The 113,975-nt window shown below is 44.6% G+C and overlaps 1 protein-coding gene across 7 annotated transcripts; it reads right to left on the bottom strand.

Annotated features, from left to right (window-relative positions):
* Positions 1-8,450: 8,450 nt before the first annotated feature.
* Positions 8,451-87,446, bottom strand: GARRE1 (granule associated Rac and RHOG effector 1). 7 transcript variants are annotated; one of them, XM_041729618.1, is made up of 16 exons: positions 80,182-80,688; positions 79,567-79,668; positions 68,297-68,351; positions 57,441-58,733; positions 35,217-35,423; positions 30,881-31,021; positions 30,348-30,443; positions 30,055-30,216; positions 29,023-29,181; positions 25,643-25,740; positions 20,322-20,447; positions 17,762-18,795; positions 14,068-14,233; positions 13,168-13,305; positions 11,571-11,649; positions 8,451-11,092 (listed from the first exon to the last, which is right to left on the bottom strand). In XM_041729618.1, exons 4-16 carry the CDS (start codon positions 57,933-57,935, stop codon positions 10,784-10,786), a joined length of 3,210 nt encoding a protein of 1,069 aa, XP_041585552.1. In that variant the 5' UTR covers positions 57,936-58,733; positions 68,297-68,351; positions 79,567-79,668; positions 80,182-80,688; the 3' UTR covers positions 8,451-10,783. The 7 variants fall into 7 exon arrangements, with proteins under 7 accessions (XP_041585552.1, XP_041585537.1, XP_041585545.1 ...); XM_041729603.1 differs by lacking the exon at positions 68,297-68,351; XM_041729611.1 differs by lacking the exon at positions 80,182-80,688 and having other exon boundaries at positions 79,567-80,140.
* Positions 87,447-113,975: the final 26,529 nt, after the last annotated feature.

Genomic DNA, 113,975 nt, shown 5'->3' on the forward strand with positions numbered 1-113,975 from the left:
CGGGCCTGCTCCCTTCCGCCGTCCGTTCACGCAACAGCTTGCAGGTCCCGGGTGGTGCTGCGGCGTCGCGGGTACAGCGTGGTGAATAAAGTAGGCGGGGGCTCCGGGGCTCCCAAGTGCTACGGAGGAAAGGGAAGCTGCAAAGGGTGCGGGGCATTGGCGTTGCAGTGTTGAACAGAACGGCCAAGGGAGGGGCGCCTGGGTGGCTCAGCGGCTGATCATCTGCCTTTGGCTCAGGTCGTGATTCCGGGGTGCCAGGATCGGATCCTGCACGGGGCTCTCCACAGGGAGCCCGCTTCTCCCGCTCTGCCTGCCTGTCTTTTATTTATTTATTCATGAGAGACACAGGCAGAGGGAGAAGCAAGCTCCATGCAGGGAGCCCGACGTGGGACTCGAACCTGGGCCTCCAGGACCACGCCCTGGGCTGAAGGCAGGCACTAAACCGCTGAGCCACCCGGGCTGCCCAAATAAATAAAATCTTTAAAAAAAGAAATGGCCAAGGGAGGCGCTCCTGGGTGGCTCAGTTCAGCATCTGCCCCTGGCTTGGGTCACGACCCTAGGGTGCTGGGATCCATCAAGCCCCTCATCAGCCCCTCATCACCTCTTTGCTCAGTGAGGAGCCTGCTTCTCCTTCTGCCTGCCACTCCCCCTGCTTATTCTCAATCTCTGTCAAATAAAAAATGAAATCTGTAAAAAAAAAAAAAAAAAAAAAGGAATGGCCAAGGGGAATGACTAATGAGGTGGCTTTTGAGGAAAAGCCTGAAGAAGATGAGGAAGCCAGACAATTAGATGTCTAGGAGGAAACTGTTCAGGCAAAGGGAAGAACCACTGGAGAATTCTCGGGCGAACATACTTAGGTGTTCCAGAAGAGGAAAGAGGCACGTGTGACTGGAGTGGAGTGAATAAAAGAAAGAGACATAACTTGGGGTCAGTGAGCGAAGGAAAACAACAAAACACGTACAACTTGTAAGTCCTTGGAAGACTCTGGTTTTCTGTGAGACAGGAAGCCATGGAAGGGTTCTAAGCGGTGGAAGGACATCATCTGACAAGCTTTACAAAGGATCAGACCCATAGTGTAGCAGGAACGGAAGGAAGGACTGCAAACAGGAGGCTATTGCATGGATGTAGGCCTGGAATGAAGGTGACTTGGGTCGGGGTAGGGGGAGCTGGGCGTGGTGATCTGGACACACGGAGTGAAGAGCCAGAGACAGAAAAAGAACACTCAAGGGTTGGGACGCCTGGGTGGCCCAACAGTTGAGTGTCTGCCTTTGCCTCAGGCGGTGATCCCAGAATCCAGGATCAAGTCCCACATCAGGCTACCTGCGAAGAGCCTGCTTCTCCCTCTGCCTGGATCTCTGCCTCTGTCTCTGTCTCATGAATAAATAAATAATCTTAACATTTCCCAGTTTAAAAAAAAAAAAAAGAAGAAGAAAGAAAGAACAGTCAAGGGTAACATCCAAAAATGGAAGTGTCCTCACATCTTGGAGACATGAAAGTTTGGGGGCAGGGGGCAGATCACAGACCCTATTAGACATCCAAGTGTAGCTGTTGAGCTGGGTGTTGCTGACTGGAGTGTGGGGAGAGAAGGTTCGAGCTGGAGGAAAAATTTGGGAGTCATCAGTGAATAGACTGCATTTGAAGTCATGAGCCTGGGGGGATCCCTGGGTGGCGCAGCGGTTTGGCGCCTGCCTTTGGCCCGGGGCGCGATCCTGGAGACCCGGGATCGAATCCCACGTCGGGCTCCCGGTGCATGGAGCCTGCTTCTCCCTCTGCCTATGTCTCTGCTTCTCTCTCTCTCACTGTGTGCCTATCATAAATAAATAAAATTTAAAAAAAAAAAAAAAAAAAAAAAGAAGTCATGAGCCTGGATGACAGGCTGGGTGAGACAGTGTCTATGGCCAAGAGGAAGAAGAGGTCCAAGAACTGGGCACCCAAATCGAGCTGCTCCATTGCCTGCTTCGTCTAGAAAGGCCAGCCATCCAGGAACGCGCCCTGTCCTGCTGCCCCCCCAGGCCGAGCTCTTCCTCTGGCCACCTCCCAGCTCCATGCGGTCACGGCCCCCTCCGACCTCGGCACATGGCTTTTCCCTTCCCGTGCAGGAATCCTGGGGGCCCTAAAGATGAAAAAGGAAAATAGGGAAAGGCTGAAGACTGAAGATATGAGGGGTCCACAGGACTTTACAGGGAGCAGCCCTGTCCACACGGCCCTTACTTACCCAGAGTTTTGAGTCACCTGTCAATTCTGAGCTTTAACTGAACTTCCCCTACTCGGCAGCCCCCTAACAGTGCTGAATGGCATCTGTTCTACTGGGGCCCCTGAGAGATACTCCGACCAGGGTTTCCCATGCAAGCCAGTTACTTGTCTACACAGAAGAGCACTCCCACCCCTAAATCCTGTGTTTCATAACCTCACCCAAGAGGAAGGCCAGTCTCGGTAGCCACCACCCCATTACCACTTGCCCTGTGATTCCAGAGATGACCCTAGCCCAACAGTAGCCACTGACGGCCTTTCTCTAGCAGGCTCTTCCTGGTGACCACAGGGCACGTCTGTTGTTTTTATCCAAAACCACTACGTCCCACTCTCGTGTGTCTTCCTTTGCCACCCCAATTGCATCAGAGAGGAGCGCATGACCAAGGCCAGCCAAACGAGTGCCAGCAGGAGAAACCCAGTGTTTTCCTAGTGTTAAGTTGCCCTTCTGAAAAGAGGAGACCTGAGGATCAGACCCTGGTGTGAAGGAAAACAATGCAGACAGTGACCCCCAGAGAGATGCCAGAGTCCAACTCAGAGGGCCAGGCCACCTCTGTCTGCCGCTGGAACACAAATGAGTGATTTCCCTCAGTGTCGATGTTGTGTGGAGCTGGGCTGTCATCTACAACCTCAAGTCCTTCCAAAGGTTTTATGGGTGTTCATCTAAGCGCTGTCACACTGCTTCTATTTTTCATTCTCTCAGTTTTTTAAGATTTTATTTATTGATCATGAGAGACACACAGAGAGAGGCAGAGACACAGGCAGAGGGAGAAGCAGGCTCCCTGCAAGGAGCCCGATGCGGGACTCGATCCACCCAGGCGTCCCCACACTGCTTCTCTAATGTCGTCTCCTGGCCATTTGAACCCCACAGGTGCTGCTTTGGTTACTGAAGAAGAAGCTGGACACAAGGCCTCGTGATCACCTTTCGGAAGGCTTCATCTTCTTTCTGACATTCTCTGGTAGACCCCCTCTAGTTTGGCCTCTGTGATTCCCAGGAGGTTCAACTACTCTAGATTTCCCAATAATATTTTAAGTTTGGGGGACACCTGGGTGGCTCAGTGGTTGAGCGTCTGCCTTTGGTTGGGGTTGTGATCCCGGGGTCCTGGGATCGAGTCCCACATCCGACTCACCACAGGGAGCCTGCTTCTCCCTCTGCCTGTGTCTCTGCCCCTTTCTCTATGTCTCTCATGAATAAATAAATAAAATCTTAAAAGAAAAAACACTTTTCTTTAAAAAAATTTTTTAAGTTTGACATTGTGGTTTGAAACCCCAGTTACGTGTGTTTTCTATATTAGCAGAAAACGATATTGGTATCTGGAGGGCCATAAGTCACAGTCGCTAAGGAGAGAAAGCAAATAGGAAGGGACAAAGGGGATCATTATTACTTGAAAGGCATCATCATCCAACTACTAGTGCCGTTACTACCACCACTAGCTTACCTGTTTGGAGCTGGGCCGTGCAACCGGTTCAACAGACAGGTTAAGAAATCTGGAAATAGCCACTCTGCTGCTAAGTGGAGAATCGATCCAAGGTTGCCTGATTTCTGAGCCCTGTTGGTTTTTTTGTTGTTTTTTTTTTTTAAATCACAGCCCTGTCCTGCCTGCCAGTTTCTGGCAATCCCCCAGCATCCCAGTTCTGTTTTTAACCTCTAATTAGGCCTCTGTGACATTAATTCCAATTGCCAGGGTAGAATTTTACGAGTGGGAAAGGCCAAGAATGGCACCTCCAACAGATGCGACAGCAGCACGGGAGGAGGCAGGTAGGACAGATCAGCCAGTGCATTAACCGTGGCCCCTTCGGACCCGACCTAAGGATCTGTGTGGGGCGGCAGGGAGACACCCGCCAGGGAAGGCGGGGCGTGTGGAGGGTGATCAGTTAGCTACCGACGGTGAGGTTGGCTCCTCGGGGTGGTTTGGGATTTGGAGTTTGGGGAATTTTCAGCGTAAGGTAATTTTGCATTCTCCCCAGAGCGAAGCCCTACTGTTTCCCACCGCCAGGGCCACCCTGTGTTGTGCCAAGCGCCCCGCCACCCAGAGGATGGGGCAGGGAGGCCTGCGGGGCTGGGCTAAACCACAACCCGAAGAAGACCCGGCGCAGTCTGCGGCCTCGGAAAGCCCGCGGGGTCCCACTGAGTGTCTGCGAAACCAGCACCTGGGGAGCCTGTGGCCAGCACAGTTCCAGACAAGAGCCGGCTTCCATAAATGGGGAAACTGAGGCAGGGGGCGTCTAGGTTAGTCTGGCTCCCTCTTTCGGGGCAGGCAGGCAGGCAGGAGCCCGGCCGGGCGGGGCTGGGCAAGGGCGCGGGGAGGGAGGCTGCAGCTCTGCAGCTGAGCTCCGGGAGCCACGGGAGGTCGGGGGGTCGGGCGCGCGGCGATCACGCGGAGGGACGTTCGCCAGCTGCTCCGGGGAGGCGCAGCCCCGGGGTGTCGAGGCCCGGAGACCCGGCGAAGGCCACAGGCTGGCCCCGAGGAGCCGCGCCGCCGCCCCGCCAGGCGCCCCCGCCCCCCCCGCCCCCCGGGAGAGGGCGGAGCGCGCGAGCCTACGCGGCGGGGCGGGGCGGGGCGGCGCAGGCCGGGGCGGGGGCGCGCACGCGTGTGCGTGTGGGCTCGCACGTCCGGGGGGCGCGTGTGCGCATGTCCGTCGCCGCGCCGGGAGGGGCGCCGGGCTGCAGGCGCCAGCAAACGTCCGCGTCCGCACGTCCGCGATGGGCGTGAGCGCGCCTGTGCGCGGAGGCTGAGCGGGCGGCTGTGCGCGTGCGCACGCGAGCAGGGCCCTCGGCGCCCCCCGCAGGCCGGGAGCCGGTCCTGCGCGGTCTGCGATCGGCCGCTCCGGGGTGTCGCCCCCAGATGTTCCCTGGGACTCCATCGGTAGTTGCTTAAAAAAAAAAAAAAAAAAAAAAGATCCTTACTGCACCAAGGCGTGGGCTTCCACGAGAACGGAAAACTCTATGGTTACTAAAAAACTGCCTCATCCTGCGCGCAGTTCCGAATGCGAGTCTCACCTCGCAGTTCTGGTACAAACTCTGGTCATCACGTATTACTTTTTTTTTTTTTAATCACGTATTATTCTTTTAGTTTGATGTGAGAGCTGAGTTTTAAGTCGTTATTTTCTTTTCTTTTTTTTTTTTTTTTGCATTAGAATTTGCTCAGTAATTTGCCCACCAACACCTTGTTTGGCCTGGCTCCTCTGCAAACGCTTCCCGCTGTTCTGCGTGTGGCCCTGATGAGACCTGATCCTTGCTCTCTGGAGGCCTTCGTTCTAGTGGGAGGGACAAAGGCAAACTCGATGCCCGGGGAGCACTAAGCGCTATGATGAAAAAGCGAGTAGAAGCTGGGCTCTGGCCCAAGAGGACAGATGGAGAGGCAGAAGCAGGGAGCACTCTTGGGAGCAGCTGGCAGGGGAGCGCGCGGGGAGGGTGGGGGGAGCTGAGTGTACGGGAAACCCTGAGCCCCAAGAGCCAGAGGCAGGAGGCAGGTGAGGACCGGGTCATTGGTAGCATACCAAAGAATATGATGGAATTCAAATATGCTTGTGAATAGACTTCTAGGACTGGCTGGATGAGGAAAGGATTAAGGATGTCTTCTAGGATTTCTGTCAGAGCAGCCTGGTGGGTGGATGGTGGCTCCTCTTAGCAAGGGTGGGAAAGATGGGGTTGTCTAAAAGACTGAAAGACTGAGTTTTCTTCCCCAAAGAAGACACATGGATGGCCAACAGACACATGAAAAGATGCTCAGCACCACTGATCATCGGAAATGCAAATCAAAACTACAATGAGATACCATCTCACAACCGTCAGAATGGCTAAAATAAAAAATACGAGAAACAAGTGCTGATGAAGATGTGGAGAAATAAGAACCCTCATGCACCGTTGGTGGGAACGCAAACTGGTGCCCCCACTGTGGAAAACGGTATGGGGGTTCCTTAAAAAAACTGAAAGTAATTTCAATTACTAAAAATGATCCAGTAATTGCACTAGTGGGTACTTGCCCAAAGAATAAAAAATATTAATTCGAAGGGATACATGCACCTCTATGTTTATTGCAGCATTATTTACAATAGCCGAATTATGGAAGGAATGTAAGTGTCCATTGATAGATGAATGGATAAAGAAAATGTGGTTTATATACACAATGGAATATTATTCAGCCATAAAAAAGAATGAAATCTTGCCATTTACAACAATATGGATGGAGCTAGAGTAGCTTGCTAAGCAAACTAAGCCAGTCAGAGAAAGGCAAATACCATACGCTCTTATTCATATGCGGCATTTAAGAAACAAAAAAGACAAGCCAAAAAATGAGACTCTTAACCATAGAGAACAGATGGTTTCCAGAGGGGAGGTGGGTGGGGGAGATGGGTGAAATACATGAAGGGGATCAAGAGCACACTTGATGAGCACTGAGTAATATATAGAATTGATGAATCACTATATTGTACACCTGCAACAAATATAACACTGCTAACTACACTGGAATTATAATAATAATTTAAAAAGATAGTACAAACAAATAAAAGACTTTGTTTTAAAAGCAGAGACTGCATCTTCTTTTCAGTTCTCCTCCTAGCAAGGCCCTTGCTCCTTGATGACTTCAGATGTTGAAGTGAACAGGAAATTCCTGAAACAATCTTTCCTCCTGACTTAAGCCCACACCCCAAACTCAGACCCAGTACTAGCGACATCCAGTCCCTCCATCAGACACACAGAGGCCTGAGCCCGGCCAGCCTACCCTTGTAGAATCGTCAAGTGAGCTGTGTGTGCGTGACTTCCAGGAGCCTGCCCCTGGAGCTTCCTCAGAATGTGTGGCTGGGAGGCAGCCAGTCACGCTTTCCATGTACGTGGCTTTCTGGCATTTGAGGAGCTGGACACTGGAAGGGTTTATTTCCTCTGCGTCTCCAGATTAGGAAGCGGGTCACAACAGTGGTCACACAATGCACAAAGAGCCAAACTTGCAGTGTGCCACGGTGGGCACGCTGTGTTTCAGCTACATTCCTTGGGCTGGCAGGGGTCACCAGCCTCACAAGGACCCTCTTGCAGCTCAGGTCTAACATCTGTTCAGGTTTCCACTCTCACCCATCCGGCGCATAGCTGGGCCACAGGACTCCTCTTCTGTCTCCACGCTGCTGTGAACTGAAGTCAGTGAACAGCACCACGTACTGGTGTTGAACAGGAACATGCTTGAATAAATGCTAGCATTTAATTTTTTAAAAAGGTTTTATTTATTTATTTGAGAGAGAGACAGGGAGTGTGAGAGGACAGAATGGTGGGGAGATTTAGAGGGAGATGCCGACTCCCTACTGAGCAGGAAGCCCGATGTGGGGCTCCATCCCATGACCCCAGGATTATGCCCTGAGCTGAAGGCAGACGCTTAACCGACTGAGCCACCCAGGCGCCCGATGCTAGCATTTAACATGCACTTCTAGTGTATTTCCTAGCACATTGCATCATAGCTGTTACTGAGTAACCTTGTCCTGGGGTGCGCTTAGAAGGCTCTGGGTCTTGGTCCCCGTGCTTAGCTTCTGGGCATTTCAGCAGAGAGAAGCTTGAGTGGTACTTATAGTACCTGAGTGGTAGGTTATAGATTAATGCTCATATCTGTTTTCCTGAGTTCATGAAAAAAAAGTTTTGGTCAAGTCTATCTTGCTGCAAGTGAAAAGAAGTTGATTCCCCTGTAACCCACCCTCCCTTTGTGGTTCCCACTGAATAAGCTTTCCTTTTCGCTGGGCATCATCCAATGTGACTAGTCCTTGTCCCTTTAAGGTATGGTCTCTTTGCCAAATAGGGGGTCCCTGGCAGAGCAGAGTGAGAGCTCATCCCTGGGCCCACTCCTTGGAAAGGCTGGCTGGACAGCTCACAGTGCCCATGGTTGGTGGAATGTGGGTGGTGGCCGACCACAATCCAAGGAGAGAACCTGCATCGTTCCATGTGGTCTCCCTCCCCATGACAGGGGCTCTGCCTCCAGAGGCCTCTCCCAGCTTTGGCCTTCGGGAAGCCAACTGGAGAGGTGTGGTAGGTTGTCTGCTTCCTGCCCGCCCACCCACCCCCGCTCATCCTAATATTCCCAGTGGTCTTTCCTCTCACAAAGGTTTCAGAACCAGAGGATGAGCTGACCTAAAAACCACTGTGGGTGCAGCTTTGCAAAGTAATGAATCAGGCAGGGCTTCTGACATGTCTGCTGCAGTTCATTTCAAACAGAGATACAAAATATTATTAAATGTATATTTTTAATAAAGCCAATAGTTATTTTACTTATAGGAGCTTTAAAAGTAAGATACAAAATGTAGAGTTCCAGTTTGGAAGCGTTGTAACTATTCACACGACGTCCTGCTGATGCCCGAGCAAGGCAGTCACGCCCGGCCATGCAAAGGACACAAACACACACACACACACACACACACACACACACATGCGCTTTGGCGAGACCCCTCTGCCAAACGCAGCACCTGGAATTACCAGTGTTCAGAGCAAGGCGGTGCTGAGAACACAGCACCTACAAGGAGACCACACAAACAGCTTCACACAGCCTCACAGCCTGGGGATATGCAGTTACAAAATGGCCTGCTTATTTGAGAAGAACAGACTGGAAAGTGACAATTAGCGGTGTTGGTGTCACCTGCACAGGGCAGCAGGGGCTGACCTCTGTCCAGGGTGAGGTCTCTGGGGGAGGCACTATTAAGACAAGAGGACTTCAGTAGGATAGAACTTGAAATACAAGGTACTGCAGACACGTTACTGAAGGGAAGAGGAAACTACACTACAAGGAGAAACAGCCACAAACAACTTGGACAGATTAGTGCACACACAGTGACGGCTAACACGGACCAGAGCCACGCAGGGTTGGTGCAGAGCACGTGCCTGAAAAGGTCTATGTACAAAATAGTTCTCTGTAAACATGGTGAGGTGAACGTTCAGAACCCACGGTGAGAGGATCATAAGTACAGGCAGCAATGGCATCCCCACACAGCACAAAGGACGACACCCGAGGCCTGGAGACAGCCTGGCGACACAGTACTAAACATTCAGATGGCTGGGCTCAGACTCCCTAGGGGGCCTCTATCATTAGTGTGGATACATACATATACATATATATTTTTTCTTTTTGGTATTTTTAAATATAAATTTACTTATATCCGTAGAAAAATGAGAACATAAACGTGTTATTACAATCTTTGCTGGAAAAGCTTATATGGAGTTAGAAAGAATAAACCATTTATTAGTAGTTAACATATATATTAAAATGGTTTAATGATTTAAGAAAATATAAAAAAAATATTAATACTGTCAAACTTTCATACCAGAAAATATTATGGATTTTTCTCAATTAGACTTTTTCAAAGATGAAATATGAAAAATTTAAATAAGTTTTATATAAAGAACTTCTGTAACCTCAATTAATATACAGTGGGATATGTCTACTCTATAGAGATATATGTATCATTATTTCTCAATTTAAGCACCATTCAATTCTTCTGGATCCATTCTGGCTGGAAAATATCCCAAAATCCACAGGATGTTATCTCTTTAATGGCACACGTTAACTGAAAATGAGGTGGTTTTTTGTTCTTGTTTTTTGAAAGAAAAGACTTAAATTAATTCCTATCTACAGCTTAATTGGTTTGTCTTGAGCCAGCTCACAAATGTTACTGCAATGCTTCAAGTGCAGGTGTCTCTGTGCAGCCTCGTGACCACACCCCCAGGTTTGGAAAATGTGTCGAAACCTCTGGCCATGTGTGGACGGGAGGGCAGCAGGTGCAACTTTATCCTGCACATGGACAGCAGCCAGCTGGCTCATCTCCATGCACCATCAGGAATATGCCTCTAACATCAGTTTTATGATCCTGCTTTTGTAAATCCGGTCAGGACTGCACCCCTTGGGTGCTGCTTGGGGTGGGGAGGGGCTGCCCACCCACAGAAAACCCAGGTGATTGCTTCCAATCACAAATATTCTATACTTTGCCCATTTTGTAGAAGCTTAAATAAAGATAGTGTTGAACAAACCTCCAGCCTCTATATTTGTTATCTTAAAATATTCAATGCATTTTAGGCAGGAGATGTTTTAACTAAAAACCTATATAAAAAATAGCTATGAGATACAGTGACTGATGTGGTCATCACTCAACGTGTTAGGGGGGGGGTTTCAGAAGAATGGTCAGTTTTGCTCTCAGCCTTAGGCCTGGTGCCTTCCCAACACACACAGTGGGACTACAAACTTAAGAGCTGTGTTTCTCAAAATGCGGCCTGTGGCCCACCTGCATCAGAATTGCTGCTTCAAGCTGCTCATTAAGCTTGAAGATCCCCCAGCATCTCCCTGAGGGTCAGAAACCTGTTTCTAGCTGGCCCTCCAGGGGTCTGATGCCTCCAAAGTCTGGGAAACTGGGCCTTAGAGGCTTGGAGCTGCCAACTACCCCCATCCCCAAGGATCCCTGCCTGGGACAGGGGTGCACTGGTCCTCTGGGGGGCTGGTGCCAACTAGGCAGCCAACTAGGATCAGTGGGGACACTGATCCCAACAGCTCTGGGCAGGCGGGCCGGCCCTGGGTCAGTACTGGGGCAAGTAGGCCGGCCTGCGCTCAGCCTTCCCGGGGAAGGCTTTGAAGCCCTTGGGTGCCGCCTTGTGTGCTGGTGGGGGCGGGGGCTGTGGTGGGCTCTGCACATAGGGAAAGGAGGCGGTGCTGCAATCGCTGGTGGCGGCCCACACCGGGGACTGCAGCATCTGCATGCTGTCATTCCACTGGCTGCCGGGGCTGGCAACTGCGTAGAGTGGTGCGCTCGGGCTCGGCAGTGTGCTGGGCAGCGGGGAAGGGTGCTGCCAGGGTGCTTTGGGTGGCCATGTTTTGGTTTTGTTATCCTGAGAGACAAAAGAGGGTTTTTAGTGGCATTTCTGGCGATTCATGATCTTTCCCACTTCCCCAGGGCTCTGGTCCTTATTCCCACCTAGGGGCCAGGGTAGGAGCCCCAGACCCCTCACAGCCCTGGAGCAGCACTGTCTAACTGAACTTGCAACGACAGAAATGTTCTGTGTCTGTGCTATTCACCGCATATGGTTAGCGCCCCTAAGGAACTCAATTTTTATTTATATTTGATTAATTCCAATTTAAACAGCCACATGTGGCTACTGGCTATCACAGTGGATGGCACAATCCCAGGGCTTCCTCTTCATTTGCCTCTGAGTCAGCTGAGATGGTTAATCATGGGAAAAAAAGTTGTTCACCACAAAGAACCCATCACTGCTTTGAAGCCCTCTTAAAACGGAAGCTTTGGAACCGTGCTCATGGTCTGTACCCCATACAGCTGGCCCTTGGTGACCAGAGCAGGGCCCACGATACCTGGTTAACGTCTTCCACTGTGGTAAGAAGAGGCGGTGAGGGTAGCGTGCTGGTCTCCTGCTCTCCACTGCTGTGTTTCCTGAAAGAACCAAGAGCTCAGTGCCGTGGGCACCTGGCTTGCTGCCCAGCTTACCTTGACATGCTAGCCACCTGGTTTTGGGCAATGGTTCTAGGTGGGGAGACCTTGGATCCACTGCATGTGGGGGCTCAGGTGGTCACCACTGAATGGAACACGCCCAGAAGTCATTCATGGGCTTGGGGAGAGCTGGGGGTGGCAGGCATTCGGACAGCCACTGGCTGTTTCAGCTGCTCTGACTATATTGGCTCTGGCTTTTGTTAATTTATTCAACAGATACCAACTGTTTACCATGCCCTGCGGAAGTGGGACTTAAAAGACTGTTAGTTTTAACTAGAAACATGAATAATTTCTGTTATAACGCTGAATGAAAAAGGCAGGAAGGAGCCGGCTCAGGGCCAAGGCGATCAGTCTACTGGCGCTCCTGCCTGCAGACACAGCAGTCTCTGTAGAGGTGGTGCTATAGGTGGCTTCCTCCATGTCTCGTCGGCCTCCCCAGTTTCCCTTGTTGAAAAAAAGACATCTTAAATGCTACGGCTGGCTCAATTCTGCTCCTCCTGCATCCTCCTGTCTCAGTTCACTGGCACCCCCTTTCATACAGATGCTTCAGCCAAAAACTCACACCCTGATTCTTCTCTCTCACACATACCCCACTGCTAATCTCTCACCAGATGCTCCCCCACTTTGTTCAGCTGTCTGCTCAGAGGCCTCCCTGACTCTCATATTTTTTTTAAAGCAGGTTCCATGCCCAGTGTGGAGCCCAATGTGGGGCCTGAACTCATGACCCTGAGAACAAGACCTGAGCTGATACTGAGTCAGATGCTTAACTGACTGAGCCATCTAGGTGCCCCTTCCCCCCATATTTTTCTTCATAGCAACTAACCCAACCTGACATGTTTGGTTTTTCCTTTTTCTTTTCTTCTTCCCAACCTCCCTCCTTTTTTTTTTTTTTTTTTTTTTGAGTAGCCTCCATCCCCAACATGGGGCTTAAACTCATGACCCTCAGATCAGGAGTCTCATGCTCTACCAAATAAGCCAGCCAGGTGCCACTACTTTAAAAAATTTCTTAGACCTGAAAATACTCTACTGTTTTCTTTTGTTCTTTGACAAAGAAACTGAGGATCAGAGAAAGTCAGGCCCTTGTTTGCAGTTGCAAAGTCTACTGGTGAGTCGTGATTAGAACCTGGTCATTCTGGTCCTGCACCTCCCACAGAAAGGCACAGACCAGTTATCAGTAGACCCCATTCTCTAGAACCCTAGAGTTCTAGGTGTTTTTAGCTACCACTTGCATGAGACTTTTTTTGCCAGCAAAGCCTCAGCCAAACCTTAAGTCATCTGGGCTACAAGCCTGCATGGTAGCCATAGAAGACTCAGCAAGACCGTGCTAGCAGAGGCCCTCTGCCTCTGTCACACCAGGGTGACAGGGAGCCATGGGGTTCCTGAGCCTTCCAGAGGAATGAGCTGTGGATCACATTCATGTGCCCCTCTGTCCTCTGCTTACATTTAGAAATCTCTTCATACCTTCTCTGCTTGACAGCAGCAACGAGGTCAGGCCCTGAAAACATGGAGAACAAGCTGTCCCCGTTGGCGGAGGATGTCTCGTCGCTTGAGCTGGCGGAGTCCCCTTGAGCCCCTGACCAGCCACTGTGCAGGCTGTCCCTGAAAGCCAGAGAGATAAGCTGGTCCCGGGCCTCCTGCAGCTGGACAACCCCGAGGCTGCCCCCACTCCCCCAGCCCTAAAGGAACGGTCTTTAGCCCGCACTCCTCTAACAACCAGATCGTGGGCTCATCTCCCCTTCTAAAAACCCAAGCTTTTCTTCCTGTCCCTTATTATATAGAAAGTAACATGTACTCTTCGCTGCCCTTCATTCTTCTCAGAAGCCTGTGCTTTGCATATGAAATTCATGGTAGAGCAAAGAGCTGAAATGGTCTTTAGCTGTCCAGATTTATTAACTGAGTAGAAATAAAGGATGTGAAAAATCAATCTCCAGTTGTCTTCGGGATGCAAAGCTGCAGTTCTCTCAATACGCTGGCATCTGAACTATACACGTTTGCTTTTTGGAAGCTATAAGGATCGCATTCCCTGAATCGCATGGGTCACACAACTATGCCCATTTCAGCACAGAAACCATGTTAAACATTCAATTACGTCACAAACACCGTCAAGTAAGTTCCTAGTTCAGGGCAGAAGACTATGTGTTGAAAATCATCGGTTTATACAAATGGTGTGTTCACAGGGACATACCATGCCACCTGGCATCTTCAAGTCTTGTCACAGAACCCTGACTGCTTAAAGATGTGACCAGGTGTCAGTCTCTCACAGGGGGATGTGGAATTGAGTTGCCTGATGAGGGTGCATGAGGGCCCCATGGGGGATAACCAGGTCCCAAACTCAGCTTCCCTGCCACACCCAGCACTCACCCTTCTGTGAAGAACTCTGGGAAAGGCCAGGTCCGATGGGCATCATCCATGGGTGGCCAGTGGCCCCGGGGGTTGCCTGGGCGGCGGCCGTGTTGCACTTGGCGCTTCTGCTGCATTGCCTGGCTTACTCCTGCCACATAGCGTGCAAACTCGGGGTCTGAACCCACTGCATTAGGACAAAGGGACAGAGAGGGTTTGGGGCCACACTGGCCTCTTGTCTCCTTCTCTGCCTCCTGAGCACATTCTGGTCACACATATACAATGAGAAGTGGCAAGGTGCTGCCTGGCTTGTGGCCCCGGAAGCCAGAGAGTTGGCTGCAGGCCTGGGGCTTTCAGCCAGATGTCTGAGGCTGGGGTGAGGTGTGTACACAGTGACCGTCAAGAAGGGTTATGCCTAAGACAGAGGCAGGCTGAATGTGAAAGACAGAAAGAAGAACACAAAAGGATCCACGATTAAATTTTAAAGACAAATACCAGACACTTAAAAATTTTTCAATGTCTGGTGCTATGTACATAACACTTAGGAAGTCACATTATGTCTTTAGTGAACTAATAACCTGAGAGTTATCAAAGCATCAGGGTCATCCAGATAGAGGTATGTCATTCCCACTTGGCCCAACTCGAATCGAGGATTTTCTTGGGATATTGGATGGCAGATCTACTCATTCAATCTGAAGATAGTAAGAGTGTTAATGAATGAGGTGAAATTTAATAATTTAAGAAGTATTAAGAGGTGACTAAAAACATACTGGAGAGAGCTGAGTAAGGACAAGCAGGACAGTACAAGTGGGAGAAAAGAAAGCATAGAGGGTGTTGAGACAAAAAGTCAAACAAGAAGATATAGCATGAAAGGATCTCTGGTTCACAAACTGAGTATGACTCAGCAGTGTATACTTTTCAGCTTCAAGCTAGGAGAGCTACTAGGCATAATCTCATTATTAGCTTGTCCCCAGGGCACTGCCACAGGACTACTGCATGAGACTGTGCTGTGTGTGCAGCGCACAAGGATGCCCACAGCTGGGGAGGGGAGCAGTGGAGCCCAAATCAAGGCCTGCTTCTCAGGGAGTCAAGCCATGCCTCTGGGGCTACAGGTGCCCTGTCCAGAGGGAGTGCTCTGCTCTCACTGGCCCTGCCCGAGAGGGTGCCTTCTGGGATTCATCTATCCAAGGAGTGCCCTTCCTTAATTTGGGAAAGGGGCTATATAGACCTTATGCCCTCAGGGTGGGGTCTGCAGGAAGGTACAGTAAGGACCTGCAGGTCACAAAGGAACACACGGCAGATAACACTAGTAGGATTTGTAACCTAAAGACATAGAGGCCATTCAGGCCTCAACAAAGATCAAAGACGGTAAAATCCTGCCAGACACCACTTATACTCTGGATTTATTTTTAAATTTTTAAAAATATTTATTTATTTATTTACTTACTTATTTATTTACTTATTTATTTATTCACTCATTCATTCATTCATTCATTCATTCATTCATTCATTCATTCATGAGAGACACAGAGAGAGGGGTAGAGAGAGACAGAGAGAGAGAGAGAGAGAGAGAGAGAGGCAGAGACAGAGGCAGAGGGAGAAGCAGGCTCCATGCAGGGAGCCTGACGCAGGACTAGATCCCAAGTCTCCAGGATCACACTCTGGGCCGAAGGCAGCGCTAAATCGCTGAGCCACCGGGACTGCCCTATATTCTGGATTTAATTACCCACCTATCAAAAGATGTACAGACTGTTTCACAGCAGTTGAGAAAATGTGCCCTGCCGCACCCATTGCAGCCAGTGGCAGCCACGTGGGCCTGCTCTTCCACAGCAGGTGGAACTGTTTGCCCTTCTGCACCCCAGGGTGCCAGGCTGCCCACATCCACCACCCAAGGGAAGCAAGAATAAGAAAGTGTGAGCAGCAGTAGGAGGGATTTTTAGACCTAAGAAAACATTTCTTTCCATTTGTAGCTAATGCTGGGTTGTTTCAGCAGGGAATTCCTCTTCTGCTGGTTATTTATATAAATATTTCCTATAGTTATTTCTATATTTCACAGTATTTTCCTTGTGAATGAAATATATTTTCCACTCTGTATACCTTTTGTTCAATTAGAGAAAAAGAGTAATGGATTTCTATGTATTTATGTTGCATGTACCCACCATGCCAGACTTGCTTAATAATTCTGGTTTTTTTATTGAGGAATCTTGTTTTTTTTCCTCCCCCCAATTCTATTGCCAGCAAAGAGATGTGCTTTTCAATGCATCTTTTTCTAAAGCTTATACTTATCTTGCTGTATTTTTCTAAAAAGTCCAAGACAAAGTTACATGCCATTGGCAGTAATAGTTGCCACTCTGTCTGGGGCTTGATTTTAATTGGAATGATTTTGTTTCACTATACAGAGTAATGTTTGCTACTTGTTTTTGATAGATAGTAGTTGTTTTTTTTTTAATGTTTAAGAACTTTCTATTCATGTCTTACTTTGAGGGTTTTTGTTGTTCTTTCTCTTTCTTTTTTTTAGAATCATTGGTATCTTTTATCAAATGTCTCTACAGCATCTATTGTTGTATGAGTTCCTCTCACGTAGTGGAGTGATAATGATGGATTACTGAGCGGTAGTGGAGTCCCTTACACTGCTCCACCTTCCACCCCCCACCCCCCAGTACACTGGATGTAGCAACAGATAACTGCTTTTCCAATCACTGCTAGATTGTCTTGCCTCTATCCACACTCATAAAGAGATGACTACAGTTTGCTTTTGAAGTAACTCTTATAAACTTTTTGTGGTTAAAATCATGTTGGCTTCATAATTACCCTTCCAATTTCTTTCATTAAAATAGATTAAGCAGGTTTTCCATTTCTTGGTACAATTTTGGTGATGTGTATTTTATTTGGAAAGAAGTCATTTTTCCATTCAGTTTTCAAATATATTGTCATCAAGTCATTTGTAGTAATGTCTTAAACTTCTTTTAACCTCTCCTATTTCTGGAGTGACATCTCCTTTCTCTTTCCTAATCTTGTTTCTTTTTGCTCTCTCTTATTGAGGTTTATAATAAATTGGTTTATAATAAATACAATACCTATTTTGTTGGTCTTCAAGAGACTCTTCTTTTAGATTTTATTTACAATTTCTATTATGTTTTTCCTTTAAATCTAATTAATCTTAGTTTTTCTCCTTCACTGATTCCTCTTCCTAGTTTATTTGTTTCTAGGTTCTTTTTCTAATTTCCTAAGATAACTCTGGTGGTATTTTCATATGTTCAGGCCAGGAGAAGCCATATTCTCTAAAGGCAGGAGGGTGCTCCACCAGCTTTCATACATCCTAGAGTTTAGGCAAAGAATAATCACACAAGTTATGTAATCAGGAAAAAGCAGCTCACAAACGGCCTGCCACCTTGGCTCCCATGAATGGGAGAGCCCAGCCTGAAGCCCACTTGAACTATGGCATGTAGAGCCATTCTGGTAACTTCTCTTAGCCTCAACCACATCCTCTGTACAGTGAGAAAAACAGTGGTCCTTACAGCCTCATTTTCACCACTGCTGCCTTCCTTTGCTAGATGTGTTCTATACTTGCCATCCGACAGTCAGAAAACATCTTTAAAGGGAAATTGGGTCACCTGCCCCCACAAGTAAGGCTGCTGTGTTGGATAGGCCCTGTGAATCCTCAGTGACTATATTTATGTGAAAATCTCAAGGTGGGGAGGAAGAGTCCACATACCTGCAGGATCAAAAGGCAGAATCTCTCCCAACATCCCAAAGACACCATCACTTTGGTCACGGTTTGGCCAGGTGTTATTTCTAGGTCCCTGTGGCTTCTGCCCCAAAACCTCCGACATCACATTATCCATATAGCTGCTCACCAGACCCAAGCTGTACAAGTCGGAACTGAGATCAGATATGCCAGGCCACTGGCCAAGAGGGGACAGGCCTGCTCCAACAGGCTGTGCTGGCTGCTGGCCTGAGCCATGTACCCATTTCCCAGGGGCCCGAGGCTGGGGTGGGGGCTGCTGAGGTCCAATGGGTTGGAGCAGGTGTTGGTAGTACTGGACTTGGGGTTGTTGTTGCTTTGGGGATTGCTGCTGAGGCGGCAGGCCCGGCTGGGAAGTCAGAGTTGTGTGGGCCCCAGCCTGGGGTGGCCGTGGTGGAGGGGGCACTGGCAGTGGTGGCTGCTGTGGCTGCATGGCTCCTGCGTTCTGTTCAGTCACCATGGCTGTGGCGGCAGAGTTACGCCTTGTCACCAACGGGGAGCCCTGATGTGACTGGCCCATGTTAAAGCCAGAGAGAAAATCTATCACCTCCTGCATTTCCTGATCGGTTGGTAAATTCATACCCTTCTCATCCTTGCCATCATCCCCTTGCAGGAAGTTGTCACGCCTCTCCATGAGAAAACCATTGGCTATTTGATTACTGGAATTCTGCGCTGACTGTGAAGGGTCTGTAGTCCTAGGGAAATTACCAATGTTCAAAATGCTTTGTAACCTTGAATCAATATTGCTGGGCATTTTGGTCTTCTCTTCCGAACACCCAGCTATGAAGAGGTTTTTGGAAGGAGTATTTGGGATGGAGTAATTTGTGCTGCTACTAGAGCTGGTACATGAAGCTTTCTTGGTGAACCGGGATGTCAGTTTGGAGAATGTCTTCTGCAGGCCACCTGAAGATTTGTTTCCATTCCCAGAAGGCAGGTCAGACTGATTCCCAAAATCGCATATCTCCCTTTGAAGCTGGATCTGTATGCAGGGTAAAGCTTGTTCCCTATTTAAACAGAAATTTATTTAAAAATTAAAAAAGATAAACATGCAAATTGGATGACGAAATGGATCTCTTTGCATTTAAGAAAGACTTTAGGGACAAAAAAATATCTCCCTAGTTGGGGGACGCCTGAGTGGCTCATCAGTTGAGCTTCTACCTTCGGCTCAGGGTGTGATCTCACACCCTGGGATCAAGCGAGTCCCACATCGGGCTCCCCATGGGGAGCTTACTTCTCCCTCTGCCTGTGTCTCTGTCTCTCTGTATTTCTCATGAATAAATTAATAAAAATCTTTAAAAAAAAAATCTCTCTAGTTGGTATCAGGTTCACTTATTTTATAGATAAAATGAACGCCTGAGATTTAAGTGTACATAAGACTGATCCAGCTGAGGAATGTGGATAAATCTACACAGGGGCAGAGGGGGGCGAGCAGGACTCAGCGACACTATATAGTACTGTTGTCCTTGGAAGTAACTTATAGACAGTGTCAAGGACAGATGGTTGTTACTTCCAAGGTTTTCCGAGCACTTTTTCTAGTACTAAAAGAGAGTCCCAGAGATGGAAAGGGTATGAGGCTGAGGCAGGCGATAGCTGCTGTTACCTTGGATAAGCTACCTCAGTGTTCTGGGACCTCAGCACTCAGGAGTTAAGAAAGGGGACACATGGCTAGATGTTTAAGGTCCCTACCATTCCCAAGTTCATAATTCCTAAAGACAATCTTATAACTGTCAGCTACTTTCAGATATAAATAAATTTCATGTAGGCTAGAAGTAATTTTTTTTTCCTAAAATTTATTTATTCATGAGAGACACAGAGAGAGAGAGTCAGAGACAGAGACAGAGGGAGAAGCAGGCTCCCCGTGGGGAGCCTGATGCGGGACTCGATCTCAGGACCTGGGATCACGCTCTGAGCCAAAGGCAGATAGATGCTCAACCACTGAGCAACCCAGGGGCCCTAGAAGTAAATTTTTTAAACATTTCTCTGGTCTCAGTTCTTAAGAACACGAGTCAGGCTAAAATCCTCTTGATGGACTTACTCTCTCTTTTTTTTAAAAGGTTGCCCTGCCTGTGTGTATAGATCTACCTCTCTAAGCCAATTTTTAATTTATTTTTATTTACTTGTAAAGACTTTGTTTATTCATGAGAGACACAGAGAGAGGCAGAGACACAGGCAGAGGGAGAAGCAGGCTCCCCGTGGGGAGCCTGATATGGGACTCAATACTGGGACCCCAGGATCACATCCTGGCCACCCAGGCGTTCCATGGACTTACTCTCAAATGATAAAACAAAGAAAGGCAAACATGTTAAGTAACTGAGGAATCTGGGTAAAGGGCAGAGAGCAATTCTTGGTACTACCACAACTTTTCTGTAAATTTGAACTTATTCCAAAATTAAGTCACCCAAAATTTTTCTTTCTTGCCTTCCTTATATCCATCAGTGACGTGGGCACACATAAAACTGTATGTGGTGGCACTGTCCCTACATATGAGCCTGAATGTAAACTACTACAAGTGACTAACAGGGATACCCACCTCCCTGCCCTCCAGCGGTTGAGGTCCAGCACGGCTGTGTAGAGCACGTCCACCAGTCCCAGGGTCTTCTCAGGATCAAGGCTTCTCTGCAGCAGGGACATGGTTGCAGGGTCTTCTTTCAGGCACCTAGGCACAAACCAGGTTGTGTCAGTATGGGATACACTTCTCTGAATAAGTATTTCAAGCAGGCCTCATACAAAAGGCTGCAATTTTTACATGCTTTTGGCACCAAATAAAAATTTGGCAATTAAAGACCAGTTAGAGAATGACAAGGTTCTCACTGGAACTTGCTGCAGAAGGAAGAGGAAGCAATAGGGTGCAGGATCTCCTTGGACTTCTAATCATCTGGAGTCTGTTTAGGAGGAAGAGCAGGGCTCGGTGGACGGGCTACCTTCTGGGGGCCTAATGCCCTCACTGTCCACACCGGCTCCAGCCTGGACTTTCCGTCCTACCATGTTCAGATTCTGTGACCTGACACAGTTATCTATTCCTCTGCAAACCCTTTCCAAAACACCCCTGCCTCTGCTTCCTCCACAGCGCTTCACACCTGCACCCAAGAAACTAAAGGTCAATGGAGGGAAAAAAAACCCAGATTCACTGAAAATTTCAGGTAAGCAACAAACACAGCCTTCCCATAAATGAATGTTTTCCCTTTCCAAGCTGACCACTTCAACCTGCATCTGCTCTCCTCAGAGCTTGGCCACTCCTGCTGCTTCTCCTCTTCTTTCCTATCACAGTGCTCACGTCACTGACATGAGATCTGCTCCCTCTCCTCACCACTGACCCACCAGCTCAAGTACCCATGCCCGCACTCCCGGCCTGACCCTCCGGTCATGGCAGGAGACCTGCTCTGCCACAGGCTGACCCTCCAGCCGAGCACTGCCTGCCCTATATCTCTTGCTTTCCTGAGGACCCTGCTCACCTAATCACCCTCTCTCTCACTCCCTGTGACATTCCTTTGTGCCAGCAAACCAGCCTCATGGACCAGCGTTTTTCTCTTAGCTCTACATTCCCTTCTGCTAACTTTTCTGCTCCCCCTTTTAGCAAAACACATCATCTCTTCCTTTTCCTTACCTCCTTGTCTCCCCTCACCCCACTCCCGCTGGGCTTTGATCGACATAACTCCACAAGAATAGCTTTTACCAAACAACTTTGATCTTGCCAGTGTCAAAGGTCAATTACCTGTTCCATCTTACTCAATCTCTCAGCAATGTTGTGCAATACTTCTTTCCTCCTAGAGCACTATCTTCTGTAGCTCAGTGACCCAAACTTGCTCAACTCTCCTCCCACCCCAGCTAGCAAGCTCCTTCCTGGTCTCCTCTGCTGACTCCTCCTGCTCCGCTTCCCCTATCTGTGTATGGCAGCGCTTTGTCTTTCCTGGGATTTGTCTTTTCTCCCTACACTGCTGTGTCTGGTCCTGCAGCTGTACAGACCATCCTCCACTGAACACTCATAGTCTCTTCACCAGCTGACCCCCTTCTCCCAAACCCCATTCTCCCATATCTAACTGCACACTTGACATCTCTTGGGTACATCTCACAGGCAGCCTGGTCAGCACAACGGATTCCTCTCCTCTCCATCAAAAACCACTCTATGCTTCCTTCATTAGTAAACAACAGAGCTGTCTATCCCCAACTTACACATCATGGCTAGCTACCTACAGCCCACACCAGTCCATCAGCAAATCCTAACAGCCCTTCTTCCAAAACACATTCTCAGTCCAAGCACTTCTCGCCACCTCCCTCATTATGGTTCTACTCCAAGAAGCCAGTAGCATCTGTGTCTGAGGACCCACCTCCCAGCTGGTCTCCTTTCCTCACTCCTGTCCCTCCCAGCCCACCCTCCCCAGCCAGAGTGAGCCTCTGATAGCACAAATCAGAACAATCATTCCCCTCTTTAAAACCCTCCAGTGGCATCCTGTCATGATTGAAATAAAATCTAACCAGCCCTCGAGGGTTTTGGGGACCTGGTCCCTCCTGCCTCGCTGGCCACACCACTCTGGCCACTGTTACCTCCATTCTCTTGTCCCAGTCACAAGACCCTTTACTTGCTCCCTGAATATGTTGGATTTGTCCACATCTCAGGACCTTTGCTTTTGCTGCCTCGGCCCAGACTGTTCTCTCCTGAGAGCTGCTTCCCAGCATTCAGGCCCTCACTGCCCACTCAGGATACCTCCACTAAGAGGCCTCTTCTGAGAGGCAGAATCAGGAAGATGTCAGTGTGCTCATAGGCACTCTGGGAGTTAAATGGTGAAATCAACACTTGCAAAGCCATCCTAAGGAGGCAGCAGCACTCTTCAACATGACTTAACGCTTGAAAAGAAATCTATCAGTGAAGATGTGAGCCAGCTTGCCTCAGAAACCCTGCAAAAGGCAAGCTCCTCCAGTGCCCAACCAGACCTTGGACTCCTGGGAGAGAATCTTGGCCAGTGAACCTGGCCAGGGTTCATGTACCCAATTCTCTCAGCCTGGAATTGCTGATTATTAGGACATACTTGCTCTGTGCTCCCAAGCCATTCCTGGCTGTGATTTGGCTGGTCACATATGTTTGCCCACTAGGAGAGCATTTGCTGGTCATGCAGAAGAAGTACTACACTTGCTGGTGAGAATAATCTCTCTGAAAATCAACACACTGGCACTTTTATTTATCAGTCTTGAGAGTTGAACAATAGAATCCCCTTAAGAGACTAAACCCATTCTTTTGGCCAATCACACAGACTTGCTTAAAATCCTCTACCTGTTCTTAGATAAAAATCCAAGTGCCTTGGGGGAACCTGCACATCCTGGCTTCTCTGGCTCTCTCTTCACGGCCACCTACCACATCTCCAGCCATGCCAGTTCACTCCCCAGGGCTTTTGCATTTGCTATTTCTTCTACCTGGAAGAAATGCTTTTCCCTTCTGCTCTCTATGTGGCTGGCTTCTCTCAAATGTCCTATCTTCAAGGAAGGACCCTTTGTGACTGACCTCTTCATCCAAAATGGCCTCCCCTCCCTGGCGCTACCTCAGTTATTCTCCATCATAGACATCATTCTACTCTTATCCCCTCATACATGTACCAGGCTTTGAATTGGACTCATGCTTGTTGGCTGTCCCCTCACTCTCCCTCCCATTACAAAGTTGACTCTATTAGAGGCGGAGACCGTCTTGCTCATACTTAAATTCCCAGACCCCAGACAGTGTCTCCCACATAGTAGGTATTCAGTAAGTATTTGCTGAAAGGAAGGATGGATCGACAACTTAAATAAGACAGTTAAAAAATCTAAATAAGGTATTACTTGGTTTTGAAAAAAATCCTATCTGGCAGTGTGATACACCATTTTTTTTAAAAGCAAAGGATGTAATAAATTCTTGGCTGTCTTTGCTAACAATTCCATTTTTCCAAAGGTGGAATAAAGCATTCACTTCTGTTTGCGTTCTTCTTAACAAGCATGTAGTTTATACTTAGAAACAAAAACAAGTTATTTTGAAAACATTGTGTTTTTACCAAGAGCCACCAGAGGGAGCCTCTCCAAGAAATTATAGTCCATAAGGTCTTTCACGGAGGTTCAATGAATTACAAAGGAAATCAATCATACATGGAGAGTTCTGGAAGTAAACTGCAGTGTTAACCATTTAATTACTAGTTGTTTCTATTCACCTAATTATTCAAAAGTTCAAAATGTTTTCTCTAAAATGGGAATCCTGGTTAAGTTTAATATTTTTCAATAAGAACCTGAATCGGGAAACAAATGAATTCAGGAACCCAAAAATCTTACAGAAAAGTGAGCTTCTGATTTATTGTTTGATAGGAAGGAAGATATGTATATAAATTAACAGTATACCATCTCAATAAGAAATAAAAAACTTAGGGGGAGGAGGGAACTCCTAGAAGGGAGGTTTGGGGACATGAAGTGAACTGCTTGCCTTTCCTTAACATACCAAGTCCTAGAACTTTTGGCAGAGTCTACCATTGGACCCTCACAGTTCAAGGAGAAATGGTTTAAATACAACTCAAATAAATTACTCAGTTGCCACTTTAGTCCACACAAGCACCAAGAGTGCCATCATGCCTTACTACATCTCTATCCACCAAAATGTTTCAAGACTTTTCTACGTGGTTACTCATTCATATCACAATCTTAATAACAGAAGCCTTCTAACAGATGCTCAGTTTTTGCTATTTATTCATAAGGTTATGATGCTGATCCTCTAGTTGGATTTATATGCACATCACAAGGATAAATCCCCAGAGGTGGAACTGTGGAACTCCTGAGATCACATCTCTTATTTTAGGCTTCTTTTTTTTTTTTTTTTTTTTAATTTTTTTTTTATTATTTTTTTTTATTTTAGGCTTCTGATACACTGAACTGCCCTCCAGTAATGCCGTATGATTTATCCACCTCCTGTACCTGTTTTTGTACAGTCTGGCCAAAACCTTTATTTTCTTTTTCTTTTTTTCAAATTTATTTATTATTTTAAAACAATTTAACAACATGAAGGGCAAAAACAACATTGTATTGTTTCTTCACTCTGCCTTTATCAGGTGAGGTTACATATTTTCTTCATCTATTTGTTGACTGTGTGTCTTTTTGGTTACTTATTCATGCACCTTGTCCATTTTCTTACTAATCTGTAGGAGCTTCTGTTTTAAAAAACTACAAAGGATACTTTATCTATTTTAAGGCTATAAATGTAATTAAATAATTAAAAATAAAAATGGCTCAGTCCGTCCCCAGACTTATTTTGTTTTTAAAGATTTTATTTATTTATTCATGAGAGAGACAGAAAGAGAGAGGCAGAGAAACAGGCAGAGGGCAAAGCAGGCTCCATGCAGGGTGCCAGACGTGGGACTCGATCCCGGGACTCCAGGATCACACCCTGGGCCAAAGGCAGGCGCTAAACCGCTGAGCTACCCAGGGATCCCCCCACCCCCAGACTTGTAATAGCATGAGTCCAAGACCATCAGGGTTGTTACTGAAACAGAGGAGGAGAAAGGATTCTACGTTCTGTGCTCAGCTTTAGAGAAGCACTGGTGACTTTGAGAAAATTATGTACTCTATTCAAAAGCTGTGGACTCAGTAACAGAGAAGATAATGTTGCTCATTGTGACACATGAGTATACAACATTTTACTTACATTATTGGTCAAAAAAACCTTATTTTTCAGACATCCTGGCTTCCTTATCATAGACTGATAACCATGACATATCATTGCCCATGTACTTGTACAAGTAGCAAGACCTGACATGTCACTTAATGCAGGATTTGTCCAAAACAAAGCACTCTTTTCAAAGATGTGGGAACTTCAATCAGAGCTTAAGCTTGTGTTAAGAGTCACATTACCATGTGGATGGGACTTGAACCACAATTCTGGAGCCCTCTAAACTGATCTGGGGGGCATAGGCTTCTTTATTTTCAATCTGTGCTGTGTCAACTACCACCTAAAAGAGAGAGAGAGAAACAATAATCAGCTTTCAGAGAGGAAAATGAATTACAAACAAATTCAATAGATGAGCCTACTAATACTGAGAGACTCTGGCAAGCACTATTCTCATGGCAAGGCAATTGTGCAGAGGCCAGTCAAGAGCCGCATGAAGACAAATATAAGTAATAAAAATGACTGAACACAGTAATACTTCAATAAACAGAAACCAAACTCTGGGTGCAGGATGTACTGAACTTTGTAAGCACTTTTAGTACTTTTTCCAAATCATAAATATGTTAATTAGGAATGATTTTTGTTTCCTTTTAGTATTTTTTTACTTTATGCACTTGAAAGTAAAACTGTCATTAAAAATCTAACCACAGCTTCAGAAAAGTCCATTTGTAATGACTGAATACAAGCTAGAAGTGGATGAAGGTTTTTTTAAAAAGTTCATTTTATCCTCAACCATCGATAAAAACAACTAGGTCAGAAAGGTGAAGGTGATTCTTCTCTCAAAGATTTCTTCTTTTCTCTTTCTCTCTCTCTCTTTTTTTTTTTTTTAAGAGAGAGAGAGAATGTGTGAGCAGGGGGTAGGGCAGAAGGAACAGAGGGACAGAGAGACCTGACGTGGGGCTGAGATCTCACAACCTTTAGATCATGACCTGAGCCAAAATCAAGAGTCAGATGCTTAACTGATTGACCCAGCCAGTTATCCCAATGGTTTCTTATTTGGAGTAGTCTTTAATATTACACAGGTGAGGTAGTAGCCTAGGTAATTTAGAGTTTGACAAAATGATTAATATATTTTAAAATAACTAAAAGAATTTAAGAAAATAATCATAAAGCACTTTAAAAATAAATATGTTATGGGTGCCTGGCTGGCCCAGTTGGTAGAGCATTTGACTGTTGATCTCAGGGTCGTGAGTTCGAGCCCCACACTGAATGTTGAGATTACTTAAAAATAAATAAATAAATCTGATATAGTTCAAAAGCCATGCAGAACTGCTTATTATGATTCTAAATTCAGCCTCTAATGGAGCTGATTTCCACTGCTGTAAACAGAGTTCCCACAGCTGGTCTGCAATGTCCTTTGGAAAAGACTTCCTGTCCAAGTAATAGCCATTGTTGGACCAGGCAGGTGTTTCCTCTCTCCGCCTATCTCCAGAGCCCATAATCTAAAGGTTCTTTGTCAGTCACACACAAAGGTGCCCTGGGAGCAAGGAGTAAGGAACTAGAAGAAATTTCTGCTCTCTCCGTAACATGGGACTTTTTTTTTTAACCTACAATGTTTTCCCAAAACAGCCTGTGTGTCCTTCTGCCTTACTTTACCCACTCCTTTCTGGAGAACCTATGCCATGGTTGCCCTAGTTTCAGCCAAAATGATCTTTGCGGGGATCCCTGGGTGGCTCAGCAGTTTAGCACCTGCCTTCAGCCCAGGGTGTGGTCCTGGAGTCCCGGGATTGAGGCCCACATCGGGCTCCCTGCATGGAGCCTGTTTCTCCCTCTGCCTGTGTCTCTGTCTCTCATGAATAAATAAAATCTTTAAAAAAAAAAAAAAAAAAGATCTCTGGGAATACGGATCAATTTCCTAGAGGCAGTGGGTTCTCTCACATATGTCAGCAGGGTGTCTCCAGCTTGATCCTTCTCTTAGGGACTCCTGTATTAAGGACTAGATGCTAAAGGAAGCAGAATAGGGACGCCTGGGTGGCTCAGCAGATTAGCGCCGCCTTCGGCCCGGGGTGTGATCCTGGAGACCCGGGATCAAGTCCCACATCGGGCTCCCTGCATGGAGCTTGCTTCTCCCTCTGCGTATGTCTCTGACTCTCTCTCTGTCTCTCTCTGTGTCTCAGGAATAAATGAATAAAAGATCTTTTAAAAAAAATAAATAAAGGAAGCAGAATTTACTACTGTGGACAGGCCCTCACCTGGTCCTACACAAGGCAGCACCACCCTGAGGTAGGCCACCTGAGCTCTCCTCCATGTGACACAAAAGGACAGCAATCCTCCCAACAGTTCCTTTTTTTTTTTTTTAAGAGTAAATCTTTTTTTTTTTAATTTTTATTTATTTATGATAGTCACACACACAGAGAGAGAGAGAGAGAGAGAGAGGCAGAGACACAGGCAGAGGGAGAAGCAGGCTCCATGCACCGGGAGCCCGACGTGGGATTCGATCCCGGGTCTCCAAGATCACACCCTGGGCCAAAGGCAGGCGCTAAACTGCTGCGCCACCCAGGGATCCCCTCCCAACAGTTCCATTTCTGGATAAAGTGGGAATTAGAGTAAGAAACAGTTTTTTAAATTTTCTTAATCTCTAATTAGTTACCTTTAACCTCTGACTAAAATGCCATATCTTTTCAAAAAGTAGTCATTTAATTCTAGAAAGTGGGATCAAGTATATAAGATTATATGGGTCTTAGATGCCAAACAAAAAGCTAAATGGGGATTTCAGATGTTCATTTCCTGATCCCACCCAACTCTACCAAAAGTTACTCTTCTCTACAAAGGTGAAAAGACTAAAATTATTTCTGAGTTGATGTTATTTTACTGCTAGGAAGGAGATAAAAAGAGAGCTGGAATACAAAGTGACTGGGTGGGGGGATTACTTATACCATGGAGGTTTCTCGGAGGAGGTGGTATTGTGAGCTGACATCATGAAGCTAAGGAGCGTCACATGAAGACTAGAGAGAAGTATTCTCAGGTTAAAAGAGCAGCAAGTGCAAAGGCCTGAGACAGGAAGAAGCATGGCACATCTGAGCATCAGAAAGACATCCACTGTGGCTTCAAGGTAGGGAAGCTGGGCAAAGAGGCTCTCCCCATCAAATCATTACTAACATATGAGTCTCTTTAAAATGAGGACAACTGGGGAGCCCCGGTGGCTCAGCGGTTTAGCACCGCCTGCAGCCCGGGGTGTGATCCTGGAGACCCTGGATAGAGTCCCACGTCAGGCTCCCTGCGTGTAGCCTGCTTCTCCCTCTGCCTGTGTCTCTGCCTCTCCCTCTCTCCTCTCTGTATATACTCATGAATAAATAAATATAATCTTAAAAAAATAAAAATAAAATGAGAACAACCTACAACTTCATTTTGCAACTAGGTTTCCTATGAATACATATTATCAATCTATAAAAGACAACAAAAAAGCTTTTTTTATCCTGCTTTTTCCTTTACCTTCTCCACGTGGTCTACACCCTGTAATGCCAAATATTCAGTATTTCCACACCTGTGCCCACACCACACACTCGCATGCTGGGAACACGGCTCTCTGCTCTCCCTCTTCCATGCATCCCACATGTTCACTCACCAGTCCAGCCTGGCCAAACAGCAGCTGCACGGCAGTCTTGCAGGCACCCCGCCACGTGGATGGGCACACCTGGTTCAGTACTTCAGTCACAGGAAGATCATCCCTAGGTGTGATTCCATTATAGCAGCCTGCCTCCTTGATCAGTTGTAACATTGTATGCTATGGATTGAGAAGACGAGAGCTCAAGATAAAGCTGTACAAGATTCTAAAATTTGTCAAAATGAATTTACAGGTCCTCAAGAGAAAAGCACTTTGTTTCAGTCCCTCCAAATCACGTCATTTTAATGTCATAAATAATTATCGTCGGGTATCCTCTGAGAATATGGAAACACATACATCAATACATACATGTGATTTCTATACTAGCACAAAACACAGGATCATATAGTAATTTGCTAATGCAAACTGGTTGAAGAATTTTGAAATTCTGAATCTCTCTAAATAAGGAGCCAAATCATCTGGCAAAAACAAATACCAATGAAAACCTCAACTTTATTTTGGATGACCAAGTGGTCAGGTATGCAGGCTCTGGAAGCAGACTACATAACCTCAAATTCCAGTCTACTACTTTCTAGCTGTGTGAGCCTGGGTCTTAGTTCCTCTATCTGTCAAAGAGAGAAAAGAGCAGTACCCATCTCATGGGTGAGCATTTGATAAATGAGACAGTGCATGTGAAGTACTTGGCACAATGCCTGGCACACACCATGCCTCACAAATGGTCACAATTACTGCAGTATTATGACAAGATTTCTCTTCTTATTGAATTCACAAAGTCTGCTAAAATATTAATCATAAATAGTATTTCATAGTGTACTCTCAAAACACTTTATGTTGAACATTTAACAAAATTTTGAATAAAACTTGGCAAATGTCTCATTAAAATAAGTCGCCACACTCCGCTTTTAGACACCAGTTTACTAATACCTCCTGCCTTGACTTCAGTTTTATTTTTTAATCTATATTCCTTACAAGCCCTTAGGTTTCCCTGAAGAACTATTTCCATGTTCACACTGAAACCCCATGAAAAGCTACCGTCTTAAGTTTCAAGTTGTCGGCGGCCGATTCGTTGAAGGAGACGCCCTTCAGGAAGTGTGATCCTATCTGCACAGGGACGGTGGGAAGCTCACACTGCATGGGCTGCGGGGGAGTCTGCCTCCGCCCCGTCTGCTGCGCTTCAGCCTCACTACAGCAGCCCTATGAGAGTTTTAGGGAGGAGAGGAGAGGTGACCCACAGCACATCTTGCCAAGCCACTTGGTTCACTTGGTGTGGCGAATCTTCCGTACCACAGGATCTCCACCCAGATCTCCCAGAGAGAGAAGCGTACCTGTAAACTGGCTTCAATTGCCTTTGGATTCAGGTGGAAACCAGCTTTCATTGCATATTCACAGTGGCCTAGGCTTTCCAGAGCTATTTTATACGCCTGCAAAAAAATTGATTTTTAAGAATCAAGATTATACAGATTATAAAATGACAATGTCCAGTGATAAAAGAAATTTAAAAATTCTATAGTTAATTAAAAGACTTCAAGCCAACTATCGTCTTACTATTCTTTTTAAAGATTTTAATTTATTTATTTGACAGAGAGAGAGAGAGAGAGAGCGAGCATGCACAAACATGGGGAGCAAGAGAGGAAAAAGCAAACTCCCTGCTGAGCAGGGAGCCCACCTCGGGGCTTGATCCCAGGACCCTGGGATCATGAGGATCATGACCTGAGGCAGAGGCAGATGTTTAACTGACTGAGCCACTCAGGCACCTCATCCATCTTACTATTCTTTCCAATTGGTTCAACATCACCACTTAAACTCCCTCCCTTGTTTGTGTCCTTGGATAACTATGTGCCTGTTCTAAAATACTTACTTGCAAAGCACTGTCGATTTTCATGTTCAGTTCTTTGAGCTGGTGCTCAGGAATTGCTGCGCTTTGAGAACAGAAGAGCTGCTGAACTTCAATGCCTGCCAGGCGGCCGTCACAGCCTCTTTCCCTCAGTCTGGATGTTGCCTGCAACAATAACAGTGGCCGGTAGGTGACAGAGAATGTGACAGACATTAGCAACATTTAAAAAACAAGAAACAAAAACCAAAAACTATGTTAAAGCAAGAAACTAAGTATTATATGTACACCAGACATTCTGGATTGCCTGTATTACAAAGTAAGCAGCCAGAAATTTAGGAAGATGAAATCAAGCATCTTGAAGAGAAAGCAAAGCTGACACAGCAAAACCCTGGAAGGACAACTTACCTGCCTGTTATTAATTTATTTTATATGTCAAACCTTCACATTTTTTATTTCCCTGCTTTAAAGGGCAGAGAAGCTAGAATATTGACACTTGTAGTTTCCATAATAATAATAATAATAATAATAATAATAATAATAAAAGAACACATAAGGTTAGGTACTCCTATACACCAAAGTAAAAAGCCACACAAACAGAGAATGGGAAACAAATGTACACTGGAACGTTAAAGGAAAAAGAGTACTTCTGAAATATGCACAAAAAATTTAAATACGTACTGTTCAGTTATTAAATATGTTTATGAGAGTACATAAACAAGACAGAGAAACAAGAAAAAAATGAACCAATGTCTCGTGATAAAAATATAAGTTATCTATACATATGGGCCAGGATCAGAGAATACAGAAAAATAGGTTTTTTAGGTGGGATGAAGAATTCAGGATGAACTTTCCTGATTTATTTTTTTTAAGATTCACTTATTTATTTATTAAGATTTATCTATTTATTCATGAGAAACAGAGAGAGAGAGAGAGAGAGAGAGGCAGAGACGCAGACAGAAGGAGAAGCAGGCTCCCTTTAGGGAGCCTGTTGTGGGACTGGATCCCAGGACCCTGGGATCACGACCTGAGACAAAGGCAGATGCGCAACCACTGAGCCACCCAAGTGACCCATCTTTGAATTTTTCAATGTCTATTTTTGTTGCAATAATATTTGTGCAACAATTAACATTTTTAACAGCTAATTTTTGTTCTTCTGTTGAAGGAATTATAATATTTAACAAAATTGCAGGAAAGTAACTAGCAGCTATAATGCTATAAAGTTTCCAGAGCTTCACAAATTACCCATGACTACCATTCCATTCAGTCCCTAAACCCTAACAGTCTCAGTTTAAAACTATTTGACTCTTGGGTCGCCTGGGTGGTTCAGCGGTTTAGTGTCTGCCTTTGGGCCAGGATGTGATCCCGGAGACCCAGGATTGAGTCCCACATCAGGCTCCCTGCATGGAGCCTGCTTCTCCCTCTGCCTATGTCTCTGCTTCTCTCTCTCTCCACATATCTCATGAATAAATAAATAAAATCTTAAAAAAAAAGAAACACCCAACAACTTATTTGACTTTTTAAAAAAATATTTTATTTATTTAGGTTATGAATTTAAGGAGGAGGAGGAGACAGTCAACTGAAGTGTGAGATGGATGAACAGATATGTCAGTAAAGAAACTAGAACCCAATGAGGAAGGGGGAGAGAGGCCACAGATCAGGCTAGCGAGGAGCAAGGTAGGAACCAGACTGTGTGGGACGAGGCAGGTCGTGGTGAAGGATCTATACTTTACCCTAAGGAAATAGGAACATTATCCAATTTTAAATGGAGAGTGAGTGCTGAAGGATGGCAAGACAAGGAGGAGAGCAAGGGAGTCCAGTTACGGCAGGTGTCAGGGGAGAGTAGTGACTCTCTAAACTAGGGCAATGACAGAAAGAGACAGACAGATCTGGAATAATACTTTGGGGGTGGGACCTGCAGGGCTAACTGAATGGACATAGATACGATGAAAAGACAGGAAGATATATCTCAGTTTTTTGCATGAAGTACTCAGTGTGGGATGGCAGCACTTGCTAGCATGGGGAAAATCTGGGGAGGACCAGGGATGTGAGGAAAAGCTAAGCCTGGGCTACCTGGATACCTGAGGTAATTAAGAGCTGAATACAGGGGCCTGGAGCCCATGGAGGTGGACTGGTCACACATATTTGAGGACCCCCACCACACTGACAGTTCTTAAAGCTCCAAGGCTATCTGGACCTAACAGGAAGAAGGGCACCCAGAACTGAGCTTTGAGAAACTGACATTTCTAAGTAATGTTGAAGAGGAGAAGCTAGCAAAGTAGACTCAGAGGATGACCCAAGAGGTTAATGCCTGGTTCAGGGATGCCACAGGAAGAGAGATGTCCAAGGGCCCACATTGCCCTGAGTGCTGAATGGAGTCAAATGCTCCCCTAGATTTGGCCACACAGAAGGCATTAGTGACCTTGAGAAGAAAATGCTTGTTTTTGTGTGAGTGGAAGCCAGATTTCACTGACATCTGAATGATGTCATTTATATAAAGTTTCATATTGTGCAAAATAGAAACATTATCTATGGATACAGAGATACAGAGTAAAAATACAAAAATGTGCACAGGACTCACTAACTCTAAATTCAAAAGAAGTTATCTCTACAAAGGAAGAGATGTGAGTATGACAGTAAAAAGTTGCAAAGGGAACTCAACTGCATTTGTAAACAGTATTTTTTTCTGTTAAAAATAAAAGGCACAAAAGGGGCACCTGGCTGACTCAATCGGAAGAGCACGCGACTCTTAATCTCAGGGTTGTGAGGTCAAGCCCCACATTGGGCATGGAGCCTGCTTAAAAATAAGTCAGTGAGTAAGTAAGTAAGTAAATAAAAGACATGAAGCAACTGGTAAAGAGTTAAGATTCACCTGATGAAGCTAAAAGAGAGTATATGTGACATTTCCTAAATGCTTGAAGTGTTTCATAATAATCTTTTTTAGAACGACTTAAAGGTGAGGTGGGTAATCCTTCCAAGAAGTTGGCTGTGAAAAGAGCAGAGACACAGGGCAGGACAGCGAGGATTTTGTGTAAACGTGTTCATGTAGTGGGGGAAACGTGCTGAAGAGGAAAGAGAGAACACACATGGTCCCACCACAGAAGCCTTGAGGGCGGGGGATGGTGTGGACAGGGCAGGCACCTGATGGGAGGAGAGGGCACTTCCTCTGCTGTAATGAGGGAAGGATGAGAAGTGCGAAGTGCGTTTGAAGGAGGAAAAGAGAGGGTTTGAAGGAGGAGAAGAAGGTTTGAAGGAGAACGGTATCGTTTTGGTGCTGAGAACCCGGGGGGCTGCTGCCAGGTGGATTCTATTTTCTCAGTGCCATGTGGGACAGGGTCACTGGCTGGCAGGTAAGCAGAAAAGTGTAGGCAGACATTCAAGTGGGTGAAGAAAAATGTTAAGGGGAGGAGGTCAAGGAAGTGCCGTAGGGCCTCACTGTAAGCTGGGTTCTCAGCACAATGATGTCACCAGGAGTAGTGGAGAAGACTGGGTATGACTATGAGCTGTGTGATCAGGAGGTTGGAGCCCAGCAACAGATAGGACACAGAGGGTTGCAAGGCAACAAGACAAAGGAACTGAAAGGAAATTCAAAAGAAATAACACTGCAGAACAGCATAAAACTGAAATAATAAGAAAATTTGAGAATGTACAGTGTGAAAGTGTGCAAAATCACACTTAAAATTTGATTAAAGCAGATTTCTAAAACATGAAATGAAATACTTGGCCAATTTAGTTACAGAGGGATTCAAACTAGACAGTATATAAGAAATCAATATGATACTCCTTAACTGTAAACTATCTTTTACTCTGTAAAATGCATTAATAAGTCCTAGTTGAAGTCCCGACCTAAAAGGCTTTCCGCACACCCCTCTTCTCTCCCACCCCCGGTCTGGACACAAGGAGTATTAAAATGCCTACAAGAAATGTGTTGTCACTGGTCACATCCCCACCTGGCTGCCTGGCTGACCACTTACCCTCCACAGCCAGCTCTGGCCTGTCTTTCCAGACTGAGGCTCTGGCTTCTTCTCCCTGGTACCTCTTCCTTGATGCTTTGCGGCACTGCTCCTAGTTAGAGGCAGGGCCTTTTCTCTGGGCTCCTGCACACCTCCATCACAGCCCTTTCACACTGTTTTTGTAGGCCCTTCCTCTTAGGAGGCTGTGAGTAGAGGCCGTCATCCCAGTGCCTGGCCCATGCCTGGCACAAAGTGGGCATTCACTGTTAAGTGAATGAACAAGCTAACGATAACAGTTTAAGACTAACATTTCTAAATAAAACCCCTCTTTTAGCAACCAACAGGCAAAGGTCCTCTGGGGCTGCTGCTATTTGAACACAGGGCACCAATCTCCCCCAAGTCAGGGTTACCTCGGCAGCCCCCCGCCAGGATCGCACAGCTTCCTCCAATTCAGGTGTGTGGCTCATGCCAGATAAGCTGCCGCCACTGCTGTTCTTTTTTTCTGGCACAACAACCTCAGCAAAGCAGGAGTGGGCTACAGGCTGGACCTTCTGTAAGGCCTGGGTCAGAAACTGGAAATGGACCTGCACCACTGTCAAGAAACACCGTCCCAACACCTGTGAAAACAAGAAAGCCAGGGCTTTTTAGGTTGTGGGTTGCTAGTGCATTAGTACAATATACTGTTAATTATCAATTTGAGCAGAAGATAACAGTACCTGGAAATCTGAAATCACAGGAAGCTAGAAAGTCACCATGCCTTAGAAGGATCTTTGTTCTCATGTTTGCCCCTGGGTGCCTGATGCCAACAAGTCAAAATGTTTCAACCAAACAGCAGACCCCAAGGTTCAAATGGGCCTTCCCAGTTCCCACCTGGCCCCCCTACTCCTGTTCTCCACTCTCCTCACATAGACTCTGGCTCACAATAACCCTGGTTGTCTCTCGGCTCCTAATGAACCAGAGGAACCCACAGTTCCAGTTATGTGCACATAACATTCAGAAGGCAGAGTAAAAGCCATGTGATTGAAAATCTGAAAGGTCAGTTTGACTATAAGAAGACATGCTATTAGAATCCAAAGATACAGGTTATTTTGGTAACAGTGTTATTAACATAGCTGTATGTCATAATTCCAGTCTTAGGAAACCAAGCTGACAGACCAGTCTTCTGAGAGTCAACAAAACATACTGGATGACTCCATTTGTCACAACAGTAGAAACTCACTCTTCTGATGCATATCAATAGTTGGTTGATGAACCAGTAGGGAATTCATTTTAAAAAATACTATCTACAGGCGGCCTGGGTGGCTCAGTTGGTTAAGTGTCTGCATTCAGCTGAGGTCATGATCCCAGGGTCCTAGGATCAAGCCCCAGTCTTCTGAGAGTCAACAAAACATACTGGATGACTCCATTTGTCACAACAGTAGAAACTCACTCTTCTGATGCATATCAATAGTTGGTTGATGAACCAGTAGGGAATTCATTTTAAAAAATACTATCTACAGGCGGCCTGGGTGGCTCAGTTGGTTAAGTGTCTGCATTCAGCTGAGGTCATGATCCCAGGGTCCTAGGATCAAGCCCCAGTCTTCTGAGAGTCAACAAAACATACTGGATGACTCCATTTGTCACAACAGTAGAAACTCACTCTTCTGATGCATATCAATAGTTGGTTGATGAACCAGTAGGGAATTCATTTTAAAAAATACTATCTACAGGCGGCCTGGGTGGCTCAGTTGGTTAAGTGTCTGCATTCAGCTGAGGTCATGATCCCAGGGTCCTAGGATCAAGCCCCAAGTTGTGCTCCCTGCTCAGTGCTGTACGGAGTCTGACTTCCCCTTCTGCCCCCTCCCCCCATCTCCTGCTCACTCTCGCTTTCTCTCAGATAAATCAATAAAATCCTTAAAAAATACCATATACATAATATATACTGTTAGTATGTAACTATATATGCCAAAAAATACTATATACCATAAATATTTTAAGATACCAATGCGCATTTAGTTGCCTTCCTTGGCACTGGCCAAAGCCATTCTCTGATGTTATTTCCTGTTTGCTTTCTTGAGGTAACCCTAGCTACAAAGGTGTTCTCTATGATTTCCTACTTTTTTTTTTCTTTAAAGGAGAGCAAGAGAGGTGCCTGGGTGGCTCAGTTAGTTAAGTGCCTGATGGTGGCTCAGGTCATGATCCCAGGGTCCTGGGATCAAGCCCCGGGTTGGGTTCCCTGCTCAGTCGGGAGTCTGCTTCTCCTTCTCCCTTTGCCCTTCCCTACACTCGTGCTCTCTCTCAAATAAGTAAATAAATAAATAAAATCTTTAAAAAACCCTCTTCTCTAAAAAAATTAAAAATTAAAAAAATAATAAAGGAGAGCAAGATCTTGCCACTTGCAAAGCAATGTGAGCAGAGAACTTCATTACTAACATTTCCCCCTAAACTTTTACAGTTGTTTTGCTCACACTATATTTGACAACAACAACAAAACTATCCCTAACTCTTTTATGTTTCATAACGTTCACATTTTTTCCATAGAGGGTCTATCATATTTTATTGTTTCACACAGATTACTTACTCAAGAAATTACTTTATTCATTGAGTTTGCAATTTATTCAACTGGTAGGAGCACAACTCAGAGGGCCTACTTGCTGTCAGCACTCAGTGCACTGCATGAGAGGTGGTGATGGCTGGGGAACTGTTTCTTTTTTTTTTTAATTTTTATTTATTTATGATAGTCACAGAGAGAGAGAGAGGCAGAGACATAGGCAGAGGGAGAAGCAGGCTCCAAGCACCGGGAGCCCGACGTGGGATTCGATCTGGGGTCTCCAGGATCGCGCCCTGGGCCAAAGGCAGGCGCCAAACCGCTGCGCCACCCAGGGATCCCCGGGGGAACTGTTTCCATTGCCTTTACAAGGAACTAAAATCTGACCCCAGTGCCTACCTCCTGGCCTAGTCCTGTCCCTTGAAGCAGCCAAAAGTAAGACTCAAGTCAGGGGCAACCCGGGTGGCTCAGCAGTTTAGTGCCACCTTCAGCCCACGGCGTGATCCTGGAGACCCGGAATCGAGTCCCACGTCAGGCTCCCTGCATGGAGCCTGCTTCTCCCTCTGCCTGTGTCTCTGCCTCTCTCTCTGGGTCTCTCATGAATAAATAAATAAAATCTTAAAAAAAAAAAAAAAAGACTCAAGTCGGGCCCTCTCACCTTCCGGCACACATTTTAGATGCTGTCCTTTTCCATCCCCACTGGTCAGAGCTCTGCTTCCTGGAGAAAGAGTGGTAACAAGTCCCAGTGGTAAGTCCCAGTGGTAACACTTGTTCCCTCGGATTTTCCCCTGTGGGAGTCACCAGGGCCAGACTAAAACAAACAAACTCACACAAATCTCATGCCAAAGCATCAGCCCTCTATGGAGAACAATTAGAATTATAGGCTGAACTCCCAACTCAAACCTCTCTGGGTTTCTACTCATACCTGCCTCAAAGCTCCTCCCCATCAATGATCTGTGTCAGATGGGGCAGGGTGAAGGACACAGAGCAAGCAGACCTAGAAGCCTAGGCTCCCGTGACATGAACAGAATACACAGCGTTTATCTAGTACTGTACACATTAGCAGTTGGCCTTGATTGAACACTCCGATGTACTTTACCTATGCCGAAAATCTACCATGGATTACCTCATTTCATCCTAGGAACAACTGTATGAAAACATTCCCATTTTACAGACAATAAGACCAAGGCACAGAAAAGTTATAAAACTTTGTCAGGGGAAAAATAACTGGATGTAACAGAGTGGTCACTTGACTCAAGTATCTATGCCTTTGGCCAGTGTGCCCTACTGCCTTCAACTGGCTTGAGCCAGTTGGATATGGCTGTGGGCTGGCAACACCAACGCCAGGCACCTGATAAACTCAACCTTGACTGGCTTAGGCCAGAATGAGGGTATCTGGAAGCTCCACAGAGTGCAGACACAGGAGGAGGAGTGGAGCCGGCTCCTCAGATACACAAACTCTTCCTCCTCCTCCTTGCTCAGACTCTTGGCAGCTATAGCAAAGAGGGAAGGGGGGGGGAGGTGGAGAAACCATGTACTGTTTGCTCTGGGGTCCAGAAGCTTCCAGCTTCTGACCAATACAATTAAGTCACTCATTTGTTCAGATATGTAATATGCAAATACCTGATATGTACAAAGCACGACAAAAGGCCAAAGGATGCTACAAGAAAGACAATGAGCAAGTCCTTGTCCTCATGAGGGCTACCTTCCTGTCTTTTTTTTTTTTTTTTAAATCTTTATTTATTTATGATAGTCACAGAGAGAGAGAGAGAGAGAGGCAGAGACATAGGCAGAGGGAGAAGCAGGCTCCATGCACCGGGAGCCCGATGTGGGATTCGATCCCGGGTCTCCAGGGTCGCGCCCTGGGCCAAAGGCAGGCGCCAAACCGCTGCGCCACCCAGGGATCCCGAGGGCTACCTTCCTCTTCCTTCTTTCTTTCTTTTTTTTTAAAGATTTTTTTTTTAAAGATTTTATTTATTTACTTATTAGAGACACAGAAAGAGGCAGAAACACAGGCAGAGGGAGAAGCAGGCTCCATGTAGGGAGCTCGACGTCGGACTTGATCCCGGGTCTCCAGAATCACACCCTGGGCTGAAGGCAGCGTAAACTGCTGAGGCACCAGGGCTGCCCCCTTCCTTCTTTCTTTTTAAAAAGATTTATTCAAGAGAGGGAGAGGGAGAAGGAGAGAAGCAGATTCCCTACTAAGGGTGGAGGTCAGATACTGGGCTCAATCTCAGGGCCCCGAAATCACAACCTGAGCTGAAATCAAGAGATGGATGCTCAACAGACTAAGCCACCCAGGCACCCCATCAGGGTCACTTTCTAATGGTGGGGAGCAAACTGCTAAGTCAATATGCAAAGTCAGGGGCTACTGGGAAAAGCCTGATGCAGGGTCTTCGGGTCCAGAATAGGACACCATTCTCTGCTTGATGGGAGTATGGGGCTGGGAGGTACCCCTGTTGGTGGGATGGTGGAAGAAGGAGGAGGATGCTGTAGGAGGAAGTGGGGGAAAGATGCTAGATGTCTCCACCATTTTTACATGTTTGACCTTGGATGAGTCATTTATCTAAATTTCTTCCCTGTAAACAAGAAATGATGACAACCAGAGCTTGGCAATCTGCACCCCCCAACCCCATACATGGAGCATCAGTCCTCATTACAGCTGCAACAAAATATCTGTGTTGTAAACAATTCACTAAAAGCCAATCAAATCGGTGGCTACCCTGGACTTTGGAAAAGCTATTTCATAGGCTATATCTACTCAAAGGCTTAAAGTAACAGATGTATAAACACTATCTTCTCTTGAGAGAGAACAGAGCTTAGTCTCCAGCCTGCCTCTGCCCATCTCCTGTCTCGGTCCAGGTCTCTTCCTCTAACAGACCTCATCCACACCTCCACCCAGAACTGGGTCAGGCCTTGGGACTCCCTGACAAACCTGGAAGGAAATAGAGACTCTAGAGTTGTGAATTCGAAAGAATGCGACCTCAGGGCCATGGACAGCTATTTGTCCTTCACATGGAGAATACTGCCTGGACTATGGGATTCAGTGAGGCTGCAGAACAGAGGTGACAATCTGGGGGACAGATGTTTGAGGCAGTCAGAGACACTGGGGTTTAAAGTGTCAGCAGACAGACAACTACAGTTCTATCAACAGCTACTGTTCATTGAGTGCTTACCCCATACTGAGCGCTTTACTGGCAGTAAAGCAACTCTGTAACAGAAATGCATCCATTTTACAGATCAAAACAGTGAAGCTTTGAGAAAGAAGCCTGCTCCAATGCCTGCTCCAATCCAGGTGGATAGGAGGTACAACAGAGATCTGATGCCAGATATGTGACTCCAAAAGGTGTGTTCCTAAGCACCAGACCATTCTGTCTCCCTATGATAAGATCCAGGATGTAGCCACAATAGAGGTGGCTACTTAGAAGAGAGGAGGAGCCCTGGTGCAGGGACCCTGATTTTCTCACAGTGTCAGGCCCTGGGGTGGGAACAGAGACGGAGAAGCATGGCTCAGTCATCTCTGATGGTGGAAAAGGGACTGGGACAAGAGTATCGAGTGGGGTAGCCTGTGGCACTCCTAGGTGGCATGAGTCTCAAAGTTTATGATTCCACAGCAGAGAGCAGCTCCTAAGACTGGCTGGGAACAGCAATGTGAAAGAGGAGAGGGTACCAGAGGCTTGGGAAAAAGAGCAGCTTCTCTTACATCTTGAGGAATTCCAAACCCAAAAACATCTGTTCAGTTCTTTAGCACATCAGTCTCATTTAAGAATTTTGAATAAAGCAATCAGAATTAATTGACATTTGCATTTTTAAAAGATTAATCTAGGGGCACCTGGCTGGCTCAGTTGGAGGAGCGTGCGGACTGGACTATGGGATTGATCTCAGGGTTGTGAGTTTGAACCCCAGGCTGAGTGTAGAGATTATTTAAATAAATAAAATAAAGAACTTCAGGCCAATATCAGACTTCTGAATTAAGAGAAACTTTTTTTTTTTTTTAAGATTTTATTTATCTATTCATGAGAGACACACACAGAGAGTCAGAGACAGGCAGAGAGAGAAGCAGGCTCCATTCAGGGAGCCGATGCGGGACTCAGTCCCAGGACCCTGGGATCACGACCTAAGCCAAAGGGAGACGCTCAACTGCTCAGCCACCCAGGCATGCCAAGAGAAACCTTTAAATGTGACTTAAATTCCTATAAAGGCCCAATTCCTGAATATAGACCATCAGCAAACTTGCCACTCCTGCCTCTCAATGTCCACAGAGCATTCTGGATTATAGACAGCCATCAAGGATCTACTAAAACGAAACTTTGTTTTTTGGACTCCCTGATGATGGTGGGAAAGGGTATGAGTTCACTTTCTCATATCCATGTACACATACCACATCTGCTGCTAAGGGTATTATGCTGATGGATAGAATCAGAAAACCTTTTCTTTTTGGTATCTTTTAATCTTAACATTTTGTTAATTAAAACAGATTTCAGTTTAAGGTCACCGTATTCTGAATCCCAAAAGACCACCTTTCAGTATCACCACTGATGCTGAGGATCAATGGAACTCTACCTTCCTAGAATATTTCAAAATTTGGTTTTAGTCACCACTGTTCTAGGGCCAAGCAAGGCCTGACTCAGCCCTGAATATATGCCTGTATTGGGATGATAGAATGCCCAAATCCACTCCATCTCCCAACATGCCTTGTGATTTTCACATTAAAACACACCATGTCTCACAAAGTTCATTTTCTATTCAACCTCATTTAACAATCCGTCTTTCTCACATCCCCAGAGTGAAGAACAAATAAAACTATCACATATACCATACTGTTAAACATTTCCAGGAATTTTAGCATTTATTTCTGATCAGTTTAAAAGTCTAGAGTGAATGAAATGAAGTCAATCTGGATTGGCTGCTTTTATTAGAAATTCCAAAGTCATTCAATCATTTCTTCCTCTGCAATATTTACTTTTACCTTAAACCTAACAGTTGGTTCCAAGTAGCCTCAACCTTGCTCTTCTGTTCGTATGATAATTCCAGAGTTATTACATAATGACCTAACCAATAGACCAGAATGTAATATAGAGACCTAAATGTGTCTCCAGAGAAATAGAGAATGCAGTGGACCATGCCCAGGCTATGGAAAGTGCTTTGCAAAGATTAGATTACAGTATAAAAATGCAAAAAACAAACTTACTGAAACTATGTATAGTCTGACTTAAAACCGATTACAGTGAATGTTTAAATATTTAAAATTTTTTTTAAAAAGCAACTAACAAAACAACAAAAATCTCTTTGCAGTCGGTATTAACCTAGAGCAAGTTGCCATGCTATGTATAGGAGAGAGAACAAGGAAACGAAAGAAAAGCTAACACGTGCCCAAGGGTGGCTGCGCCAACACCAAATGCTAATTATTCACACAAGATTATATTCTGGCTCTGGACACGCTGCTCTCGCCTGCTGGTGAAAATATCAACAGAGACAGTTTCAGAACTACTTCGTGGGCAGAGCACTCTGGTGCACAAAACCTTTAACACATCAGGAATGCATAATCACTGTAAATAAATTAGGGGGGAAAAAAGATCAGCTATATAAAAATCTACCAAATATCACTAACTAGATATAACCACTGATTACATGTTTCCTGTACAGCCTATATTTGTATGTATAAGTGGGTTTTTTGGTAACACTAGATTGTTTATATGTTCTGCCTTATAGCGTGCTTTCCAAAAGAAAATATATCAACAATTTATTATCATGCAACATAGGAAGTTTTAGTTACATTGCTATAAATCTTAACTAATAAGGATAATTATCAAATATCACTCAGGAGTCTTGGGCTGAGGTGGGGAAGCCGGTCTCTCACCTCCTCTCAGCAGCATCTGGGACAGTGGGCCCCTCGCCCCTTCCTGAAACACTTGCTTCTCTTGGCTTTCAAGACACTGCACCTGCTCCATCTCTATCTCACTCTCTGGCTGCTCCTTCAGCAGACCCCCTAGGCTCCTTCCGAGTCATTTCCTCACCTCTAAATACTGGAGTGCCGCAGGGCTCACTCGTCATTGGATTCTCCCTCTGGTTCTCTGGTTATGTTTACTTCCTTGATGTCCTGGTCCAGTTTTACAACTTTAAATACCATCTATTGACTCAACTGTTCCTAAGTTCCTATCTCCTGTCTGGCCCTCAGCCTTGAACTCCAAATTTGTATATCCAACTATCTACTTGACATTGCCCCTGGGATGTCTAATAGGCACTGCAGACCTATTTTTCCAACCTACTCTTGCCCCACTGCTCCCCATCTCAGTAAAGAGCACTACCAGTGGGCCAAGTGCTCGTGGGATAAACCCTGGAGTCATCTTTGAATCTTCTTTCTTTCTCTCATGCATGCACACACATGTCCCACAATGCTACATTTAAATGAAACTGCTAGAATATTAATCAGCCTTAAAAAGGAAGGAAACTCTGACACATGCTACAATATGAATGAGCCTTAAAGACATAATGGTAAATGAAAGGAGCCTGTTACAAAAAGACAAATATTGTACAATCCCACTTATATGAGGTACCTAGACAGAAGGTAGAATGGTGGTTTCCTGGGGTTGGGAGAAGGGTGGAATGGGAGTTATTGTTTAAAGGGAGCAGGGTTTCAGTTGGGAAGATGAAAACATTCTGGAGATGGATGAAGAAGGTTGCACAACAGTGGGAATGTACCTAATGCCTCTGAGCTGTACACTTAAAAACAAGTACAACTGCTTCCAGTCACCTCCTCTGCTAACATTCAAGCTACAATCATCTTTTGCTTGGATTAATTACTATAATAACCTCTTAACTGATCTTCCTCTTCCATTCAATTAGGATTAGGTCTATCTACACACAACAACAGCAAATGCAATGGCTTAAGCAAGAGTAATGTTTACTTCTTTCTTCTTTCTAAGGTAAAAATAAACCTAGGGTTAGGCAGTCCAGAGCTGGGATGGGGACTCCTGGGTATCACAAAGAACCCAGCTCCCATCTTTCTGCTCTGCATCCTCAAACAAGGCCCACATTCTTTAATTGTCTTATAGGTCTAAATGGCTAAATGATGGTCAGCCATTTGCCTGCGTTCTCGACAAGCAAACTGGAGCCGTAGACTCATCCCAAACCTCTAGTTACATCTTCACAGACCAGAACTTATTCAAGTCACTCCCAGGTATAAGGAAGGCTGAAATATGGTCTCTTTTCCAGGCACAATATGCCTGAAAACATAACACAAACAAACCCAGAGTTGTGTTGCTAAGGAAGAAGGGGAGATTGGCTTTTGGGAGATGATTAATGGCATCTCCTCTCTTCCCTAGAATCTATTTTCCACACAGGAAACAGATTATTGTAAAACAGAAATCAGATTATTGCACTCCCCTGCTCAAAATCTTCCAATGGCTTTCCACTGTGATCAGAAGAAAATCCCTAGTCCTCATTCTGTCCTACAAATATCCTGTGTGATCTGGCCCCTGACTATTCTCTGAACTTTTTTCCTATCCTTATCTGAGCTCAGTCGCCCTGCTTTTTTGCTGTTCCTCAAAAATTCTGAGCACAGCTCCTGCCTCAAGCCTTCCACAAGTCAGTTCCCACTACCTCAGGGTTTCTCAACATCAACACTGTTAACATTGGGAGCCAGAGACTTCACTGTTGGAGGGGGGCTGTCCCATGCAGTGCTGCATGTTGTCCGTGTGTTGTCAGCAGCACTGCTGGTCTTTACTTGTGAGATGTGAGCAGTACTGGTTGGAGGTGCAGTAACCACAACCTCTCAGATCATACTGTTTTGAATACATTTTCAAATATTTACTGTTTTTTTTTCTTTTAAACCAAAAAGAAGAGGGAAATCCCTTCCTCTTAGGGTGATTTCTGAGAGACCAAGGGCTGCAGAAGAGTGTGAATGTGGCACCAGAGGGGAGCTTTTGAATACCCACACTTCTGCTCTGCTGCAAGAATGAAATGCAACCTGACAGGCTGTAAGGAAAGAAATACCAACATTCTGCCTTCTCCAAATAAATTTGAATTGATAATCAGATAAATCAAAGAGCTTTGTGCTCCTGCAAACTTATGTCCTTTCGGGATCTGGGGCCTGAGTCTGGTTACCTGATATTCCATACTTCCTACAGAAACACCATCCCATCATGGGTGTATATGTGTGGGATAGGAAGGATGGGATACCAGTCAGAAGCAGAGAAGGAGACTAAGGTCTTAAAAGATGGCAAAAGTTTGTCCCCAGAATATACAGTGAGTTAGTAAAACTCCGACTCCTTTGTATGAAAGTTCAAACCTGCTCCTTAAAACCATTCTGGGCCTTTTGGGGTACCACTCAAGTTCTTCTCAATGAGTGAAACTCCTCTTACCCCATCCCTAGCATGGAAAAAAAAGGGAGATGTCATTTTTATGACAATTGAAAATACTTCTAGACATTGCCAAGTGTCCTCTGAGTGAGAGCCCATCCTGACCCACTGGTGAATGAACCACTACCCTATCTGGAGCATCCTTCCCCCTGGAATTTGTATGGTTGTTGCTCTGACAGTCTTTGCTCAAATGTCCCAACCTCGGCCTTTCCTTTACCTCCCTCTGCCCCCCTCAATCTGTCTTCATTTCTCTTTGCAGCACTCCCCACTACCTGACATTCCATTTGTATGTGCTATTAATTTTTTTATTTTTTTATTTATTTTGTATTTTTTATTATTATTAATTTTTTGTCTATATTCCCACCCAGGAGCTAAGCTGGATGAGAGTAGGTCTTTGTTTTGCTCTTGGTTGCGTTCTCAGTGCCTGGGACACAGTAGATAATCCCTCTCGTGTATTTGTTGAAAGAAGGAAAGAAAGCAGTTTCTACCCTCCACATAAAAGTGCCAAGCCAAGGGGCACCTGGCTCAGTCGGTTGAGTGTCCAACTCTTGATTTCAGCTCAGGTCATAATCTTGGGGTCCTGGGATCAAGCCCCATGTTGGGCCCTGCACTCAGTGAGGAATCTGCTTGAGGATGCTCTCTCTTTTCTTCTCCCTCTGCCTCTTCCCCTGCTCATGCTCCCTCTAATACATAAATGCATATTTTTTTTTTTTTAAGTGCCAGGCCAAGCCAGGAGCAGCATGGTGACTACAGGGCTGAGGGCAGGATATCAAAAATACAAATGACATCAGATTCTTCCCCGAAAACTTTTCCTGCTTACTTTCCCTGGATGGCTCTTCTGCAGCCAACCCACAGACACCCGCTACAAACTTTGAGATTATTTTGAGAGTGACATCACTAATAGACATAGGGGAGATCACAACTATTGTGGAGAAAGGAAGTCTAGACACTACACAACGCTTTCCTGTGAGCAACACACTCATCCATGGATGAACAGTCAGGCATAACATTTGTTATGGCTTGGAACTGTATGCTTTTTCTTTCAAACTAAGAACCTCTATTGTAATTAATGGGTATGCTGCTTAGAGACATGTGTAAAGGAATAAAAAGATGTATTTTCCTTATATGTTTCAGTGTGCATATTTATTTGCTGCCATCTGCATAGATACAGAAGACAATATTAGTTATATCTGGGACTGGTGTAGAATTGGAAAGAAGAATCACTATTTTTGGAAGAGACTTATGCTATTCAGAAATGTTTGAATTTTTTTTTACTATAAGTATGCACCATGTATAAGAAAAACTAAATTAAATCAATACTTGACAGTAATATATCCAAAACATTCTCATTACAATGAGGACCAAAACAAGGATGCTCAATTTTTTTTTTTTACAATTTTATTTATTTATTCATGAGAGACACACAGAGAGAGAGAGAGGCAGAGACACAGGCAGAGGGAGAAGCAGGCTCCCTGCAGGGAACCTGATGTGGGACTCAATCCTGGGACCGCAGGATCATGCCCCATGCCAAAGGCAGATGCTCAACCGCTGAGCCACCCAGGCGTCTCAGGGGATGCTCACTCTTAAAGCTGATTATTTTATATATTAAAATTTATGGCTGGGGCACCTGGTTGGCTTAGTCTGTTGAGTGGTCAGTACTTGATTTCAGCTCAGGTCATGATCTCAGTCCTGAGATGGAGCCCTACCCATGCTGGGATCCCCATTCTGCGCTGAGCAGGGAGTCTTCTCTCCTTCTCCCTCTCTCTCTGCCCCTCCTCCAGCTTGCAAAAGTTTTCTTTCTCTCTCTCTCTCAAATAAATAAATCTTAAAATAAATTATGGTCAACACAACAAGATACGTAACTACTGGAAGGGAAGAAACATGCAGATGCCATAACCACATATGCCAAAAACCCCAAGTAAACTAATTGAAACATTAGAATCACTGAATTCAGTCACGTGCAAGGAGACATAAATCAATGGGGTTTCCATATTATAGAAAAAACCTTTAAAATACTATTTCATTCATTAGAGCTACTGAAATATAAATTACTTAAGGATTTTGAGAATATACATGGTCATTAGGAAGGAGACTATGGAATTTTACTGATATAACAGAAGGCTTCACAGAAAAACATAATGACTAAAATCCTGAAAAACAAAACAATTTAGCACCGCTTATGTAAGGTTATAACTGTGCTTCTCATCCTCTAACTCCCTCTAGCTCTCATCTGGGTGTAGCCTCCTCTGGAGGCAGCCCCTCCAGGAGCCCCTCTACCTGCACTCAGCATGGGTGAAGCTGACTGTGTGCACCCCAGCCTGTGGTGGGGAGGGAGAGTGGTAGGCATATAGTCAAGCCTGGCCAATCAGTGTGTCAGCTTAACCTTTCTGATCACAGCGTCCAAGGACAGGCAAAGTGACCCAAGCCAAGCCAACCAGACTTAGTTCTGGAGTTCTATCAGAACCTCAGGGAAAGCAGAGGTACTTCTTCTGAGTTGCTGGGGGCTCAGGCATGGAGAGTCTGCCTGGAAACAAGGGAACATTCCTGAAGGCAGAGAGAAGAGACAAAGCTGAGTCTTTTGGGTACAGTGTGAGCCCCTGAATCCAGCTACGCCCAAAGAGCTTATTTTCTTCAGCTTCCTAGGTCAATACATTGTTTGGCTGAGAAGCCATTCAGTGCTACAGTCAAGAGTTTGCACTCCAGAGTCAGAATGAGTCTAAAGCCTGGTTCTAAAATCTAGATCTGCCAAGGAGACTTTGGATAAATGGCTTAACCTCTCCACAACTCAGTCTCCTCATCCACAAAATAGAAATATAAACAGTACCAACTCATAAGGTTATTAACAGTGTTCAGTGAGGTAATGTGCAGAGTCTCAGAACAGAGCCCGGCATGTATAACTATTAGTGACTTTTTGCTTTTATTGTCATTCAACTATTTTGAGTTTGGTTCCCATCACTTGTAGCCATAATTTTTTTTAAAGATTTTATTTATTTATTTATTAATGAAAGGCACAGAGAGGAAGAGAGGCAGAGACTCAGGCAGAGGGAGAAGCAGGCTCCATGCAAGGAGCCCGATGTGGGACTCGATCCCAGGACCCCAGGATCATGCCTGGAGCCAAAGGCAGACGCTCAACCGCTGAGCCACACAGGCATCCCCTGTAGCCATAATTTTTAAAAAACAAATCCAATCATATCGGCTTCTTGTTCAACCTCCTCCCTTAAAAAAGTCCCATTTCATTCTGTATAAAACCTAAATTCTTACCAGGGCCTACCTGGCTCCCTGCCCTAACCGCTTCCAGGCTGGGTAGGAAGTTCTGGGACGAGGGGGTAGGTCTTGTCAGACTGAGTGGAGCAGGAGAACACTGAAGCAACTGACAGTCAGGCTTGAGGCTATTTTCCACCTGCATCCCCCCCACACAGCATCACACCTCATGTCCCAGTCTACACGTTTGTGTGTCTCGCCCACAAGTCGCAGAGCACTTTGGACTATCCTCACTCATCTCTGCCATCTTGCAGCTAGCTCCTGTGTATTTTTTCCAGGATGGTGGGCGGCAGCAGCGAGGGTCCTGGAATGAGCAAGGACTCATAGGGTTCTTTCACATCAGGCTATTTCTACTTTCCTGGCTCTGAACACATCAGCATTAGCTCAAAGGCCAGGAAACGCAGTCTCATGGAGGAACAGATACAGCAAACAAGCCCCTCTGCAGGAAGACCACCCTGGCCAGAGGTGCAGAGGACACATCCCCTGTCTATGCTGGTCTCAGAGGACTGTAGGTGAATGTCATCTTACACACACTTAGAATCCTGATTTATAAAGACGAAGGAGGCTGCTCAAACAGACTGCTCTCCAATCCTGTGAGATCTCACAAGCTAACCACTAGTAACCATAAACATTTAGAATAAAGAATAATTCAGGAAAGCTAGTTCTATGTAAAATTATACTCCACGAACTCTTTTGTAATTCTCCCACCAAACCCTGTATTTCCCTTACGTTCACTCAACCTTTTCAGCAACTGCGACATTTTTAATCTTCTCCTCCTAAATTTCTCCTAAACATTGCCATTTTAGTCACCAAAATTAGGAGTACACCTTGACTCCTACCCGCTGTAGGGGTCCTGCCTGGGGTGGGAGGGTCCTCTATTCTCATTTTCTTCCTTGATTCACTTTTATTTTCTTCATTTTTCTGAAAAGTACCTGCATTTATTTCATCACTACAACTTACTCAATAATACTCCTTGCAAAATTATGATTTATAGCAAGAAATATATATGTTGGTCTTCTTCCAAGGTTCCTGGCACATAGCTCATAAAACCCTTGGAATTTTCTCTGATAAGAAAGATAAAGTGTTTTGTTATTCATACCAAGCCTCTCTAAACCATACCTGAGTTTATGTTATATTCTTTTATATTCAGTATGTAAAATGTTTTTCAGAGTTCTGTGAGCTGCTCTAGCAAATTAACTGAACCCATGGTGGAGGTCATGAGAACCTCTACTTTACAGCAGGGGTAACAACACCTAGCACTTGTGATTGGAGTGTAAAGGGAGGAGGACCTTCCTGTAGGACTGAGCCCTTAAACTGTGGGGTCTGATGCTAACTTCAGGAAAATAGTGTTAAAACTGATCCAGAACTACCTGGCATTTGGTGAACAGAAGTGCCAGAAGTGGACTATTCCATGAGTGGACCAAAAACAGAAGAGTCTTCCTAAACACTCCCCTTTCTGTTACAAGACCACTTCATATGCACAAATCCTCCACGGAATGAAATCATTTATGGAGTATTCCTGATACACTACTCCTAATGTAAGTTTCTCTCTCCCTTTAACTTGGAAAATGTCCAAACACAAAAGGAGATTATAACAAATCCTTATATACTCATAAAAAAGCTCCAATAATTACCAACATTTTGCCATGTTTTTTTCACCCTTCTCTTGAACATCACCGTTTTTTTTTTTTTTTTTGCTGGAATGTTTTGAAGAAAATCTCAATCAACCAAAGACCCAGTTATATAATTTGCTCTAATACATCCCATATTTTATGTAGACCGGAAATTCATTCAAGATTGATGAGATTATTTCAGGTCCCCTCCCACTCTGGGGATGGAGAAGGGCAAGAATATACTATGGGGGTACTGTGTGATTCATGATCAAATAACTGGTTGTCTCATTTTCAGTGATGTTGAGGTAGACCAATGGATTTGGGTGGGAAAAGCCTGATCTTTCCCTTATGAAGTTCTCCGATGACCTTTTATCAACTGGTTTTATCCTCCATTGTTGACCACTTGCCTGAGTCAGTTAATTCATTATGTGTGCAAGATAGTGACTTTCCTAATTATATCATCCATTCTACATACAAGAATACTGAGATTCTTCTAAATAGAAGAAACATCCCCCATCTATTATGGCTATTTGGTTACCCTGAAAAATAGCTGTACTGGAGAAGCGAGAAATTTGCTTAATTCCTTATTTTTCTTTTAATTAGCAATTTTCAGAATAATGAGTTGGTTGCACAGTGTGTCTTGGCCAATCAAAATCAAAGGATCCAGTGCCTCTGGAGCGGCAGATGCCCTCTGGCCCTGGTGGCTTCCACCCACATAGAATGGGCTTGGCAGACAGTAAATCTTGTTGTTCCACAATGAAGTTTACAAAATCACTCAAATTCCAACTGCTTAAACTAATTATAGGTTCTTCTAAAGGCTAAAATATGAAGACAATTTAGATAATAGAAGAGGCACCTCAATAAAAGAATAAGCCAAAAAGAGTGGCTAGAAATTAGCAACCGCCTAGAAACTAGAACTATATAAGCTTTTTATGAAGTGAGCTTCAGTTTCCACAGCAATGCGGATTTTCATTTGGCACAGTTACGAAACATTTACTCCACAGTCTATTATGGAAGATCTACTAGTCAAAACAGAAAGAAAAGAAAGAAGTAACATTGAATTTTACCTTTAGGCAAAACAAAACAAAACAAACCAACAGGCAATTTTTATTCTTTTCAGGTTAATGAAAATCATATTTTGAAACCAGTCCCTAATATTTTCCATTACTGTTACTCTACAATATTTTTGGCATATATCTACCCAAAATAAATGTTAATATACCTGAATTAAGGTTCTTAAGCGTCAGTCAGCACACAAATGAATTATTTCAGATACATGGGCAATAACACAGTACACGAAAGACATTTATCAATGCATCAAACTGAAAGCCAAAGTTCAATTACATAAAGATTTGATTTAAAGTATGCCTGCCCATTTACAAGGTAGTGATACCTGGAAAGTCAATAAAATTGCCAGAAGACATAAAATATAGTCCCCTTAAAGAACTATAACTCCTGGGATCCGTACAGCTGCCCTGGGCTTCTGGAATGCACAGCACCTCCCCAGAGGGCCACACCCTCCCAACAGTGAGGCCCCACTGTGAAACCAGAGCCCTGGAGCAGTCAAGGGGTGAAGGAAGCCAGGGAAGTGACAACACTGCTCACTCACTGCACAAGGATCCTGTCCTGCTGCCCTCCCTCTACCTTCCCTTCAAAGGCTGACCTCATGACCTTTCTGACCTCATGCCCAGTTCTCTCTCTTCTGCTGTTTCAGCCACAATAGGTCCTCACCACTCTCCAAACACTTAGGTTCCTCCTGCCTCAGAAACTTTGCAGTAGCTGTTGCCTCTGCCCAGAATCCTGTTTCTGGTTATCAACAGGGCTTATTCCTTCACTTCCTTCAAGTCTTTATTCAAAAAAAGAAACAAGGAGCCCCAGATAGATTCTGACCCACCTCAGCAAACCAAGACTTAATACTTAGCCTGACTGTAATTTCAGCCTCTCCCAGAAATGATACCTATAACCTGTCAATCTGGAATCATCTGATTAGGTGATTACCTAGTGAGGTAATTCACCTGAGGGACCCCTTCCTAGAGGAAGGTGGCCTTGCCCGAGCCAATCCACTATGTTTGAAACTTTCTTTCCTGACTCCCTTCTGCCTATAAAAGTCTTTTGTTCTGTATAGCTCTTTGGAGCTCCTTTCTATCTGCTAGATGAGATGCTGCCTGACTCATGAATAGCTGAATAAAGCCAATAAAATCTTTAAAATATACTCAGTTGAATTTTGCTTTCTAACAACTCAAATGTCACCTTAGTGATGCCTTTTCTAACCCTCTTATCTAAGATTGCAGTCCTCTTTTATCTACCTGAAAGGAGGAATTTCTATCTTGTTCACTACTGTATCCTTTGTGCCTAGAACAGTACCTGGTACAAATAAAGTGTGCAATAAATATCTGTGGAACAAAGGCATGAATCATAAGTCAATTTGATTCTCTTACATTTGTACTGAAAAAGAATTTAAGACAAGTGACAGATCCTTGTAAAAAGAGGTGGACATTTATAAGTTTCTAATAAATAAAAAACCAAAAAAAAAAAAAAAGAAAGAAAACCATTTTACAGGACTATTTATACTGCTTTATTATTTTTTTTCTAAAGATTTTATTTATTTATTCATGAGAGATCAGAAAGAGAGAGAGAAAGAGACAGAGGCACAGGCAGAGGGAAAAGCAGGCCCCATACAGGGAGCCTGATGTGGTACTCGATCCTGGGTCTCCAGGATCATGCCCTGGGCTGAAGGAGGCAATAAACAGCTGAGCTACCTGGGCGGCCCTCTACACTGCTTTCCTATGAACTACATGGTTTAATTGTAAAGGATAACAGATTTCTACAAACAAAGGGTACTGAGGTATATAAAATCAAAGAGAAATTAACCACTCATTTTAGCTAGCCTGGCACTTTACAGGAATACTGGAATTAACACAATCTGAAGAATCACCAGTGGAGATGCTCACAGATTCAAAGATAAAAGACAGATAGCAGGTCTCTACCGACACCCCTGAGATCAAGAATCATGCTCTTCCAACTGAGACAACCAGGCACCCTGATAATTCCACTTTATAGATGGGCAAAATGAGGCTTAGAGATATTGGGAGATTTTTTTTTTTTAAATTGGAAGATTTGCTCAAGGCTGTGCGGACAGTAAGCAGCAGTCATTTTCTAAGTCTAGGTCTTCTGACTCCATGTCCCATAACAGTGTCACAAGCTCCCGTTACCTAATGAAACACCATGGTCACAGCTCACCTCTCTGACAGTGAGTTTTTAACAGTGAGACTGTGAGGGCTGAAGCACCAGGGTAAGGGGCAAGTCACTGACCAGTACAGATGGGACAGGACCCATGTACACCCTGCTTGCCCCAGAGCACAAAGTAAGTGGAGTTCCTAGACATAGGCACCAGGATCAATGAGCATATCCCAAACCTGGCAGTAAGTAAGGGAACATGAGAGGCATCTCTGAGAACCCTTTAGGGAGAAGACAGTGGGATTGGTGCTTTCTCTTAGGTTTAAAATGGCCAAGCATTTGAGGGACGCCTGGGAGACTCAGTCAGTTAAGTGGCTGTCCTAGGCTCAGGTCATGATCCCAGAGTCCTGGGATCCTTGATCAACTGGGAGTCTGTTTCTCCTTCCAACCCCACCCTCACCCCTCCCCTCTACTCATGCTCTCTTTTCTCTTTCTCTTAAATAAATAAAATCTTTAAAAAGTGGGGGGTGGTCAAGCATTTGAACACTGAGTTCAGAGTTTTCCTCCCTCACAGTCCAGGACTAAGCTTCTCAGCAGAGGTCCACAGCTAGCTCGTCAAGTTCAGCATTGTTAGGCCTCAAGGATGAATGTTAGAGTCTCTCCCGGCCTTTCTGGTAAAACCCTAAAAAGACTAACAGGAAAAAACCCAAATGCCCAGCCATTCCATCTGAATTGGTGAACATTCTGAGCATGACATCCTTACTGGTCTATGGCAGTACATAAGTTCCAGAAACCGCAAACACTGCTCTGTGGAAAAGGCAAAATGTCAAAAGTCTGTAGGCCTGCACTTGGCAACCACATTTTAGGATTTACTCATAAGTCAGCTGTTTGAAACTTAGAATACACCCATACATTCTAAAACCCATCAATAGCACTTTCAGGTCTAGCCTCCAAAGCCTGTTTAGCCTAGTATGTACAAAAACATGGTAGTATTCCAGCTATCCCAATCACACATTTCAATGGGGAAAGCCAAGTCAAAATTCCAAACCACAACAATTAGAAATATTTCTCCTTCTCAGTTCAAGTGGTTCATCCTGGCCTCAAGGAAGCAGAAGGGCCAAGAGAGGTACAGCTTCAGCCCAGTGGCCTCCTAAACCCCTAGTCCTCAGGGTGGGTTCATCCTGCTCTAGTGGTTCTGATGTGGGGGCAAGGGTACTGGCCATGCGTGTCTAGCTCTGGCTCCTCCAGCACCTGGAAGCACGGCCTGAAAAAGGGTTCGATGATGTTCAGGTTAAAACAGAAGCATTTGGGGGCACCTCGTGGCTCCATGGTTGAGCATCTGCCTTCAGAGCAGGTTGTGACCCTGGGGTCCTGGGATGGAGTCCCACATCGGGCTTCCTGCAGGGAGTTTGCTTCTCCCTCTGCCTGTGTTTCTGCCTCTCTCTGTGTCTCTCATGAAAAAAATAAATAAAATCTTTTAAAAAATAAATAAAAGCATTTGGCCTTAGTTTTTTTTTTCTTTTTCTTTTTAAGATTTCCGTTTATTTTCAAACAAACATCCCGTTCTGTTTCACTCTTTGAATTTCTTTTGAAAAGCATATATTCCAAAAAAATGCTTTATGTATGCTTTACACGTGTTACTCAAAAAAATACTTTAAACTATCAGAAGCCATTTTAAAAACACTTCAAAATGGTAATTTCCCTGAATATAAGATGTAATCATAGAAATAATCAGAAATGTAAAATATACCTGGGACAGATTCAAAAGAGAATAACCCTTGGGAGGCCTGGTGGCTCAGTGGTTGAGCGTCTGCCTTCAGTTCAGGGTGTGATCCCAGGGTCCTGGGATCGAGTCCCACATTGGGCTCCCTGCATGGAGCCTGTTTCTCCCTCTGCCTGTGTCTCTGCCTCTCTCTCTGTGTGTCTCTCATGAATAAATAAATAAATACAATCTTAAAATATACATATAGAGAATGACCCAAGGAGACCATTATACATTTATATCAGCAGACTCAACAAACTACAGTCAATGGGCCAAATCCAGTTCAACAGATAGGTCTGCAAGTTAAGACCGGTTTTTACATTTTTAAAAAGTTATTTTAAAAAAAAGATGATGATGTGACAGAGACCACATGTGGTCCGTGATTCCTAGAATTTACTATTTGTTCTGTACAAAAAATAAAATTGATGACCCCCAATTTATACCAATAATACTGTCTTTTCAAGTACAGTTCTCTCTCTCTTTTTGGTTTAACAGGCTCCATGTCCAACACGGGGTTTCAACTCATGACCTTGGATTGAGAGTTACATGCTCTACTGACTGAGCCAGCCAGATGTCCGTCAAATATAATTCTAAACTCTTTTGGAAATGTCTAAAAATCACTTTTAAACATAATAAAAGGGATCCCTGAGTGGCGCAGCGGTTTGGCGCCTGCCTTTGGCCCAGGGCGCGATCCTGGAGACCCAGGATCGAATCCCACATCGGGCTCCCGGTGCATGGAGCCTGCTTCTCCCTCTGCCTGTGTCTCTGCCTCTCTCTCTCTCTCTCTGTGACTATCATAAATAAATAAAAAAAAAAAAAAATTTAAACATAATAAAAATTAGTCATATCCCTTAATAGCCTACCCTTTTTTCAAAACCCACAGAAGTATAAATTAGCTTGGTTAGCTACCCCAACCTTCAGGGTTGGCTTGAAGATATGATTTCCCAACATCAAATTCAGCCCCAGGGTGAAAGGGACATTCTCTCTCCTAGCATCCAGGAACCTAATCTCTGATGTGCTGCTAAAATATACAAGGACTTGAGACATCAAACTCAGAAGAACTCTCCAAGCAGATAACAATAATTTTTAAAATTGAGCAGTTGTAATAATTAGTGACACTAATCTGGTAGCAGATCAGTTGAATAAATGATTTCCTAAATGAAGGAAGGAAAAAAGTCACCTTTATTCTGAAGGAAATTTGTATTTTTTTTAAGATTATTTATTTATTTATTTATTTATTTATTTATTTATTTATTTATTTAAGAGACAAAGTACAAGCAGAGGAAGAGGTAGAGGGAGAAGCTTATTAGCAGGGAGCTTGATGTGGGCCTTGATTGCAGGACCCCAGGATCACGACCTAAGCCAAAGGCAGATGCTCAACTGGCTGAGCCACCCAGGTGCCTCCGAAATTTGTATTCTAATCTTACATTCTAATCTAGAACCCTGAAAGAGGGAGGACATTTCATTTTGATTATCAAAGCCCCCAAGAAATGTTTAACCATAAGAATCAAACACACATCCAAATGTAAACAACTATGACTGTAGAACTGGAAAAATGATTTATCCTATAAACATGTATGAACTTCCTACATTAAACCAATGGTTCTATATAATGACAATTCACAAATATTTAGAAATTTCAGCTCCGACTAGGTACTTTTAACAGGATGTTATTTGGAAATTAAGTTTCAACTTCAAAATTTAAAGAACATAAAATACAGGCTGATTTGTTTGTTTCATGGTCTATTAACCTACTTAATGGAAATGAAAGCAATTCAGAACCTGGCATGTGCAAATTTTTTTACAAGGACAAGGTATCAACAGAAAGAAGATGACGATCACCATTGTGATAATTTGGGAAACACTAAGGGGACATTCTCACTTACCCCTGGAACACATTTTCCCACCCAAGTACGACACAGAAGATACTCTACCTCAATGTCCTGGAGGCTGAATTCCTTCTGATCTGTAAAGTTTGCAGCCCCAGCACTAAGTTCCATCAGCATCTTGGCGATCTCGGGCTTTATGGCGGAAGTCAGTCGACTAGCTGCTTCCATGACATGCTCCTGTACATCTTTAAGCTGCATGGCGGCCTTGGAGTAGTGAGAGTTCCTGAACACAGTACTGAAGAGATCTGTGAGGAAGGTACTGGCACGGCAGAAGACGTTGAGGGCATCCAGGTACTTGGAGATGCCCTGCTGGATGTCAGCGATGGGAGTGGAGTGGGGCATGGCATGGTGGCAGCTGCCTGCAGCAGTCAGGCTGCCCAGAGGGGCAGCGGTGGCCGTCGACGCCAGGGGAGCACTCAGTGCTCGGCCCAGCTCAGGCATCGGGTACTGCTGGTGCTGCTGCACTTTCTGCTTGGACCCGCCAAGCAGGAAGCGCCGCTTGTAGTCCATTTTACTGTCCTGGGCACTGCAGCAATACATGCGGGAGGGGGAACTGTCCCAGTGACTGAGCAGAGGGCAGGGTTCTGATTCCTTTTTTTCCCCCCAAGCTGTAGCTAGGTATAAAAATAGCGGAGTTCTGCAAATCTAAGTTTTGAAAAAGGCATTTCCAGGAGGCAGGTGACCATGTGATCCAACGTAGATGTGAGAACAACAAGTTTGTATAATTAGTATTTTCAGTGTAGACAGGACTGCTGACAAAAAATACGAGTGTGTCCAAAATGCTGTATAAGAACTGTTAGCATTCCACTCTCTTAATAAAAAGATATGCTTGCCGAGAAAAATGTTTACCTATAATTGCTTTGCAAGAATATTTTGATACTTGTATTTACAATGGCAGAAAAATAACTTAACTTTAAAAAATGTAATATAATGTAATATAATGTATCTTCAATATACCAGAAAAATTAGAACCCAAAAACCCACAAGCTGATCAACAGCATTTAAAAAGCAGTACAGTTACTTCACACTAAGTCCTTAGGAAGGAAGAGCAAACCACTTCAGAATTTTGACAGAGCCCGCCTGCCAAATCCATTCACCTGCAAAGCTTCTTCTCAATGGGAAAAATTTCCAAATTTCCTTTAATATTTTCTGAAAACAAGTGTTTTTTTTAAAAATGGCATTTGTTATTACAAGTCTTCTCCTCCTTTCCTTCTGTTTGCTGAGGTAGCAGTTTCCTTGTAACAGTAATAAGAGGTGCTTCCAGACTGGGTTGGCCCTCAATTGTAAAGTCTGAAGCAAGAATGCACAGATGTATTTGTAAGGCCTCTAAGTCATTTCCTGTGAGGGGGAAAATAAGATAAAGTTAGGAAAGTTACAGGACGATGAGTAATTCCGAAACATTAACTCCTGAAATGCTACAATACATAAAGGTGGGTTTAAGTGAGTAAGAAATCATATATAACCTTACCAAAGCAGGTGTGACACTGAGAGTTCAACTACAACATGACAACTACTAGAAAATTCCTCATGTTGTACAAATAGTACAATAGGGCAAATAGTTTGATTCCACACCAACCACTCCACAGCTGAGGCTAATGGGGCCTGGACTTGTGTTTGTGTTTGGCATACCCTTGATTCTTCCTCAAAGAGTTCATAAATCTGCAAGAGGATCAGGAGAGTACCCAGATCATGGGGAGGGGTGTCAACAACTACAGCACTCCCAAAACTTTGAGACTGGAAAAGAGAGGGAGAAATCAGGAAGGCGGTAATAAAGGAAATGTTCCTTTGACCTAGACCTTGAGCGTAGGACAGGTATTGACAAGCCCAAAAGGGATATGTGGGGCTCACCAGGTCAAGGGACCACCACAACAAGGCCTGGAAGCAGCATGGCTTGGGGTCTACTCAGGATTCCCAGATGGGCCAAAGTGCAGTGCACAGACAGAGCCTGGAGTAGTGAGTGGCTGAAGGGAGGTCTGCAGACAGGATTCTTCTCACCCTACCCAGCTCCCCTCTGGATGTTCAAAGAGAAGCTTGGCAGGGTGTGCTAGGTCTTACCCCCTGGGATAGCTCCTATAGAACTCCTGGCTCTGGATTGGTTCCAATAGCAACATCTGGATATCTCTGGCTTTAGTTTCTCATACCTTCAACAGTGGAGTAGTGGGATTCTTCTCACATAGTTAACATCGGGATTCACATTTGTCTGAACTATTTGTTCTCCCAAACATAACAAGAGTTCAAGTCTATTTTACTGAGTGTTATATTTGTTCTAAATTAAACTTCAAACCACATGATCGCTAAATATAGCTTGGCCTACTTATTGATAACTAGGTTTTCTTTCTTTCCATTTTCTACCACCAACAAAAAAAAGTAGGTAAGTTGAACTTCATCAAAATTAAAAATGTTTTGGGGTGTCGGGGTGGCTTAGTTAGTTTGGCATCTGCCTTTGGCTCAGGTCATGATCTCATGGTCATAGGATTGAGCCCCACGCAGGTTCCATACTCAGCAGGAGTCTGCCTGAGATTCTCTTCTCTCTCTATCCCTGCCCCTTGCACTCTCTCTCCCTCATAAATAAATTAAATAAATAAATAAATAAATAAATAAATAAATAAATAAATAAATATTTTGAAAAAGAACCTAATTAAAAGAGGGCAAAGGGGGGCAGCCCCGGTGGCTCAGCGGTTTAGTGCCACCTTTGGCTTAGGGTGTGATCCTGGAGACCCGGGATTGAATCCCACATTGGGCTCCCTGCATTCATGGAGCCTGCTTCTCCCTCTGCCTGTGTCTCTGCCCCTCTCTCTCTCTATGTGCCATGAATAAATAAATAAAATCTTTAAAAAAAAAAAAGAGGGCAAAGGATTTGAATAGACATTTCTCCAAAGATATACAACTGGCCAGTAAGCAAATAAAAAGATGTGCAACATGGTTGGTCATCAAGAAAATACAAATCAAAACCACTCCACACATGCTAGGATGGCTACAATAAAAACAAAACAAAACAAAGTGTGGGCAATAAACGGAGAAACTGGAACTCTCATACATTGCTGGCAGGAATGTGAAATGATGTAGCCACTGTGAAAAGCAGTTTGGCAGCTGCTCAAAATGCTAAAAGAGAATTGCCATATGATCCCAAAATTCCACTCCTAAGTATATGCCTAAGAAAATTGAAAACATAAGTTCATATAAAAACTTGCACATGACAACTACATAAAATCATAAATGAAAAACTTGTCCATAGTAATATTATGCAAAATAGCCAAAAAGTAAACAACCCAAATGTCTATCAACTGATAAATGGATAAACAAAATATGGTATAGTCATACAATATTATTCAGCCATAAAAAGGAATGAAGTACTACTTAATGCTATACTGTGCATGAACCTTGAAAATATACAGTAGATGAAAGAAGCCAGACACAGAAGGCCATAAAATTTAAGATTCCACTGACATGAAACATTCAGATAAAGCAAATCCACAAAAACAGATAAAAGCAGATTAATGCTTGCCAGAAGTTGAGAAGAAGGGAATGGGAATGACTGCTAATTAACACAGAGTTTCTTTGAGGGGTGATAAGGATGTTCTGGAACTAGATGGTGGTGATGCTCATACAGTTTTGTTAATACACTGAAACCCACTGAATTTCACACTTGAAATGATAAAAAATTTAAAAAATATTTTATTTATCTATTTGAGAGACAGTGTGCGTGCAAGCTGGGGCGGGGGGGGGGGGTGCAGAGGGAGAGCAAGAAGCACACTTTCTGCTGAGCGGGGAGCCAGATGTGGGACTTGACCTCAGGACCCTAGAATAATGACCTGAGCCAAGGGAGACACTTAACCAACTGAGCCACTCAGATGCCCCCAAATGGTAAATTTTATAGCACGTGTATTATGTATCAATGAAAAAAAAGAGAAATAGGAAAACATATATACTACCGGCTTCCAAAAATACCTATTTAGAATAGATGAAAAAAGGCCTGATATGCTACATTTGAAAAATGACCCACTGGTTAGTGGGCAGATCAGCATCATGGTGGGTAGCTACTGATTCTCCAGGGTGGCGATGACCTGAATGTTTACTTGGAGGTAATAAAATCAAGCACTGACTTGTGCACTTTCCTATGTTATTCCTCAGTAAAAAAATTAAAGGAACAAAGAGTTAACTAGCACAGAATGGAAGGAAGCTTGGGTAGGGAAACTGTCACTCCAAATGGACAGGCACTGGGGGTGGGCCTGGGGGCTAAGAGGGAGCAACACAGAGATTACCAAATGGCCAGTCTTTTTTTTTTTTTTTTAATTTTTTTTTTTTTAATTTATTTGTGATAGTCACACACAGAGAGAGAGGGGCAGAGACACAGACAGAGGGAGAAGCAGGCTCCATGCACCGGAAGCCTGATGTGGGATTCGATCCCGGGTCTCCAGGATCGCGCCCTGTGCCAAAGGCAGGCGCCAAACCGCTGCGCCACCCAGGGATCCCCCCAAATGGCCAGTCTTAATCAAATCTACCTCCTGCTTTACAATAAACCAGTGGGGCCAAGAATATGTGCACTGCACTACTCTGAAATGTATGTGCTTATATGCCTAACTTGGGGCAAATGAGTAAGTCTTAGATCAAAAGCTTTCGCAAGCTCTAAGATTCAGACCTAATCCAAACTGAAATTTCACTATTAAGAAGAGAGCAACAGGGGATCCCTGGGTGGCTCAGCAGTTTACTGCCTGCCTTTGGCCCAGGGCATGATCCTGGAGTCCCGGGATCGAGTCCCACATTGGGCTCCCTGCATGGAGCCTGCTTCTCCCTCTGCCTGTGTCTCTCATGAATAAGTAAAATCTTAAAAAGAGAGAGAGAGAGAGAGAGAGAGAGAGAGAGAGAGAGGGAGAGCAACAGATTCATGAAAATAAAAATCTAAAAGGAAAGGGGGGGCAGGGAGAATGATGTCATAAAAAATGGCAGAGTAAGGACCTCTAAAAATTTTCTTCTCCATAAAAACAATAAGACAACTGGTAAAAATGGTCAGAATCAACTTTTTCCAAACTCTGGAAATTAGCAGCTTGCAACAAATTGGGGAATGTTTATTCAAGAAAAACAGCTGCATTTTGGTAATTTGGTAACAGTGAGCTTTCCAGCATTTTAACTTGACCTAGTTCCATTCCCAGTTTTCTAGCTCTGCTATAGCCTTACAAACTAACAGCAGTATTTGCAGTGAGAACCAGAAAGCAGGCAGCCACCAGAGGAAGCAGAACTCAGCTAGAACTCCTTCAGTTTCATTCCCAGGGAATTATCATTATTTGACCAGATAGATTCCCTGGAAGATCCTACTTCTCTGTTTGAACTGACATGGAACTCACTTGGAGAAGGAAGAAAATCTGCTTTCCAGAGTTCCTCTGTTGTATCATTTAAAATGCTTAGTTTTCAAGTAAAATTTACAAGATATTCAAAGAAACAAGAAAGTATGGCCCATACACAGGAAAACAAACGATAGAAACAATTCTGGGAGTTGGACTTACTAGACAAAGACTTAGAGTCAGCTATTGTAAAAAATATGTTGAAAGAACAAATGGAAACATGTAACATGTAAAGAACTACAGGAAAGTATGATAGTGGTGTCTCAGTTAATACAGAATACTAACAAAAGATAAAAATTAATTTATTTATTTATTAGAGAGAGAGAGAGAGAATGAGCAGGGGGGAGGGGTGGAGAGAGAGGGACAAGCAGACTCTCCACTGAGCAGGGAGTCTGATGTGGGACTCAATCCCAGGACCCTGAGATCATGACCTGAGCGGAAGGCAGATGGTTAACCAACTGAGACACTCAAGTGCCCTAAGAATTTTATTTAAAAATATAGAACCAAAGAGAAATTCTGGACTTGAAAAATATAACTGATATAAAAAATATACTAAGTGGTCAACAGCAGATTTGAGCAGGAGTGAGCAAACCTGAATGTAAATTGAGATCATTCAGTGTGAGGTGCACAAAGAATGAAGAAAAAAGAAAAGAGCCTCAGAGACCTGTGCGACATAATCAGGCATAAAATGGGATTCCCATAAGGAGGAGAAAAAGGCACAGAAGAATATGTGAAGAAATAATGGTCAAAAACTTCTATTTGATTAAAAATATGAATCTATACAACATGAAGCTCAACAAACTCCAAGTAGGATAAACTCAAATTATAATCAAATTGCCTAAAGCCAAAGCCAAAGAGAATCTTGGTAACAGCAGGAAAGCAATTTATCATGTACAGCTGACCTCATTATTTATAGCAGTTATGTTATAGAAGGTCACCACACAAACTATAATTCACAAATAACGAGTCAGTATTCTTAGAAGACATACGGAGTTAAATCCCTATGAGCTTCTGGTCATAACACTTCCATCAAGCAATCAATACATAACCTTGTTTTATGTATGTTTCTCTTCAAAAATATCTTACTTAATATATATTGCTAATTCATTAACATTGAACTCCCAGCCAACAGCACCATAACTCACACCTGAATAAAGCTTATCTAACAAACACATTTTCTTGTGGATTGGCTTACTGGCTAAACTTTATTTGTAACACAAATTCAGTACTTATAAAGCTCTTGTGGTCATTTCTGGACATGCGCAGAGTGGTAAAAAATTTTTGAAGTGCCCAATGTCCATGCCCCTAGCTCAGGCCAAACAAAGTGATGCTCTGCCTTCTTATTTCAACTCCCAGATTATAAATACAGTGTCCTTTCCACAGATTATCTAGTGTCACTTTTTTGTTTGTTTTTGCTTTTTGTTGGCAATTTCACTGTTTAAAACAGCCCCTCAAAATAGTGCTAAAGGGCTATCAGGTGTTCCTAAGCCCAAGAAAGCTGATAGCCCTTTAGCACTATTTTGAGGGGCTGTTTTAAACAGTGAAATTGCCAACAAAAAGAAAAAGAAAGTGACACTAGATAAACTGTGGAAAGGAAAAAAAATGACCACAAGAGCTTTACAAGTACTGATTTTGTGTTACAAATAAAGTTTAGCCAGTAAGCCAATCCACAAATACAGAATCTAAAAATGATAGACTATAAAACATACTAATTAAAAAAAAAACACACACTAATCGAAATACTTGTATTCCAAAAAAAAAAAATACTTGTATTTCAACATACAACATAATGGGGGTACACCTCTTCTTAAAAATCTAACACACAGGGCAGCCCCAGTGGCACAGTGGTTTAGTGCCGCCTGCAGCCCAGGGTGTGAATCCCGGAGACCTGGGATCGAGTCCCACGTCAGGCTCCCTTCATGGAGCCTGCTTCTCCCTCTGCCTGTATCTCTGCCCTCCCCCCTCTCTGTCTCTCATGAATAAATAAATAAAATCTTTAAAAAAATCTAACATACAGGGGGTGTCTGGTGGCTCGATTGGTTGGGTGTCTAACTCTTAATCTTGGCTCAGACTGTCATCTCGGGATCATGGGAAGGAGTCTCACATCAGGCTCTGCACTCAGTGCACGTGTTTGTCTATCTCCCTCTCCCTCTAACTTCCTACTCCCTCTAAATAGATCAAATCTTTAAAAATATATATAATATACAAAAACAACCTTTGAAACAAATGATCAGTTACTAAACATCCTTAAAAAGATAGACATTGCTCTTTAAGTAGTGAACCTTGAGTATATTTAATGTAATATATCAACCATTCCATTATGTGCAAACTGTTCACTGTGATTTTTAAAGGCTCAAGCCTATATATTTAAGGTGTAGTTCTTCTGTAATTTTTAAGTGTATAGTTTAAAAAGACAAATTGATGCTTTAAGAGAATAATTACATCTGGTGAATCATTTGCTCCTTTTTCTTCCCTTTAGGAATGTATTATTTTAATTTATTTTTTAATTCAAGTATAATTAACATAGTGTTACAGTAGTTTCAGATTAAGGACCATATTTTTTTTAATAAAAATAATTTTTCTAAAAGGTAAACAAGTTGGGGGATTATGTTAGTCATTAAACTTTTTATTTTAGTGCTATGGTCACAGTGAAAATTTTTATACACACACCAACGGATATTATAACTGCTTAAAGAATCACTTAACAAGCTAAAATACATATTCAAATCTCTTCACTGTTTGGTTTGCATATAGCTGCTTCATCAAAAATAATCACTTCAAACAAAAAGACAAGAACAAGGGTTGGTAAGGATGTGGAGAAACTGGGACCCTCTTACACTGCTCAAAGGATTGTAAAATGGGATAGCACTTCAAAAAAACAGTTTGGCAGTTCCTCAAAATGTCAAATATAGTGTTACCAAATGATCTGGCAATTCCACTCCTAGGTACATACTAAAGAGAAATGAAAAAAATAGATGTCCATACAAAAACCTGTACATAAATGTTCATAGCAGCATTATTCTTAGTCAAAAAACACAAACAATACAAATGTCTATCCACTGATGAACAGACGGTGTACAGCTACTATATATGTATATGTTATATACATGTAAAGGGATGAAGTATTGATACAAACTAAAAGGGATGAACCTTGAAAACATTGTGCTAAGAAGCCAGACACAGGAAGTCACATATTTTATGATCCCAGTGATATAGAATTTCTAGAACATGCAAATCCAGAGACAGAAAGGAGATCTGTAGAATGGGGTGTCACTGCTAACACATACAGGCTTTCTTTTTTGGGGTAATGAGAGAGTTCTGAAGTTAGATACTGGGGATGGCTGCGTACCTCTGAATATACTAAAATACATAGGGTATATGAACTGTATCTCAATAAAGCTGCTTTAAAAAAAAGTTTCATCTTTCATTGCCATTTTCTCCTTATGTAACTTATTTGCCAGCAGAAGGTACATAATAAAGAACAAGTCTCCCAGGGACACCTTTAATGCCATCCTTAGTCTCCTGTTCCCACTTCTTTAGAAATCTGTATTTAAGTGCTGCTAACCAAAATCTAGCAATGTCAGTGCCAAAAAGGCCCCTTCAATTCACAGATGAGGGGGATGGTCCCAGGATACTGAATGCCCAGCACTAGACCACAGAGTGCCAGGGTCAGACCTGGGCATCTCGACTCCCAGAACTCCAAACACACACGTAAATGTTCTGCGCTCAACTACTCAGACTGGCAGATAGGTTAAGCGATGTTGCTGCAACAAATCCTGAAATCAAGTGGCCTAACCTAACAGACTTCTCTCTTTTGCATGCAGTTCAGTGTGGGTCTGGCAGCCTGTCTTCAACTTGTCGTGACATGACTGGAACTTGTTTCCCAGTCACCTGAGTACAACACAAGAAACTCATACCTACTCTTGACTGCTTCCGGCTGGATGCGACACACATCACTTCACCTCCTGACCCCTTAACCAGAATTAGTCACATGGTACCAATGCAACGCCAAGAGAGGCTGGGAAATGTAGGGGCCCTTATGGAATATCGGGTAAGCATTAGTGTCAGCCATGGTCGACAGCCCAGTCTCGCTGCATGTTGCATAGTTCTGATCAGGTAGTGATGGCAATTCTGATTCCACACAAGAGGGCTGTTTGGTAATGCAGGCTGCGCAGTTGCTTTCCACAAGCCAGGAGGTTCTCCCACAGGCTGCTCCAGGACATGGTTGAGTACGCATGCAGAGTTGGGGAGTGGCAGGTAGTGGGGAGGGCAGGGTAATAGATTCTTTTGAAATATTGATGAAAAAACACTCCTGATCAAAGACATACCCAAAACACTAAAGTTTCCATTCAGTTTTGAAATTGGAGCCTCAGGTGAAGAACCACCTGCCCTCCATACTCCCCAGGCTTCAGTGAAAACCTGTATGTATCATAAGTGCTTTAACAAGACCACTTAAGTGCCATGGTCAAGTGGGGTTCTTCTCCAGGCAGAGAGAACACACAAACCCCTTAAGAAGATGAAAAATGATTTTTACTTATTCTTAACAGATCTGTTTGTTCCTGTGCTGATCTTTGGTCTAATAAAACTAGATACTGTGTTGAAGTCAAGGAAATATCATGGGATTGAAATACCATTCAAGTTCTATCATTTTCGAATGGGATTTTGCCAAGAAATAATACGCAGAAAAGGTGGTGACATCCATTTAAGGAGTTGTCTTCATGGCAGTGATCATTTCTCCTGACAAAACACTGCTGGAAGCTGGGTGATGGATATACGAGATCTATCATATCATTTGCTCTACTGTTGGGTATGACTGAACATATCCATAATAAAAAGTTTAAAATACACAGAAACATGCACAGAAGCACCTGAGCTTATCCCTTTCATTACTTTTTTTTAACATAAAATTCTTCTTAATGCTTAATGTTTTCCTAAAGCTTTCCCCCATATTTATCTGCCTGAAGGGCTAAAATATGTTCAATCCATTTAAGGAGATTTCTGTATTTTCTCAGGAAGAGTTTTCACTGGGAAAATATTCATCATTTATGAATCCATTATTCATATGCATTGCGGAATCAATATACATTGTGAAGACCTCAGAAGTTAGCTGTAGCCAAGACTTGTAAAATTTAAGTACTTTATTCTTTAATGCTTTATGCTTCCTGAGAGTCACAGGAAGCTATAATGCTTCCTGAGAGTCACAAACATATAGCTGAAAAGGACGTTTTAGGACATAAGTCACATTTTTTCAACACCACAGTAGTTTGCTAAAATTCTAAATAGATTAAAACTGAACTCAGACATGATTATGTCATTTAAAACATTCCTTTCTGCAATAGAAATCGTTAGCAATTTCGATTTCACATGGTAACAAAGAACATGCTTGAAACTAGACAAAGATTAAGTATAAAAGGGTTTTCTTATATTCCTAGCTGACAAGATATAAAAAGTGGTTTGGTCAGCCTGAGAATATCTAAAGAGCTTCCCTTTACAGAGTACAGTGGATAAGAGAGTGACCTTGAGGGCCGACTAACTGGGTAGGATCCTGGCTCTATCACTTACCAGCTACGTGACCTTGGGCAAGTTCTTTAACCTCTCTGTGCCTCAGTTTCATCGTCTGTAAAATAGGGATAATAACAGTAACTACTGTTATTGAGTTGAGTTTATACACATAAAGTAGGTAGAATAATATCTGCCACATACTGAGCAGTGAATGTTTGATGATCTTGTTATTATCATTCCCACACAGTAAGTGAAAGTAAGCAAGCCTTGTAAGCTCTGCTTGTCTGGAAAAAAAGTATAGGCACAGGTCCTGCAGAGTCAGCCAATTTCTGAACTGAGTAGAAATCTATGTATTCTAGGTAGGAGGCATCACATGTTTCAGTGATGTGATAGCTATGATTTGTGAACACAGAGAACAATTTTAAATCCATTTCAGTCATTAAGCCAGCAGAGAAAATGGGAATGAAAAGCAGTCCTGTTGTCCGTAATAGTATGGCACAAAGTAGCTTCATTTCAATATGACAGGCTAAATAAATAGGCGCATATACTTACCTTCCCACTGGCCCCAAATCCTAATGATAGAACACTAAAGACATTCACAAGGGAATCACAACAAAACAGTAACGAGAAGGGCTGAGGGATATAGTCTCTTTAAATGCTGCTTACTTTCTAGAAGACGAAGAGAAAGCAGAGGGAACGTATGACATGACAGACCACAGCAGAGCTGGACACTTCCCAGGACATGCAGAGCCAAAGGCAGGGAGAGAGGCAGAGCCCTTTTTCCTGGAGGAGCTGGATAAACGCCCAGCTTTGAGTCAGCAGGTACAGAAATCAGGAATGGGGGAGATAGGTTCATCAACCTGATCTCCTCCACACTTCTCACTCCTGGTAACTCACTCAGCCAACTCCTACCAGGCAAAAGGACTGCTGGAAAAACAAGAACCTCTTCTCAATTATCTGTATCATCAACCCACTTCTTCACTGATAAGGATCACCAGACAGCCAGGAAAAACCCCAAAGGGCAATAAAGGACAACTAAGATGAAAAGCAGATCAGACTCCAAAAGAAACATATATTTCGGGTCCTCGAAAAAAAATTTGAACTGGTATCCTCAGAGAGATATAAGATAATACATCCTTAAAACAAAAGCAAGCAAACCATAAAGGAAGCAGAAATCAAGAAAGAATTCTTGGAAATAAGAAATATGATTGCTAAGTTAAAAAGTAAGGAAAAAATAGAATAAGAATGGAGTAGGGTGCACACATTTGCTTATATGTTTTAAAATAAACAATGGAAGAATAAATCAAGCATCAATAGAAATGTTATCTATGTGCTATCGAAAAGAACAAAAGCCTGGAAGGAAACTATAATTCTCTCAATCTACCTTGCTTTCTAGTTTTGTCTTTAGAACCAAGTAAAATATCGGATACAATTAAAAAACAAAAGTAAAGCAAAAAGAAAACAATCCCTAAAATAAAAAAATAAAAAAAAAAAACCTAAACTATTTATCAAACTGGCATATAATCACACAGAAAAGGATTATCTGAAGTTTTTTTTTTTTTTTTTTTTATTGTCTCTTATTTGAAGTTTAAACTGTTTTTACTGTACCTCTCTGGTGTTACAGTTGATAAAGGAGAACAGACACAAATATAAAATCAAAGAAATAAAAATCCTTTAGCCATTCATTTGAATTTGAAATATTAGTCTGAAATCATGATTTACCTTATTTCTTTGTACTTATTTACTTTACTGAGAAGACCTAGAAGGATTCACAGCCCAGTTGTAATAAATGCCCCTAATACTATTTCCCATCAAAAATCAGACCTCTTTTTAGAAATGGCTGATTCAGAAACAAAAAAGATAAGCCAGGAATTCTTATCAAGCCAGAAAGCAAGGGGATCCTAATCTGGCTGGTGTCAAAAGAACTTTGAGTCAACCTGAAGATTAAGTTGTTTTAATGACCAATGAGACAATGTAAACATACAAAAAACATAAACAAAAACAAAAACAAAAAAACCAGGGGATCCCTGGGTGGCTCAGCGGTTTAGTGCCTGCCTTCGTTCGGACCAGGGCGTGATCCTGGAGTCCCGGGATTGAGTCCCACATCAGGCTCCCTGCATGGAGCCTGCTTCTCCCTCTGCCTGTGACTCTGCCTCTCTCTCTCTCTCTCTCTCTCTCTCTGCTTCTCATGAATAAATAAATAAAATCTTAAAAAAACAAAAACAAAAACAAAAAACCACCACCCAAAAACAAAACAATCCACAAAAAAAAAATAAAAATAAAAAATAAAAACAAAAAAAACCTCCCTTGAAGTGAAATTCATTAAATATATAAAAATATAATAAGTTTGGGTGGCTCAGTTGGTTAAGCATCCAACTCTTGGTTTCAGCTCAGGTCCTGATCTCATAGGTTGTGGGATGCAGACCTATATCAGGCTCCACACTGGGTGAGAGTCCACTTGGATATTCTCTTCTTCTGCTCCTTCCCCTACTTGTACTCTCTCTTTTTCTCTCTCAAATAAATAAAATCTTTAAAAAAATTAATGAGTTTGGACTTGGCAATAGTTTTCTGGATAAAACACCAAAGCACAGACAATGAAAGAAAAAACAAACTGGACTTCATCAAAATTAAAACTTTTGTTCATCAAAGGACACTATCAATAGAGTAAAAAGGCAATGCACACAATGGGAGAAGATACATGTAATTGTATCTCTGAAAAGGGATTAATATCCAGAATATATAAAGAACTATATACAACTCAAAAACAAAAAAACCAAACAATCCATTTTTTTCCAAACAATCCAATTTTAAAGTGGGCAAAGGACTTGAATAGATGTTTTTCTGAAGAAATAGACAAATGGGGATGCCTGAGTGGCTCAGCAGTTGAGCATCTGCCTTCAGCTCAGGGTGTAAACCCGGGATACGGAATCAAGTCCCACATTGGGCTCCTTGCAGGGAGCCTGCTTTTCCCTCTGCCCCCGCCCCCCGTGTCTTTCATGAATAAATAAATAAAATCTTGAAAGAAGAAAGAAAGAAAGAAAGAAAGAAAGAAAGAAAGAAAGAAAGAAGAAAAGAAAAGAAGAGAAAGAAGAGAAAGAAAGAGACAAATGGCCAATAAATACATGGAAAGATGCTCAACATCACTGATCATCACAGAACTGCATATCAAACCCACAATGAGATACCATTACAAATCCATTAGGATGGCTATTATAAAAAGAAAAAAAAAACACAGAAAATAACATGTTGGCAAGAATGTGGAAAAACTGGAACTCTGGGCATCACTGGTGGGAATATAAAATGGTACTGTCGCTATGGAAAACAGTATGACAGTGCTTCAAAAATTTTAATATATAATTATCATATGATCTAACAATTTTACTTCTCGGTATATACACAAAAGAAGTGAAAGCAAAACTTAAACAGATATTTGTATACTAATGTTCATAGCAGCATTATTCATAATAGCCAGAAGGTAAAAATGACAAATTTCCAACCATGGATGAATGGATAAACAAAATGTGGTACCACAAAATGGTATATTCTTAAACCTAAAAAGAAAAGACATTCTGATACATGGTTCAACATGGTGGCAATACCTGTGGACTTAAGAAGGCAGAGATCCTGGTCTCTACTTCCAAAGTCACAGCTAGGTAATCATCGAGCACCCTGCTTGTCAAGCTCAGGTGGAGAGTGAAGACTATAGGTGGGTGGAGAGCTGGCTATTTCTCCGGGGGAGCCTCTCCTTTATCTTTTACATCTGTTTATAGAATCTTTCACTACCTGCATGCACGCACGTGCACACACATACCTCATTTTTCAAATATACTCACCTGTTCTTTCAGTTTTGGGTTTTGCAACTTAATTTACCTTGCCAAAATTAATGACCAAAAGAAGATGAACTTTTCAAAAATGATATACAAATGGTCAATAAGCACACAAAAAGATGCTCTACATCATTAGCTATCAGGGAAGTGCAAGTTAAAACCACAAGATCCCACTTCACAACCACTGGGATGGCTTTAATAAAAAAGACAATACCAAATGTTGGGGATGATGTGGAGAAACTGCCTATGGGAATGTAAAAGGATGTAGAGACTCGAGAAAAGTCAGCAGAACAACAGAATTACCATATAACCAAGCAATTCCACACCTATGTATGTGAAAGAAACATAAGACATGTCTACAAAAGACCTGTATATGAGGTTTACTATTCATAATTGTAAGAAAGTGTAAACAACTTAAATGTCTACCAGCTGATGAATGAATAAACAAGATGCGGTAGAGCCATGCAATGGAATATTATTCAGCCATAAAAAGGAAGGAAGCACCAGTCCCTGCTACAACATGCATGAGCCTTGAAAACACTGTGCTACGTGAAAGAAGCCAGACACAAAAGGCCACATACTAAATATGATTCCATTAATATTAATCATCCAGGATAGAAAAATCCACTGAAATTGAAACTAGATTGTTACCTAGGGCAGGGGTGGCTGAGAAAAATGGGGAATGACTGCTAACGGGTTCAGGGTTTCTTTCTTGGGAAAAATGTTCTAAAATTGATTGTGGTGTTGTCTGTAGGATTCTGAATACACTATAAATCACTGAATCATATACTTTACATGGGTGAATTGTATGATATATGAGTTATATCTCAATAAAGCTGTTCAAAAAATATAAAGAACCACTCCATAAACAATTCCCTCTTCAGGAAAACAAAACAAAAAAAACAATTTTTTTTTCTCCCTCCAGTCTGCAACAATGTAAATCTAAATCTACCCTTGATAATATGGAGACGTCACAGGAAATTCTTTAGGGAGATTAGCGAAGTTATTGTCTGTGAAGTTCAAAGCCCAACTGTTTCCATGTTTTTTGTCAGTTCAGAATGACACAAGCCATATTTAGAAATACACTCCAGAAAAATGCTTTGAAGAATTTTATTCTCAACATTCATGAATGTAAAATATCTATCCAGGCAAGAGAAAATGTCTGAAAGATTTAGTTCTTTGTTCTCTTAGCCCTAGGACTCTACTTTTTGGCTCCCCTTATATGTTATCAAACTAAAAAGAGAGTGGGGGCAATTCTGTAAGGGAAGATGCTTGTCCTCCTAGCTCTACTTCTGCCCCTCTGGCCATTCTCAGTTGCCTCTGTGAGCCACCCTTCCTCTGACCTGAAGCACTATGGTTAGCCAGAGCTCTATGCTGTGCTTTGTCTGTTTCTATGATCAACATGTTCTCCCTAGGAGGATCCCTAAATCCATCTCTAGCCCAGATCTTTCTTCTGTGCTACACATCCCAAATATTCAACTGCCTACTGGACAGGTCCCTGAGTCAAGGGCCCATCACCAACCTTCCCGAGGTTCCTTTCCCATGTTGGTGAATGGGAGAATAATCAACCCTTGATCCACCTGTACCATCCACCTGTACACCAGAAGACTGGTAGTTATCCTCTACTCCTCACCCTCCTTTACAGCCACTTAATCATTCAGGAACCCTCCTGCTTCCTTGATATCTCTCAAGTCTTTTTCCTTCTCTCTATGTTCACTGCCAATCCAAAGTTCAGACCTTCTTTCCTCTTGAATTACAGAGGAGCCTACTGAGTAACCTTCCAAACTCCTGGTCTGCTCCCTTCTGGTTGCTGTGTGATTGTTCTAGAGCCAATCTAATCATCTACTCTCCTGTTTAACATCTGTGTGGCTCTCCACTACCCTTCCCAACTGTCTTCCTCCACCCCTCTGCCCACCACTGCCCAGTTCTTGCTGTGGCCATCTTCCCACTCATTGTCTACATGCTCAGTTCCCTCTGCCTGGAAAGCTCTCCTGGTTTATTCTCACTCCTCCTGGAATCTAACCTAGATCACCTCCTCTGGGAAGCCACCTTGGCAAAAAGTGAGCTAGAAGCCCCTCTGTGTGCTGCTGTAACACTCTGTTTTTAGCCCTGTCTTCACATTCTCTTTTGCTGTATTGTAACAAGCGAATCACACCACTAGTTTCCATGCTTTCCTGCCACATCCAACCCACGGGATCACTGAGCCCATTCAAGACAGTCCAGAGTGCTAAGCACACTGTAAACATTCAACAGGTATTTGTTGAATGATTTCATCCTTAGTATTTGTTGAATGGTGTTCTTTTACAGCATTCAGGCAGTCGGTTGCCATCCACAGAAGCCATCCACAGAAGCAGTAGTTAAGTGTTAGAAATAAGCCTCTATTTAAAAAAAAAAAAAAAAAAAGCTACAGATAACATGCTATGTTAATGCAAGTACTCCTCAATAAAACAGACTATTCATTAAGGGCCGACAACCTGTCAAGCATTAAACTAAACTTTAGATACATAAGCTTACTTAATCCTTGCTAGAACCCTAAAATAAATAGCTGACATTAACCAAATGGGTACTTGGTGCCAGGCTCTGTGCTATGCATTTCACATGTATTATCTATTTTTTTTTTTTTAATTTATGATAGTCACACAGAGAGAGAGAGAGAGAGGCAGAGACATAGGCAGAGGGAGAAGCAGGCTCCATGCACCGGAAGCCCGATGTGGGATTCGATCCCGGGTCTCCAGGATCGCGCCCTGGGCCAAAGGCAGGCGCCAAACCGCTGCGCCACCCAGGGATCCCTCACATGTATTATCTAATTTAATTCTCACAATGACCCTGTGAGGTAGGTAAATCATCTAAAGCAGTTAAGGGAGTTTTTCAAGTTCTTGCCACATGGCTAAGGTAGTAGTCACCAAATGAACTGGGTTTGGGCCCTGGTAATCTGCTGCCAGAGGCTGGGCTCTCCACTGTGCTAATCCACCTCTGTCAAATATCTAGACCTTGGCATTCTGCTTATCACTCTTAGAGAGGAGATGGCTTAAAGCTGTGGTCTTCTTGGAACTGACAGGAAGTTAAGCTGGAGTAACGAAAAGTAAAGTGATCTCTCTTTAGGAGATCATACCTGTATCTATTACTGATGACACCCAAATTCAACTCTTTGGTCAAGACCTCTCCCTCCCAGGACTAGACTCATGAAACATCTCCTCAGGTCCTTCAAACTTTATCTAGTCACCCTTCCATTTTCTGCTCCTTCTACTGTACTTATTGTTGTGGCTAAAGGCACCCAGAGCCTAAACCTAAAATGACCCAGAGGCCCTGGTCTTGTTTCTTCAGCTTTCTATCCTTTAATTCTGCTCACCTGGTCTACAGCAACTGCTCTATGAATGTGAGCTACTGTTACCCTCTGGATGCCTCTCATTTTCTCCTTTATACCCCCAGTGTTCAGCTTCCCAGGAACTAGCCTTCCGGAGCAAGCAAGATCAAGACTGAGAGAGAATGGAAAAAAAAAAAAAGACTGAGAGAGAATGGTTTCTATGAGGACCAGAAGCCAGGCTGTCAGATACTCAGGCCCTAGCTGTTTCGATGGAAGCACACAGAAGGGAAGATACACCTCAAAGCTGGCTGATAGACAATAGCAAAATCTAAGTGGCAAACCAAAAATGTATGAGACTGTCAGATACTGGAATAGAAACTAACAAATGGCTCCAATTCCAAGGACGCAAACATTCTTTTTTATCCCATTTTACAAAATTAGAAGAAGTCAGCTTTCAATCCTTTAACACAATGGTTCTCAACAGGTGGAGAAGAGGATGTTTCACACACACATACATAAACATTCGACTCAGGGGACATATGACAATGTCTGGTAACACATTTTGGTTGTCACAACTGCTAACTATCCTATGATGCACAGGACAGCTCCTTTGTTCATACAAAGGCAAAGAATTATCCAACCCAAGATGTCAGTAGTGCCACTATTGAGAAACTCTGCTCAACAAATGCTTTGAGTGTCTTCCATATCCAAGTAACCTACTGTATAAAGAGTTACTTCTTGGGATCCCTGGGTGGTGCAGCGGTTTGGCGCCTGCCTTTGGCCCAGGGCGCGATCCTGGAGACCCGGGATCAAATCCCACGTCGGGCTCCCAGTGCATGGAGCCTGCTACTCCCTCTGCCTACGTCTCTTTCTCTCTCTGTGACTATCATAAATTAAAAAAAAAAAAAAATGTTTAAAGAGTTACTTCTTTCTGAGAAGATAATACAAACTTCTCCCATAAATGAAGCTACCAAAGGTCCACAACACAACAAGAGTTACCATGGGAAAAGAAGTGAGTAAATGCTAAATAGTGATTTAGAAGACAAATGCCATGACTTCAGAGGAAGGAGAGCGCCACAAAGGCTGATGCCCTCTTCAAAGATCTCAGAGAGGAGATCCCTGGGTGGCTCAGCGGTTGAGCCCCTGCCTTCATGAAGCCCAGGGTGTGATTCTGAAGACCTGGGATCGAGTCCCATGTCGGGCTCCCTGCATGGAGCCTGCTTCTCCCTCTGCCTGTGTCTCTGCCTCTGTGTGTGTGTGTGTGTGTGTGTGTGTGTGTGTGTCATGAATAAATAAATAAAATCTTAAAAACACACACACACACACACACACACACACACAAAAAAAAAAAAACCCCACAAAGATCTCAGGGAACAGACTGGGTCCTTCAGTCCACTCCAAGACTGCCAGCCAAGGCTCCCACCTAGAGAGGACCAGAGTCCACCTTTCCAGCCTTACTTAGAACAGGTCCCTTCAAACCACCCTTTGCTTCTACCAAACCGTTCACCACCCATGACAGTAGCTGGGCCTCCAGGCTACAATGTCCCACTCCTACTATTACAATGGAAAAAACTTCTCACCTACTTCACAAAAAACGCTGCCCTCCAACTGAGCACCCCACCCCACGAAGGGTGCAGAGGACATGTCATCATCTCAATCCAATCACAAAATCATGTTCCAATGATTCCTACAGGAAGGACATAGTGAAAAGACTAAGGTGGAAAATGTTTTAAATGGCTCAGGCCTTGTCCTCTGCCACCTAAAATCAGTGCTTAGCAGCAGCCAGCCAGGAGCTGCCTCATTTCCTGTAGTTGCTCGGTAAAAATAGGAAGTGGGGGAGGAAGTTCACAAAGCAGAAACAAAAGTAATCACTGCCTAGCTTCCTGAACACAAATCACTGAGCAGGGAGGGTATCATTAAAACATCAAAATGGAAAGGCAGGCATGGAGAGCCAAAGCCAGAGGAAAGGAAGTGACAGTTCTGGGTCCACCAAGCCCAGATTATTTCTGTGCCCAGAGACTGTCCCAAAGAAAAATATGTGCAAAACTGAACACTAGCCTATTATACAGCCAAGGAATTAATACTAAGCATGTTAATTTAAAGAATCACGCAAAAACTCCAGAAACATTAAAGTTCTATCTGAGTGAAAAATCTCAGTGAAAAGTTTTAAGGAGGCCAAGATTATTATTATTAGTTCAAGAAATAATTACTAAAACTGCTATTAATATAAAACAAAAACTTACCAAGTAAACTGATCAGCTGATGAAATCTGAAACCCATTTATCCTAAATTGAGCCCTGAAAATTCAAGTACATAGGAAAAAAAAAAAAACCCTACCAAATAAGAACTCTGATCAACATTTGAATCTACCAAAATTAAAATGAAGATGTTTTTTATACCCATCCTCCAGCAACATGGTCAACCCCGCCAAGTGGTCCTGAATGCTCTGAATGTTAGAGGCACACAGGATGCAGAGAAGGGGAATCAGGACCTGCTGTCAAGGAGCTTCTGGTCTAATGGGGGAACAAACTGCCCCCACATGATGACATCTGACCTCTTGTCCAGACACTTGGTCTGTAACATTCATCACCACAAAATAGGACATTCCTCTATAATAACAAAGCAAGATATCATTAATAGATCTAAAAAGCTTTTTTATTTAGTAATCTACACACAAGTGATAATTTAGGCAGAAGAAAAAATTTTTCTAACCATGAGGTCAAGAGAGTTGAAATTTAATTTCAAAGTAACACAGGTTAAAAAAAAAGGCATAAACAGTCATACAGATGATGGGCAATTTTGTTTAAATTGAGGGTATTTTGGGGGTGGAGAAAGAGGAAGATCAAAGCGTAGTTTATTTTCTAAACAGCACATAAATAAGTAGAAAAGTAAATGAAATGGAGGGTAACCACCATATATTCAGTTTCATACCAAGAAAAATGGTGAACATTTAGTGGGGGGTGGGGGGGATCTATTACTGGTCCTGCTGAGGGTAGATCTAGCTATCTGTTAATAACCCATGGTGTTCTAAGACTTGTGTTTAATCTTCTTATCAAACCAAAAGAGTAACTCAAAACCTGTTGCCTTTAAAACAAAATAAGTATTAGAACTTCTAAAATAATTTTATTAGAGGAACACTCTGAGCCAAAAAAACTTTATTAAAACAGAAACCTTCAAAAGGAAAAGCAGGGGGCAGTTGTCAAAGCTTCACCAAGAAAAGGTTTATGTACAAATAACCACACATCTCCAAAGGATAAATAAAGTTGGCTCTGAAATTTCTGAAAAAGTTTGCTCAGCTAAAACCAGGTTTTTATTAATAAACTAAAATTTTTGCATCCAATACAACAGAGCATGAAGAAAACATTCACAACTGCAAATTGTGCCACTGATGGAAATTTGGGTATAAATCAAGGGGTATGACTTAAAGTAAATCTTTTTTTTTAAACTGTAGTTGACTGAAGAAAATAATTTTTTAAAAGTTACAAGCATAGATGTAATTTTTTTCAAACCCAAATGGTTAAAGCATTCCAAAAAATCTGACTCTATTAAAAAATGCTAGTTTATTTTTGTTAGTATGTTATGGCATGAGAAGGCCTTGATCCACTCAGCTCTGTTTGAGCCTTAGTTCTAAACTTTGTTATCCAAAAAGTTTCCAAACATGAAAGCAAGTTCAACTAATGAAAACTAATGTATCCATTAGAAAGTTATTTAAGAAAACTTAGTAGCACTACTCATTCTTAACCATTTGCACTGTGAACCTGTCCAAAATTAACCTCGACTAGGGAAAACAAGTATTTATCAAGAAGTTTATATACAAATGGGTAAATCAAACTATAATCTAGAAATTATTTCTTACTATGGAGAGGAATCATAAATTTTAGATAAATGCACTTCAGATTCGAGACCATTTCTGAAAATTTAAGGCACCCTTGAAAAATCTGATCAATGTATAATTATAGCAGCCCCTGCCTCCAGGCTCGGAACACACATTTCAATTCTGCACAGCCAGCAAGCCTTCCCATCTCTCAGAAAGAACAGCAAGTCAGAGTCAAGGTGAGGTTGCCCATTTTTCCCCACAAACACCCCAGCAGGTCGAATATTTAAGTGAGAACATTGAAGCAGCCTTCTCCCCATTCCCACCCTTATTCCCCAGGCAGGGAAGATGGCCCTACAGAGCAGGCCTTACCACCAGAGCTTACCACCATCCTGACTCCAGGCTCTCCCACTTCCTCACGCCACGAGCCTTCACATACTCAGGCATTTACTGAGGTCCTACTATGTGCACGACACTGCTCCAGGCCCTGGGGGTACAGGGGTGAGTGAAACAGACACAATTCCTGCTCTCCAGGAGCTTATAACCCAATGTGAGAAAAAACTCATGCCTTGACCTTGTCAGTAAGATGCTCCACAGTCCACAGAGATTTCCTGGAAACAGGCACTGACAAAGTGCAGTAGGTACGGCTTGGGAATCAGATTGACCTGGATAGGAATTCCAGTTCTCAGTAATTACCAGTTAAATTAATGGCACTTACTAACTCTACGCCTCTGTTTCTTTGAACTCTGTGCCTCGGTTTCTTCAGTACAGTGGTGAGGCTTAAATCCATAAACCACAGCCCTTGGCACACTTTGAGTCTCACTCAGAAACTGGAGTTATCTGCTCTGAAAGAGGCTGGACACTAGTCAGAGAGAAGCATTTCATCTTCTAATGAAATACTTCACACTAGCCTCCTATTAGTGTGTGTGTGTGTGGGAAACCCAAACTTTTCCTCTCAAAATGCCACATAGTTACAAAATTTTTCAAAATTATTACTTACCTTCCTGCTGCTCTGGCCCTGACTCTCAAGGTCCTGGCAACAAACTAAAAGGAGGGCTGCCGGGTATCCTCCAGAGGGGAAGGAGGTCAGGGCTCCTCCCATTTCCCTGCGCACCACTCCCTCCTCTTTCAGCCCCACACTGAAGACTGGCAAGGACTAGGCTCAGGAAGGGATCACCTGGCGTTGTCAACTACAAAGCTCCTGAAGCACAGGTATGTGGCTGCATTCCCTACCTAGACCCAGGGGTAGGCTAAGTCTTTGGGAGCCGGGGAGAGGGGCAGCTCTTGCCTAGGTTACCACAGCCTGCAGCACTGGAGTCTGGGAGCCAGGCCAGCTTTCCTCTGCCTCTGCTCTGAGGCATGCACCTCCACCTCTGGGACCTGGGGGTGGGGTGGGAGAAGAGTCAGGTATTCCCAGGTTCACCATCATAAATAACATCTCACTAGAACCTAATCCCAAAATTCTTTTTTTTTAAAAGATTTTATTTATTTGACAGAGAGAGAGAAAATAGCACAAGCAGGGGGAGCGACAGGCAGAGGGAGAAGGAGAAGCAGGCTCCCCACTGACAAGTAGCCTGATGTGGGGCTCAATCTCAGGACCCTGGGATCATGACCTGAGCAGAAGGCAGTCACTTAACTGACTGAACCATCCAGGTGCCCACCAAAATTATTTCTAAAATGAAAATTAGATTTTTTTTTAATATCTAGCTCTAATTCTGCACTTAAAAACTATCCCATTAAAACCAAAAGAAAACCAAACCAAACCATCCCATTAAGATTCTTTGCAAATGGGGCACCTAGGTGGCTCAGTTGGTTAAGCATGTGCCTTTTGGCTCAGGTCACGATCCCAAGGTCCTGGGATGGAGCCCACATTGGGCTTCCTGCTCAGCAGGGAGTCTGCTTCTCCCTCTGCCCCTCCCCTGTTCATGCTCTCTCTCTCTCTCTCTCTCAAATAAATAAAATCTTTAAAAAAAATTCTTTGCAGCTACCAATTTGAAAAAGCACATATCAGACAGTGACCCAGACACAAGGAACATAGTCAAAATAGTTTTTTTTTAAAAAAACAGACCATCAAAAAAAAAAATAATAATAAAAAATAAAAAATAAATAAATAAATAAATAAATAAATAAAAAAACAGACCATCTAGAAATGAATCCTAGAAATAGACTCAGTAAATGTAGAGACCTATATCAAAGACACTCACTGGGAGCTCTGTCTACAAGCATCAACCGGAAGTAACCCACATGTTCCGCACTAAGGGATTCATTAAAGAAATTACACAGGAACACCTCATGGCCATTTCAAAGATCAAGGTACAGCTACCACATTTCATCAAGGCTAAGATGTCATTTATAAATCATATCATTATTTTATATATGCTAAGAAAAATTGCCACATAACGATGACCTGTCATCACACGCTAGATCCCAATTTCGGGCTCCCCTCAGGCTCTTTCCTGTCTTATTTTTCTGTCTGTCTGGGGCACACATCACCCCCAAAACAAGTCCCTGTGTGCCCTTTTTTCTTCCCCTTCACTTTTCTAGATGTTAGCCATATTTAAGCTTCACTGTTTGGATGAAACCATCTTGGGCCCCTTTGGTCCTCTTGGAGGCTGTCCTGAGCTCCTGCAGCTTCCACTGCCACTGCTTGTTGCTAGCTTTGTTTGCCGGCCCGTTCAACAAGAACTGTAAATGCACAGAGACAGGGTGGACCCCTCTTCGGATGCACGGCGGTACACAGTACAAAGCCACAACAACATCACCACCAACAAGAAAACATACCGGCCAAGAAGTGTTCCAAAGACGTCACAAATATTAACTAATTTACACCTCACTGTAACTCCGAGAGGTAGCTAGTGTTACCCCCACCCCCCCATTTTCAGACGGGGTAAAATGAGGTAAAGAGAGGTTGTGTGACTTAAGAGATTAACAATTAGTACATGGCAGAGACAGAAACCGAACGCAAGAAGTCTGGTTAGAGTCCTTCTTAACATCTACCACATTCCCTCTCTAAATGACTGCTACGTACATGGCAAACATTTAAAATTTTGTTTTTATTAACTTTTAGTTGAAAATATAATACACAGTGACAAGAAAAATCATACTGTACAAAAGAGTATGTGCAAGAAAAAGCTAGGTCAGTCTAAAAGCCTTGATTTCTGGGGCCTCATCCTGAAGGCAAACACTCTTTCTTTTCTATCATTCCAGAAATGTTTTTCTACACTTAGAAACCTATTTCATCTGGGCCTCTCTCTCTCTCCTTTGTTTTTTACACAAATGAGCCCATATACACACTCTTCTGCATCTTGCCTGTTTCACTGACTGACATTTCTCTGACGTATATCTGCACCTATACTGTTTTTATTCAATTCTAAGACACACACACAGTTTCACTTTTTAACCCAAGATGGTTCCATAAAGTCAGGATCTTGGCGGGCTTGGACTTGCCAGGAAACAGGAGTCACAGAGGCTTTTAAATGCACAAATGATATTAAGTGTTAACCCTGCAACAGTGCACAGGCTGAATCACCAGGCAGCTGACATTGGATGTGTCACTTCTCCTGTAATGTAAGCACCTACATCACACAGGGTTGTTGTAAAGATGAAACAAAGTAATGTACACAAAGCACTTGGCACCAAACCTGGCTGGCACAGTGAGAAGGGACTGACATCATAACTGACACATTGTTACTGCCCAATAAGTTACATATCGTCATTAATTATTTCTTTAAGAGCTGGCCCCACTTTCCTCCCCAATCCCATTTCCTTCCACTTCCATATTCATAATTGTCCACCCTTTACCCTAAAACTCCTACAGTTCACAAACCTCATGCTTGCTCACCTCTATGCCTTTGTACTGTCATGGCCCTCTTTAAAAGTCCTTTCCCCTTACTGTGGTGCTGTACTAATGCTTTCCCAGAGTACTCAGCTGAAGCCCATCCTTCTCCAGTAAATCTTCCCTGACAACAGCAGTCGGGTTCTCTGGATGAGCGCTTTGGAAAGAGTGTATCTGCCATGACTTCCCCTCTGTTTCTCAGTATTGCCAGTGCCCTCAGGAGTAAGCAGGTCCAGGGCAACTGACTCAGGCCACCCAAACTCAAAGATGACTGTGTACTAGCCAGAAGGCCAGTTACTAAGTTTATAAATACTGATGAGGTCTAATATTTACTGAGAACTTATACTAGGTGCTGGGCAGTGAAGAGGAAGGGTCTACCATTCTCCCCATTCTACAGAGAGGGAAACAAAGAGATTAGCCAGCACCCCAAGACCAGGATCTGATCTAAGTGGTCAGTCTGGATACGGAGCCCTCAACCATTCACATTCTCTCCTTGGCAGGAAGCCATGTTCTAACCAGAAGGTATTAGGAGTGTGGAAGTAAAGCAAGGGAAAGATTCTCCTGGCTTGAGGCATCAACAGAGATGCACCCATCTGTCTGGGGGTGCAGAAGCTCACTGGAGGACTGCACACAGCTCCTCTGGCCAGGGCCTCCAGGCAGTGCTACAGACACAGCACCCAATTCTTCTCTTGGACCTGCCACCCCAATTTCCACAGACACCATCCTAATCCTCTCCTAGAAATGTAGTCTTCCTTCTGATGATACAAAATTAAGTTTAAGCATTCTGGCTACAAACACATTCCACTCATGCCTTCCTGGGGTTATAGACGGGTCATTTTGGTTGAACTTAAAGTTTTCCCTGAAATTCTCCAAACTGTCTCACAAGATGTCTCTTGGTTTATATCTTTTCTATAGACAGCTCTTTTCTCATTTCATTCTCAGATGATCACTGATTCATTCAACAAATACTCAATCATTCCCAGGACACTGTGTTCCAGGTCCTGGAGATAACAGCAACAACAGTGAACAGGCAAGATCTCTGAAACCTGGCGGAGCTCATTAAGTGTCTCCCACTTCCAGGCATTTATGATACTTTGTGGCAATTGCTTATTTGGCCTTCTTGTTCAGGCTATACCTTCTAGCTCTGTATTTCAATTTTCCACTACAGTAACTGGCCTATACTGAAAGTACTCCATAAATGTGAGCTAACTAAATTAATGAATAAAATCACTGAGTCTCATCTCTCATCTAGGGTGGAACCAGATTATGTCTGAAGTCCCTAAGAGCAAAGACACAAAGTTTAAATCAAAGTGTAGGGACAGAAAGCAAACAGCAAATACACCCCAAATCAAGAAGGAAAATGAGATGGGATAGTCATGAAGGACAAGGCCACCTTGGGAAGCAAAGAAGGGCTCCCTCAGCTGGAGAGAGGATGGCCTCGAGAACATGACCAGGGGTCAGTTGGAGATAAAGAAATGACTTGTAGCAAAGTCTGAGCTGGGGTCACTCAATGGGGACAAGGGTGAGGGAGTAAAGTGATTCTCTGCCTGGAAGTCATACACTGGATGAATGGGAAGGAGCATGTTTTTTTGGGAAAAGAGGTAGAGGAAGGAAGCGAGGCCTTGGAAAATGCTCAGAGGCAGATGTGGGGAGAGAAACAACAAAGTCAAATGAAAAAGCACTGTCACAAAGTTAAGAAAATGACCACAATAGCTCCAAGTCAAGAAGGCCAACCAAGAGGAGATTGACAACAGCAAGGAAATCTGGCTCACCATGCCAAATATTTATGGTCAAGGTCAAGGGAAATGAGTAAGCAGCAGCCACTGCATCTATCAATTGGGCCTCAAGAGCAGTTTCATTAGAGATAAAGACATTTGAAGCACAACGCTTCACAAGTTCAAGCTCTCCGTGAACTTGTACTAAGAGAAAAAGGCATCTTTTTTTTTTTTTTTCCTGTAATTCCAAAGTAAAGCAATTCCTTATTCAAACCAACATTCTTTGCCTACCTAGGAAGGTCATCATTTTCCACTAAGGACAAAGTTTCAAGAGGGAAAGAAAGAGAGTGGACACCCAGCCCATGTGATACACCAGCCTACTAGCTCTTAGATACAATTATTTTCCTACAGACTTGGAAGACCCACTTGACATAAAGCTTCTGGTATATTAGGCTCCAGGATTGAAACAGAATAAACATTTAGTAAGATTTCAGCAGAATCATGTGCAACTTGTTTAAAAAAAATTTTTTTAAAGGATGCTTAAAACATGCTGTCTTCCAAAAATCCAGAGATAATTTTAGATTCAAAAAATCTAGGCTTGCCAAGGGAATCTGAGAGCTTTTCTATCTTGGTCTCCAATGCTAACCTACGTATTTGTGTGCAAAAATAGAGGAAGATTAGAATCTCAAATGCCAGACTGAAAAGTTGCCACAACAAACCTGCACTCTTCATATGGAGTTTGTTATCTTGTCAGCAAGAAAGCAATGAAACAATAAACTGAACTTTTCACTTTAAAAAAGAAAAAAAAATCTCTAACATGACCTATTTCCTCGTCTCGTAAAGGAAAATGATTAAGAAAAAAAGATACTGCGGATGAAATTTAAAAACAGCATACACAAAACCTAAATATCAAATTTGTGAGTAGTCCCTTATAAACACATACTGAGAACTTTAGATCTAAAATATGACAAAACGGGGGATCCCTGGGTGGCTTGGCAGTTTGGCGCCTGCCTTCTGCCCAGGGTGTGATCCTGGGGTCCCAGGATCGAGTCCTGCATCAGGCTCCCTGTGTGGAGCCTGCTTCTCCCTCTGCCTGTGTCTCTCTCTGCCTCTCTCTCTGTGTCTCTCATGAATAAATAAATAAAATCTTAAAAAATAAAATAAAATATGACAAAACGGCAGTCACAGCCTATTCGATAAAACTGGGTCAACTAATCATTTGGAAAATATTTCATATCTTACACCAAAATGAAACTTTAAATAGAAAGTAAGCTGGAGCACCTGGATGGCTCAGGGGTTGAGCATCTGCCTTCTGCTCGGGCGTGATCCCGAGGTCTTGGGATCCAGTCCTGCATCCGACTCCCTGCACGGAGCCTGCTTCTCCCTCTGCCTATGTCTCTGCCTCTCTCTCTCTCTCTCTCTGTGTGTGTGTGTGTCTCTCACGAATAAATAAAATCTTAAAAAAGAAAAAAATATTTAAGCTGAAAGTCAAAAAAAAAAAAAAAAAAAACCCCACCATGAAATCATGAAATGAGAAGCAAAAATGAATGGAAGTTCAACACTGGGATGGAGAAGGATTTTCCAAATATGTCAACAAAGGAAACAAATATAACCTTTTTTTTTTTTTTTTTTTAATGAATGTTGCCTTTGACCTCATTTGTAAATTTATCCTAAAACAATCAGACAAATCCTTTGGGCAGAGGTATCTTGTGACGAACTGGAAACGGTCGACCCACAGGCCCATCCGGAGGGTCTGGTTACACCACGGTACACCGCGGTGACTGCGAAGCCCATTAAAGTGATCACACGCTGTTAGCGGAGCGTCGGCGAACGACTGTCACCGAGGCGAGGCCGCCGGGTGCGCGCCATCCGCGAAAGTCCTGTCACGACCCTCCGTGCGCCGCCGAGTGTGAGGAGACTGTCGCTCGTGTCGCGGGGGGCGCGGGGGGAGGGGCAGCCACATGCTGCTTCCACCCCGGGGTCCCCGCGACCCGGGCGCTCCTCGGGCGGATTTGTGAGGAGAATTACCAGAATTCTTATCGTGCCAGCCAGGCTCGCTCCTTGCCTCGCGCCGCGCCGCGCCGCGCCGGAAGACACACCCCTGACCCCGCGGGCGCGGGTCCCTCGGCGCCGCCGGGCGCCCACAGACGCTCCCGCGGCCGGACCGCGCCTGCAGGCTCCGCACGGCCCCGACGGCCCGCCCGGCAGCCGCGGGGCGGCGTGAGGGCCGCGTCCCCGGCCAGTCCCCGCGGACCCCGGCCGCCCACAGGCCGCCGCGCCTCCGCGGACCAGCCGCCGGCTTCCGGGAGCGGGTGCCGGCGCCAGCCGGACCTCGCCGGGCCCCCTCCGCCGCCCCCTCCCGGCCCCCGGCGCCCCCGGCCCCGGGCACGAGCCCAGAGGCCCCTCCGGGCTTCCGTCCGCCCGGCCAGCGCCCCCACAGCCCGGCGTCCTCCACAGCGGACGGGCGAGGGGCGGGCGCCCGCGGCCCCGAGCCCCGAGCCCCGCAGCGGAGCGGAGCGGCGCCCCCCGCGCCCCCGCCTCCCGAGCGCGTCGGGTCGCCAGCCCCGGCCGCAGCCCACCGGCCGCCCGCCCGCCCGCCCGCCCGCGCCCGGCAGCCCCGCTCGCGCCCGCTCCTCACCTGCGACGCGCCCGGCCCCCAGCGCACCGCCCGGCCCGGCTGTGTACACCGGAAGTGACGTCTCCGGGCCGGCCCCGCCCCCGCCCCAGGCGGACGCGCGAGTGGCTGCGGCCCCGGGCTGGAGGCGGGCCCCGCGCGGGCCGGGAGGGGGCGCCCTGAGCTCCGTGCCCCGAGCGCCGGGAGCTCCCCGAGGGGCCGCTGCGGCGCGGGGGGGGGGGAGCGGGGGGGCCCGACGGGCGGCCGCCCGGGTCCTGCGCCGCCGCGGGGCCTCTGGGCGGCCTCACGTGTTTAGTATGGAAATGGGTTCCTCGGCTCCCGAGCGCGCGCGGGGTGCCGCGTCCTGCCGGGCGCCGGGACCAACCGGGCGGTGAGCGCCCGCACCCCCGCGCGGCTGGATTCTCCAGCGGAAACGCAATAAAATGGTCACAAACGCCCATGATGAGAGACGCCCGTTGTGCCAAGTGGTGGGAAGGGAAAGTGGGGGGGGCGGAGAGTCCCCTGACCTAGTGCGGGAGGGTCATCGGGGACCTCCTGGCCCCGGACGGAGAGCGCAGAGCGGGAGCTCAGGTCCCCCGAGGGGAGAAGGAAGAAAACAACTTGCAGACGCAGAGAGGGAGGCCGGGTTAGGGCCGAAGAAACAGCAGGTGTCTGGCCTGGGAGCGTCGGGAAACTCGTAAGCTTTAGGCAGGTGGAGACTATCGTACCTGTGGGCCTCCTGGGAGTCATTGGGCTGCAGCTGCCGGGAAGGACTAGGGAGGGGGAGGCAGGACTGGATGTCGATTTTTTTTTTTTTTTTTTTTTGCCCATGTTCATAGCAGCATTATTCATAATCGTCAAAAAGGTGGAGGCAACCCAAATGTCCACTGATGGATGAGTGGATAAGCAAAATGTGGTATATCCATGCAAAGGAATATTATTCAGCCTTAAAAGGGAGGGGGGGGACATTCTGACACATGCTACAAACATGAACCAGGAAGCATCAGGCTGAGTAGTCAATGAGCCGGTCACAAAAGGACAAATATCCTACGATTCCACTTATATGCGATACCTGGAGTAGGCGAGTTCATAGAGAGCAGAAGCAGAAGGTATTCGCCAGGGAGCGGGGAGAGGGGACCATGGGGGAGTTTCTATTTAATAGGTATAGAGTTTCAGTTTGGGGAGATGTAAAGTTCTGGAGATGAACGTGGAGATGAACGTAGCGATGATGCACAACCGCATTAAAACCATACACTTAAAAATGGTTAAAATGGGGAATTGTATGCATATTTTATTTCTAAAAAAGATTTTTTAAAAGATTTTGTTTATTCAGGAGGGACGCAGAGAGAGAGGAAGAGACACAAGCAGGGGGAGAAGCAGGCTCCATGCAGAGAGCCTGACGTGGGACCCGATCCCAGGTCTCCAGAATCACGCCTGGGCCAAAGGCAGGCACTCAACCACTGAGCCACCCAGGGATCCCCTGTATGCATATTTTAGATAGGTGGATAGACATCTGGAGGCTATCTCAATTGCCCAAGCAAAAAGGATTCTGATTTTGACCAGGGCCTTCAAATTTTTTTTAAAGATTTTATTTGTTTATTCGAAAGAGAAAGAGAACACAAGCAAGGTGAGGGGAGAAGTAGAAGCAGACTCCTCACTGAGCAGGGAGCCTGATGTGGGGCCTGATCCCAGGACCCCGAGATCATGACCTGAGCTGAAGGCAGATGCCCAACTGATTGAGCCACCCCAGGCGCCCCAGGCCTTCAAAATTTTGTTGTCATTATTCTTGAACTTCTGTTAGAAAAAAGTTTGAATATCACTTGAATTTTATTAACAAACTACATACAAGCATACTTCATTTTAATATGCTTCCTTTTATTGCAAAAACATCAGTTTTTACAAATCGAAGGTTTGTGGCAACCCTGTGTCAAGCAAGTCTATTGGTGCCATTCTTCCAACAGCATTTGCTCTCTGTACACATTTTGGTCAATTCTCTCAATATTTCAAACTTTTTCATTATTATTTTATTTGTTAATGGTAATCCATGATCAGTGACTGTGACTCCATGAAAGCTCAGATGATGGTTAGCACTTTTCAGCAGTAAAGTTTGGGTTTGGTTTGTTTTGTCTTTGAGAGAGAGAGCAGGTGGGGAGGGGCAGAGGGAGGAGGAGAGAGGGAGAATCTTAAGCAGGCTCCATGCCCACAACCTGAGACCAGGATCTGAGCCGAAATCAAGAGTTGGATACTTAACTGATCCACCTATGTGCCCTGGGACAAAGTATTTTTAAATTAAGGTATGTACCTTGTTTTCCTAGATATAATGCTACGGCACACTAATAGACTATCATCTTGTGTAAACATAACTTTTATATACACTGGACCAAACAAAAAATTCATTTGATTCCCTTTATTCCAATATTAGGCTTATTCCAGTGATCTGGAACCAAATCTGTAGTATGGCCAGGTATGCCCATATATCCACCACACTGCTAAAATATTATTTATATCATGAAACAGAAATAAGCATTTATTTATTTATTTATTTATTTATAGAAATAAGCAATTTTTTAAAATTGAAAAGAACAGTCTATATAGAAGTTCTTTTTTAAAAAATTTTATTTATTTATGAGAGACACACAGAGAGTGAGAGAGACAGAGACACAGGCAGAGGGAGAAGCAGGCTCCATGCAGAGAGCCCGATGTGGGACTCGATTCTGGGACTCGATCCTGGGACTCCAGGATCACGCCCTGGGCCCAAGGCAGGCGCTATACCACTGAGCCACCGCGGGATCCCCTATATAGAAGTTCTAATATTTTCTTCCTGTACTCTATTGGACTGCTTTCTTACACTGGTGGGTATGTGAACCTCACTTGGAAAGCCACTCACAGACCATGGTAGTTGCAGTAGGGAGTAAAGCAGATGCAAGTAAGTCATGAAATGGATATGGAGGGTCAGGATGCGAAGGGAATCCTGGATTTCTCCCGAGTTTCTGGGACGAACCATTGTAGTGGTGACACCCAGTGCTGGGAAGTTCCTGAAGACTACATTTGGAAGGGCAGAAGATACAAGGAAGGCCATGAGTTCCGCTGTGAATGTGACATCAAGGATGCTCCAAGGAGGAACTGGGGACGAGAGTCTGGAGCTTAGAAGAGTGCTGGAAATGTCGCTGGGGCTTAGCTGGTCATCCAAGCTGTGGGGAGGAGCTGAAAGTGAGTTACCTTGAGGGAAGGCTTTTTAGTGATTTTTTGCTTTGTTTGGTTTTGCTCTAAGCAAGCTCTGTGCCCAATGTGGGGCTTGAACTTGTGACCCGAAGATCAAGAGTCTCATGCTCCACCAGCTGAGCCAGGCAGGTGCCTGTTGGGAGGTTGTTTTATTAAAGTGGAAGAGATTTAAACACATTTCAATATCAGAGAGGAGGATCTATTAACAGAGGATGAGGATACAGGAAACAGATCATTTTATGAGGTTCTGGAAAGACTCGAGGGGGATCTAAGATGCTTTGCAGCAGGGGCTCCTGGATGGCTCACTCCATTGAGCGTCTGACTCTTGGTTTCGGCTGGGGTGGTGACCTCAGGATCGTGGGGTCAGGTCCCCATCAGGTTCCTCTTGCTGCTGGGCATGGAGCCTGCTTGACATTCTCTCTCTCCCTCTGCCCCTCCCATGCTTTCTTTCTCTCTCTCTTTCTTTTTCAAAAAGAAAAAAAAAATTTCAAAAAGCAAAAAGAGAGGAAAGTTTGGAGACAGAGGCGTGAGGAGAGTAGGAAAGGTCTGGCAGCAGAAAGGTGAGCAGAAGGAGAAATGTGGGAGCATTTACAATTTGCACTGAGGATCATTAATGGCGAGTAGAGCCCTCTTCCCCAGCAGCTTTCAGGTAAAAGGGAAGCAGGTGGAGCAAGCGTTCACCTGGCAGTTGAATACAGGGGAGACGGGAAGAGTGTCACTGCGGTGATGGCCCGTGGACCCCAAGCTCCCAGAGGAGGGACGTGAGATGGGTGAAGACAGCTGGGTCGGAGGAAGTGCCTCTGGGTGCTGGCGTCCTCTTACCTGTGGAGGCCGGGGAAGGGACCAGGGATGACGGCTGGCTTCTACGTGGGCCACCTGTGGGTCCTGCAGTCTCAGGACAAGCCCATCCACCACTGGGAGGCCCTCCTAGCTCCTAGGACAGGCCCCGGGGACTACGCCTGGTAGAGATCGGATAGGACTTTAAAGAGGCTCCCTCCCCGCGTGGCAGCTCTGACCACTGCTGCTCACTTCACTCCAAACCCCGGGGTCCCACAGTGATGGGCTGGAAACGACCTGCGCCTGGCTCCAGCTGGGCCCCTTCTGTAGGCCTCAATCCAGGACCAGGAGGTCCTAGACACCCGTTCAGCCAGGCAGGCGGGGCTTCTTTTCTTTGTTTTCTTTTCATTGAACTATAATTAGCCCACAGTGTTACGTTAGTTTCGGGTCACAACGTGCAGTTCTTGTTTGGGCTCAGTGTGAACCTCGTCAACCTTGGGGCCCTTCCGTGGCCTCTGTGGTGCTCCGAGCTACCAGGCCGTCTTGGACTTCTCAAGCTGACCTGAGGACATGTGGTATTGCGCACTTGTCAAGTGGGCCTTGAGCACACCTGCAGCTGTCATACCTACGGCCTGGAGCCTTGAATGATTTGTTCTCCTTCATCAAACACACATACGTATGGAGAAGGAGGGAAAACACATCCGTGTACGCACCACACAGGTCCGAGGCCTTTGTCATGTCCCGTCACCTCTTTGTTCCAAGCTCCCTTGCACAGGGGTGCCAGGAAAAAGAGAATGGAGCCCCCAGGGTCTAGAGACGGTGGCCAGGCCCTCCTGGAAGCCACCCCTGCCCCCCCGGTCTTCAGGGACAGAAGCTGTGATCCTCCAACTGCTGAGAGGTCTGATGGGAGCCTTGCCATGCACACAGGGCTAGGGTGGCACCCCAGAGACCACCCGACCTCAACTTGCCACGTAGGAGACCAAGAAGGCATTTCAAGGTCTCTTCCTGGATCCACTCGACCCCCCGTGTGTCTCGTCAGAGGCACAGATGGTTGGAGCCAGATCCCGTGGAAGGGATGAGAGCCTTGGAGGTCATCACCATGGAAAGTGAGAATGACATTTGGGTGACAGAAGAGAGCTCCCTCTGCACGAGTGAGATGGGCAAGAGCTGCACCTTGGCTGTGGCATGAGATGCCTCTCTTTGCTGATGGAAAAAAACAAAAAAAACAAAAAAACAGCGGATTCACATCCTGAGGTGGAAAGCAGCAGAATACAGACATCCACAGAGGGGGGCTCCTGAGGAAGGAGAGCGCTCGTTTCCTTACGCAGCCAGTTACTCCCGTTGGCTTGTGCAGGGCTTCCAGGCTGGGCTTTTCCACGTTAGGTTTAGTGGGCATGTCTGAAAGGAGAGCCTTCGGGGGAGGGGTTGTCACAGCCAAGGTTGGGGGGACAAGGCAGGGGCAGTGGGGTTGGTCTGGAGAGAGTGCCTTTCCTCCTCTACCTCGCCGGTCCCCCCCACCCCCACCCAGGGCAGAGTGTGAACTGCTGCAAACCACGAGCCCCAGGAAGGGTAGCTGCGTTCCAGAATCCCCAGGATTGCCGAGCGAGTCTGGAGAGGGCTGGCCAGACGTTCTGGACACGGAGCAACTGGCTGTCTGCTGGGCATGGAGAGAGGCCGGGCGAGGCCAGTCTAGTCTCGCTGGAGCGGAGGCCCAGGCAGGAAAGGGGGTGAGGGCAGCATGAGTCATGTGCCGCAGGGGAAACTGCTCCCACATTCTCGAGATTGCCTCCCGGAGGAAGTCACTCCTCACCCACCCCTTTCCCCTGCCTGTGAGCATCTGAGGCTCCTGTCGGCCTCTGCTCGCTCACTGGCTGGACCCTTGGGGGCACAGCCACCTGCTTCTGTCCACCCACACCTCTAGCATCCCAGGTTGCTCTTCATGGTTCTGATGGGCTGAGGGTGGCCAGGGTCCGGGAGATCCCTGATGGGGCAGGGGAGGGGGGCTGCACTGACCCTGGAGTCCAGGCCCCTTCCCCTGCAGCCGGGACAGGATGCCAGGTAGCATCTTCGGGAACATGTGAGGCCCAGGCAGGGGTTGCTGCTGGGGTCTCCCTGGGGGCTCTGCGGGGCTTGGGGAAACAGGTGTCTGGAGTATGTGGAGGGGGAGGGGGGCTGCTGGGAGGATAGGGACCACCCTGATGGCCCACCACCGAGACTGGCCGTGGTCTGCACAGTGGGAGGGATACGGCCCAGGCCCCGCGGACTTCCAGGCCCCCAGCTCTGCGAAGCCACAGAGGCTACAGCCTTCGGGTCAAGGTAGCCCAAAGGCCCAGCGGCTGCGGTCCAGCTCACAGCGGACGGAGCCCAGGCCCTGCGCCCCTCGGGTCGCAAAGTCCCCGCGGCAAGACGTGTCTCCCGAGCTGCAGACTCGATTCCTCGGCCTTGTCAAAAGGTCCTCTGGGGCAGCCCCCATGGCTCAGCGGTTTAGCGCCGCCTTTAGCCCAGGGCGTGATCCTGGAGACCTGGGATCGAGTCCCGCGTCAGGCTTCCTGCATGGAGCCTGCTTCTCCCTCTGCCTGTGTCTCTGCCTCTCTCTCTCTCTCTGTGTCTCTCATGAATAAATAAATAAAATCTTTAAAAAAAAAAAAAAGGTCCTCTGAACCCTTGACTGTTGGAGTTCTGGACAATTTATGAAAATCCCCCCCACCCCACCCGCGGATGTGTAGACCCACGGGCCGAGCCTGAAGCGGGACGGGAGACCTTCCCGGGCCCATCTGGTGGAGAGCGCAGGACCCTGTCCCAGTTCCCGAGTGCGGGCCACTTGCCTTCGGTTATCAACACGTAATGACCCCAACTCCTCGGCACAGAAACAAGAGGGGACTTATTAGCCCTAACAAAAAGGGCACTGTGGCCACCAGAAGGGCTGTCCTTGGCAGGCGTCCTGATGCCCGGGAGTAACTTAGAGACTCGCTCCCCTGCAGCGCGCGTCCCCCTCGGACACACTGGGCAGGACGGTGTCGGAGCCGGGGCTGCATTTGTGCCACACACGGTGCGGGGGGGCTTCCAGCCTGACAACCCCGAGGCTCCCCTTTACATGTGCTGGCCCCTGGTCCCGTCTGGTTAGGGCATTTTAGGTGGGTCTTGAGTCGCCCGTGAGTAGGGGCAGTCAACTGCATTTCTAGGGTGACGGTGACTCATGAGACCGTGGGGATGGGTCACAGAGCCCAGCCTCCCTTCCCAAGGGAGGGGGGATACTCCACTCCTGCCGGATGCAGGTGCTGGGGGCCAGGGCCACGCGAGCATCAGACGGCGGCCGCTTCCCGGGCGCCACGGGCGGGCAGCTGTCCCAGCCGGGTGGAGAGCAGGGTGTCAGCGTGATGAGAGAGGCCAGAGGGGTCTCTCCCTGCGCAGCCCCCCGGCCCCCGGGGAGAGATGGGCGCAGGGCCCAGACTCCCAGGCCTCTCACTGCCCCGCAGTGTTGCACCTGACCTTAACCCTAAGCCGCACGGCTGCCAAGTTCTTGTGTCTTCCATTTAGGGGCAAAGCTGGGCAGAACCAAATCACAGTTTTAAGCCAAGTTATTAGAAGTATTTGGGGAAAGGCTGCGTTTATACCCTAAGAATGGCTCTTAACCTACAATGATTTCACTAGCACGGGACATCGCTGGTAAAGTGTGCAACATGAAACATGATCAGTCTACACTGCACCAAGGGAGGGGATGCAGGGGCATCGAGGTCTGAGCTAACAGTGAGGACTTGAGAGGGAGCTGACAAAAATAACAGCCACCTTTCACTTCACCGGAATCACCAATGAGATTGGGCTGACGGAAGGGGAGCCAGGTAGCCCTAAAAATACGTGGAGAAACCCTGACAGTAAAACATCACCTCAGGGGCGCCTGGGTGGTTCAAGTGGTTAAGCATCCCACCCTTGATTTTGGCTCAGGTCGTGGTCTTACGGGTCGTGGGATCAAGCCCCATGTCAGGCTCTGAGCTCAGAGTGGAGTCTGGGTCTCTCTTTCTCTAAAATAATAATAATAATAATAATAATAAAACTTTATTTTATTTTTTAAAGATTTTATTTATTCATTCATGCGAGACACAGAGAGGCAGAGACAAAGGCAGAGGGAGAAGCGGGCTCCCTGCTGCGGGACTCGATCCCAGGACCCTGGGATCAGGACCTGAGCCGAAGGCAGAGGCTCTACACTGAGCCACCCAGGTGTCCCAATAAATAAATCTTAAAAAAAAAGAAAAATCATCTCACATAAAGCCTATCAGATGAGTATGTTTTTTTAACCTGTGATCTCATAAAATTGGCAATTCAAGCTGTTTCCACAGCTGCACAGGTGCAGTCACAGGCAAATCCAAGAGCACCGTGAGTCCAGAGGCTGTTGCAAGTTTGGCCTCCTCCCCGAACAGGTAGGGGTAGTTCTGGTAGGGCTCCTTCAAGCATGACCTCATGGGCCTCCTCCTCCAGGAGGCCTTCCCTGAAATCCCCAACTGTATAGTTTCCCCATTAGAGTATTTATCCCACAAACCTGTACGTTTTTGCCCTTTCCGGACTGTGAGCTTAGTGTCCGTGTCATACTCGGCTGTATCTCCAGCACTGGTGCTGCCTAGAGCAAACAGCCGGCATTCACTAAGGGGCTTCCTCATGTATTCAGTGAATTTCTGCGCACCTACTACGGGCCAGGCACTGGGCCAGGTGCTGGGGATGGAGTAGTAAGACCACAGAGATTCGTAAGGCTCATTTGAGGCCGACGACAGAATTGAACCAACAAAATCCGCAAAGAGAAACATAACAAACACGCAAGCACAATTAGAACATGCGGCAGTGAAGAAAAAAAACATTCTGGAAGGTCCTGGAAGGCATCCCCGAAAATGCAATGTTTACACTGGCACTTGAAAAATGAGAAGCTATTACACTTGACCCTTGAACGGCACAGGTTGGAACTGAGTGGGCCCGCTTACAGGTGAATTTTTTACAACACAGTTCTGGATTTTCTCTTTTGCTTTTCTTAGTGACATTTTCTCTCGCTGTCTTGCAAGGATACGGTATATAACGCACATAACATACAAAATATGTGTTAATCAACTGTTTGGGTTATCCGTAAGGCTTTTGGTCAACAGCATGCTATCAAGTTTGGGGGGTGGGGAGTCGAAAGTTACACGTGGATTTTTTCACTGTGTGTGTGGGGTGGGGCGGTCAGCACCCCAAATCTCCACAACGTTCAATGGACAACTCTAGTTGGGGGAAGACCTCCGGGTGAAAGGAACTGCTTGTACCAGGGCCCCGAAGCAAGGGATTTGGCTCCTTTTAGGGACCGAGGGAAGGCTAAGGGAGTTCCCCAGGGACTAGATCATCCAAGACAGGCTGGGCAGGAGGGCTCTTTCTTAAGAGAAACAGGAAGTCACTAGAGAGTTTGATGCAAAAATTCGTTTCCATAGCACTGAGTGGGGGTGGGGTGGTGAGGGGTGGAGAAGCAGAAGCGAAGGGAGTTAGCAAGGCTCTCAGGGGCCTGCGTGTGTATCAAAGGGCCAGGGCCATGGAGAGAATCCAAGGTCCTCGTCCGTGTATCTTTTATGCTGATGCTCGATGTACATACACCAAGTACACCAAATTTAGGGGCACAGTTTAAATTTTCACTTACGTATACATACTGTACCCCCCAACCCAACCACGATCTACTTCAGCAGGCCCCACTTCCCCCGAAGATGACTACTGCTTAATCTCCACCACTATAGATGAGTTTTGCCTGTTTTGAGTTTCATGTAGATGAAATCATACAGTATGTCCTCTGAGGCTCTGGCTTCTTTCCCTCATCGTGATGCCCGTTACATTCATTTATGTTGTGTTAGAATAAGTTTTAATTTTTTTTCACTGTATTTCATTGATGAACATAACCACCACTCATTCTACTGTTGTTGCACATTTGTGATATTTCCAGGTTTTGGCTATTATGATTACAATGAACGTTCCTGTCCTTTTGGTGGACATAAAGCCAATCACTGCTATTGGGTACATACCCAACGGGGAAACTGCTGGGTCGGAGCTACATCTATATTTAGTTCAATATTTTTAAAAAGATTTTAAAAAAATTACTTATTCATGAGAGACACAGAAAGAGAGATTGAGGCAGAGACACAGGCAGAGGGAGAAGCTGGCTCCCTGCAGGGAACCCGATGTGGGACTCGATCCCAGGACCCCAGGGTCATGCCCTGAGCTGAAGGCAGACCCTCAACCACTGAGCCACCCAGGGGCCCCTATATTTAGTTTCAGTAGACGCCACTCATTGGTTTTCCAAAGTGGTTGTACCAATACCCTCCCACCATTAAAGTGTGTCCATCCCAACTCTTCTACTTCTTCACCAACACTTGACATTCTGGGCTTTAAAAAAAAGGCTGTCATTTTTGTGGGGGTAGAATGGTATCTCACTGTGGTTTGCATTTGCATTCCTTTGATGATAAAATGTCAAGAATATTTTTACATGTTTATTAGAAATCTGAATATTCTTATTGTCTGAGATTTTAGAATTGGAATTGTTGGTCTTTTTTTTTTCTTTAAACAAAACTGACTTGTGGTTCTTTATATATTCTGATTCTGGGTAATGAGCCCTTTCATGGCTAATAGCACACGATGTAACTATCTTCTCCCAAGCTGTGGCTCCCATTTTCACTTTCTTTCTTTCTTTTCTTTTCTTTTTCTTTTTTTAGACATTTTATTTATGTCTTCATGAGACACAGAGAGAGAGAGAGATGCAGAGATACAGGCAGAGGGAGAAGCAGGCTCCACGCAGGAAGCCCGGTGCAGGACTCAACCCCAGGACTCTGGGGACCACACCCTGGGCCAAAGGCAGGCGTCAAACCAATGAGCCAAGCAGGCATCCCTCCATTTTCACTTTCTTTTGATAGTTTTTATTCTTAATGAAGTCATTTATCAGCATTTTTTTTCTTTTACGATTATCACTTTTTGCTTGGTGTCTTCTTTGCTTAGTTTAAGGTCTTAAAAATATGACCCTATTTTTCTCTTGGAAATGTTCTGAAATTTGCAGGTCTTGCACATCTTTTGTTAGATTGCTAGGTATTTGATTTTTTGGGCAGGGTACTATCATAAATGGTAATATTTTAACTTTTCATTTTCTAATTACTAGGTGCTTGTTTATAAAAATGATTTTTGTATATGTTGATAATTCACTTAAAAATTATAGTAGGGGATCCCTGGGTGGCTCAGTGGTTTAGTGCCCGCCTTCAGCCCCGGCTGAAGACCTGGAAACCCGGAATCGAGTCCCACATCAGGCTCCCTGCATGGAGCCTGCTTCTCTGCCTGTGTCTCTGCCTCTCTCTCTCTGTCTCTCATGAGTAAATAAATAAAATCTTAAAAAAAAAATAGTAGTTTGGATATAGGTTTGGATTTTATGTATTTTATATATCTCATCATGTCATGTTACAAGTGATAGTTTTCTTTTTCCCTATCCTTCCTTGTACCTTTATTTCTTTTTCATACCTTATTGCACTAGCCAGGATGGCCAATGCAAATCTAAATGTAAGTGGTAATAGTTGACACCAGTCTCAAGACAAGAGTTCAATATTTCACCATTACATGTAATATTGCCTAGCAGTTTTGGTAAATATCCTTTATTAGATTAAGTTTCCATCTATTCCTAATTTGTTGAATTAAAAAAAAAAAAAACTCCTCTTTTTGAAAGGCCAAAGACTGTGTGCACACCCAGTTTGTTCATGGTGGAAGGGGGTGGGGAATCAAATGTGAAAAGATGTCAGCCTGCTCCAGAAAGCACCCTGGGGCTCATGCCAGCCATTGTTGGGGAACTGCCAGCCTTTCCACCAACAGTCTGTGTGGGCCCATCACTGCCAGGTCATCTGTAGCTGGCTGTCCTTTTCTGGTAGTTGGCTGTGACAGACGTTACTTGTGCTAATATTTGGTTCTATACCTCCCTGCCTCCTTAAGTGAAAACAAGGTAAGTTCAAGTTGGGAAAATGCAAAAAATGAGCATGTCTGACAGGTCCCTTTCATTCCTGGGAAAAGAAAAAGCAGCCATCTTCTGACTGTTATGGAAGGACATCAGGGCAGTGGCCTATCTCTGTACCATGGAAGCCTTTCTCTCTCTCTCTCTCTCTCTCTCTCTCTCTCTTTGTGGTTAAAGATTTTATTTATCTATTCATGAGAGATACACAGATAGAGGCAGAGATAGGCAGAGAAGCAGGCTCCATGTGGGAAGCCCAACATGGGACTCCATCCCACAACCCCAGGATCACGCCCTGAGCCAAAGGCAGATGCTCAACCGCTGAGCCATCCAGTGCCCCTGTTCCATGGAAGTCTGAAGTCTCCAGGATTTCCAGATTTAAACCAAGTAGCAGCTGGAAGAGAGAAGTAAGCCGACGCAGACACTAGGTATGTTCTGAGCATACGTCATCATCTGGGTTGATGAAAGCTGCAGAGCAAACCCACTGGGTCTGGAAACCAAAGAACAGAGAGGCATCTGACTCAGGGACCATCCCGGGACATGTTAAAGTATGAGCTGGCCTGGCATTTCTTGTTTTGTCCAGAAGCCCTTTAGACACCCGCAGAGAACAGGTCTGAGGTTCTGATCCCTCACAACGTCAAGGGAAGTCCAGCGCAAGGTTACAGGCAGCTCCGAGGCCTGCTCCCCGTGAGCCGAGCCGAGTCCCCAGGCTGTCTGGAGCAGGAGCAGTGCTGGACATGGGCACTCCCTGGTGCGGAACACCAGCTAGCCCGGGAACCGGAGGTGTAGCAGCGGCCCCGCTAGCTCACAGCCTTGTGCCTTATTTTTAGATCCGTGACTCAGAGGCCTAAACCAGGACCGAGGCCTTGGGGAGAGAAGAGGCCCTGCTCGGAGGCTGGCTCTTGTGAGTAGCATGGGGCGGGCGGCTTGAGCCCACGTTCACGTCCGTATCAGAGCACACATAGTTGCAGCGATGGAATTTCCAGCAGGAATTTCTTGAGGCCTTCACATTAGAGGCCCTCCTCTAAGGCTCGGGATATAATATTTGATGCTCAGATTTGAGTTCCCAAAAATCCATTCCGGCTGCTTGCTGCACAGAAAATGAATTGGAGGAGAGCAGTGTGGATGGAAGGGGCCCAACGAAGACGTTATTGTCACACCTGCAAGGGTCGGAAGGCGCTTCACACTAGTGCTGGTCAACCGGTTTCTGGTTCGAGATGGTTCACCAACTGTCAGTGTTTTCTTCCTTTAAGGCTACGTTGCAAGGTGATCAAATGAGTAAAATACTATTTATAATATAAATAGAATTGGGCAGAAAGGGATCAGTGAGGCAATTTTTCAACAAATTTCCAGGCTGGTTGGCACACACGGAGTCAGCGTGGGGACCCCGGGCGAAGAGAGGCTGCAGCCACCTGGACGGTGCCTGAGGGTGCCGCTCAAATGCTTCAGACTCTGAGCAGCAGGGATGACAGAGGGCAAAAGTGAGAAGGAGGCTCGAAAACAGAAAAACTAATTTTAGGTCTGTCCGCACGATAAGCAGTGGATAATCCTCTCACTGCCGCGGTTAGAATGACCTATAATTAGGCAACAAATTGCTAGGAAAAACAAACAAACAAGAGGACGATTCTCCTCTGCAGGATTTGTGCATATTGGCACCTCTGGACAAAGCCTGGAATTCAGAGATCTCAAAAATAAGGAGCTGTCAGTACCTTAAAGCAACCCTGCCAGATGACAATTCTGGCCACAAAAAGAGCTCCTGGCAACAATTCTGCTTCTTTCGAATGAAACACAACCAAGAATCTTCAGATATGTGAATGAGAGTATGTTACAGGAAGGAAACCAAGATTGACAATCAGGATAAGGAAAGAAAATATGAGGAAAAAAAAAAAAACAACCTAGACACAGAGGATGCATTTGAAACTCATATCTAAGAGGGAGATTTAGTGAAAAAGAACAGTGTGCATGGTATGAAAGAATTACCCAAGAAGTCGTAAGAGAAAGAGTTAAACACACAAATCTTTAAATCAAGAGTCTACGCTGCTCAGGGTAACAGTGGGATAAAACAAGACCCATCCCCAGAGAAGTCATTATAAAATTTAACACAAAGGACAATGCGAAGTTTCCAGAGAGGAGAAAACCTGTCATCTATAATGAAAAAGAATCAGATGGCATCGGATTTGGCATTACTGAGTATTAGATCAAGGGTCAGCAATTGAGCCAAGAGTGGGCTTTGTATTTTCAAAGGGTTATTAAATTAAAAAAAAATGATGTAACAGAGACTGTACTATCTGGCCCTTTATGAACACCTTCTTAGAAAGCTCCCTAAGGAAGAATTCTAGCAAACAAGGGATGGAAAACATGGCATCCATGAACCTCTGAGTCTCATCCAGGAGAGCAATAAAGAGAGAAATCCCAGAATTGTCCCTTTGCTGAAGATCTTGAAAACACTGTTTGGATTTTAGTAGGATGGGACAGCCTCTAGGAAGAAAGATGACTTCGCAGACCAAATCGAAATGATACGGGTGAGGGTTTAGAAAAACCTTATTATATGATAAAAGCAACAAATAACAAGCAAAGAACATTCAGCAACTCCAGGAAAAACAAAAAGCTGTAGAGAAAGCAATGGTCCAGGGAAAAAACTGTCTAAATTCTATTAGAAAATTGTTAAGCTCAAGAAGAATGAAATAGATTCCAAGTAACGGAGAATATGAGAGGCAGTCAGAGAGAAAATGAGACGAGAGAGAGAGAATGAACATTTGCAAAACCAACCAGAAATTTTAGGGATAAACCCTGTAAACATAACCCAAACCCAGATAATAATACATATAAAACTCAGAGTAGTGGTTTCCTTTTGTGTGAAGCACAAATGGAACAGGGGGGCTGTAATACACAGATGCAGGTTTTGGGTTAATGCTTGTTTTTGGGTTCAATAACAGACTCACAGTTCCTCATTCTATTACAGTTTTTGTGTGTGTGTGTGTGTATGTTAAATGCAAAAAGGGAAAAAGATAAAGGAAAAACAACTTAAAAACTGAAGAATCAAGAAAACTAAAATGCGATGATTTTTAAAATATATTTATTTACTTGAGAGAGCTAGAGAGAGCACAGAGGGAGAGAGGGAAGCAGACCCCCTGCTGAGCAGAGCCCCACACAGGACTGACCCCAGGATCCTGAGATCATGACCTGAGCTGAAGGCAGACGCATAATTGTCTGAACCACCCAGGCGCCCCCAAAATGTGGATGATTTTAAGAAACTGTTGGAATTTAAGAAAAGACAACCCATTTAATCTTGATAATAGTAATATATATATTTTTGGAAAGGTACAGTATTTTTGAAACTAGAATTGGGAAGGCATACCGCTTGGCTCTAGGCTGAAGAATTCTTATAAAATCCTAGCAGGAAAATGCTTATTCATTTTTACCTTTTTTTTTTTTAAAGATTTTATTTATTTATTCATGAGAGAGAGAGGCAGAAACATAGGCAGAGGGAGAAGCAGGCTCCATGCAGGGAGTCCGACGTGGGACTCGATCCTGGGACTCCAGAATCACACCCTGGGCTGAAGGCAGACATTAAACCGCTGAACCACCCGGGGATCCCATCATTTTTAGCTTTTAAAGTCAATCAAAAAAAATTAAAGTCAATCAACATGTGAAAATAAGGCAATATTTAGTGCCAGGAAGAATAAAATAATTGTAAGAAAGGAAATACAGATGAGGTTTATACACTCGGCTCATTCATAAATGATATTTACTTATAGTATTACTAAGTATTCATGCTAATCAAGTATTATGATAAACATGTTGAAAGTTCGGAGGAAGGACGTGTGAATCTGTGTGTGGAGGGTGGAGACTAAATCTTCATGTCAGGATGTCCATAGTTGATAAACAGGTGGAAAAAAACAAAGTAAAAAATATCTTAAGCAGGCTCTTCCTTTTTTTTTTTATTTTTTAAAGATTTATTTATTTATGATAGACATAGAGAGAGAGAGGCAGAGATACAGGAGGAGGGAGAAGCAGGCCCATGTATGCAGGCTCTTCCTACTGATGTATTAATAAAAGGGGGGGCTGGGGTACTATGTATACACACACAAATTTGAAGACGGATTTTAATTTTTTAAACTTAAAAAAATATTTTATTTATTTATTCATGAGACAGAGACAGAAAGAGGCAGAGACACAGGCAGAGGGAGAAGCAGGCTCCATGCAGGGGAGCCCGATGTGGGACTCGATCCCGGGTCTCCAGGATCACACCCTGGGCCAAGGGCGGCGCTAAACTGCTGAGCCACCCGGGCTGCCCCTAATTTTTAAATTTTGAAAATTTAAAAAAGATTTTATTCATGAGAGACAGGCAGAGACACAGGCAGAGGGAGAAGCAGTCTCCAAGCAGGAAGCCTGATGTGGGACTCGATCCCAGGAGCCCAGGATCACCCCCTGAACCAAAGGCAGACGCTCAACCCCTGAGCCACCCTGGTGAGAGAGACACTATTTAGAAGAATACAGAGAAACAGTATCTGCCTTTAAGGAAAAAAAGCAGACTCACTATATTTTGTTTTTTGTTTCATTTGTAGTAACTATATATGGGTATTAATTCCTAAAAAGCTTTTTTCCTAATAAAAAAGAGCTTCTGTAAATAAGAAAAAGTCTTTTAGCGGGAGAGAGAAATAATCAGAATATTTATGAACAGTTCACAGAAAAGGAAGTACTAGAAACTTGGGATGCCTGGGGGGCTCAGCGGTTGAACATCTGTCTTCGGCTCAGGGCGTGATCCCGGGGTCCTGGGATCGAGTCCCACATCGGGCTCCCTGCATGGAGCCTGCTTCTCCCTCTGCCTGTGTCTCTGCCTCTGTCTATGAATAAATAAAATCTTTCTTTTTTTTTTTTAAAAGGTAACTCACTTATGAGAAAACATCCAACCATGCCAAGTAAAATGTATCAGATACTGAGAACATTTTTTCATTTATCAGACTGGCAAAGATTTTCAAAAGTGAGGTTAACACTTGTCCTGGTGGCCGAATGGGTAGTAGGCACCCTTGAAAACTGGCTGAAGTGTAAATTGCTATAATCTCATATGGAGGGGGGACACAGGAAAATTTATTGGAATTACAAAACGATGTCTCCTGTTACCAGAATTTCTATTTATTGGGTTTATCTTACAGATAAATTCACCTATTTTTGTGAAATCATTCACGAAGGTCCTTCTTTGCAGCACTGTCTATATTAGCAAAATTTGGAAACACCCTAGCTCCACTTGGAGAGAGGGTGACTTTAAAGTGAGGGCCAAGAAGAGGAAAACTTTTGCCTGCAAATCCTAAGTTATTTATTTTTTTTACTTTAAATTATTCTTTTTAAAAAAATTTAAATTCAATTTGCCAAAATAAAGTTTCACACTTTCCAACTGTGCATGAAAGCCTTGGTCAGAGAAACAATCGGCTGAGGACACAGTCCTGGCCCCTCACACCACAAGGTCTCCGCCGCAAAGGCCTTGGCGGCAGGTTCAGTGTTGGGAAGTCTAGGCCGCACGTTCCAGCTGCTGGGAAGTGGGGAGAACATTCTGGATTGTGGCCCTGGCTTAACTTCCCGCTTCTTGCCTTACTACTTTATTCTCAACACAGTAGCCAGAGGTTCTCTTGAACTTCTAAGTCAGGTTGTCGCTCTTCTGTTCAAAACCCTACACTTGCTTCTGCCTCAGAATAAATGACCATCGTTACCCTGGACTCTGCTGCTTCCTCTCTGCCTCGCCTCTACTTACCCCTACTACTCTCCTTTTTCACTCCACTCTGGCCATACCAGGTTCGCTCCTGTTTTGGGGTCTTTGCAGCTACAATTTCTTCTGCTTGAATATCCAATATCCACTTCGCCTTCTTGAGGCATTTCTCAAATGTCTGCTTTCCTATTTTTTAAAAGTTTATCTATTCATCACCTCTACACCCAATGTGGGGCTCGAACTCACAACCCCAAGATCAAGAGTCATGTGCTCTACTGACTGAGCCAGCCAGGTGTCCCCCCTGTAACCTACTTTAAATTGGAAGCAGAAATCCCTCCCCTCAGCCCATATATCCTTTCTTGTCCCCCCTTTTGCATCATAGCACTTAATGATCTTAACATATTTTACTCATTTATTGTGTCTCTTCCCAGTAGAAAACAAACCACAACAAGGGTCTGGTTTGTTTTGCTCAGGGCAGCTGCTTACCCTGCAATTGCAACTGTATCTCTTCTGCAGTTCAGGGCTCAGTAAGTAATTGTTGAATAAACTCTTTCCCTTTTTCCAAAGATAATTAGCAAAACTAAAAGCATACGACTACGGGTAGGAAGGGATAAGATTGTGAGCGTAACTACCGCCTCTCATTAAAATTCTTTCTGACTTAAGTAAAAACACATATGTACACACACAAATGTCTCCAATGAAAACAATTATATATATATATTTTTGTTTGTTCTTATGAAAAAGAGGTATTAGATACACTTAGGAAGTAGAGTTGATGAAACTTGGTAACAGGGGTGATACTGGTACAGAATTGAAGGAAAACCGTGTCAAAGATGACTGCCAGATTTCTGGTATATTCAGCTTAGCTGGTTCTGCCACATACTGGGATCAAGAATGCTGAGAGTAAAGGGGAGATCACTTCAGTTTGGGGACATTGAATGTGACAGGACACTATTTGAGAGAGAGAGAGAGAGAGGGAAATGGGCAGAGGACAGGGCAGAGGAAGAGGGAGAAGCAGACTCCCCGCTGAGCAGAGAGCATGACACGGGGCTCGATCACAGGACCCTGGGATCATGACCTGAGCTGAAGGCAGACACTCAACCAACTGAACCACCCAGGCGCCCCAAGAGGCTACTGTTAAGACCTCGAAGTATAGGTAACAAGAAGTCAGATCTAGACTCAGAAAAGAGATCTGGGCTAGGCATGTGAATCTAAAATAACTTCACATAGGTTTTTTTTTTTTTTTTAACTTCACATAGTTAAGGCCTTAGAAGTAGAGGCCAGAGAGTATGCAGCTTGAAAAATGAGAAAAAAAGCCAAAGTGAAACTCTAAGGAGAACTATTATTTCAAAATGGGGTGGTGGTGGATCAGACAAGAAGGCTAAGGAGTAGCAGCTGGAGAAGGTTGGAGGACAAGATGAATATGGCAGCCATGAAGCTAAAAATATTTTAAGAAGGGGGCACGTGGGTGGCTCAGTTGTTTAAGCGTCTGCCTTCGGCTCAGGTCATGATCCCAGGTTCCTGGGATAGAGCCCCATGTCGGGCTCCCTGCTCAGTGAGAAGCCTCCCTCTCCCGCTGCAGCTCCCTCTGCTTGTGTGTGCTCCGTCAAATAAACAAAATCTTAAAAAAAAAAAAAAAATTAAGAAGAGGTCAATTGCATGGAACACTTCTTTCTGTAAAGCAAGTGTGACAGGAAAACTGGAAAGGCTCACTGGAGATCAATGGCGACCTTACCAAAGATTGTTATAGTGGAGTAGATCAAGTGGGTTAAGTGAAAGGGGGGACTGGTATCTTGTCAGAAGTAGGCAAGGGCTGCAAGGAAGTAGGATTCAAGCATCATTTTTTCTCTTTCAAGGTTTTGTTTATTTAAGACAGAGAAGAGAGGGGCAGAGAGAGACAAGCAGACTCCCCACTGAGCAGAGAGCCCCTTGCGGGACTCGATCCCAGGACCTGGGAATCATGACCTGAGCCGAAGGCAGGCACTTAACCAGCTGAGCCACCCAGGCGCCCCTCAGGCGTCATTTTCTTTAAAAAGATATTTGTAGGGATCCCTGGGTGGCGCAGCGGTTTGGTGCCTGCCTTTGGCCCAGGGCGCGATCCTGGAGATCCGGGATCGAATCCCACGTCAGGCTCCCGGTGCATGGAGCCTGCTTCTCCCTCTGCCTGTGTCTCTGCCTCTCTCTCACTGTGTTCCTATCATAAATAAATAAAAATTAAAAAAAAAAAGATATTTGTAAAAAAAAAAGATATTTGTAACATGTTACATACTTGCAATTATATGTTAGTATATTTGAATATTATTAACACAATAAGATCTAGTATGCCAGCATAGGTAAATGCAAGTAAAAGGTAAATGCAAGTAAAAATGCAGGAAAAGATCTTTCCCTGATCAAGAAAGATGTTGAAGATAAAGGCAGAGAGAGATAAGTCAATATTTTAAGTTTGCAAATGGTGGGAGGTAGGGAGCCAGAGCACAGGCTGTTTGTTTTTAAAGATTTTATTTATTCATGAGAGACACAGAGAGGGAGAGAGGCAGAGACCCAGGTAGAGGGAGAAGCAGGCTCCATGCAGGGAGCCTGACGCGGGACTCGATCCCAGGTCTCCAGGATCACGCTCTGGGCTGAAAGCGGTGCTAAACCGCTGAGCCACCCAGGGATCCCGACAAGCGGTTTGATAGGTGTTCTTTTTTTCTTTCTTTATAGGGCAACCAGGAAAAGGCTGGATGCAGATGCGACTGGTTTCAGAGTGAGGTAGCAATGGGAGTAGTTTCCATGCAATGTCCTCTAGTTCTCTTTGAAACAGACGGCAAGGCCTTTTGTTGCTTGGAAAGAGGTGATTAAAGAAGAGAACTCAGGGACACCTGGGTGGCTCAGCACTTGAGCATCTGCCTTCGGCTCAGGGCGTGATCCTGGGGTCCTGGAATCGAGTCCTGCATCGGGCTCCTCGCAGGGGGCCTGCTTCTCCCTCTGTGTCTCTGCCTCTCATGAATAAATAAATAAAATCCTTAAAAAAGTAAAGAGTACTCAGTTTTGCTGGCAATGTTGAGGGCCCAGCAGACAGAGAGCAGTAATGTTTTACGGTTGTACTCATTTACTCAATTGTGACTCAACCCTCTGGGTGAATACGGACAGTGTGAAAGGATGGATGCTTTCAGAGTTGAAGCTCCTCTAGGCAGGAGCAGAAGAAGCTCAAAAGGTGTACAGGGGGCGTAGGGTAATTGCAAGATAAATGATGGATCACGGAGCCTCGGGTGGTGGGGAAAGCAAAAGAAAGGAGGAGCTCAATAAATCCAAAGTAGAAAGATCTCAGACCTGGAGATTTGTACCAGGGTAAGAACAGTTACTGAGCAATGGAGTGGTTAGATCACTGTATTATTTTTTATTAAACATTTTTACTTTTATCATCACTTTAAAGAGATTTTATCTGAGAGAAAGAGAATTTGAATAAGCGGGGGAAGAGCAGAAGGACAAGCAGACTGTGCTGAAGTCTGACGTGAAGCCTGACCCCGAGACCCTGAGATCATGACCGGAGTTGAAACCAAGTTGGACACTTAATCGACTGAGCCCCCTAGGCGCCCCTTTTTATTTTTTTTAAGATCTTATTCTTAGAGTAATTTCTCACCCAATGTGGGGCTCGAACTCACACCCAGAGATGGTCATGTGCGCCAGGAACCGAGCCAGCCAGGCACCCCGAGAGTGATTTCTTGAGTAAACCAATCAGAAGATCAATGTGGAGTGTCAAAATCCATGATTTAGAAGTGATGCAACTGATGTTGATGTACAAGGTCCAGGTGTGTCCACAGCTTTTGGGAGGAGTAACAGGAAAAGGTCACAGGACAAGGGACAGGAGCCAGGGTGTGGGATGGGCCCAGAAGTTAACATCCCAGGCCAGACGGCTACCCTTTAGGATTCCGGCTTAGAAGTTTGGGCCTTGGCTGCTACCTGGAAACTTGGATTTCAGAAGGGTTTCTATCATTCCTAGAACGGGGAAGAGTGGCTCCCTGTGCCTCAATCGCTGTACAATCAATATGGCTTAGTTGTGCTTTACTTTTGGAACTCTGGCATTTGGGCATGTGCCAAGCAGACGGCGCCTACGTGGCCAGCCCACAATCAAAATCCTGGGCACTAAGTCTCTCATGAGCTTCCCCGGTAGACAACATTCCACCTGTGTTGTGACACCCTGTTGCTGGGGGACTGAAGTACACCCTGTGTGATTCCTCTTCCAAGTGCCCCCTGAAAGTTTGAGGCTGGTTTTCTCCAGACTTTGCCCCTTTGTCTTTTCCCTTCGTTAACTTTGCTTGGTATCCTTTTGTTTTAAGAAATCATAGCCTTGATTAGGGTTACCTTGGGGTCTCTCAATGCAGATGGGTAAACCACACAGAAGCTGGACCCTCGGAAGGACAGGAGCGTAGAGGAAGAGGAAGGCAGGTATCAGAATTTCCAAGAGAATGGGTCGTAATCGGATGAGTAGATGATCATGAGGAGGAGGGGAGAGGATCACATGTGCCTCAACAAAGCCAGCAGGGGTTCACCAGCAGGGGAAGGAACAAGGACACTGAGCCCACCTCCTGAACACAGGTTTGCAGGGCAAGAAATACTCTAGTGCCCCTACCAGGAGGATGGTGAGAGAGCAGTGTCCTTAGAGGGACAAAGCCCATGCACAGGGGGAGGATTAGCCCTGCCTCTGATCTATACATCTCTCTGGGTCCACACCTACATCAGGGTTTTCTTTCTTTCTTTTTATTTTTTAAAGATTTTACTTATTTACGAGAGACACAGAGAGAGGCAGAGACACAGGCAGAGGGAGAAGCAGGCTCCATGCAGGAAGCCCAACGTGGGACTTGATCCTGGGTCTCTAGGATCATGCCCTGGGCTGAAGGCGGCGCTAAACCGCTAAGCCACCGGGGCTGCCCAACATCAGGGTTTTCTAGTACTTTGTGGTCAGTAACAAATTACTTGACGCTGGTGTGGAGGGCAGAGCTGAGCACTGCCATCCACACCATACCCTAAGTCCTCAAGAGGTGTGAATCAGTGCTCCGCTCACCTACTCCAGCTCTGGCTTTTCTTGCAAAGGAAAGAACAGCGCTAGCAGTATTCTGACAGCCAAAAGGTAGGAAGTACCTAAATGCAGCATCAATGTAGAATGGCTAAACTGTCCTCTATGAACACAATGGAATATTGTGTTGCAATAACAGTTCACAGCCAAGTGCAACACTATGGATTAATCCCACCATGCGGAACAAAGCTAAGCACAAAAGGAGTATATACTATATAAATCAATTTATATAAAAAACAAAAGAAAGCAAAAGCCATCTGTGCTCTTAGAAGCCAGTATAGTTACCCCTTAAGGGGCAAGGGGCTACTGGAAGGGAGTTGTGTGTGTGTCGGGGGGGTTTCTGGGGTACTGTTAATGCTCTCAATCCCAAACTGGGTGCTGTTTACAATTATGTACTTTTCTGTATTATACTTCAAAACTAAAATAGTGCTACTCAATGTTAGTGATAAGAACAAGTTTCACCACAGTACATATACTGTGAATCCATTTTTGCTGAAAAACACATGGTTGTACAGAACAATGCCAAGGAGAACATGTCTGAGTAGTGCTGACCACGGTTAGCTCTGGGTAGTGGGAATGTAAAACCCCTTTTCTTCTTTTCCTTTACCTATTTTTATTTTTTAAAAAGATTTTATTTATTTATGATAGACATAGAGAGGCAGAGACACAGGCAGAGGGAGAGGCAGGCTCCATGCCGGGAACCCAATGTGGGACTCGATCCCGGCGCTCCAAGATCGCACCCTGGGCTGAAGGCAGGTGCTAAACCGCTGAGCCACCCAGGGATCCCCTCTTTTATCTATTTTTAAAAACCATTTCCATACTGCCCATTTTCTTTCTTTCTTTCCTTAAGTAAGCTCGATCCCAACATGGCACTTGAACTCATGACCCTGAGATCAAGAGCCACATGCTCTACCGACTGAGCCAGCCAGGCCCCACATACTCTCCATGTTCTTTTAAAATGTGTTATTTTGGGCAGCCCTGGTGGCTGAGCGGTTTAGCGCCGCTTTCTGCCCAGAGCGCTTTCGGCCCAGAGCGTGATCCTAGAGACCCGGGACCCACCGTGGGCTCCCTGCATGGAGCCTGTGTCTCTGCCTCTCTGTGTCTCTCATGAATAAATAAAATCTTTAAAAAAAATGTGTTATTTTTACAAAACAAAACAAAGCAATACCTAATTTCATTTTATAAACTGCAACCTGCAAGGCTCCACATGCCCACTTTATGACAAAGCTATTACGTTAAGGAATGGAACAAGCGATAACCAACACCCAACCAACCCATAAAGAAAAAAATTTACAAAACCATTTCAGCACAAGCAAAATCCTGAATTGCAATGTTGGGATCTGCGTTCTCATCAACAATCCTGTGTGAGGCTAGCCGGAGGATTACCAGGATTAGGTGAGCACCAGGATTAGAGAGGCACACTCCAGACATCTAGTAAACATGCTCCTGTGCTCTGTACTGGGACGACTGTCAGCCATTCACAGGAACTCAAGACAGTGTTGCCTGGCAAGGCTGGCAAGACTGGCATTCTGTCCTCTCTCCCAACTACCCTTGGGAGTCTGGAGGCAAAGGCGGACTTACTAAATGGAGTCACTCTAAGAAAGCCTTATTATTGAACTGAAATATGCTTTGGCCTCGCAGTGCTACTTTGTTTCTTTATAAACCACAACCTGGACATTGGTGCATTTTAAAACGTTTCCTTATAATCAACAATCCAATTCATTACGAACTGAAATCAGATTCAGGTCTATTTTGATACGTTTATGAGCTAAACCTGAAAACATTTTTATCAGTCAGCCAAGTTCGTTAAATATGAACCAAGATGGAATTTAAAGGACACCCACACCACTGGCTCGCAGCTCTGTACCATCACTGAGAACAGAAACCACACTGGATTCATAGTCTCACCACGTGCTCTTGGAGCCAGATTTATAAATGTCTCAAAACCACAAGCTTGCTTTTACTAACACTGCCTCCGAAAAACAGAAGAACCTTTGCATCCCTCCTCCTCAGAAGTTTGGGATCATCCCAAGACCACTGCCTGGGACCTGCACCTCTAGCTTCCCAGTGCACACACTAGCTGGCTGCCTGGTTGCCACTGGCCTGAAGCCCCGGGTGCTCAAAGCTCCACTCCCTTGCTTCCCTCACTTGACCAACTCCTAGTCAGGGAATACCTCTTCCGAGAATTCCTTGGGTCTCCTTTTTGGGAGAAGCTAGGGCAGCCTGCTCTGAGCCAACTCGTTTTGCATCCTTAGAAGTCAGAGCGCAACGGTGCTACTTTACTTCCTTAAGTTGGCTTCTGACTGTACTAATACTTACCTTTTAAAAACACAGTCAAAAAATAGCAAAGTGACATGTGACATGTGAGCTCCTAACAGAGCTCACTTACCTCGATTACTTTATCCTGTGACCTCTCTCCTCACAGTCAGTTTAAACCAGCTCTGAACCAACAGGGCAGAGGCAACCCATCACACTGAATCTGGGTGTGATTAGACCCGAGTGATGAACACACAGCCGTGCAGAAGGCGCAGCTTCTCTTTCAGACAGATAACCCACAGAGACAGGGACAGCGGCCATGTAAAACTGAGACACAGAAACAACACCACACACCCTTTTCCTGTATGGAATAAAAAAATAAAAAATGAAGTCTCAGTGCTCAAATCAGCCAAACCCATAGGAAATCTGAGTCTCTGTCTCCCTGTTTTCTCCCTGGATGCTGTCCTATAGAAATGCCTCTCCTTCTTTTTTTTTTTTTTTTTTTGCCTCTCCTTCCTTAGTCCTTTCTCGCTCTTCCTGCCCCAGTCACAATGTGCTTGTACTGGATTTGGAAAGATGGGGAAATGGTAAAGTGGTCCTACTGCAAAAACTTTACGAAGGCCCTTTAAGGAGGCTACACAAGGTGGGTTGGCTGTGCTGATTTAAAGCTGTTTTTCTAAACCTGCTGATCAGAAGAACTACCTGTGGGATGCAGACTGGTTCCCAGACTCCTCTGTGGAACTTCAGGTTCAGACTCTTGAGGTGTGGGATGTGGGAATTTGTACTTTAAAATGCTCCTCAGCAGATGTGGAGAAGAAATTTGTGAACCATTTCTTGAGAGAGACTGGGATGAACTGGGAATTCCTATGATAATGGCTTTCCAAAACATTGTGTCACTGGAAGTAAGGTCCCTTTATACCTTGTCCTTTCATATTCCATGTAAAGACAATTTCTTCAGTAAATGTTTTTAAAGATTTTGGGGGAGGGAAAGAATTAATTCCCCACTCATGACCTTTTCATGTAGAGAGACCTCAGCCAGTATTTTCTCAGATTGGAAGGGCCACCGTGGCACTTTGGGCTGGATAGCTATGTGGCACCACCCAGCATTTTTTTTATAGTGTAGGATTTTTGCCATCCCTGGCCCTTACTCTCATTATTATTATTTTTTTGGCCCTTACTCTTTTTTTTTTTTTTTAAAGATTTTGTTTATTCATGAGAGACACACACACACAGAGGCAGAGATACAGGCAGAGGGAGAAGCAGGCTCCATGCAAGGAGCCTGACATGGGACTTGATCCTGGGCCTCCAGGATCATGCCCTGGGCGGAAGGCAGGTGCTAAACAGCTGACCCACCCAGGGATCCCCCTTGGCTCTTACTCTTAAATGCCAGTGGTGGTCCCTAGTCACTGTGACAACCAAAACACAGCCCTCACACTCCTAAATGCTCTCGGGATATCAGTCCAATCCCTGATTAAGAACCACTGAGCTGGATTAACACTCCTGACCTCTCTCACTAACCTCTACAGTAAATCTTGCTTTTCAGGGGGAGAAGTGGTCTGACCAAATAATGAGGTTAGGAGTCAGCCCTTCCCTCTCTGCTCTTTCACACCTGCTTGCCTACAGAGAGAGCATTTTAG

Source organism: Vulpes lagopus, chromosome 2 (genome assembly GCF_018345385.1).
Source record: "Vulpes lagopus strain Blue_001 chromosome 2, ASM1834538v1, whole genome shotgun sequence".
Taxonomy (NCBI): domain Eukaryota; kingdom Metazoa; phylum Chordata; class Mammalia; order Carnivora; family Canidae; genus Vulpes; species Vulpes lagopus.

What these genes read in the sequence shown, in the direction of transcription:
- GARRE1 (XM_041729634.1), bottom strand. Translation starts at nt 57,935, where the DNA reads ATGTATTGCTGCAGTGCCCAGGACAGTAAAATGGACTACAAGCGGCGC. An exon ending in CCTGGCGGGGGGCTGCCGAG is followed by an intron (nt 31,022 to 35,216) that starts GTAACCCTGACT and finishes TTATTGTTGCAG; the next exon opens with GCAACATCCAGACTGAGGGA. An exon ending in CAATTGAAGCCAGTTTACAG is followed by an intron (nt 30,217 to 30,347) that starts GTACGCTTCTCT and finishes AAACTCTCATAG; the next exon opens with GGCTGCTGTAGTGAGGCTGA.